Source organism: Saimiri boliviensis, chromosome 1, assembly GCF_048565385.1.
Source record: "Saimiri boliviensis isolate mSaiBol1 chromosome 1, mSaiBol1.pri, whole genome shotgun sequence".
NCBI lineage: Eukaryota > Metazoa > Chordata > Mammalia > Primates > Cebidae > Saimiri > Saimiri boliviensis.
The window spans coordinates 47,493,588-47,602,478 of NC_133449.1; the positions used below are offsets into that span (position 1 = coordinate 47,493,588).

Below are 108,891 nucleotides of genomic sequence, written 5' to 3' on the forward strand. Positions count from 1 at the left end.
CATGTTGGCCAGGAAGGTCTCAAACTCCTTACCGCAAGTGATCTGCCCGCCTTGGCCTCCCAAAGTACTGGGATTACAGGCCATGAGCCACTACACCCAGCTGCATACTAGTAATGTTCAAGTGATGTAATTTAAAAATTTGGTTGTAGTGTTTTATTATGCTGCACAATTACATTTGAGAAAAGAAAGCTAGCTTTTATTATTAATTATTAAAATTAGTGAAATAGCTTCATTTATTTTAATGCTGATATATTCTACCATATATTTGTGTATAGAAATATATAGAAACTTAAAAGATCCTAATTGGTTAGTTCGTGCCATTCGCATGTATTTGCAAAACATTTTAACATGCAAACATAAGAAGTTTCAAGACCTGGCTGGGGGAAAGGTTTATACTTTACTACAATGATGCCGGTGTATTTCTTCAGAAGGCCTTTTTAGTGAAATCAGTCAACAGGAGGTAGGAGTTTATCAATGAATTGTTTGATAGCCATCATTTCCTGGTGACAAGCTGTGCATCATGCCTATGAAGGTTTTGAAGTTTGCACTGGCTGGATTTACCAATGCTTTAAGATTTTCAAGAGTACGTAAATCAAACATTAGTGAAACTAAAGGGTCACAATCTCTACGGCACTGGAGAATAGAAATATATCTATTTGTGCCACAATGGGACCCTGTGGAAATGGATCGCAAAGTGGAAGCCAGCAACAGAGTGCAGTGACATGTGCCAGTGTCTGCTGTGTGGTAAGTGAAGTATAATATAAAGACAAGAGCTCCTCCTTGAGAAAATCCTCCTAAAACAATTCTGTTCAAAGAAATGCCTTTTTTCACCTCTTGATTTATCAAAGCTTTTACATTTTCTAGTAGCCTGTTTAATTCCAGGTTCACCCTTCCATGAACCCAGCAAAAGCTGTAAAATATCAAACCAAGAGGTCGTAGCTAGGCTCATATTTAATGTAGTAGGCATAACTGCTATGTAACAGGCAGATATGTTAATATGTCAACTCATACTTGTAAAGGTTTCTATCCATCCATGCTTTGTGTCTCCCAATCTATGAAGGCAAATCATCTTAATTTAAGACCCTCCCCACTGATGCCCATCCCTCTAATCTGGGACTGGGCAGCTGGAGGTCCTGAGGGTCCCATCGGCCACATTCTGTCTCCAGTGCAGGGGGCCCCAAGAAAAGGAAGGCTGTGATGCCCACACTTTCCCCACACAGCACAGGCCCAGTCTACTGGACCATCCATAGGCTACCCTGGGCAGGGCAGAGCTTCAATTTTTTAATAGTAAGTATGATTTTAGGCCTGGGAGTTTTACAAATGCAGTTTAACAAATACCGCATGTTCTCATTTGTAAGTGGGTACTAAATGATGAGAATTCATGGACACATTGAAGAGAACAACACACACTGGGGCCTATTGGAGGGTTCAGGGTTGGATTTGGCAGAGGATCAGGAAAAACAACTAACGGATACTAGGCTTAATACCTGGGTGATGAAATAATCTGTGCAACAAATCCCCATGACACGCATTTACTTATGTAACAAGCCTGCACATCCTGCACACGTACCCCGGAACTTAAAAGTTTAAAAATAAATTTAATTTTTTTTAATGCAGATTAAGAAAGTTTTCTTTTATCCTTAATTTTCTGAGAGTATTTACCCTGAAAGGAGGTTACATTTGGTACATGCTTTTAGCATCTATTCAGATGATCATATGATTTTTCTCCTTTAGTCTATAGATACCATGTATTACACTGATTCAATTTCAAACGTTGAATCAAATTTAAATTCCTGGGATCAATTGTACTTTATCATGATGTATTATGCTTTCCTTTATTGTTTCCTTTATTACTGTTATCTGGGGTTAATTTTATTGATTTCTGCTTTTTAAAAATTTATTTGAGACAAAGTCTTGCTCTGTTGCCAAGGCTGGAGTGATCTCTGCTAACTGCAACATCCTCCTCCTGGGTTCAAGCGATTCTCCTGCCTTAGCCTCCCCAGTAGCTGGGAACATAGGCGTGTACCAACATGCTCGGCTGATTTCTGCTTTTATCTTTTGTATTTTCTTCTTTCTACTTGCTTTAATTTGCTCTTTTTTCCCCCTAGTTTCCTAAGGTGGAAGCTTAGATTATTAATTCAAGCCCTTTCTGTTTTATAATATATTTAATGCTACACATGTCCCCTAATGACTAATTTAACTACATACCACAAATTTTGGTATCCTGTGTTTTTATTTTCATTCAATTAGTAATATTTCCAATTTTCCTGGTGGATTTCTTTTCAAACCACAGGTTATTTATAACTGTGTGATTTAATTTTCAAATATTTGGAAATTTTCCAGATTTTTTTGCTTTATGCATTTGAAACTATGTTGTTAGAATCATGCTAATTCAGAAGTTACATCTTCCTGGTTGATTAACTCTATCAATACAAAGTATACCTCTAGTTGTGGTGGTTCTTATTTTACACTATATTATTTCTTGTATTAATGAAGCTAAAATGGCTATCTTTTGGTTTCCATTTATACAGGATATTTTTCCATCCTTTTACTTTCAACCTCCTTATATTTATGATGTTTCTTTTGTAAGCAGCAAATAATTGTAGTTGCCTGCTAATCCAGTCTGAAAACATAATTGAGATGTTTTGCCTCTCTATTTTTACTGTAACTATTGATATATTTGGCTTTAAATCTATCATCTCTTTGTTTTTCATTAATTGCATCTCTTCTCTTTTTTCTCTTATTCTTTCATTTGAAATATGTATATTTATTATTCTATTTTCTCTATTAGCTTATTAATTCTATGTTTATTTACTTTTAGTATTTTTTTTTTTTCAAGACAGGGTCTCACTTTGTCACCCAGGCTGGAGTGCAGTGGTGCAATCTCAGTTCACTGCAGCCTCGACCTCCCAGGTTCAAACAATCTTCCTGCCTTAGCCTCCAAATAGCTGGGACTACAGGTGCACAGCACCATGCCCAGCTAGTTTTTTCATTTTTTGTAAAGATGGGATTTCACCATGTTCCCCGGGCTTGTCTTGAACTTTTGAGCTCAAGCGATCTGCCTATCTCGGCCTCCCAAAGTACTAGGACTACAGGCATGAGTCACTGCTCCCAGCCAACTTTTAGTATTTTTTTCTAGAGGCTACAACAATCACCTTTAACTTAAAGAATGGCATGTATAAATTCTTTGATCACCCTCCAGATAATGCAGGAACTTTGGAATACAAATACAAAAAAACTTAATCCCTCCCACCTTTTGTGCCTCTGTTGTCCATTTAAATTATATGTGTGTGTATGTGCGTGTGTATACACACACATATAGGTATATATGCAAAGCTATTCTTATATATAGTTTAATTCTACAAATCGTTATTGATCTAACTTTATGCAGCCAATCTTCATCAAGATTTACCCACAAATTTCCTTTTCATGCCTCCCTCTATCTTTTCTTTGCTTCCAAGTAGAATCATTTTGCATCTGCCTAAAAATTCCATTCAGTATTTTCTTTGGTGCAAATATGCTGCTTAAAAAATCTCTCAACTATAATTTGTGTAAACATATTTTTATTTTGCTTTTACTTTTTAAGGATCATTTGCAAGGCACAGAATTCTAGAATGGCAGTTATTTTCTTTCAATATTCTTTTGGCTTCTCTATTGCTTCTGTTGAGAAGTAAGCCAAAGTGTACTTTGGCTTCTTTCATGGTAATATGCCTTTTTGTTTTTCTTTTGGCTGCTGTTAGGATTTTCTCCTTTACTTTGTCTGTCATTTTATGTACTATACCTAGTGTAAGGGTTATTGCCGAGTTTAAAATGAGGAAACTGAGGCCAACGTAAGAAAATTAAATGCCAATTTATTCAGCTCCCGGGCGAGGTTCTTTGGTCTGGGGAAAGGGGGCCAGAGAAGTCATGCTGACTTCCTGGGGTGGGAGGTTTTTACGGCTATGAGGAATGAGCAACAGCAGAATGCCCTGATTGGGTCCAGGGGAGTGGGATTGGGGCAGGCCGCTATTGGTTGGCAAGTTATGGGTGGGTTGTTGGGCGAGTTTTCCGGTGTGAGAGCCGGCCAGGGTTGCATCAGCTGGAGCCTTCCAGGGGAGCCATGTGGCCGAGTGCAGGGCCTGGTGCTGGGTGCAGAGTCAGGTGCTGAGTGCAGAGGTGGGTGTGTCCGGCCTCCCAGCGAGGCAACCAGCCTTACATTCTGACCCTTTTGATGATATAGGATGCTGCTTCTTTCTGGCTACTTCCTGCTGAATAGGGGCGGAGTGAGGGAGAAGGGTCAGTTGGCTGGTGCCTCGGTTGGGAGTCGGACACAAGGGTGAAGTAGCATCTGGTTTACGGCCACCCTGGAAATTTCCTTCACGTGGGCCTGTAAAAACCTGAGGAAAAAAGGGGCTAGCATTAACAGAAGACAAACTATGATGATAGGAGTGATAATAGGGGTTAGCCAGGTTAGCATGGGGGATTGCCACCAGTTAAGAGGCGAGACTGATGCATTCTGCTTCTTATAGAAGTCCTCTTGGAGATGATAGAGAGTGTTGACGTTTTCTTCTAAGCCTTGTGTTCCTGCTCAATTGTTGCAGACCTGGTGAGAAAAAGAGGGGCTGTACAAAGCAGTGTAACACCTTAGGCCCTATATGTAAAGATTGGTGGATTTCAGCAATAATTTTAGGGGCCTGTTCCCGGGGAAGGGGGATTCTGTTATTTAGGAAGATCCAGCCCTGATTAGATTCTGTTCCCCCCTTTAGTATAAGGGCCTGTTTTTCTGATGGTGAGTATACAGGCTGTGTGGCCGTGGTAAGGAAGAGAACAGGCGTAGGGATTAACTTGGCATTAGTTAAAGATCTTGCTGTGTATATGCCCGCACATTGCCCTGGGAGATGGCATCATGCTGGGCCCGGCGTCCTCAGCAGTGTATGACTGCAACTTCCCTGGGCAATGATAAGGCCTGTAAAAGGTTGGAGATCTGTGTAGCATTGATTACGGGGGTGGAGGTGAGGCGTTAAGACAGGGCGTGGTGTCGGTTAGGAGTGGCAGTAGGAGGTGGGCAGATGATGCGCTTGAATGTGGGGTGCCGTGAGTTGGAAAGTGGCCCCCACAGTCTGGAGAATGTCTCATCCTATAAAGGGGACTGGGCATGAGGGTATGATTAAAAAGGAGTGGGAAAAGGGGTGTCCCTTGAGGACATAGGCTAAAGGGTGGGTTTGATTAGGACAGGAAGGCTTACTGTCAATTCCCGTGTCTGAAACCTGGGAAGGTATGCTAGGTCCTGAGTGGGAAGGCAATACAGAATAGGTAGCCACCATGTCCACTAAGAAGGAAATGGACTTACCCACTACCTGCCGCGTTACCCTGTGCTCAGCAAGGGTGATGGGGGTCTTCGAGTTTGGGCTGCATCAGTCATCCAGAAGGCCGAGAAGTCCAAGCGATGGGATTGCTTCTTGAGGACCAGCCTGCCCTCCACATAGAGGTGTCGGGGGTGGGCCTGTAGTCCGGGATGGGCAATCACTGTGCCAGTGTCCAAGCTGCTTGCAGTTTGGGCAAGGCTGGGTAGGTGGTCAGGGACATGGACACCGACCTGTCCAGTGTCCCTCCTGACCGCACTTGAAACAGGGCCCAGGCGGAACACCTCCGGAGTTCTTGGCAGGTTTTGATGGACCCCCTCCACCAGGTGCCTGGTGGGCTGCTGGCCTCAGGGCTGCCACAAGAGCTTGGGTTTGGAGGCTTACCTTTTGCTGTAGATGGGCCTGGTGGGTGGCCTCAGCCTTTTCCTCTCGGCCATTAAAAACTTTAAATGCCATATTTACCAGGTCTCATATGGGAATTTGGGGGCCCTCCTCAGTTTTCTTAAGTTTCTTTCTAATGTCAGCCACTGACTGAGAGATGAACTGGGTGGCTAGAACTGTAGCACCCACTAAAGAGGCCGGGTCCAGCCGGGTATGAAGGATCATAGCATTAGTTAACTGGTCAAGGAAGGCGGCTGTGTTTTCAGTAGGACCCCAAGTTATTTCCCTTAACGTATCATAATTAACTACCTTTTGAGCTGTGCTTTGCATGCCCACTAGGAGGCACTGTAGCATTTGGTCTCGGCAGCAGCGGTCATCTTGACCAGTTTGATAGTTCCAATTAGGGTCGGCCTCAGGGACCGCTGCTGCACCTACTGGCATTTGACTGTTTGCGAGATGTACCTGATCAGCGTGTGCCCGGGCCGCTGTAAGGATGCGGTCATGCTCATCTGGAGTAAGGGTGGAGGACGGGATTACATAGGTATCATGCCAGGTGACGTTGTAAGCCTGGGTGAGGTAGTGGAATTCTCTGGTGTAAGCAGTAGGATTGGTGGAGAATGACCCTAGGCGTTTCTCAATGGCTGATAGATCAGAGAGGGAGAAGGGAGCATGCACTGGAACAACACCCTCTGCTCCGGCCACCTCACAGAGGGGACAAAGGAGGGAGGCTTCATTGTTAGGAGCACAGCGCGAGCAAGTGTGAGCACTAACAGGAGAGGCTAGGTTGGGACCAGGAAGAGGAGGAGCTGGAGGGGCTTGAGGTTCTGCATATGGCAGAGGATTTGTGAGTTGGGCGGGTGGAAAGGAGAGTTCCTCGGGTAGGTCAGGGTTGGAAAAGGAGGAGAGTGGAGGGGCCGAGGGTGGTGAGGGAGTTTCTTTGGCCAGGAGCACCTGAGCGGTGGTGCAGGAGAAACAGAGGGTGGGACGGGAGCAGAGATACCAGAAGGTCTGAACGTAGGGAAGCTCCGAACATTTACCATTTTTTGACAGAAATTGTCTAAATCAGTTAGAACGTCAAAATCAAAAGTTCCTTCTGGTGGCCACTTGGACTGATTGTCCAGAGGATACTGGGGCCAGGCCACTGTGGAGAGGAAAAGCAGCCTTTTCTTTTTTATGGAGAGGCCTAGCTTGGGTAAATTTTGGACTAGACATCCCAATGGCGACTTGGGGTCTAGGCAGGACTCCTGATTACCTATAGTTCCCTCTCTGTTGCGGGATAGTCAGGAGTGAGGAACGGCATCCCAGACCTCAATGCCTGACTACCGGAGGTTATGGGGAAGGACAGGAGTATAGGGACATCTCCACAATATTTCTGTCTTCTGGAACGGGTGAGCAGGGACACTGGGACGTGTCCACGAGACCCACAGCTCCAGACGGGAAAGAGTCCCTGACACGGCCGCAATTATAGACAGAGTCTCCTCGGATAGGAACAAACAGAGGATGGGTTCATGGGCAACTGGAGTCTTACCGAGTGATGGCTGCAGACGATCGGAGAGGTGGCGGCTCCCTGGTTTGGCTTATGGTAGAGGAGTCAGTTTCCTCCAGGAAGGGTCTTGAACTCCTCCTGGGTTTTGGCATCATTTGTAAGGGTTATTGTCAAGTTTAAAACGAGGAAACTGAGGCCAGTATAAGAAAATTAAATGCCAATTTATTCAGCTCCCGGGTGAGGTTCTGTGGTCTGGGGAAAGGGGGCCAGAGAAGTTGCGCTGACTTCCTGGGGTGGGAGGTTTTTATGGCTATGAGGAACAAGCAACAGCAGGATGCACTGATTGGGTCCAGGGGAGCGGGATTGAGACGTGGGGGGCCGCTATTGGTTCGCGGGCCGTTGGGAGGGTTGTTGGGTGGGTTTTCCAGCGTGAGAGCTGGCCAGGGCTGCATCAGCCAGAGCCTTCCAGGGGAGCATGTGGTAGAGCTAGGTGCCAAGTGCAGAGCCTGGTGCCAGGTGCAGAGTCACGTGCTGAGTGCAGAGGTGAGTCTGTCTGACCTCCCAGGAAGGCAACCAGCCTTACACCTAGGCGAGTTTCTATATGTATTGATCCATCTTGGGTTCATAGATCCTCTCAACTCTGTGATTTGATGTGTTATTATCAGGGTTGGAAAACTATCGGCTGCTATATTTTTAAATATTGCTTTTGTCCCATTATTCTTCTCCTCTACTTTTCAGGCCTCAATATGTTAGACATTTTTAGTGTTTTATACATAACGTTTGCTCATTTCAGACTTTTCTTTTTATCTCTTTATGTTTTAGTCTGGGCATTTTATTCTGGTCTATCTTCCTGTTCATTTGTGTCTACTCTGTGGTGAAACCCATTCACTGACTTATTACATTCATTTATTTTATTTTAAAATTCTAGAATTTCCAGATGCTTCATTTTTATGATTTCCGGCCAGGGGTGAGTGGCAAGGACAGGGTGGCTTGCAGGCTTGTGTGGGTTGGGCTCCATCCTGTGCTGCCTCAGGATGTGAAGTGTCACAAGGAGGCCAGGATGGGCGCCTGTGGGTGCCTGCGTCCTCCAGCTCCCCCTGCAGCCGGCTCCACAGTGGTCCACCCCGGTTGCCAAGTTCGGGTTCCAGACCAAAGACTGCATATTCTCCACTGCTTATTGTGGTCCAGACACTGCCAGGTTTACTGCACCTGCCAGAGCAGGCTTGGCCCTGTGGAGGAGCTGGGGACTGCCCCTCAGCCATACTTGGGGCTGTTCCTGGAGCAGCTACTCAGGGTTGTGGCAGCGCTGCCAGATGGTGTGAAACCAGATCCTAAACCTTATGATTTTCTAGGGGAATTGGTGATATCTGCAGCTATTGGAGTTTTTGCTGTTCTCTTTTTGTGGAGAAGTTTTAGATTGGTTAGGAATCTTGTTTATGTGAGAAGAGAGAAAAAACTTGCTGTAAGGCTTTCTGGACTAATTGAAGAAAAATGTAAACTACTTGAAAAATTTAGCCTTGTTCAAAGAGAGTATGAAGGCTATGAAATAGAGTCATCTTTAAAGGATACCAGCTATGAGAAGGGGGCAATAGAAGCACAAAGTTTGGAGGAACCCGTGAAAAGCTGTCAGGTCTAATTCTAAACTTGAGGATGAAATACTCTGTCTAGTAAAAGAGTTAAAAGGAAAGAAATCTAAACATTCTGAACAAGATGAGTTGACGGCAGATATTTAAAAAAGGATACAGTCTCTAGAAGATGAGTCAAAATCCCTCAAATCACAAGTAGCTGAAGCCAAAATGAGTTTCAATATATTTCAAGTGAATGAAAAATGACTGAAGATAGCAACAAATAGTTTTGAATGAAAATTCACATCTTCAGGAAAGCCAGAAACTGCTTTTGCAAGAAGCTGAAGTATGTAAAGAACAAGTGAGTGAATTTAATTTTAATAAACAGAAAATAAATTTGAAGACTTCAAAGTACATGCAGAATAAATTATAAATGATAAAGAAAATTACATCAAGACTCTGAACACTTGCTAAAGATGAAAGATCGGGCTACTATGCTTGGAGAAAACATAACGGATGATAATAACTTGGAATTAGAAACGAACAGTGAATCAGAAAATGGTGTTTACTTAGGTAATCCTCCAAAAGGAGTTTTGAAGAAACTCATTCATGCTGCCAAGTTAATTGCTTCTTTCAAAATCTTAAAAGGAGAAAGAAACCAAATTTATATTCAGTTATCTTAAATTGATAAAACAAAGGAAGAGCTTAGAGAACATATTAAAAATCTTCAGACTGAACAAGCATCATTGCAGTCAGAAACACACATTTTGAAAATGAGAATCAGAAGCTTCAACAGAAACTTAAAGTAATGACTGAAGTATATCAAGAAAATGCAATGAAACTTTACAGAAAATTTTCAGTAGAGGAAAATCATCTGTTAGAGAAAGAAGAGAAACTTTCTAAAGTAGAAAAAAGATCAGCATGCCACTAAAGAGCTGAAGACATATAGAAAGTGAGCCAAAGATCTTGAAGAACAATTGCCACTTTCATACAGCATCAACACTGATCAACTCATGGTCAACCATGTTCCATTTGTATGCCTCCTCACCCCGCATCATTTTATGCATAATATCTCTAAAAAGATATGTTCATCTCTAAAAAGTAAAAATTCTTTATAAAATGTAACAATACCATTACCACATCTAAAAACTGTAAGAATCCTTTAGAGTTATCAAATATCCAGTTAGTTCAATTTTCTCTGTCACATAATTTGTGTGTTTTTTTTTTTGTACAATTTTTTTTGTTGTTCAAACTAGTATCCAAATTGAAATTGGTCAGTATGTCTTTTAAATCTCTTGAGGCTGGCTCATGCTTGTAATCCAAGCCCTTTGGGAGGCTGAGGCAGGAGAATTACTTGAGGCCAGGAATTCAAGACCAGCCTGAGCAACACAGTGAAACCCCATTCCTACAAAAAATTAAAATATTATCCGTGTGTGGTGGCACATGCCTGTAGTCCCATCTGCTTTGGAGGCTGAGGCAGGAGGATAGCTTGAGCCTAGGAGTTTGAGGTTGCAGTGAGCTATGACTGCACCACTTCACTCCAGCCTAGGAAACAGAGTGAAACCCTGTCTCAAAACAATTTTTTTTTATATTTATTTAGGTCTACAGATTTCTCTCCACTCCCCTCTGTTTCTTCATTTGTTGAAGAAAATAAATAGGTGGTTTGTCTGCTAGAGTTTTCCACAATCTGCATAATAAAAATTAATTTCATATCTTTGGTGTCATTTAACATGTGGCTTGGTCCCCTGTATTCCTCAGAACTCATCATTAGAGCTGGCGACCTGGACAGATTCGAATTCTAATTTTTGGCAAAAGTGTGCCTTGGGTATTAGTGTGTTCTTGCATTGGAAGGAAAAGACATTTTTCTATTTTGTGTGATGTTAGTAGTCATTGATGGTCATGGCCCATATCCACTAACTCATCAGGGATTGCATGTGGTTATATTTCAATTGTACATTTCTTTTTCATTTCTCAGCTGGAATACTTCAATAAAGAGAAGGTTTCCACCATCCACAGTTTGGTTACCCTGAATATAGTTTGATTCAGAAACGCAGTATCGCACCTTTCAAGATGCTTGAATCTTCCCCTATGCTTACTAGTTTTCTAAATAATGAGTTGGTTTTCTAAGCATTCTCTAACTATATGTCTGTATCATTGGAAATGCACAGACTTTTAGCATATTTAATATGTTTCAATGTTTTGTCATTATTATCCTTATTGGTGTAGAAATGGTCTTATTTCTGGCCAGCAGAAGCTCTTTAAGTTGGTCCCTGAGCCCTTCTGGCATGCTGCTAGCAGTTTCAGACAACCTCCTTGGTTCCTGATATGACAAGATGTTTTAGGTTTATTTGCATATTTCCTTCTCCAGACCTGGAGTCATCCATTTCTCCAAGGATAGCTGGTTCTTCTTGTAAAATAAGCTATTTAGGGACTATAATCTGAGCATTAAGGGTGATTTCTTTTCCTCATTCTTACAAAGATAACTTTGAAAAAAGTTTTTAGTGTGTCGTTCCTTTGGTTTTTTAAATATAAGCAAATATGTTTATGTATTCATATCCTCTTTTAGATGAATAGCAATATGCTATACACACTTTCCTCTACCTTACTTTTTAACTTAATATATCCTGGTCATCACTTCATAGCATCCAGAGACAGACTCCATTCCTTTTTACACTTTTTCCCACCAGTCCCCTCTTAATGGTCATTTGGGTTATTTCTATCCTTTTCTACACAAACAGTAAGAGCAGTGAATTTTCTAGAAGAAAAGAAAGGTAAGTCCAAGTGTGTAGCAAGGAAATAAGCTTACACAAAGAATGGTCTACTCTTTGCCTTCAGCAATTGGGAGGTGATCCAGGGAGGCACCTGCAGTGCCCTGCCTTACAGGAGTTTCTCTGTTTGTCTGGGGGATTCGGGCCACACAGTATGAGTTTTGACTTCCAGAGGAACTGAAACCTAAAGGTATTAGCCAGACCTCCGAGAGAGGCTGGAGATGAAAAGCCAGTCACATAGACAGTATGTGATCAAGCCCTAATACAAACTCTGGACACCAAAAGCTTGGATAAACGTCCTTGATTGGCAATAACCTGTGCTCATTTCACAAGTCATGGCTGGGAGGAGGTCACACTGTTCAGGACTCCACAGGGAGTGTGGATGATAGAAACTCCACATTTAGACCCTTCCTATGTTCTGCCTGATGCATTTCTTCTTCTCTTAGTGAATTTTAAGATACATCCTTTCACTATAATGAACCATAAACATGAGCATAACAGCTTTCAATAAGTTTTGTGACACTAGCAAATTATCAAACCTAAACATGGTTTTGGAAACCCCCCAGATCTTCAGTTGGTGTCAAAAGTGAGGGCAGCCTTGTGGAGACTCTTCCCTCAGACTTTGCAGTTTGGTTAACTTCTCTGAAAAAGAAACTTAAGTATTTAAAGATAATTGTTTTTTTTTTTTCTCAAAAGTACAGACTTTAGTCAAGAACAATTGCTCAAATGAAATAGAACTCTAAGCAGCTTGTTATATCAGAAAAACCACGGTAATGTTTTATTTTACTTAGTATTTTAGTTCTGGGCCTCAAATTTGTTTATAAAATTCTCAGATTGTAAGAATCAGCATTTTAGACTGTGAACTTTTTTCTTGGAATCTCACATGGCCTCAAAGGATAGTTAGGTGAGAGTTACAGCTGTGGCAACAGCCCTTCTGCTGTGCCCACAAGTGACCAACTGCCATCAGACGACAGGCAAGATGTCAAATAGATCGCCAGGCCTCCCACAAGGCACAGGGAAAGAAAGTAGGAAGGCTTGAGGAAATAGAGTTCTCTTGTAGCCTGAAGCCAGTTCAGCTTCATACATTCTCTTTCCTGTGGTTGATTGCAAGGTTTTGATGGAAACCATTCCACACCACTTCCAGAAAGTCTCACCCAACAAATAGTTTTTGAAAACCTTCCATTTTCTGGACACTATTTTAGATGTTTGGGAAATACCTGTGCACAGAATAAAGATCTTCACCCTTGTGGAGATTGTGTTCTATCAGGAGTGCACAGATAGGAAAGAATAAATGGAAGATATGAAGAATCATATTGTGTGGCAAAAGGTGATAAGGGCAATGCAAGGAAGATCAAGGAGGAGGGGAGCAGGAGGGCAGGGGTGGGTTGAAGAGTTTAGTAGGGTGGGGATCAGGGTCTGCCTCCCTGAAAAGGTGCAATCTAAGCAAACACTTGGGTGTCTGGGGAATGCATCATCCAGGCTAAGAGAATAGCTGGAGCAAAGGTCCTGGGGAATGTTTGAGAAGCATAAAGGAAGCCATTAAGGCTGGAGTGGAGTAAGTGAGGGGAAGGGGAAGGAGATGGGACAAAGACTGAGCAAGGCTCCTAGGTGCCCTGCCTTGTGAAGGCGTTTGAGAAGGTTTGCCCCCTATTTTCAACCACCACTGTTGATTTTGCCCCTACTTCTTGATTGCCACATCCCACGGTTTTAAATGGAATTCCACAAAATTCTGTGTAATTTAGGGGATAATTGGCAAATAAAATTGGGTGGAATTCTCAGGTTGAATATGGACTTTGTTCATTTTATCAGCTGAAACTGCCTAGTAGCTGCAGAGTAGAGTGAAGATACCTCTGTTCTAGTAGGTCTGGGTTTGCAATCCCAGTGCTGCCATTTTCAAGCTGTGTAACTGGGGGCAGGCTGATGTTCCTCTCTGAGGCTGCATTTCCTTAGCTCTAATGTGGGTATTGTAATCAGTACTTGTTATGGGCTGAATTGTATAATTGTACCCACTCAAAATTCATATGTAGAAGTCCTAACACCCAGTATCACAAAAGGTGATAGGGTCTTTAAAGAGATAATCCAAATAAAATGAGGTCCTAAGGGCAGGCCCTGATCCAATATGACTGTTCTTATTAGAAGAGGAAACTTGGACACAGATACACATAGAGGGAGCACCGTGTGAAGACACAGAGAAGAGATGGCCAGCTACCAGCTAAGCAGAGAGGCCTTACCATAAACCAACTCTGCCAGTATATTGATCTCAGACTTTGGGCTTCCAGAACTGTAAGGAAACACATTTTTATTGTTTAAGCCACCTGGCTGGGGGTACTTTGTTATGGCAGCCTGAGTAGACTAAACCAGCACCTCAAAGGGTTGTTATTGGATGTGCTTAGTGGTAACTGGTTCCTGAAGGCTGTGCTATCACCACTAAAGAACCCATCCATGTAACAAAAACCACTAGTTCCCCCAAAACGATTGAATTTCCTCTTTTAAAAAAGTAGATACCTTGTAGAAAAGGACCATTGATTACATGCTCATAGAAATTTCGCTTTACCATTTCAGCCGCCATATGCGTGCTGTGTGTCCAGAACTTGGGATTCAAAGACAAAGGTTTCCAGTTTCCTTCCTCCAACAGATGCTTGTGGCCTGGTGGGGAGCAGACAATGTGTGCACATAGATGAACTGAAGCACCAAGCACCAAGTTCATTCAAATTATTGGCATGAAGTGTGTGATGAGCAGGGAGAGGAAGCCATCCTTTGGCCTGGAGAAGTTGAAGAGAGCTCTCAGAGGATGTTAGAACTGAGTGGTAACAGTCAGAGGAGAGGGGTGGAAGTGTCATGCCTGGCATGCCTGGCATGACTGCCAAGGAACTGTGGCCACATGCAGTTCTCATTGCAGGCCAGCCTCCAGTGAGAACACAATTCTGGTGTTGCAATGCAGGTCGGTGTCCTGTATTAGCTTTCTATGCTGCAGAACACATTGCCACTAATTTAGGGGCTTGAAACCACATCCGTTCATTATCTCACAGTTCATATGTCAGAAGTCCTGTAAGGCATGGCTGGATTCTCTGCTCCATGTCTCACAAGGTGGGAATAAAGGTGTCAGCAAGTTGTGTTCCTTTCTGAAAGGCCCTGAGAAAGAATTAACTTTCAAGGTCATTCAAGTTGTTGGCAGAACTTAGTTCCTTACAGTTCCCTTCATCTTCAAGGCAGCAGGGTCCCATCCAGGCACACTGAGTCTTTCATAAGCTTCAAATCTCTCCTCTCCCTTCTGCCTTCATCTTTAACTTTTAAGGGCTCATCCACCGGGTGATTCCATTGGGCCAACTCAGATAATCCAGTATAGCCTCCATATTTTAAAGTCAACTCATTAGAAAACTGTCCACAAGGCCCTTTTGCCTTGTAAAGTTAACAGACAGTCCCAGAAATTAGGGTGTGAATTCTCTCAGAGGACTGTAATTCTGCCTGCCAGTCTCCCACCTGGATCTTGCCAGAAATCAGTACCTAGCACCAAGTCTTTATTTAATTTTTATTTTTAGAGTGGTGCAATCACAGCTCATTGCAGCCTCAAACTCCTAAGCTCAAGCCATCCTTCAGCCCTGCTTTGAGTAGCCAGCTAAAGGTGTGCCACCATGCCTGGCTATTTACTATTATTTTTTAAGCGATCTGGTATTGCTATGTTGCCTAGGCTGTTCTCAAACTGCTGGGCTCAAGCGATCCTCCAGCCTTGGCCTCCCAAATTGCTCGGATTACAGGCACGAGCCACTGGCCTGGCCTAGCGCCAAGTCTTGATGAACCACCCACAGGGACATCACACCTCCCGCCAGGTGACAGGGACAGTCACAGCTCTTCCAGGCCTCTCCTTCCTCTGACAGGAGTCTGTGAAGTTGGTGGACACAGGAGCCCAGGACCACCTCCTCTGCCTACCAGGGCTTAACTGACAGTTGGCCCGCAAGTACTTATCATTATTATTGTTTTAACTTCATGATCAACTTTTTAAAAACTCAGGAGGGATCCCATTAAAACTGATTTGCGCTTTCTCTTGAAAATTCAGCAGCTCTGGCAACCCTGAGTTCGAGGTCGGGCTGGAACTTGGAGCGTCCCATGGGAAGAGGAGCAGGCCGGCGCCACCTCTCAGGAGGTATCTGCCCCAGAGAGGCCCCACTAGGAGCCCACACTATGCTCTACTGGGGGCTCCCCTAGGACGGGGAGGGAACTAATAATTACTGGGCCTTGGCCAGCTGCAGCCGCTTCTACATTATGCAGGCTTCTACATTACCTGATTTAATTCTCCAAACTTGAGAGGAAGGCATCCTTCTATTCTCCTGATCAGAGAGCTAGGCACTGTCCCATTGCCAGGCTACACAGTTGGTGCCATTTGCCGAGGTGACCTCTAACTCCCGTGGCCGCCAGCCCAAGCTCTTTCCCCTGCGGCCCCTAGCGCGTCCCGCTCCCCCAGGCAGCGGGATCCGCTTTCCCTGCCCTGAGTCCAGCGCACGGCCGGGGAAGGGGCCGGAGTCAGGGGAGCCCGCCTCACAGTCGCCAGTCCTCCGCCCTCAGGCCCACCCGCCGCGGTCACGTGAAGAATCGAGCGCCGCGCGCCCAGGCCCGGCCTCCCGCCGGCCCGAGGAGGGCAGAGTCCGCAGCGGCTGCCGCCCCGACGTCCGCACATCCCCTCTCGCCGCGATGCCCTGGGCTGGTCAAGCCGCAAGGGTGAGCCGCCTGCGCCCGCAGCCCCCCGAGGATCTTCCGACTCGGGAGGTAAGGACTTTCAGGCTGCGCCCCGAGGGCGCCTCGACGGCAGCGCCTCCCGCCCCGCGATTGCCCTCCTGGTTCCAGGCGCCTCCGGGGCTCCCAGGTAGAAAGCGAACCCGCTGGAAGCCACGGCCGGCTGCAGGGAATGAGGGCCCGTGGGTGCAAGAGGGACTAGGAACCCCTCGGCTTTGGGTCTTTCTCGGTCCCCTGTGCCCCGGGAGCCGCGGCACTGGGCTGCTAATCCAGAAGGCGCACGGCCAGCTGGAGCGCAGCTCGCACACTGGAGTCAGTTGGGGAGCTGTCAAGCCCAAGCGGCTAGACAGGCCTCCCACTCGCCGTTGCTGGGCTGGGATCCGCGCCGGGGCTCCAGGTTGGGGGCCTTTTTCACTCCGTGAGGCGCGCACCCTTGTCTCAGAGACCAGTGCGCGCCCCCATGTAGCGCCAAAGCAACAGGAAAACAAGCAAGGGTCCTGCTGCAGGGAAACGCCCGGAAAGAAGTCTGCAGGATGTGGGCCCCGGGAGTGCTGATGCAGCCCCGGCTCTTCCGATGCCTGCGGGACACAGCAGATGGGCTGCGCAGCTGCCCAGCTGCTCAGGGACAGTTTCGCTGAGACAGCCTGAGCTTCTCTGAAAGAGTTGGAGCTTCCAAGCGACCCTTCTTGAGTTCTTGCACTGGACAAGAACTAAGACAGTGGAGAGAAAGGCGAGAACTTCAATGGCAGGAGCCCTGCTCTGATTCAGGAAATCTGAGTCCTGAGTTACACTATGATGGGCCGGTAAAAGTCACTAAGACCGTGGATGACAACGTCGGTCAGGCCCTGGCACAGTGCCTGGCACACAGTCGTGACAGCCAATCTTTAGACCCCTCAGGGTCCATGCTGCATCTCCTTTGCATTGTGCAAGTTTGTGGGAGGTGTAGAGTGTTTTGGTTCATTCTTCCTCTCAGTCTTGAACTGGCCCCCTTGGGCTCCGGGCTGCGGCATTATCACCCCTGCCGCTCCCCACTGGGCTCTTGAAGCCTGCTGGAGAGGGTCCACAGGGCAGGCTTGTGTGTAGGGTTGAGAAGCTCTGCCAGGCAGGCGAGGTGGCTCAAGCCTGTAATCCTAGCTACTCCACAGACTGAGGAGGGAAGATTGCTTGAAGCAAGAGGTTGAGGTTGCAGTGAGCTATGATTGTGCCACTATACTCCAGTCTGGGCAACAGAGCAAGACCCCATCTAAACAAACAAACAAACAAACAAATAAAACCCTCTGGTGCATTGGCCTCCCTCTCTGGCCTGCTGATCTCCCAAAGGGACTTGACTACATCCAACAGATGCATTCTACCATGTCTCCTAAATCTCAAGGGAGCAGGTAAAGGAGAAGAAAGGGGAAGTTCCTTTGTCCATAGCTTTGGCCTTGCTCCTGCCATCTAAGATAACAGCAGTGATTGTGCCATTAAATCAGAGATAGCATCTAGATCTTCTTCCCTCCCCAGGTTCTGACCTTGGGCACTCCATGGCCAATATAACTGGGTGAACGTTATTTAAGAATTAGTTTGGATTCATGTAACTAGAACCTGCCTAGTCACCTGAAATGCATTAACACCCTCTCCTTTCAAGTAGCTTTTTTAGGACTCTTCTGATTGGAGTTTCCTTTTTTGGCTACTAAGATGGCAATCTACTTCTTTGGGGGAATTTACCAGCACTTTCCACTTTGAAATGAAATAACCCAGTGCTAGTGATTCTCGATTTTGCCATTGGTTAGCATTAGCTAGGGAGCTTTTAGGATTGTAACCAGTTCAGGCTCTACCGCTGAGATTCTTTTGTAATTGATGGGGATATGTCCCGTGCAATAGTAACTTTCAGGCTACTTAGTGATTCAAAAGTACCACCAGGGCTGAGAGCCTGTGTCTTTTTTTTTTTTTTTTTTTTTTTTTTTTTTTTTTTTTTTTTTTTGAGACGGAGTTTCACTCTTGTTACCCAGGCTGAAGTGCAATGGCGCGATCTCGGCTCACCGCAACCTCCGCCTCCTGGGTTCAGGCAATTCAATTCTCCTGCCTCAGCCTCCTGAGTAGCTGGGATTACAGGCACGCGCCACCAAGCCCAGCTAATTTTTTGTATTTTTAGTAGAGACGGAGTTTCACCATGTTGACCAGGATGGTCTCGATCTCTTGACCTCGTGATCCACCCTCCTCGGCCTCCCAAAGTGCTGGGATTACAGGCGTGAGCCACCGCGCCCGGCTGAGAGCCTGTGTCTTATGCCGTTTCTTCGTGACAGTTCTATGTGGTGGCCTCTTGATACTTTATGTGCTTTTTTTTTTTTTTTTTTTTTGAGACAGTCTCCCTCTGTCACCAGGCGCCAGGCTGGAGTGCAGTGGTGTGATCTCAGCTCACTGCAACCTCCGCCTCCCAGGTTCAAGCAATTCTCCTGCCTCAGTCTCCTGAGTAGCTAGGACTACAGGCACACGACACCACGCCCAGCTAATTTTTTGTATTTTTAGTAGAGACGGGGTTTCACCATGTTGGCCAGGATGGTCTCAATCTCTTGACCTCGTGATCTGTCCACCTCAGCCTCCCAAAGTGCTGGGATTACAGGCGTGAGCCACCGCACCCAGCCTTTTTTGAATGTTCTTATTCTTAAATCTGTTTGTGCAGATCTTGCATTATCCTGTTTTGGGGTCTTAGTCCCTTGTTGCCTCTTCTTAGCAATTTGCAGAGCTGTTGCTTGCAGTAACCAGAAGAGTCTGAGAAAGTGTTCTACTCAGGTGGTCCAAGGAGCAACATAAAGCCAGTGAGCTAGCTAGGAATGATTCAGTGAGGGAGAGGAGTGGGGCTTCCGATGACCTGGATGGCATGTCCCCTGCCCCAAGAATACCAGAGCTACCCACCTTCAGTTGACTGTGGCTATCATGATTGCAAAAATGGCCAGAAAGTCTTCCAGTCCCTGAATACATACTATCTTTGCAATGTGCCTTGGCAACTTTTTATATCAAGAGGTGGGTTCTGTTTCTCAAGCCCCTGAATCTGGGCTTGGCCATGAGACATGCTTTGGCCAATGGATATTAGCAGTTGGGCTACAGGCAGAGGTGTGAAAAGCACTCGAACATTGGTGCTTGCTCTTCTGATGCCCTTGGGAAACTTTGACCACCACCTGTGGAAGAGCCCTGGTTAGCCTGCTGCAGGATGCACATGGCTAAGACATGTGAGCAAGACTATTCTAGACCATCCAGCCCCCGATGACCACAGGTATCAGCTAAGTTGGCCCAGACCAGGACTGCCCAGCTGACCCACAGAATTAGGGAAAATAATAAGTGTTTATTCAGGTGACCAAGAATCAGGGTGGGTAGCAAGAACTTGTTGAAATACAGTGCAGCATAGCCAAATGTTATAATCTTTTAAAGAGAAGCCAGAAGTTCAAATTTTTGTGTAAGCTCCAGTTTTTAAAAAATTTAAATGAGCAGCCAGCATCTAAAAACACTCTCTGGGCCAAACAAAACACAACTTTCGGCTGCACTTGGCCTATCCATTGTTGGTTTGCTACTTTCTTTATAGAGGGACATAAGGTTTTTATCCCAACACCTTACTGCCACTTACTCTCTCACCCTTCTTCCACAGCTGCTGTGCCCTGTCCTATCCCTAGCAGCTGTTTCTTGGTATAAAATGTCCGCAATGTGCGTCAAGACCCCAGCTCCTCCAGACAGTCTTTCTCTATGGGAATAGAAGCTGCTAGGATTGCCAGTCTTCACGGAAATAGTGAAATTTGAGACAGGTTTCCAATGAAGGAAACTGGGAAAGCTACTTCTGGTTTTAAGTGAGCATGAGATCAGGCATGGAGGTGGGTCCATAGAGGGACAGTGGACAAGTCCACCAATTTTGGCTAGAGAAGAGTGTTCCTAAAGGAAAAGTGAGGGAGATTAAATTGAAGAGGAGAGGAGAGGAGAGGAGACATTTAGGAGCCCCTCAATGCTAAGCCAAGGGTTTTGCACTTGATTGGACAGTGAAATCACTTGATGCTTTTGAATAGGGGGGTCTCGTGGGGAAAGCGGTACTACTCTATTGTATCAGTGTACAGGAAGAGCTTGTAGGAGGACAGGGGTACTGAGGGAGACAGAAGGTACAGTAGCCTTACGTATCCACGGTTTTTGGTTTTGCCTTCTGTGGTTCCAGTTACTCTAGGTCAACTTCAGTCCAAAAATATCCAAGAAGAAGTTACAGAAATAAACAATTCATAAGTTTTTAATTGTCTGCTGTTCTAAGTAGCATGGTAAAATCTCCAGATGTCCCTCTCTGTTCCGCCTGGGATGTGAGTCATCACTTTGTCCCACGTTTCCATGCTGTAGACACTACCTGCCTGCTAGTCACTTAGTAGCCGTTGGGTTATCAGATCAAAAAGACATAGTATATACAGGGTTTGGTTACCATGCTCAGTTTCAGGAACAAACTGGGCATCTTGGGACATATTCTTCTCAAATAATGGGGGGACTAGTGTGTAGTGTTGTTAGTAAGGAAAGGAGCATTGGAATTGGAAAGAAAAATGGAGATGTGGAAGAATTTAACTTAAAATATATGGGAACTTCTCTTTACCTTAAAGTTACTTATGTTAATTTTCTTTTCTTTTTTTTTTTTTTTTGAGACAGAGTTTCACTCTTGTTACCCAGGCTGGAGTGCAATGGCGCGATCTCGGCTCACCGCAACCTCCGCCTCCTGGGTTCAGGCAATTCTACTGCCTCAGCCTCCTGAGTAGCTGGGATTACAGGCACGCGCCACCATGCCCAGCTAATTTTTTGTATTTTTAGTAGAGACGGGGTTTCACCGTGTTGACCAGGATGGTCTCGATCTCTTGACCTCGTGATCCACCCGCCTCGACCTCCCAAAGTGCTGGGAATACAGGCTTGAGCCACCGAATTTTCTTACCTATATAAACAAGACATATTGGCTGTTTTCAAAGCACTTCTATCAACAACTTTGCATTTTGTCTAGGTTCTTGTTGAATGACTTAAAGGTATTTGGGAGCTTACGGTGGTTTATTCCTACCGCAGTTAATACTGAAGAAGGCATTTGCTGGGTACATAGAGAAGGAGCTTTCTTGCTCTCTCCACTGAGAGCCCTTGGAATCTATCTTTCCCTCCCTGCTGCATTCTTTTCACCCTCTAAGGGATTACAAGTGATTCGTCTTCCCCAGAGTTGTAAGGTGGGGTTGGGAGAGAAAACACAAAATTCTTAACAACATTTTTAAGTCTTGGGAGGAGGAAAAGAAATATCACAGCTCTGAAAGAAGAGAAAGAAAAAATTAAGAGAAGGTGATTATTGTCATGGTGCAATTCAAACAGAAAACAGGCAGGTGCAGTGGTTGTTACCTGTGATCTCAACACTTTGGAAGGCCAAGGTGGACAGATTGCTTGAGCCCAGGAAATTGAGACCAGCCTGGGCAACACGGCAAAACTTGTCTCTAGAAAAAAATACAGTAATTAGCTGGGTGTGGTGGCACACACTCTGTAGCTCCAGGTACTCAGGAAGCTGAGGCAGGAGGATCACTTGAGTTTGGGAGGTTGAGGCTGCCAGTAAGCCATGATCACACCACTGCACTTTAGCCTGGGTAACAGAGCAAGGTCCTGCCTCAAAAATAAATAAATACATAAAAAATAAAAGAAGAAAGAAAGAAAAGAATAAAGGAAAATGGAAAAAATACAAGCAATAGCAGGGAAATGGCCATATTTACGTTGGTGGTTTTCAGTCTTGACTGCACATTCAAATCACTTGTGAACTTTAAAAGATTAATCGTGGGTTCCACCGCCCAAAGGTTCTGATGCAGTTTGGGTCTGCATGTGACTTAGACTTTGGTAGGGTCTTTAAAAGCTGTTAAGGTGATTGTCATATGCTGTGGGAATTAAGAATCACCACCCCTACGGTTACCAATGCCTCCCATAGCTGGGGTGCCGTTTTGAGGTTTGCAGCCACATTTTAGCTGCATCTGAAGAAACATCTGCTATGTGGTCTTTGCTATTTTCATGGTAGATGTGGACAATGGTTCTCACGTACACTTGAAAAGTGTGTGCAGTTTTGGAATGGGATGTCTAACATAATCCACATTCTTGGATTGGATAAAAACAGTTCATTTTAAGGGAAAATACAAATGGCCTTAGTTCAAATAAACAAGCTCATTATAGTAAAGCCTGTCTTCTAAGAGTACCACTTCCCACGGAAAACACAGAACACTTAGAAGTTGCACACATGCCGGGCACGGTGGCTCAAGCCTGTAATCCCAGCACTTTGGGAGGCCGAGGCGGGTGGATCACGAGGTCAAGAGATCGAGACCATCCTGGTCAACATGGTGAAACCCCGTCTCTACTAAAAATACAAAAAATTAGCTGGGCATGGCGGCGCGTGCCTATAATCCCAGGTACTCAGGAGGCTGAGGCAGGAGAATTGCCTGAACCCAGGAGGCGGAGGTTGCGGTGAGCCGAGATCGCGCCATTGCACTCCAGCCTGGGTAACAACAGTGAAACGCCGTCTCAAAAAAAAAAAAAAGAAGTTGCACACAAATGGGAGGGAGGAGGAGAGGGAAGACAATTAGAACCAAAACATAAAGTAGATGAGATTTTAAAAGGCAATAGATGTCAGAAATGTAATACTAGTTAAAAATGGGAACGCTTTGAAACAGTGTAAAGGTGAAGTGTCTAATATGAAAGAATCAGCAGATTTTAAATCAGCAGGGATGAGTTCAGATGGCAGTTGGTGGGCGTGATGTGGTACTTGTCATTCAATGTCTGGGGTCTATCTCATGGAGATGACCCCTAGGGCCTGACTGGCTGAGGCACTGCTGGTGAGTGCTTTTTGCCATTCTCTACCTGGAAGGCATATGAAGGATGCATCTCAGATCCAGGAGTGTTGAACTGCTTATGTCTGTGGACAAATTGTCTCACTGGGACTATAAAGATGTTTGCAGCATCATCTTTTAAACTGGGGACTACAGTTGCCTTAAAAGATGTTGCCATAGATATTTTTTTAAAAGCCTCAATATCGGCCGGGCACCGTGGCTTATGCCTGTAATCCCAGCACTTTGGCAGGTGGGTGGATTACAAGGCCAGGAGTTCAAGACCAGACTGGCCAACATGGTGAAACCCTGTCTCTACAAAAAAATACAAAAATCAGCTGGGCATGGTGGCTTGTGCCTGTAATCCCGGCTGCTTGGGAGGCTGAGGTAGGAGAATTCCTTGAACTAGGACCCGGGAGGCGGAGGTTGCAGTGAGCCGAGATTGCACCACCGCACTCCAGCCTGGGCTACAGAGCAAGACTCTATTTAAAAAAAAAAAAAAAAAACCTTCACTATCAGAATGCTTTGAGTATGATCTTTCTGAGCCTTAAGGGAATTTTCTTTCTTTCTTTTTTTTTTTTGAGACGGAGTTTCGCTCTTGTTACCCAGGCTGGAGTGCAATGGCGCGATCTCGGCTCACCGCAACCTCCGCCTCCTGGGTTCAGGCAATTCTCCTGCCTCAGCCTCCTGAGTAGCTGGGACTACAGGCACGCACCACCATGCCCAGCTAATTTTTTGTATTTTTTTAGTGGAGACGGGGTTTCACCATGTTGACCAGGATGGTCTCGATCTCTTGACCTTGTGATCCACCCGCCTCGGCCTCCCAAAGTGCTGGGATTACAGGAGTGAGCCACTGCGCCCGGCCGAGCCTTAAGGGAATTTTCTTAACGTTCATGTGTGTTCATTAAAAAAAAAGCGATCTCTTGTGGATGTGAGGCATTTTCTACCAAAAATATATTTCTAAGCATATCCTGGGAACTGTACTCTTCCTCAATGTTAAAGATGTTCAATGAAAACAAAATCGATATTAATAGTTTCCTACTAGAATGTTTTTTAAATATGTAAAAAAAAAATGTTTGGCTGGGTGCTGTGGCTCATGCCTGTAATCCTAGCACTTTTGGAGGCCAAGATGGGTGAGTCACTTGAGGTTAGGAGTTTGAGACCAGACTGGCCAACATGGTGAAATGCTGACTCTACTAAAAATATAAAAATTATCAGGGTGTGGTGGTGAGTGTCCATAATCCCAGCTACTTGGGTGGCTAAGGTAGGAGAATCGCTTGAACCTGTGAGGTGGAGGTCGCGGTGAGCCAAGATTGTGTCACTGCACCCCAGCCTGGGCGACAAAGTGAAGCTCCATCTCAAAAAGAAAAAAAAAAAGAAAAATGTGTGATAAGTGTTAAACACATTTATATGGTACTTCTTAGATTTTAACAAGCTGCCTCTAAGAATTGCAATACCAGCTCTAAACATACCTGTTGCTCAAAAAGCAATTGACTCTTAACAGCAGTTAATTCATCTATGAGATGATTGTTCCACATCAATTTTTTAATCCAACAATTTGTTTTTCTTTTTGGACATTTTAACAGACTTTTAAGACTATAATAGATACACACTAAACTACATTTATTTGAAGTATGCAGCTTGATGAGTTTTGATATATAAATACCCTTGTGATAGTTATGCCATGATTAGAATCGTGAACATATTAATTGCCCACTAAATGTTTTCTTATGCCTATTTTTAATCTCTCTCTCTTAGTTATCTCTTTGTTTGTTTGTTTGTTTGAGATGGAGTTACTCTCTGTCGTCCAGGCTGGAGTACAGTGGCACGATCTCGGCTCACTGCAACCTCTGCCTCCCAGGTTCAAGCTGTTCTCCTGCCTCAGCCTCCCGAGTAGCTGGATTAGAGGTGCGCACCACCATGCCCACATAGTTTTTGTATTTTTAGTAGAGATAGGCTTGCCCCATGTTGTCCAGGCTAGTCTCAAACCCCCGACCTCAAGTGATCTGCCCGCCTTGGCCTCCCAAAATGTTGGGATTACAGGCATGAGCCACCGTGCCCAGCCTGTTCCTGTCTTCCTCCCCGTGCCCACACACAACGACTGATCAGGTTTCTGTCAGTGTAGGTTAGTTTTTATTTTCTAGAGTTTTATGCAGATGGAGTCATACCATGAATACTCTTTTAGGGAGGTGGTTGGCTTCTTTCACTCAGCACAATTATTTTGAGATTCATCCATTTCATTGCATCTATTAGTTGCTCATTCCGTAGTATTCCATTGTAGAGATACAGTACATTTTGTTTATTCACTCACCCGTCCATGGACATTTTGGTGGCTTCTAGTTTTGGGCTGTTAAGCCGGATGAACGTATGTATATATGTGCAGCTTTGGGATGAGGTGTCTGACCCAAGCCACATACTTGGGTTGGATGTACTAGTCTTTGTGTGGACATATGCTGTCACTTCTTTTGGTAAACACTTAGGAGTAGCATGGCTGGGTCATACTTTTTGATATTTTAAGAAACTACCAAACTGTCTTCCAAAGTAAACATGCCATTTTCTGTTCCTACCAGCAATGTATGAGAGTTCCAGTTGCTCAACATCTTTGGCAAACTTGCAAATATAAAAGGAATTTTGTATTTTGTGTTTATATGTATATAAATGTATCATATAGTATAAATACGTAGTATATAATTTTGTGTTACAGATTTGTTTGTATGTATATGTATATATACAGCAATGTATCACTTAACAGCAGGGATAAGATCTGAGAAATAGATCATTAGGAGGTTGCATCATTGTGCATATATCATAGAATGTACTTACACCAACCTAGATGGCACTACTTACTAGACGCCTAGGCTGTGGCCTATTTTTTAGGCTACAAAGGTGTACAGCATATTACTGTACTGAATACAGCAGGTAACTATAACACAATGGTGTATTCATGTATCTCAACATACAAAAGGTACAGTAAAAACACGGTATAAGAGGTAAAAAATGAATAGGGCACTTCCCATGAGTGGAGCTTGCAGGACTGGAAGTTGCCCTGGGTGAGTCAGTGAGTGAGTGGTGAGAGCCTGTGAGGGCCTTGGACACTACTGTGCACTACTGTAGACTTTAGAAACACAGCACGGTTAGACTATATTAAATTTGTACAAAATATTTTTCTTTCTTCAATAACAATTAACCTTAGTTTACTATAAATTTTCTACTGTATAAACTTTTTGATTCTTTTGCAATAGCAGCTTAAAACAAATTGCATAGCTAACAAAACATTTTCTTTCTTTATATCCTTATTCTATAAGCTTTTTAATATTTTTAAACTTAAAATTTTTTTAACTTTTTAAACTCTTTATTAAAAACTAAGACACAAACACATGCATAAGCCTAGGCCTACTCAGGGTCAGGATCCTCAGCATCACTATCTTCCATCTCCACACCTCATCCCGCTGGAAGGTCTTCAGGGGCCGTAACACTCATGGAGCCGTCATCTCCTGGGATAACAATGTCTTCTGGAATCTTCCTGAAGGACTTGCCTGAGGCTGTTTTACAGTTAACTTTTTCAATAAGTAGAAGGAGTGCATTCTAAAATAACCATAAAAAGTATACTGAATACATAAACCAGTAATATAATCATTTATTGTCATTATCACATTTAATGTACCATACATAATCGTATGTGCTAGACTTTCATACCACTGGCTGTGCAGGTTTGTAGACACCAGCGTCACCACAATCATGTATTTTATCGTGCTATGACGTTATGACAGCTATGAACTCACTAGGTGGTAGGAATTTTTCAACTCTTTGTATTCTTATGGGTCCCTTGTTACGTATGTGGTTCATTGTTGACCAAAATGTTATGGGGCACATGACAGTATGTGTATTTGAATATATATGTGTACTTAACCATATGTTAACATATGTATGTATGAATATACCATTTAGGTACAAGTACATGCTTTAGTCAATGCTTATTTTCATTTCCTCTGAGAGTCCCTGTTTGAATTCAAGAAAGTGGAGAGTGTCTGGGCCCAGCCCCACTGCAGGATTCTCAGTGCTCAGGAGACACTGGAGGTGTGCAGGCAACACTGTTTAGACGTTGGCGACCTCTGGGAGAGTGGGTCTGGGGAGAGGCAAAGGGGTGCTTCTTTTATACCTGCTGCACACTTAACAAAGGAAAAAGAAAAGTATCCTCTCCTGCTCTGACTTGGTCTCCCTTACTCTCTCTATGGGGAACAGGATCTTCTCCTGGCAGCTGCCTATGTTTTGGATGCCCAGTACAACAGAAATGTCCCATTCGAAACATCACCTCAGGCCATCAGGTAACTAACATGTTACAACATCATGTAGAACCACCTGTCCTTCAGCACCTGATACTCTTGAAGTTGAACCCAAACTGAAGGTATTGTTTACATAGGTATTTTGGGAGGTATGTAGGGCACAGCACATAGATTTGGACATAATCTAATACTTTCTTTTTGAGGCAGGGTCTTGCTTTGTTGCCTGGGCTAAAGTTTAGTGGTGTGATCACAGCTCATTGCAGCCTTGAACGACTGGGCTCCAGCGATCCTTCCACCACAACCTGGGATTACATATGTGAGCCACTATGCCTGGCTGAATACTTTTTTGAGTTATGAGAGCATGGCCTCACATTTAGGGAAGCATCCAATAAACAGAGTAAGATCAGATAGATGAGTAAGTGAGCAATACCCAGGATAGAAGCTAGTGCACTCAAGGGAAGAACATGTCATTGTCTTTTCCTTTCATGGTTATCCTCTTAGAGTTACCTCAAGTGAAAAGCCTTTTTTTTTTTTTCCTGTCCATTGTCTTCTGATGCAATCCATGCATCTCCTGTTCTTATGGGAATTCAGCTGTTACTCTATCACCCCTACAGGTCTCAGCCTGTCTATCACTAGGGCTCAGCATCAGGGCCTCCCAAGGCGGCTGATGCCTTATGCCCGGAGGTTGCCAAGCATGTTTGGGGTGCCGTCCCCACTTAGGGAGAGACTAGCATGACCTCTTGCCAGATCTCTTCTGAGTCTATCGTGTTAAGATGGGCTGATGTACATTTTAAAATCAGGTTAGGCCACCATGCCACATCAGAATAGGCCACTTTAACTGAGAGTTTAATCTGTGTCCATCACTGTTCAAAGTCCTCTGTGGGTATTCCCTTATTACCATCACAACAACCCCATGGGGAAGGCATAATCTTAGCTGAGACTGTTAAGAAAATGTGCTTTGAGATATGATCATATTCCTGATTTTTCTGTGTTAGTGTTTGTAGTATGTGACCATTAAATACTGCCTCCTGCTTTCTAGAATTTGAAGGAAATATGACTAAGACATAACTTTCTTATTTTATCCACCGTTAGTTCTTTAAAGAGACGTTTGGGTGCTGTGTAGCTCCTGTTCCTTGTTTATAACCACCTTTGTCTTTTTCCTATGCAGACTTTACTATTTTTATAACCACTGGACAACACAGGTTGCCACATATTTCTTCATTTGTGTAGACCTCGCTCTTGCCCTATTTGAAGAGCCTGCGTTGTTTCCTCTGCCGTTCTTGGTAAGCAGGCCACAGCAGATGGCTAGCCAGATTCAGTCATAGACGAGTTGGGCCTTGTGCCTCTTCCTTTTTTTCTCAAATTTCAAAAAATATGAATTAGATGTTATTATCTTTCTGGGAGTTAGAGTAGTTCTGTCTACTCACCAAGCGGATGCTTCCTTCATAAGGCATTTTAAGTGCAATGGGACATTTTGGTCTTCTGTGCAAGCACACACAAAATCAGAGATGGTTCAATGATATTTTCAAAGCCAATTCACTTACTGCTAAGCAGATGATGTTCTCATATAGTATAATATGCAATTTGTACATACCACATTTTCGGCTTTTTTCATAGTCATATCATTAGAGTATTTATTGGTGCTTAGGAGCTGATCACATTTGATTTTGAGTAATGTATCCAATTCACCAGCCAATCCAGAGAGGTCTAAATAGTAGACCAATGCCCTGCCCATGTTGATTTCTGATTCATCATTACTCTCACCTCTGTCTTAATAGCTATCATTTGCTCCCTGCTTGCTATCTGCTGGGTGCGCTCAGTGCTTTCTCTGTATTCTCCTTAAGCCTTACAGGAACTCCATGAGATATGCCTGCTGTTATCATACTCATTTAACAGACAAGGAAGCTGAGCCTCGAAAGGTTGTGTAACTTGTCCAAGGTCACTAGGCAACAAAGACAGAACTAGGCTTCAAGCCTAAGCCTGTCTGATTTCAAAGCTTTTGCTTTTTAACAACCACACGCAGACCGTTTTTTGTTCTTCCTTGTTTTAGTTATCAGTTGCACAAATGTATTTACAAACCACCCTAAAATTCAGACACTTAAAACAAGGGTCAGGAAGCCATAGACTGGGGGCCAAATTCAGCTGCTGCTTATTTTTGTACAGCCTGTGAGCTAAGAATGTTGCTATAAACGGAATGTTCGTGTCTTCCCAAAATTCGTATTTTGAAACTTAGCCCCCAATGTGGAGGTATTTGGAGGTGATCATGAGGGTAGAGCCCATCTCATGAATGGTATGAGTCCCCTCATAGAAGATGCTTCAAGGAGCTCCCTTGCCCCTTCTGCCGTGTGAGAATGCCAGAAAAAGATGGCTGTCCATGAACCAGAAAGTGGGCCCTCGTCAGACACCAAATTTGCCAGTGCTTTGATCTTGGACTTCCCAGGCTCCAGAACTGTGAAGAAATAAATTTCTGTTGTTATGAGCCACCCAGCCGATGGTGTTCTGTTATAGCAGCCTGATCAGACTAAGACAAATGGTTTTTACATTTTAAAATGACTCGGAAATAAAAGACACAGAAGAACAATATTTTGTGACACATGGAAATGATATGAAATTCAAATTTTGCTATCTGCAAATAAGGTTTTATTGGAACATAGCCACACTTATTCATTTATGTGTTGTCTCTGGCTGCTTTGGAGCTACATCAACAGAGTTTAGTGGCTGTGACAGAGACTGTAAGACTTGCAAAGCCTCACGTATTTAATGGAAAGAGTTCACTGACCCCTAGCTTTAGGGAACAACAGCCTTTTATTATCTCCCATGACTCTGTGGAAGATTGGCTTGGGTAGTGGTGTTGGGGTGTAGATGTCTGGAAGCTCTTAGATCTCTGGAGGCTAGAACATCCAAGGTGGCTCTCTCACATGGCTGCCAGGCGCTGCTGGCTATAGCTGTGGCCGCAGGTTCCCCAGCTCTCTTCTATGTGGCTGCTCCACGTGGCTTAGGCTTCTCCCAGTGGGTGGCTGGGTCCAGGAAGAAGAATCCCAGTGTACTGCACCATCACACCTCTGCTTGCATCACACCTGCTGAAGTCCTGTTGTCCAATGCCAATCATGCTGAAACTCTGAGTCAACATGGGAGGGCACTGCAAAGGGGGTGAAAACTGGAAGTATGGCTAACTGGGGCTGCCAAAGTGACAGCCACCAACTTTCTTACAATAAAGATCCTCCAATTAATTAATTCTCTGGATAGAAGCCATTTATTCCAATCACTGTCAACACAAACACGAAGTCTGAAGATGCAGAGGTGTGCATTCACAAACCTGGACAGAGTCCACTCCGGCCAAAGCGGGAGTCCCACGGAGCGGTCTTCTCAGCCATTTGCCTCTTTTCCTGCGTCCTCACTCCCTGTCTGTTATTGGTCACGTATAAGTTTGGGTTGTGTTCCCTGCTGCTTTCAGGCCCAGAGCCAGCCCCTTCCTCCCTGTCTCTGGCACTCACTCAAGACCTTTCCCTCTTTTTAGCTCAAGTTAAGTTGTCCTTTTCTCCACTGCTTCCTATCCTCCACCCGTCTCTCCCTATTGATGGAGGAACATGCCCTTCTTAGGGAGCTGTTGCAGCATCTCAACAGCCTCAGGCAAACCCTGCCCTGCAGTCACCAGCTGCAAGGCTAGCAGGTGCAGGAGTCTGGAGTTGGCTCCCATAATCTAGAGAGGGAGACCCATCAGGACTTCAGTTTTGATCTCAGTGGCCTCCACGCTCATCTCTAACCAGACTCATATAAGCAGCAGGACTGCAGTGGCAGCGATGTTTACAGAAGGGCCCATTATTCCCACATCTTTGGGGAATTACCTTACTGTTAGAGAAATGGGACTTTTAGGTGTCTGGAATTTGAACATGGGGAATTTGAGAGCATAGACGATGCCTGCCTCTGACCTCCCCCTTTTCTGGGGAAATATATTCTTGGTCCTCAGCTTGCTGGTGCAGCTCCTCCCAGGGATCCCTGCCAGTATGGGTCATGGAATTTGCAACTCAGCGACAGGTTTCCTTTTTGGAGGAAGAAACAATTCTAACTGGCAGAAAATTTTGCTGCAATTTTCAGTAAAATTAAGGGACATGGTAAATTCTCAGAGGGTACCAAGCAGGAAAGGTAGGGTAGCAGCGGGGGCTGGAGTTGGTACGAGATAACTGAAGCTGAGCCTCCCCATGGCAAGTCCTCGTGCTCAGCCTCTGTTTTCTCCTTGCAGGCCACCTCAATAGCAGAAATACTCTGCCTGACTGCATTCTTTGGGAGACTGATACATTTTGCAAAAATCACTCCTCAAATGGTTTTCTGGAAGGATACAAAAAACATCTGCATCATGGTCACCATAGTGGTGAGTGTTCATTGTAGTACCTATAAGAGTTTATGACTGGAGGCAGGAGCCATGAAGAAAAGAGACTCAATAGATCTGCCTTTGATAAAACAACACTTCCATTCAGTGAACACCATAAGCACAACTGCAAGCAAACCACAAACTGAAGAACAAATATGGCAACATGTGGCGGTGAAGACATTTCAACACATCAAGAGCACTTCCAATTAAAGGAAAAAAAAGATATCCCAGTAGATAATTTTGCTGAAGATAAATGAAAGCAACTCATGAAGAAAAAACATGTAAAATGACTGCTAGAAAAGATGTTTTACTTCACCAATTAAAAATTATAGAATAAAACAAGAAAATACCATGTGCTGGCCTGTAAATCAATGTTAGCAAGATTGAAAACAAACCTTTTTTTGTAATTTCAGTTTTCGTTTTAGATTCAGGTAGTACATGGACAGATTTGTTATATAGGTATATTTTGTGATGGTGAGATTGGCGTATGATTGATCCCATCACCCAGGTAGTGAGCATAGAACCCAGCAGGTAGTTTTTCAACCCTTTTCCTCCCTCTGCCCCCTCAGCCCTTGATGAGTCCCCAGTGTCTACTGTTGCCATCCTTGTGTTCATGAGTACCTAGTGTTTAGCTCCCACTTATAAATCACAGTATGCAGTATTTGGTTTTCTGTTCCATTATTAATTCACTTAGGTCAATGGCCTCTGGCTGCATCCATATTACTGCAAAGGACATAATTTCATTCTTTTTAAATGACTGCATAGTATTCCATGCTGTATATGTACCATGTTTTCTTTGCCCGACCTACCCCTGATGGGCACCTAGGTTGATTTCATGTCTTTGCCATGAAACAAATGTTCTTACACCCTACTGGAGAGATGAATAAAGCTATATATCTGGAAGGCTGTTTGGCAGTTCCTTTCAAAAGCCTTGATGGTAAATACACTTGCACCCTTGACTTACATTCCTTATCTGTAGGTAAGAAGGATGCATTCTGAGATTTAGCCACAAAATTGGTGGTGACTGACTGCTTATAATATTGACAAATTGGAAACAACCTTATTTCCTAACAAAATGCACAAGAAATATGTCATAAGTAGAATGTGATATATTCATGCAGCCTCCTGGGCTCTCCTCTCACTTCTTTGCCCCATCTGTTATTTGAAAGGCCCTGGGAATGAGATCTGCCTTTTTAGCCTGGCCTGCAAAGCCACCTTCCATGAGTCCTTGTCACTTTCTGCTGTTTCCCTCTGTCCCTACTCCCAGGACCCTCTGCTTCCCAAACATGCCAGCCTAGTATTTCCTCAACAGTCGTTTTATTGTATTTTCTTGTCTAGCTCTTGACCTTCCTTTTTTTTTTTTTCTTTTTAAAGCTCTGCTGTGCTGTAGGTTACATCAAAGAGTGCCTCCTCCATGAAGCCCCTCACATATCTTAACCCTTGATGATCCACCTGTCCCCACTCCCCTGGGACAGCCACACTGGTTCCCTCCAGTGCAGCAGTTGTGAACCAGCCTCATTTCTTAGCTGTCTCCCCACCTCATGCAGAGTGCCCTTCGAGGGGAAGGAGTTCACCAGGTCCTCTGTGCTTTATCACCACAGGGGCTGAATTCACACTTTTGGATGATGGTAGATTGTGCTTTTTTACTTATATTTTTCTAAAATACACTAGGTTCTTCTTTTGCCTTAGATTTTTCACATTAATCTCTTGCCCATAAACCTGACATTTATGAAGATTAATAAGGGTTTTCTATAGTCTAGATGTCCTCATCTCTGTTACTAGGCTATACTTCCTTTCTTTAACATGTCAAATTGAAGAAAAGGTCAATAAGGTGTAGTGGGGAAGGATCTCGCAGTGTTATTAATAGCAAGGACTCAACCCTCAGACTGCCTGGGTTCCAGTCCCAGCTCTGACCTCAGCTACCTGTGTGACCAGGAGTAAGTGCCTATTTGTGCCTCAAGCTCCTCCTCCTCCAGAAATAGTGCCCACCTAATTGGTGTGATGAGTCTAAAATAAAATAATCTACAAGAGGTGCTTGTTACACTACATGGAACATGGTAAAATGTCAAACATCGGCTATTATTAATATCACATTACAAAAGTAGAACTATGCTGTCTATGAAACTTGCTTTTTCACATAACGTTGTGCCTCTCCTGGGTCGGTAAACATGCGTCCACTGTCCTTGGACAGTGTAGTATTGACATCTCTGTCCTGTGTCTCTCACAGCTGACCTTGATCGATCTGATTATCTACGGGTCGCTGGAATCTATTAACGTCCGCAGCGTCAGATGGTCAAGGGCCTTAAGACCAGTCTTCCTAATTAACTTCCCTGAAAGTCGTCAGGTAAGCATATGATTTAGGATACATGATGGTTTGCTTTTGCAGAATGTTAGTTGGTTTCTTATAAATAAAATAACATTTTGTCTCCATAGATCCGTAGGGCTTTCCGAAGCCTCCGGAACACTCTGCCCGATATCCTCTATGTCTTCCTCTTGTTCATGTTCAGTATGTTGATGTTCTCCCTGATGGCCTTGAAGCTTTTTGGGGATCGGTGAGCACACTTACCTGGAAGTTTCTGCCTGGGAATTCTCCCATATTTAGTTTGAGTCTGTTGGTGGCACAATCTGTCACCAAACATAATCTTCCATGTTCAAACACTGCAGACTGCTCTTGAAAGGGGAAAAGTGTATCAGAAACCACAGCTGAATGTACGTGTGTGGTTTTTACTTTGTGTTTTTGGTTCCTCTTTAGGGGTCTGAAAACAGCAGAGGGATCGCCTTACTTTGAAAACATTCTAGACATAGCATTTGAGCTCTACGTGCTGGTCACTACAGCGAACAGTCCTGACATCATGTACGTGCATCCTCGATCCATGTTCATGAGCGTCTGTTTCCAAAACAGAATTCACAGGATTCAAGGCAGCTGTCTCCTGACTTAGCAGGGCTGAGAGAGAAGAAAGAGTGATTTTCCTGTTTAGTTCATTCACTGTAAATGTTTTGAAGAATATAGCATTTTACACCAGTAATAGCCTATCCTCTCTACTTAAAACTAAATTTAAATTAATTATTTCAAAATAGGAAGGAACAGCAGACATATCTTGAGATACAGTTCTTAATATTTGAGCCCATGTTCTATTCTGGGATCCTCTTTAAGTCTTGAGTTTAAAGACTTGAGCCATCTTTGTAAAGGATTCATGGCTGGTTCTCCTAAGCATTGATGCAGTGTTTTGGCTACATCAAACAGGAAATACATGTAAACATCAGTAATTGCTGCTTTCCTTGCAAAATGCCAGTTCTCCACACATGTACTTAGGAAAAGAACTTCATGGTTTTTTCTAATGTCTTCTTGTTATGGATTTACCTCATGCATTAAGGGGTGCTGCATAGAGTAGCTAGCTCTCTAGCTCTAGAGAGTGGGCAGCTCTCTAGCTCTAGAGAGTGGGCAGCTCTCTAGCTCTAGAGAGTGGGCAGCTCTCTAGCTCTAGAGAGTGGGCAGCTCTCTAGTGGGAGAGCCTCACTGCAAATGTCAGGCCACATCTGCTCCCATAGTGACCTCAGAGAAGCAGGGTTTCTGTCGTCTTCTGATGCGTAGTATCATCAGTTCAACTGTTCTTGGTTGTTCCTCATGCTTAGGCCTGGCCCTGGCTCCTCTTACGTTCTCTTGCCTCTTTCCTCAGACCCCTGGCTGACAGCCTAGCCAGAACCCTGTGATGTCCCCTCCTGTAGGAAATCCAGTTTTCATTAAAGGTAGAATGAGCACCTGTCACAACTTGCCCTGCCAGGATTATCACTGGGAACCTTTCCTGTATTGTCCCTGGGTGGTTAGAATATGATCTGGCCCCCAGCCAAGGCAGTTGGGTGTCCCACAGAGCCCTGACTTTGCACTGCACAGCCCTCTTCCCAGCCACACTTCTGATTCTCTTTTTAATTCCTAGCAAGTCACTGTCTTTTCTAGGCCACAATTTTCTCATTGTGAAGGGAGAAAACTGAATTGGGAGATCATTAAGGTCCTACCACTGTGAAAATTGGTGCCTCTGTAAGGTGCTAAGAATTTCAGAAAGGCAGGTGTGAAGCAAGCTGTTCAGCATTAGGGATGGTGATGGCTCTGTGGCCCCCATCTCACCCTATGGGGGAGAGAGAGTGTTAGAGGGGGATTTCTGGTGCCTTGTGCACATGGACTGTGCATGTGGGACGTTGCCCAAGGTCAGCCTTATATGCATTGTGGAGCTAGGGTATGGAAAACCATGAAGCACGATTATTTTCTTCTAGGATGCCTGCCTACGACTTCAACTGGTGGTATTCTTTGTACTTTATAATCTACATTATCATCAATACCTACATCTTCATGTCTGTCTTTCTGGCCGTGGTGTACAACAATTATAGGAAGCACCTAAAGGTAACAGGCGTGAGCCGAGAGCTGGGGTCGGGTGTGGGGTGCGGGTGGGTGCAGTGACTGGGAGGCCAGTGAATGTATTTGTTAAATATTTGAAAGTGTACTTGATCTACTTACTCTAATGGACCCAAAAACTTGATGCCTTGCTTCCTTCTGCTGAGTGGGGCAGCTCTTCCACTTTCGCGATGGCTGTAACAGTGTGTCTCTGGAGAGCCACAGGACAGAGGACCTGGCCTGGGCACCGGCTCCTTCATAGGGAATGTCGGGTGCTACTTTGCTCCTTGCTCTTAATGCATCAAATAGTTCGTGGCTCCTAGATGCATTGTGAGTGTGATTTGGGCTGAGGATATTCTCTAAGCTTCCAGCTCCTTTCTCCCTTCAAACAGAAGAAACTTCTTAAAGCCACAGTTCCTGCCCTGGTTCCTGCCTGCTTGACTGATGTCTGGAGAATTCCTGGAAACATTGAGTGGGTGCTTGGGGTAGAAGGAGGTTTGATTTGCACCCAGGAATCCCCCCAGGACACCTCGGCCATCTCACCCACCGTCTGTCCACTGCCACTCACGAGCACAGACCTTTGGGTGTCTGTTTCCTTTATTGTAAAACCCATCGCAAAGAGAAGTCTTTCTTCCGAGGGTGATTTTCCCTAAGGAAAGACAAATCTTAGGGCTTTTGGCCTTCTGGTTCTGTTTTGAATGTTTCCTTGCTAATGGAGTTTCCACTTGGGGTCAAGCAAGAAGTCAGGCAAACTTCAATGCAGTTAAAGAGAAGGGGATGGCGGGGCAAGTCTGAGATTGGGTCAGTCTGGCCTTTGAAGGTGTCTGGCTCTACCCAGATCCCAAGGAGTCTCTGTGCAGAAGGAACCTCAGCTCCTCCTCACCCCAAATCCAGGCCTCCTCTGACCTCTTCCTCCCTCTGGCAGGAGAGGCTATTCCAGAGAGTCTGGTGCGCCTCTCCTCTCCTTCACTGGGAACACAACTGTTACTATGCCCATCCCAAACCCGAGGAACACCCCTAGGAAAATTTCTGCAATATGCCTCCGTCAGCAAACATATTTTAGACATGCTGCATGCACCAGACACCATGCCAGCTCCTGAGGAACCACAACGATGGTGAGGACCCAGCCCTTCCCTTTAGGAATTTACAGTCTAGCTATGTCATCAGTGAAGCCATGATAGTGGGCAAGAGACTAACAGGGGCAGTGGAGATGGGCCTGGACAGCCCTGAGAAGGGCTGCAGAGCCTCCCCCCTTCCACAGGATTCCCTGTGGCCAGGCCAGATGGCAGCTCCAGGCAGGCCCTTCCGGCCCCAAACTACATCTGGCCTAGTTTCACTTCCCTGTATTTTCTCCTCTTCATCCTCTTTCTCGATGGACTGCATGGTGTATCTCTCTTTGCCCTCTAGCTGGGTTTCTCTCTCTCGCCTCTCAACAGCACATCCGATTTCCTTCCTTTCTGGAATCGCCCCTCCTTCTGGGCAGGGTGGAGCTGGGAACTGGCTGCCTCCTGCCACTCTATTTCTCACTGCACAGACTTTCCTTCCCGGGCTCCCTCATTTCAGCTTGGTAAGATGAGTTCTGTTGATGCAGAGTGGGGTTAGGGAAACACTCCTGAAGCTGGGAGGTGTCATTTACCTTGTGTATCAGCCCACCTATCAGTGATGTCTCTTCAGCTTTTTGAATACCTTAAAATATTGGTGTAAGAAAGTGATATCCTCTTGAATCGTTCTCTTAAAAACACACAATTCTGTTTTTTTAAGAATGAAATTTGCAAACTGGCATACCTGAAACGTCACAAAATGACAGCAGCATTCAACGTTCTGAAAGTCAAGGTGGGCACTGAGTTTGTGGTCGAGGAGGCTCAGTGGAGGCAGCTGGCACAGGTGGTGGCACCAGACATGAGCAGCGCCCACCTGGAGCTTCTCCTGAGGATCTCTGACGAGGGACAGAAGGGGCATGTAGGTAAGAAGCCTTCGCCTCTGACTGTCGTCTTCCCTGTGCACTCTGAAACGGGGCTTCACAAAATGCTGGGTAAAGCAATAGCATGTTTTAAAATGTATTTAGCTTAGCACATAAAAATATGCACCTGCTGGCAAGAATGCCATGGAGTTAACAACCTCAGGCTGTGCTCTGACTGCCCTGTCCTAGTGTACGTGGCCACAAGCAGGTGTCAGCAACCCATGCCATCCCAGAGCCCTTACCTGGTGACACGGTCCTTCCACTTCTGCAGTTCTACTTTAGGGAGGTATTCTGAAATACGGAAGAGAGATGCATACATAGATGTTCAGTTTGCATTTTGCATTTGAAAGTGAAAAGTTGAAGAAGGCGTACATGTTCATGGTTGATAGCCATTATTATTATTTTTTTTTTTTTTTGAGACGGAGTTTCGCCCTTGTTACCCAGGCTGGAGTGCAATGGCACGATCTCGGCTCACCGCAACCTCCGCCTCCTGGGCTCAGGCAATTCTCCTGCCTCAGCCTCCTGAGTAGCTGGGATTACAGGCACGTGCCACCATGCCCAGCTAATTTTTTGCACTTTTAGTAGAGACGGGGTTTCACCATGTTGACCAGGATGGTCTCGATCTCTCGACCTCGTGATCCACCCGCCTCGGCCTCCCAAAGTGCTGGGATTACAGGCTTGAGCCACCGCGCCCGGCCGATAGCCATTATTAAGAAGCTTCGTATTGGTGGCGTGCTTGTCATGTATGAGGCATTGTTACAGTTCCCCAGGCATTGAGCTTGTGTAATCTTCCCCCAAGCACACTGAAGTGTCTTTGTTATCTTCATTTGTCAATACGGAAACACACTCGAAGAGGTTCAGTTGTTTGTCCAGGGCCACACAGCTGCAAAGTGGGTGGCCATCTGGCTCCAAGGCATGTGCTTTTTATCCTTGTGCTCAACTGCTCCAAATTGTGACGGTCATTTAATAGGAAAATTTGATAGCATTAAAAATGACCGTGAAGATGAGGTAGCAATGTGGGAAAGGTGATGTGTTAATACGCCCTAACTGCAGAGCACTCCCATTTCACCAGTTTTAAGAAAGTCGAGATTGGAACACACCCAAATGGAGTGGCGGGTTTGATAGGATGGCGAGATTCTAAGCCACTGTTCACTTAAGGGAGGCAAGAACTCTCAAACTAGTCCCACAGAGCTGTGGGCCTTATTACGTCTCCATGCATGTGTGTGAAGGTGGCAAAGATTCTCTGGGACTTACTTGAATCTGGTGTTCAGAAGAAAAGAGACATGCACAGCAAGACACTATTACATGAGCGGTGCCAGCATCTTCCGGTAAGAGCTTTGGATCCAGGATGGAAGAAGGCTTTTTTTAAAAATATAGTTTTTAATTATTTAAAAATATTGTTTGTGGATACATACTAGGTGTATATATTTACAGGGTACATGAGATGTATTGATACAGGCATACAACATGAAATAAGTGCATCATGGAGAATGGGGTACCCATCCCCTCAAGCATTTATCCTTTGAATTACAAACAATCCAATTACATTCTTTAAGTTATTTTAAAATATACAATTAAGTTATTATTGACTATAGTCAACCTGTTGAGCTATCAAATAGTAGGTCTTAGTCATTCTCTCTATTCTCTTTGTACCTGTGGAAGAAGGTCTTTGCAGGAGCCCAAGCAGCGTCTCCTAAGCCACACGGTTCAATGTCACAGGGCAGAGTGTCTGCTCAGATTGTCAGGTTTCTCAAATCCTAAGCAGATTACTTTGTGCCACCCGCTGCTAGGGACAGGCAGTGACTCCTGCTAGGGACAGCTGCCATGGAGTGTGTGATTGCTCTGCTGATGGCGGGGAAGGGAGAGGAAGGGTGCCTCATCAGGCCACCCTAGAGCACAGCACTTTTCAAACTGTGTGCTGAAGCTTTTTTATTTCCAATCTGTCATTGACAGAGACTTTAATAAATACAATAAGTCAGTAACAGATATACACGATACACAAAATACAAGTCTCAGGTTTTCATGATTAGATCCAGCAGGCATGAAATTAGCCTGTCAATTGCTCTACAAGTTCCTAAATTTTAGTACTTATGTTACAGAGGGTGGGGAGCACTAGGATTGACCAGCACCATTCCAGCAGTGACCCTTTAAGAAGCACTTGGTTTAGGACATCAGAGAAGGCAGGTACCCCCTGAGACACGCAATTCCCCACGATTACCCTGACCTCCAGTTGTTAGCTCATGATTGGAGTCATCAAGGTAGCCGGGTTCTCAGCCCTTAGCGCTGCTTAGTTTTGTTACCTGAGTTGTGGTCCTATTTGTAAATTAAATGAGAACAAAATTCATCTAGTTTGAATAAAGGAATCTACCAGAGTCATAGATTTTATTGAAGCTCCATAAATGTGGTAAGAAAAAAGTACAGTGAGACGATGGTTTAACCCATTTCTCTAGTACCTTACCTTCTAAAAAAAATAGCCGTGTCCATTTAAATATTATTACCAGGCAAACATGTTTTTAAGAAAGACAGGCTGGGTGTGGTGGCTCATGCCTGTAATCTTAGGACTTTGAGAGGCCTAGGTAAGAGGATCACCTGAGCCCAGGAGATCAAGACCAGTCTGGGCAATGTGGTCTGTCTCTACAAAAAATACAAAGCTGCTGGGCATGGTGTCACATACCTCTAATCTCAGCTACTCAGGAGGCTGTGATGGGGGAATCAACTGAGCCCAAGGGGTCAGCCTGGTGGCAGAGGAAGATTCTATCTGAAAGAAAAAAGAAAAAAAAAAGAAAGAGAAAGACAGCCTGTCAGATTAGTTGGCTTTGGTAAATCCTAGATTATATTTCACAGAACACAGTGATTTCTGCTGTCTGGAATGCCCCAAGAGATTTCTTTGCTCAAGTAACACTTGCAGAGATAGCCTTAGTAACAGAAAGCCAAGCGGGAAAACAGAATTATGTGCTTCACAATGGTCTCAACGCTGTGCAGACATTTGTGAACATTCCCACTTTTCCCCTTGATCAGCAGTTGCAAGGACTTGTAGTCACCAAGGATAGAACTGGTAGTTCACCAACCCTGAAATTCTGATAGAACTGAAAGTGTTAAATCTAGTGTTAACTGAGAAATACAAAACTTACAAGTACAGAAAGAAAAGGACTGAATAGAACTACTAACAAAGAGAATATGAGGCAGATAATGTGGTATTTACAACAGCGGTTGGCAGATTATTGTCCACAGGCCCCATATGGTCTACTGCTCGTTTTTAAATTGAGTTTTATTGGAATAGAGCCACGCTTGTTCCTTTACATGTAGTCTCTGGCTGCTTTCATGTATAATGGCAGAGTTGAGTAGTTGTGACAGAGACTCTGTGGCCTGCGAAGCTTAAAACATTTATTCTCGGGCCCTTCATAGAAAGAGTTACAAAGTAAAGTTGCAGATGGGTACAAATTCTTTCTTAACACAAAATTACTATGGTTTTGAATTTCTTTCATCTTTCTTGCTCTACTGAATCTTCTGGATTAAAAGATGTGACTGCAGTGACATCGGTGGGATCCCCCTTGTTGATTGAGATTGTTTAATGGTAAGGGTTTGGGCTGGATTCCTCGTCAGTGACCTCGCCAGTTCACCCTGAATCCTAGTTATGGTTGTCATTTCAGCATCTCCATAAGGTCTGACGGTGGAGCTTCAGGTAGCCCAGGTCCCTGGATCCAGGTTATGCACTTCATTTAATTCCCCGAGGCTGCGCTTCTCCCTGAATGGGCTTTAAATGTCTTTGGTCTTTAAGTGTGTGGTTCAGAAGCCCTTGCAAGTAGCTCAGCCTAGGAAGTAGGTAAATACTCTAAAGATCTGGAAACTTGACAGATGCTAAGATACCTAAGGATGTTTTTCATCCAGTTGATGGATGCATGTGCTTTCATGTCCTTAGCACTATATGGCATTGAGGGAAACAGCATCAAGAGTGTTTAATGTGTGCCCTCTATGGAACGATGATTCTTTTTTTTACTTCTGAAAACCAAAGCGGAGACCTGGGTATCTGCCAGGCACGCTCCACTTTCTAGGTTTTTAAAACTCTTGCCCCAGTCTTTCACTGTGCTCTCAGCTACACCTGATTTGCACCTGCAGTTTATTTCAGCAATTTCCTTCGGAGATTCCAAAGCATTCAACTTAGTTTTCGAAGAAGCAGAAACTCTGCACATTCTGATTTCATCCACTGATGTACTATTTAAGCTATACATAATTGCCAGAAGTTCATGCATAAACAGTTGGGAAGCAGCCCAGTGACCCTACTGATGAGAGAGAGGTACATAGGGTAGTGGAGCATAGCCTGTTGGCCCCGGGCATTCAGCAGATGTGGAGAGAGCGTCAGTTCATCAGTCGGCTGGGTCAAAGTCAGTCAAGAAAGCACCCACTGTGCTTTGGCCTGGGGTGGTGAGTGAGCTCACCTTGGAAGCTATGGGTTTGAGTGAATCCCTGAGAAGAGGGCAAGGAGAGAGGGTGTGCAGAATAGAAGGGAGGGGCTCAAATTCAAGGGTATGGATCACTCATACTTTGGAAACTACATGGAGAGAAAGGGAAAGCGGAGTTGAGGCTAGAATGGTAAGTCAAGGCAGACACTGAAAGCAGCAATGGTCCGTGGGAAGAGAAATGCAGGGTGGAGGGCAGGGTGTGAGGTGTGGCTTCTGCAAATGAGCACAGTCACTTTTGGCTGCTTGGGATTGGCAGAGGGGTCTGAGGAAGGGCAGGCAGGAGGGCCGGGGGATTGCAGGCTGGCAGTGCTACTCGCTGGCTCTGCCTCTCTCCCTGTCTCTGCCTCTTGCCAGCTCCTTGGCCTTGAGCCTTCACCCTTTAGGGATTCAGATCTCTACCTATGAAATGTGGATCCAAGAGTCTGTGCTGATTTGGCTTCACCCTTCAGACCTTCGTGTTACAGTGGCCATGGATATTGGGGTCATTTTTCCATTACAGACAAAATGAACTTTCTACGACTGGCTGACCTCCTCAACATCCAGGTGGTCACCATCAACATCAAGAGACATCCGCTGGAAGCCTGGATGCCACGAGTGTACCAGTCATCTGCAAGCCTCTTGGTCCAGAAGATGGTTCGGCACAGGCAAGTGAGATGGGGGCAGTTTTCTCTCAAACTGCTTGAAAAACAGAGGAATCTGCTATGCCAATTCTACAGAATGTACTTTCTTTGAATTTAATGCTTCACGAAAGTGTGTGGTTCAGAAGCCCTTGCATGTAGCTCAGCCCAGGGAGTAGGTGAATACTCCTTTTAGTTGACCATATCTTCTCTTTGTCAAAGCCCTACGTGGAGAGGCTCTCTTCTGTCAATCCCACTGTTGAACTCCAACACTGATCTATCAACGTGCTTCACGTGATGGGGGTTGGCTTGTCCATGTGCCACCTGAAGTGTTTGGCCCTGGAGTAGAGGCATCACAGAGAACACTGGGCTAGTCCCTCCTCAGTCTCCCCAGAGCCATGTCCAGCTTACCCAGCATTCCCTGAGCCACTGCTCTGTGGGCCTTGGAGCTGAAAAGCTGAGTCCAGCCCAGCTGTATTTTGTTTTTCATCCATTTTCCCTCTGAACTTAGTGAGGAAGATGAACGTGCCAGTCTCCTGGAAGGCCTGTGTGTGTTAAGGGTAAAGAAGTTTTCAGAAGCTTTCTTAGTGAAGGATGTTAAGTTTCCAGGGGCAAGTATTAGGGTATGACGATCCTGCACTAAACCCTAAACCTCCTCCCTGCCGCCTGATTCTGCCTAAGCTTTCATTGGATCCAGATGCTCTGTTCCCAAAAGGGCACCTTGGAAAACCATGGCTTTCTTGTCTCTCCTCACTCTGTCTTCATTTTCTTCTTGGAGAGAAGGCCTGCATCAGGGGCAGCAGGAAGCAGGTGCACGTGAGGGCCCAGCCCCACTGGAAACTTCCATAGATGAGGATTGTGTGTGGTGCCAGGAAACAGAATAGTCCCTGTGAACAGCCTCATGTTCCTCTCACTGAAATGCGGCATGACGTGATCTCTCTCTTCTTGTTTTTTTTTTTTTTTTTTCTCATGCCAGGATTTTTGTCTGGGTTTTCGATGTCATCATTCTAATAAATGCCATATTCATTACTCTGGATGAGAAAAACCCCCTCATTTCCTATGCAGAATGGCTTTTCCTCTCTCTCTACATCATTGAGATCCTCCTGAAGCTGTACACGTATGAACCCAGAGCCTATTTTGAAAGGAAGCAGTTCTGGAACTGGTGAGATTGTGTTCTGGGGAGCAGAGAGCTGGTGTGGGGGTGAAAGGGGATTTCCTGCCACATTTCTGGAAATATGGCTGCCCTTTGCCAAGCTCCATCTGCCCAGTTTGGAGGCATCTTACAAGATCCTGAACCTCTGGTTCAGTAAAAACTGTTATTCGTGATGTCAGTTTTAACCGACTTTAGCTAAAATTAGCATCACAGATCGTGGCATCTTGAATTTGGAAAGGATCTTTTAAAAAAAGGAAAGCTAGGCAAAATATGCACATATGCACCATGGAATACTATGCAGCCATAAAAAACAATGAGTTCGTGTCCTTTGTAGGGACATGGATGAATCTGGAAACCATCATTCTCAGCAAACTGACACAAGAACAGAAAATCAAACACTGCATGTTCTCACTCACAGGTGGGTGTTGAACAATGAGAACACATGGACACAGGGAGGGGAGCGTCACACACTGAGGTCTGTAGGGGGAGCTAGGGGAGGGACAGTAGAGGGTGTGGTGTTGCAGAGGGGTAACACGGGGAGAAATGCCAGATATAGGTGATGGGGAGGAAGGCAGCAAACCACATTGCCATCCAGGTACCTATGCAACAATCCTGCATGTTCTTCACACGTACCCCCAAACCTAAAAAGCAATAAAATAAAATCTTAAAAAGGAAAAAGCAAAACTTCCTCTTCTACTCTTTCACAGTATTTATGACACCAAATGTGTGCATTTTCTTCCTCACACACACCAATTGCCCAACTCTATGGACACCAAGTGTGTGTCCCACAAGTTAATCCACAAGTTAATCCTATGGGATCTGACAGTAACTCCAGACACTACCTCTCTGGAGTTACTGTCAGATCCCATAGGTTGAGGCTCAGTCCCACAGGCCACCTGCACTTCAGAGGCCAGGCACGAGCCAGCACTTCTGACTGAACAGCTACAAATCCGAGGTTCCCATTGCCTTCTTGGGTTTGATAATTTGCTAAACAGCTCACAAAATTCAGGAACAAGTTTGCTTGCTGGATTTCTGGTTTATTGTAAAAGGATACAACTCAGGCATCGCTAATAAAAGAGATTATAGGGACAAGGTATGGGGGAGGGATGCAGACCTTCCATGCCCTCTCCCTGCACACCACCCTTCTCAGCACCTCCGCGTGTTCACCAACCCAGAAGTTCTCCCAACACCATCCTCGGGGGTTTTTATAGAGGTTTCATAATGTATGCATGATTGATTCTATCTCTGGCTATTGACAATCACCTCAACATTTAGCTCCTCCCCTTCCATAAAGATTGCGAGTTGGGGAAGGGATGGAGCTGAAAGTCCCAACTGTCTAATCACGTGGTAGTTCCCCTGGCAACAAACCCCATCCCTAAGGGCTTTCCAAAAGTACTTCGTTAACCTAAACTCAGGTGGGGCTGAAAGGTGCTTGTTATGAATTACAAGATTCTCCTTTCACCTTTATACTTTTTAATTTCTTTTGAGAAAGGGTCTTACTGGGTCACCCAGGCTGGAGTGTAGTGGTGTGATCTCAGCTCACTGCAGCCTCGACCTCCCAGGCTCAAGCACTCCTCCCACCTTGGCCTCCCAAGTAGCTGGAACCACAGGCACACGCCACTATGGCTGGCAAATTTTTGTATTTTTTTGTAGAGACAGGTTTCGCCATGTTGCCCAGGCTGGTCTTGAACTCTTCAACTCAAGTGATCCTCCCACCTCAGCCTCCTAAAGTGCTGGGATTACAGGCATGATAAACTGCGCCCAGCCTACTTTTTAAAATTTCAACTTTTATTTTAGATACTGGGGTACATGTGCAGGTTTGTTACATGGGTATAGTGCACTCAGGTAGTGAGCACGGTACCCAATAGGTAGTTTTTCAACCCACACCCTGCTCCGTGGTTGTCCACGGAGTCTGTTGCTCCCATGTTTATGTCCATGTGTGCTCAATGGTTAGCTCCCACTTCTAAGTAAGAACATGCAGTATTTAGCTTTCTATTCCTGTGTTAGTTCACTCAGGATTATGGCCTCCAGCTCCATCCATGTTGCTGTAAAGGACATGATTTCATCCTTCTTTATGGCTGCATCAAAGTCCGTGGTGTACTCTTCTAACTTGGAAAATTACAAGGATTTTCAAGCTCTGGCCGAGAACTAAGTATACTAGTGAAGACTAAATATATATCTCTTAGTATTACAGTCTTAGAACATTACGCCCAACAAGGCAGCTCCTTCCATTGCTCCTTGGCCCACTTACAATGAGCACTGTTAGTGAGCTCTTCCCTGGGTGGGGGATGTATTCCCTGTGGGCTATTTCTTTCCCAGACTGCCCACCCCCAGTCTGGAACCATCTTGCACATGCTGCAAATTGCCTGACTGTGTGTCAGGCCCTGTGGGACACAGAGACACAAATGCAGGCCTGACACTGCTCTAAGGGCCAGGAAACTATTATGGTGTGCATATGGCCAAAGGGGAATGGGTTAATATTGTCCAATATTCTGTTGTCCTTTGGCACAGTTGTTAGACAGAAGAGTAACAAGGTGATGAATTTCCTTTTCACTTAAAAAGTTACAATGTGTTTAGTAAAATTAATGCCAAGAAAGATTGTACTGTGTATTCTGAAAATGTGTCAAAGTATTCTTACAGATTAGACTATCTCGGAAGATGATTACTGTGACATGAATTAGCTGATTTCTACAGATGCCCATGGGTGGTTCTTTGGAGTAGTCAAGGGATGCTCATTACGTTGCTCAAACAGTGTTTCTTGCTTCATATCCACTATCCTAGAAATGATGGAAATCAGTTTTATAGCTGAATCATTGCATTGCATATGATACTGGATTGGAAGTTTTCCCGGAATTCATCATGTCCTAAACCTGACAGTCCTTTCTCTTGATTCATAACTGACTTTGCTTTTGCACTGTTAGGTTTGACACATTGATCATCGTTGCTGCCCTGGTGGCCACTGTGGCCAATGCCACCATTCAGTCAGGTCAGTGCCACCAACTCTCAGCTTCACCGCCTCCTGGGATGGGAATCCTGCATTCAATCTATTGAACGTTTCATCAGTCTGTTGAACACCCACTGCATACTGTTAAGATGTTTGGAGAGAGGAAAAGGGGACATAGATAATTATTTAAAATGTTGCATGTTCTTTGGATGATGGTGGCTTCGTTTGTGTTTAGCTGTATTTTTAGAGATTTTGTTTTGTAAGCATCCAAACACCAAATGCTCACACGGTCATCTCTTTAAAGCCGGCCCCTGGCTTTGATGCACAGAAGTAGTTAGGGTGACTGGGCAGCACTTCCTTCTTATTGCTCACAGCTATTGTCGATCCTTGAATTGAAGCTGCATCTTCCCTGGTACCCACAGAGCCACAGACCTCACTGCATAAAAGGAACAAGCCAAAGGCTCTGAGAATGTTAAACGATTGTGTTCCTTTTCCAGCCAGAGAATATAACAGTCAGCAGATACTGGATATTGTCTTGATATTGAGAATACTCCGGCTCCTGAGGGTCATCGTCAGCATTCGGAGGTAAAGTGGAAGCGGTGAGCAGTGGCTACACTCGAGGGGGTCCCACATTGGGCCTGGTGGAAAGCACTCTAGTCTGCTTACTATAAATGTCCCCAATTATGAATTCAGGATGTGACTTGTTGGGGTTCTCTGGGGCATGTGGTTGTGGGGAGGGAAGCTGATGAAGATGGGTAAGAAGCACCTGAGGGCAGGGATTGTGATGGTCACTGTCATCCTTGTGACTGGCCTGAACTGTGCCTGCCTGCACGGTGACTAAATAAAGAGTTATCATGATGCAGCTAGTGCTAACTCTAGCATGCTAACCGTTGTCTTATTGAATCCTACCTATGACTCCTGATATCTCTAGTTTTATTAACCCTAAACTAGGGATAACAAAAAAATCCCTAGTTTTTTTTAAATAATATTATCCCTAAACTAGGGATAATAAAACTAGAGATATCAGGGGTGATGACACAAGCTCAGAGAGGTTAAGTAACTCTCCCCATAGTACACAGCTAGAAAGAGGCAGATCAGGATGCAAACCCAGGAGTCTGACCCGAAAGCCCAGGTAAACGCTGCCCTCGGTGTTCGATAGGCCAGAGTTCTTCCAGGGAGTGCTAGGGAGATGGTTGCCTCCGAGGACAGGCATACTCTTCCAGAAGGTGTTCAATTGTCAGCATAAACCTCCAGGACAGCCTTAAAACAGGCTGGCTCTGGATGGAGGAAAAGGTGAGGGAGAAAAACAGATGAGGCTAATCCTTTTCCTGCCTCAACACTGTGTCTTCCTGGTGAGTTTCTCTGCGACTACCTTTCTTGTCTTGGTCCAGCCTGCCTTGCTTTGCTTCGGGAGAAGCTGCCAGTTAACTCCCTGTTAGCTTGGTGGGTGGATCAATGCCGGCACAGCTACAGAGGCCAATTCCTGATGACATTTAAAGACCAGATTCGGGCCTGGGGAAAGGTGTGGAGGGGAACACGCCGGTGGGGTGTGAGTTTGACCTCCCACCTTCCCTTTGGCCTTGTGTGTGTGACTTTGTTTTGCCCTAGATTCCGGGTTATAGTGACCACGCTCATCAACATCGGGCCCGCGATGCTGACGTTTGGTGGACTCGTCTTTGTAAGTACCTGCTCTCGTTGCTATCCGATGTGACCAAAGTGGTGAGATGTTTATTCGTGGCAACTCTCAGTAAGCCTTATTTTAAGGGAGAGGAAGAAAGGGAGAATAAGTAAATGCAATGTATTGTTTCCGGTAGCCATTCTTAAGCAATAGGAAGTTTCTAGAAACATTGGGCATATGCCAGTCAGGTACACTGGCTGCTGCAGTAAACAACAACCCAGTGGGCTGACCAGTCGTCGTTTCTTTCTCACCCACAGTCCAGGTGGGTATTCCTGGCTGGCAGGTAAGCATGTAGGTTCTTAAGGATGTAGGTTTAAGAGCCAGCTTCCTTTCAGGGAGTGCCAGTGAGAGTCTTCCTCGCCCCAGTGTGGAGAGGGCCCACCTGTTCCTTGAGGTCCCCAGTGGCGACAATGAGTCAGTAAAAAGCTTGCACAGGGACCCGGGGCCTCCGGCTCTGGGGTGGTTCCGTGTGGATGCAGCGGAGGCTGCAACAGGGAACTTATTGTTCTTTTTATTGATAATGGTAAAAAAAAAATTCCTTTAGCACAGAAGAATGAAAGGTCGATTGTAAATTGCCCATGCCCACTCCCGACATGGCTCTTTCCCAGAGGCAACCATTATTAGGTGTTTCTTATTACTCTTCCTAAATATTTCAGCGTATATGAGTCTATCCCATGCATGCCTGTAGGTATCCAGTTTTTCCTTAGTCAAGTGGGATAATGCATTCAAAATATTGTTGTACGACTTTCTTCTACTGAATACTTTTGTCCTGTGTTCTGGGAGGCACGTGCCTGCAGGTAAGCTCTGCCATGATTAAACGTGTTCCATTGAGGGAAGAATGTGTCTGCCCAGCCCTGCTACTGATAGGCCACTGAAGGGTCTCACCTTCTTGCCATCACAAATGATGCAGTAAAGACTATCCCAGTGCATACATCTTTGTGGGCTTATATGAGTATATCTGTTGGATACATTCCCAGAAGTGGAACTGCTAGCCAAAGGTTAAATGGGTTTAAAATTTGGGTCTATAATGGTAACCTGCCTTCCAAAAGACAAGCTCCCATTTGCATTCCAGCCACAGTATACCACAGCATCTGTTTCTTTGCAGCCCTCACCACTGGGGGTTATTAAACGTTTCTGTTTTTTGTTTTTTGTTTTTTTTCCAGTCTGATCGGTGATGAAGCAGCATTGTATCATTTTTTTTACTGCATTTTTTTAGTTATTCATGAGGCTGAGCACCTTTTCCATGTTCTTTTTGCCATTTGTGCCTATTTTTCAGTAAACAGCCTGCCCTCATCCTTGTTCTGCTCTTCTGTTTAATTTTCAATACAATATGCCTTAGGCCTATTAAGGAAATAAGCCCTTGGTAGGCTGTAAGAGCAATTATGTTTCCTTTTTCCTTGTCTGCCACCTTTTTTTCCTTTTTGACATAAAAGCTTTTTGTTTTGGTTTGGTTTCTGGGTATATAAAAGTTTAGATTTATCATATATATCATACTTGTCAATATAGTTTCTAGGTTTTAAATCATGCTCAATAAGGTCTTTTCCTTTCTTCTTCTTTTTTTTTTTTTTTTTTTTTTTTTTTTTTTCTGAGACGGAGTTTCGCTCTTGTTACCCAGGCTGAAGTGCAATGGCGCGACCTTGGCTCACTGCAACCTCCGCCTCCTGGGTTCAGTCAATTCTCCTGCCTCAGCCTCCTGAGTAGCTGGGATTACAGTCACGCGCCACCATGCCCAGCTAATTTTTTTGTATTTTTAGTAGAGACGGAGTTTCACCATGTTAACCAGGATGGTCTCGATCTCTTGACCTCGTGATCCACCCGCCTCGGTCTCCCAAAGTGCTGGGATTACAGGCTTGAGCCACCGCATCCGGCCCTTTTTTTTTCTTTTTTTTTCTTTTTTTATGAGATGGAGTCTTGCTCTGTCACCCAGGCTGCAGTGCAACAGCATGATCTCCACTCATCACAACCACCGCCTCCTGGATTCAAGTGATTCTCCTGCCTCAGCCTCGAGATTACAGGCACGTACCACCACGCCTGGCTAAGTTTTTGTATTTTTAGTAGAGACAGGGCTTCAGCATGTTGGCCAGGCTGGTCTTGAACTCCTGACTTCATGATCTGCCTGCCTCCGCCTCCCAAAGTGCTGGGATTACACACGTGAGCCACTGGACCTGGCCTGGTCTTTTTCTACTCAATTTTTTTTTGATAATACATGTATGGGGTTTTTGGTGTGTTTACATCTAACTCTTTGGTTATTTATTTTGAAATTTATTTTAGTATAAAGAACAAAGTAAAGATTGATCTTTATTACTTTTTTTTTTCCTAGAGGACTATTACTTTTTGAATGTTTGACCCACTAACTTGCTAAGAGCTTTGTTTTTGACTTTGTAAATGACCCCTGGGGAGGTCAAGGTGTGGCCATGCTGGCCATGTCCTCTGTCCCTCTGCAAATGGCTCAGGCTTCCTAGCAGACTGGCCGAGTAGCCAACCCCTGCCCACCCCCTTCCAGCTGCTTGGAACTCCTGACTGGGGAGGGTGACCCTCCCTGGGAATACACCAGCAGTGCCCTTTCTGCCAGGCCCTGCAGCATGACTGGCTGGGCCTACAGTTCTTCCCATTGCTTCTGCCCACTCCTTTGCAGCCTTGAGGGTCTGCTGGTGACCCGGTGTCTCCCCTCCTAGGTGGTCTACTACGTCTTTGCCATCGTCGGGATGGAAGTGTTCCATGGCAAAGTTCGGTTCTTTGATCCGAATTTCACTGCTCCTGACGCCCTGGTGTGTGGGAACCCAGCCTTACAGCGCTCTGCATTTGCCCGAGGCAGATACTGCAAGAACAACTTCAATGACTTGGCCTCTGCGTTCACGGTGCTGACAGAGCTCACGGTGGTTAACCAGTGGCACGATATCCTTTCTGAGAAGGTGGAGATCCGTGGGGCAGTCTGCATCCTGCGTGAGGTGGGTTAACGCAGAAGAGGATTACCTCTTGGCCTCTTGGAGCTCAGGGGACCCGCAGAGTTTCTCAAAGGTCTGGTTCCTTAACTTCCTACTCCTTGCGGATGGCTTTGCCCTGGTGACTCACCAGGCTGCAAAGCTGTACTTCATCTTGTTCCACATAGTGGTCGTCATCCTCATTGTTAAGTGAGTTCCTCCAGCCGCATTGGGAATTTTGCATCTCCTTTTTCAGCACGGCTAAGGGACCATCCTCTTCTCTGTCCCAGCCTGGTTAGGTTGGGTGGGCTGCATCTTCCCAGTGGGTGCTAAGCTGTTGGAGAGAAGCGTCTTCCTTTTGCTCATCTCTGTGTTCCTCACGGTGTCACCAGTGTGTCGCACATCTGCATGGAACAGACATCTCAGAGCCTCCCAAATAGTGTGGGCCAGAAGGAAACTGAGGCCTGGCTAGTCTATCTACCCTTCCCCACTAAGATCGATTCATCTCTGGAACATGCCCCTGAGTTGCCCCGTCCAACCTCCACTGAAATCCAGCCAACCACTGGGACTCTGGAGAGCCAAAGGAGTCAGTTCCCTTGTCATCCTGCTCTGCTCCTTAGCGCCCCCACAGGTACAGGGAAAATGTGCCCCCAGTGAGTTCCAGTAGAAGGGACCCCAGGTGACTTTTAGTGGAAGGGAAATATGTCCCCAGGTGAATTCTAGAGTAAGGGATATTTGCCCCCTGGTACATTCTAGAAGGGAAATGTGTCTCCTGCTGAATTCTAGTAGAAGGGATCCCTGGTTAATTCTAGTGGAAGGGAAATGTGTCCCCTGGTGAATTCTTGTTTTTGGTGTTGTTTTGTTTTTTTGAGACAGAGTCCCACTCTGTTGCCCAGGCTGGAGTGCATTGGCATGTTCTCTGCTCACTGCAACCTCCCTCATTTGGGTTCAAGAAATTCTCCTGCCTCAGCCTCCCAAGTAGCTGGGATTACAGGGACTCACCACCACGCCTGGCTAATTTTTGTATTTTTAGTAGAAACAGGCTGGTCTGGAACTCCTGACCTCAGGTGATCTGCCTGCCTCGGCCTCCCAACGTGCTGGGATTACAGGCATGAGCCACCATGCTCGGCCTCCCCTGGTGAATTCTAGTGGAAGGGAAATGTGCCCCCAGGTAGATTTTACTCATTGGTCCCAGTTCTGTCCTTACCTATTTTCCATGGGAAACTCAGTAAGCGTTTGAAAGCTGCTATGACATGTTCCCTTTCAAAAGGGGTCTCCTTTCCGTCATAATCTGTGACTCCAGAGGCCTGCATTTGAGTACCTGTTATCATTGTGTTTCTTTTGCATGGGTGTTTTGTGGTCATCAGGATCCCCTCAAAGCTGGGGCTGGAGTTCTTAAAAAGGCGGTGAGGAATTTTTCTTTTCTTTTTAAATTTGTTTTTATAGAGATGAGGTATCGCTATGTTGCCCAGGCTAGTCTCAAACTCCTGGGCTTAAGCAAGCATCCGCCCTCTGCCTCCCAAAGTGCTGGAATTACAGGTGTGAGCCATTGCACCTGGCCAGATATTTTTGACTGCCCTCCAAAAAGCCTGTGAGTGCTGTGACAGCCCTGGGCTATGTCATCATTACTGTCAAGTCAGGAACGTGAAGGCTCTGAGATTTACTGGCAAGCTAACAGATTCATTTGCCATGAACATACTAACAGAAAACACCAGATCTTGGGTCAAAGACAAAGCTGGTCTGTTATTCATGGCAGGAGGAGCAGCCCAAGCAGCACTCTGTAGCAGTTTCCTGGACCTTAATTCCACAGGCCAGTGTGGTGAGGATCAGATGGAGTGGCTGGGGTGCAGCAGAGGACTCCAGACTTAGGAAACTGATCTCATGTAGGGCTGCTGGTGATTGCCCATCCTCCTTGCAGAGGCCAGAGAAAGAGGAGGAGGAATGAGAGAGAGAGAAACTGACTTTATCCTTACTTCTCCTGGGAGAAAAAGTACGATCTTTATCTTTGCTGCCGTGGACTGTCCATGGGGAGGGAGCCCTCTCTCTGTGTCACTCTCATGAAACTGGCTCTAGAGGTCTTTGGGCAGAGGATCCAGTCTTCACAGACACCTGAGACATTCATGGAGAATTATCTCCCAACAATTATTTGGCCTAAGACTCCCCTTCAAATAAAATGTATTTTCCTCCTTTTATTTATTGTTTAAAGAGGATGTAAAGGAAGAATGAGCCTCTGGATGAATGAGAGTTGTGTCTAGTCCTTGGGAGATGCTTTGGTGCTTGTCCTTTCTCCCTCCTGCCATGCATTTTATCTGCAGCAGTAGGCTGCCCTTGAACTTGGGCTCAAGTGCTCTTTGGAACCAGGATTCCTTGTCACCTAGACCGTGGCTGTTCAACCTAACCCCCCTTACCTCTTCCTCCTCCTCCTCAGTATTTTCATAGCATTTGTCTTGGAGGCATTCTTTGTGGCATATTCATTAGAAAAAAGTGAAGTGGAAACTGCTATTGAGAAGAAGATTCAAGAGCTTGGAGTGGGAATCCAAGAGTAAGTAGAGCGTCTCCCTCGGTGACCCTCAGACTTAGAGGTGGGCTGCCCTCAAAGACCTTGCCGTGTTTAACCTGCTAGTGCCTGGTGGCACCCAGCCTGGCCCCGTGTGCCTGTTGTTGAGGGCCTCTCTAGATGAGTGCCCTGGGTGGATCTGGACCTAGATCGCCGGGCCATGCCTGGGAGATCACGTGAGGAACTTAGCTGAGGGACCTGACCACATTTCTGTTGCCTCTTCCTCCTTGAAGGGAAGAACTTCAAGATGGGAAGCTTACTGATCACGTGGACACCAAGGACCGTGGCCTTCATGGGGATGATGGCGACGACAAAAGGAAAGCCTTGAAAGGACTGTACTGCAGAATCGCATCAAAAAGTACGTTTCAATCTGATGCAAAAATACAATTGATCTTCCCCCAATCTGTCCTCACAGCAGCCAGTGTGGTGTTTCTACAATGCAGATCTGACCCTCAGTGGCTTCCTCATCTTCAAGAATAAAGACGAGGCCCCTCGCCATGGCCCTGGTCATCCCTGCACCCGGCTTCTCTCAGCATCCCAGCCTCTCTCCCTTCCCACCAGCCCGCCACACATGCTGCGCCTCAGCCCTGCAGGCCTTTCAGCGCCTCAGCTCCCCTGCTCCATCCTGCCCCAGGGCCTCTGCAGCTGCCGCTTTCTCCTCGAGTTCACTCCTACCTCACTTTGAGAAGTTGAGGTCCCTCATCCTTCAGGCCCCTGCTCAGGCAGCCCTTCCTCAAGGAAGCCCCCTGGTGTTTCCGAGAAAGTCAGGTGCTCTGTGGTCCCCAGCTCTTCTTCCCTCCTCTCTGCGCATGCCAGCAGGACACACATTGCTGAGGGACTGTTTTGATCACCATCTGCCCTCCTTGCAGACTCCACATGGGTAGAAAGCCCCATGTGGGTGGGGTCATGTCTTTTGATTCTTCATGGTATCTTCCAGGGCCTAACCATGGTCCTGGGACAGAGAGGTCTTTAACAACTGTTCATTTACTTGCTTCATTAATTCTCAATGAATAAAATTGGCTGAGTAAACCAAAGCCAGTCTGCCTCTCAGTTTGGGTCTAGAAGGCAAATGTACCCCCTGATGGGTTCCAGTGGGAGGGAAATGTACCCCCTGATGGGTTCCCGGGAGGGAAACACCCTTCCTGGTGGGTGCTGGTGGGAGGGAAACGAGCCCCCAGGTAAATTTTACTTATTGGTCCCAGTTCTATCCTGACCTTTTTTTCATGAGAGAACTCAGTAAGCATTTGAAAGCTGCTATGAAGTCTTACCTCTCAAAATGGGTCTCCTTCCAGTAGAATATGTGACTCTGGCACCCTGGCTCCTCATGTAGCTTGCATTTGAGTATCTGTGATCATTGTGATTCTCTTGCATGGATGTTTTCTGGTCATCCGGACTCCTCTGAGAGCTGGGGCTGGAGTTCTTAAAAAGGCTGTCAGGAGATTTTCTTTTTAAGATTTTTTGTAGAGGCTGGTCCGAGTGCAGTGGTGTTTACAGCTAATTGATCACAACCAGTTACAGATTTCTTTGTTCCTTCTCCACTCCCACTGCTTCACCTGACCAGCCTTTAAAAAATAAAAATAAATAAATTAAAAAATAAAAAGATTTTTTGTAGAGATGAGGTCTCGTTATGTTACCCAGGCTAGTCTCAAACTTCTGGGCTAAAGTGATCCTCCCACCTCTCGCCTCCCAAACTGCTGGAAAGAATTACAGGTGTGAGCCGAGGCACCCTGCAATAAGACCAGCCTGAGGATTACAGCCCAGACTGCAGGAGTGGTATGAGCATGCTGCCCCTAAGGGTGGCTGTTCTCCCCCAGCCTTCTAGAAGCACCTTCTTCTTTGTGTTCAGTGCCTCCAGTGGTGGGGGAGCTCTGTAGGGATCAGTACTGGGATGGATGGGTGATTTTTTGCTTTCAAGAAGTATTTCGTTACTGTGTGCAGTGCCTTGTCTTTGACTCAGGGCCATCCTTCAGGAAAGCCTTGACTTGCAAGGCTCAGTGCTCCCCAGAACCGCAGCGCATCTGGATTCCATGTGCCTTTTTTTGGTGACAGTTTCGCTCTTGTTGTTCAGGCTGGAGGCATGATCTCAGCTCATTGCAACCTCCACCTTCTGGGTCAAGCAGTTTTCCTGCATCAGCATCCCAAGTAGCTGAGATTACAGGCACCCACCGCCATGCTCAGCTAACTTTTTGTGTTTTTAGTAGAGACAGAATTTCACCACGTTGGCTAGGCTGGTCTGGAACTCCTGACATCACGTGATCCACCCGCTCGGTCTCCCAAAATGCTGGGATTACAGGTGTGAGCCACCACACCCTGCCCATATGCCTCTTTCTCCTTCCTCCTAGAATACAGGACCGTGGATGCCTTGCTGCAGCGGATGTTCGAGTCTGAAATTGCTCCTGAGGATGAAGGCCCTTCCTTGGATGAGATTCTGAACTTCTCACCCAGTGACATATGTCCCAAGAATCCCAATTTTAAAAACAGTGCATGATCTTGGTCTTGGAAGGGTCCACAACTAGAAACCCAGATAAGCTGTCACCTCTTTGCATGCGTTATCTGGAGGTGATGTTTCTGGCCCAGGCTCCCTTCTGTGTTCTGATGAGCTTGTGGATAGGCCTCGCCTGGCCTGCCCTGAGCGGTCAGCTGAATGGTGTGGAAAGGCTGTGGGGTGGGCCCCCCACTGAGGGTTGTTCTTATGTTTGATTATGGCCATAAGGCAAGAAAAATTGTTGAAGAGATTGTAAAGAGCACCTGTTGTACACATACATGTACACATGTTGTCTTTTCAGTGAGTCTATAAAGGCTTTTCATTTATTTTTATATGGTATTTTGCTGTGCTATTAAACTAATCCTGTGCTACATTGTTACATAAATGAATATGAATATTTAAATATGGTAAAGGAATATGTTATAGTACAGTAGCTTTGAAAAGGCAGTGCTTATTCAAAATGAAGAAAAATATGAATGTGGAAATATAATTGTCACAACTGCTTCTCTATTTTGGGAACGGGGTGTGCTCTCAAAGCGTCTTTAACAGAATTACAATGATGACAAGATTTTGAAACACTTGCTTTCTGAGGTCACTTTCCCCACTGGAAATCCCCTAGGACAGCAAATGCATCTTCTGGGAACTTAAAAGGGATTTATTTTATTTTTACAACTTTTCATTGTGGTTAAGTAAACACAGCATAACCCTTCCCATCTTAAGCGTGTCTAAGTGCTAAGTACACTCACGTTGCTGTACAGCCACCATCCATCTCAGGACTCTTCATCTTGCAAAACTGAAACCCTATCCCCATGAAACAACTCTCATCTTCCCTTCCCTAAAGCTCCTGGCACCTATCTTTCTATTTTCCATCTCTAAGGGTTTGGCTATACCGGGTCGCCATGGCATCTTGAGCACATGAGATTCTCTGCAGAGCCGGCAATGTGCCCCTCATTCTCCTTGTCATAGGCCCCCACATCAGGCAGGGGAATCAGTGGGAGTGTGTCCCCATGACCTGAGGTTTCAATGCAGTGAGACCTGAGATGTGTGGCATGTTGCATGTCACGTGTCAGGGTGGCAACTGAAGCTAGCGTGGGAGGGACATTTTTTCCTTTGGTTCTGAGAGTGGCCTCTGGGCTGTGTCCTGCAGGAGCAAAGCCAAGGACTTTGGGGCATGAATTCTGCGACCAGACTCTTGTTTCACACCTGGTTCTCCACCAGCCATAACTCTCTGTGGCCCATTTCCTCATCTGCAAATGCCAGACAAATAGGTACCTCCTCCCAGGACTTTGGGGGTCGGTGGTGGGGCCTGGAGCAAGAGGGCAGGGCCGATGCTGACTCAGTGCTGGCTTCAGTCAGTGCTGTGGCACAGTGTGCTCTGACAAGTTTGTTTTCCTACCTTAAAACCACGCCTGGCATTTGCAGTGTTGCTCTACATTCCCACTGCCACCAGGATTTGGGACCTGGGGTCTCGCTGACCCAGCCCATGTCGTGTGTGGAGTCCTGGCACCCTTGTGACCGTTCTTGTATTTCTTTGTATATATTATATCCATTACTATGTAAAGTATTATACTAAATGTATCGAGTTACAATGTAATCTTTTCGAATGTTAGATATGGCTGGCATTTGTTTTAATTAGCCAATAATGCACAGACATTTAAAGAATTCAATCCAGAACCTGAGTAAGAAGCCGAAAGTTGCTCCTTATTCCTCTTCCTCACGCACCGCCTACTCAGTCGCACACACCTTTTCCAGGGGTGCCTGCTGAGTGTGCTGTTTATCCTTCTGGAATGGAATCTGACCACAGTCATGTGTATTAGATCTATTAATACATAGTTGCATTTCTAAATCCTAAGTAGGATGTCATGACATATTTCTTATGTATCATTCCACAACCTGCTGTTTCCATCATCGCTTTATTTCATGTTGGTTCATACAGACGCGCATTGTGCTGAGTATTCCGTCCCATCAACGTCTCATGATTTAAGAATTCATCCATTCGTGGACCTACACGCTGTTCCCTGTGTTCGCCACTACAGAGCAAGGGAGTAAGCCTTGCCACATAAATGCTCTTGCTGCCTGAGCCTTTCGGGGAGAGTCGGGAGTTGGCCTTGCTGGAGCTTTTTCTCTAGAAACCTCTGTTCTCCTCCTGGTGGCAGCGCGAGGGCCACCAGGGGGCGCCACCGCCCCGGTTATCCCGACTCGACAGGCGGGGCAGGGGGGAAACGCAGAGAAGTGGTGGCGGGGATTGCAGCCTCTCCAGAATTTTCTGATGCCTTTCAGTGAACTCGTCACCTCACATTTTGGCACACGGACTCCCAGCGGGGCCCTCCGTTTGGTAGGGGCCAGGGACAGTGAGGTTGTGTCTGCCCCGTGGGCTGTGAGCCAGTCTCGCCCTTGAAACAGTCCGCACCTCTGCCGCCACTCCTCCCGGCCTGGAAACAGCAGCGGGAAGAAGGCAGTACGCCGTGAAGACGCCCGTGAGCGCCGCGGGCTGCTGCTAACGGGGACCGCCCGGCCCGACCGCCGTGGGAGAAAGTCACGGCTGCCTTCTCCCAGCCCCGTGCGGGTGCGCGGTGTCACCGCAGCTGAGGCTGAGATAGCCTAACCGGTCCTCATCCGGAATGGAGCCGACGGGACACATGACTGGACTTGTATGAGGGAAAGGAAGTCCAAGGACCCCGTGGCTCCAAGGATCAGTGGCAAAGATGCGGAGTGACGGCTTTTCAGGTGTGCCCAACATCCAGCTGTCCAAGAGCTCTGACTTCAATTGGGAATGGCAATTTAAAACAAAAAAGGCCAAAAGCCATTTAAAACTAGAAATCAGAGCGCAAAGCAAAATTTTAAAAACTTCACAGCAAGAGAAATCTTACTAGTGAAAAGATAGATGACAAATTGGGACAAATACTTTTGCCGCATATACAAGGACTCCTACAAATTAACAAGAAAAAGAGCAATCTAAATGAAAAATGGACAAAGGATAAGAGTTAACAGGAAAACACATACAGCTTTTACAAAGTATATTTGGCCTAATTCATGAGAGAAATGCAAATTAAGACTGTAAAGAGAATCTATTTTCTCATCAATCAGATTGGCAAAAGTCAGAGAGCCTGATCTGTCCTGAGTGTGAGGAACAAAGACACTTATAGATACCTGACACAACTCCCATGGGAGGCTATTTGCAGATATTAATACAAAAGTTTGAACACACTCACCTCTGACCTAGTAATTTCACTTCTAGGCATTTATATCACAGATATGCCAAATAGCCCACTAATATATGACTGTTAAAAAGTATGAGGTTATTCCATATGTAGTTATAGTCTCTGTTGCCACACATTAAGTGAAAAAAAAAAATAAGCAGAATTATGCCAGTTGCTTCAAAAATATAGTATATAAAAATATTCATTGCATCATTTTTGGAGACTCAAAAAATGGGGTGTGATTGCCTCTGGAATAGGGAACCTGATAGCTGATAAGGGTAGGAGGAAGCAGTTCACTCTGTCCTCCTGAATTGTGCATAACCTGGGATTTGTTTTCATTGTAATGCTAAGGGAACAAGGGAGAGGGATGGAGGCCCTTCCAGCTCTGAAAGTCAATAAATGCCAAGTTGTCCTCTATAATTCTAGAGATGATTAATTAATGATCTATACAGCTTATAAGAGAGACTTTACAACCTGAGATTTTCCTTTGGTACTTTAAAAAAATAAACAGGCTTAGGATTTATATTTCATAGAGAACAATGAAGAACAGGTACAATAAAGGACAGGCAGGCTTTATTCAGAAAAACTTGAAGTCCCTTGGAAATATTAGGGAAATGTGTGTATGTGTGTGTGTGTCTCACACAGACACAAAACTTCAAATTTGGAAAATAGCTGTCTTGGCCCTTTTGTGGCTTAAACAGGTCAGTGTTTAAAAAGTAATTTCTAGAGAATGTTCACATCTGAATTGTTCTCACAAATGCTTGCATCCCAGAAGTAGCCAAATCAGCCTCCTACACAGGGACCTTGTGGGGTTGTGTATTTTGCTGAAATATTTATAACAACTAAATCACATGAATTTATTCTATGGGATTTATTTTTAACAAACATGTACATAAACAATAAATGGAAAAAATCAAGGTTCAAAGTGAGCAAAATCATATTTACAGTGTGTTTTATAAGATTTGTCTATATCCAAATTTTATTTCCGTGAACGCTTACATTCTAAGAGCAGTACAATTAGCCTATTACGTAGGGCCCTAATCTTGTTAGTATAGTGTTGCTGAAATATGTTCTTCAGCTTTTGCCTTAACAAATCCAAAGATGGAAGATGATGACAATCTGGAATATTCAACATGATGTGAAAAAATTCATTCCACATATCCAAATGAGGAAGCCTGAAAGAGACGAAGCATAAATAATGGATAAAATGTAGCCTTCAACATGCAGGATAACCCCATTCCTGCATCTGACTTCCACAGGCTTAGACAGTTTAATATATCAACTCTCTCCTAAATGGAACACAATGCAGCAAAAATGTAAACACTGAATCTATTACATACGAGAGAGATTAAAGACTCAATTAAATGTCTTATACATCTTATTCCAAAAAATAATTAAGATACGTAATCTTTTAGTAATACTGCAAGTCAAAAAAATGTTCCTGCTCTCTCTTAGAAAAAAAAGCCAAACTATCTGCTTTTGGCTAGCTGTACATACCATGCTGCCAGACTTGGATAATCTGGCCAAATGCTTCTGTCAAAGCTAACTGCATATGCACCAGGACCAGGTAGACTGGCTGGGCTGCCCAGGAGATAGCTCAGAGTTAAGAGTTCCAACTACTATTAATTGTTTAAGTTAACTAAAAACTCCAGGACATGGAGATAAGAGGTGGGAGAGAAAGTAGAATGAAACAGAATTGTGCTCCAGACAGGAAATGTCATCAGACCTGCTGAGGGTTAACTTCCGGCTCTTCTTCACACTGATAGAGATGAAACTATCTGGTTCTTCAATTTTGAGCCAAAGATGGAATAAAGTATTGGCTAAACATGAGGGCTCGTTTTCCAAAATAAAGAATAGTTGTTAAAAGCTTTCCTCTAGGGCCTGGACTAACTTTACTTATGTACGGCATATGACATTTCATAAAATTATTGCTATTTTTCTTTTTTTTTGAGGGGGCTGGGGGAGATGAGGTTTATAGGAACCCCATCTTAGCATTTTTCTCAAGAAGGTATAAACATATGTAAAAGTCCATTAGACTAAAAACTTACAATGAGTGTACTTTTCTGCATGTTTTATGCTTCAAAAAAGAAAGTACAAGTGATACAATGAATATTCAGGCACCAAATACTCAGCTTAAACAAAACAGCTTATTCCAACAGTTTGTTCACACATTGTGTTAGGAGAGCCATCCAGGTTGACAGGAAGAGCTCTTGGCTAATCATGAATTTTCACTGTGATTTACAGACAAAAAAACAATATTTGAGAAACTCAAGTCACACAGAGCTGGGACCTAAAACCCTGTCCTGTGAATGAGAGCTACCCATCACATTACTTTATAATTTATGAAGCACTTTCACATACACTATTTCCTTTGCTTCTTACAAATATCTGAGAAAAGTAGGATCAGTATTTCCGAAGACCAAAAAAAAAAAAAAAAAAAAAAGTGAAAACCTGAGGGCTGGTGGTATTAGGTGATTCCTCTACAAGGAGTAGAAACTTTGCATGTGTACAGGATGTCAACCATTTGGCCAGGAGCTTTCAGTGAGGGCATCAGCTGCCCCAATGGGGAGACAGAAGTGGTAAAGCTATGCAGCTTGCTCCCTGTGCCCAGTGCCCAGAACTGTCCTGACAGCACAGGATTTCCATGCAGTGGCAGAGATCCTTTTTTTTTTTTTCCCCCAGATGGAAACCAACATTCTACTATAGTTATTATCTTTTCACTATAGCACCAATGTTAATACTCACCTTCTAAAAAGACCTTCAGGCTTCCACACTCCTCCTTCATTTTTCACTTTCATGTAAGTGCCGAAGAGCATGCAATATACTGTTGCAGCAACCCCAAAGTAATCGATCTATAAAGATAGATGTACATATGACTTAAATAGTAACTTACACATGAATTATATTAAGATGTCTAAGTAGCAAGCTAAATATTCACAGGATTTTACTTTTAAACCACTTTGGAAGCCATTTGTTCAACCACTCCACTAACATGTCCTACTGAACATCTAGGCTTTGCTGGAGGCTTCCACAGAGAGCAGACTACCCTCTATCTCCTGAGGTAGTTTTGGAAAACTCTGCCCTCCTGAGCTACCATGTCCTTCTCAAGTCCTTCATTCTGTCACACAGGGGGCAAACACAACACTCTCAGCCCTCTTCCCCATGGATAGCCTAGAAGTCCTCCCAGCTCACTCCCCTGGGACTCTGGTTGTAGTTCTCTGACTCGCCCCCATGCCCTCTTGCTGTGTGGTATGTTCATAACTGAAAAGAACACTCCAGCCCCACCCACATCCACAAGACAGAAGAAATGAGACCCCCCCACCAATTTTGGCCCCCTTTACCATGGGTTCCTGAAAAGACATAGTTCTCACCAGAGAACTTGGCGGTTGGTTTTGTTAACCCAGGTTCAAAACTTTTTATTTATCCCAAGTAGCATTCTCCTTCCTGGTCATCTAATATTCTATCTAGTTGGTTAAAAATTCTGTAATCTTCCTTTAGAATAATGGTTCATTTCTGGATCTGGCTAGCTGGAAATCTGGCTGTACCATCTATTACAGTCAAACCCACCATCCTGCCTGAGAGCATTCCAGGTGTATCCAACACGCGCTCAACTCTGCCTGAAGTGGGCATGCTGGGTCTCCCTGTTATCCCTGATTTAGGAAACCAAGCTGGCCTGATTTGATCTCAATAAACCAAGCTGTCTCTTTGCTGCATGACTTCCTTTCTGAAGGGTTCACAAATCATTAAATGCTCTTCCTTAGATCAAACTCAGAGAATACATCGGTTTCCCTTTCCTGATAACAGGATCTATAATGGACTAATAAGAAAGTAGAGTATTCTTCGGGAAGAGAATTCTATCCCGCCACATTTGTCTTAGCCTCATCTCTCCTTCAACTGCTCCTCAAGAGACCTCAAACTACCTAGATCCCCAAATTCATTTTGAAAATCTGATAAGCACAACAAAGAAAAATATTTCCAAATCCCTCACTTTAGTTCTATACCTGGTAGTTCCACGGTTTGTTGCTGAGCATCTCAACACACTGAAAACCAGATGTGTTACATTTTGCTGTGAATTTAGTTCCTTTTGGAAAAAGTTTCATATCTATACTCTGACCCAGGTCAATCAGTGCCAAGCCAACAGATAAATCATCTTCATCATCCTGTTCCAAAAATCTACATTAAACACAAACAAAGCCAGGCTGCATGAGCACATATGTTAAAAGGCTGCTATGGAAATAGGAAGAGAAGAACCCTGTTAAAAGCATAACACTTGCCCGTTTCCAAGTATGAAATTGTCTGGCTTAATGTCTCCATGAATGATTTCACAGTCATGCACTTGCTCAATCATGTAAAGCATTCTCATAGCAAAAGAGATGACGAGACCTTGAGGCATCACTTTTTCAGGAGTATTTTTATAGAGGTTAATGGCATTCTAGGAATAATGGAAAGTAGAAGCCTTAGTTAGTTGTACAAGATTAATAAAATTTCAAGTTGAGAGCTTTGCCCCTCCCACCACTTCACAAAAGCCCCAACCACAAAATCATGTGCAAGGTACAAGCCAAATAATGCATTTCAAATTTATGTGCTCATCATGAAAATGAATACTTACTAATAATGTTCCATAGCTGTAGAGCTCTCCTACTAATACACTGCCATTCTGGAATAAGTGGGCGGAATAGAACTTGATAAACATGTGTTGCATAGTTGGCTTTAGTCTCTCCATCAGCTGAGTCCCAATGTAGAATTCCCAGGGGTTAGCGGGCTTCTGGACCTGCAAATCAGGTATGTGAAATTCATATCCATTCTCACATTCTGAAAAGTGATAGCAATAAAACAACCTCTATCCCAATAAAGATGTGGTGTTCACAGTGATGACAAGCTATGAACTGTTGTTGCAATGTGGGGCTTGCTGCAAGACAATTTTAGTGGGAAAAAAATTCTGAATCTTTTGTAGTTTTTGTCTTTTAATTGCCAACCACAGACATAAATGAAATCACTATCTTAAAGGAAAAAAAGTGATTGGCAAACTCAAGTTATAAAATCCATTTCTACACCACAAAAAACAACTCAGGTCATTTACCTTTAAAACAAATTTCTGTTTATTTTTAGCATCATTCACCTCTCCCTGGGTAGCTTCGTACACCTGGGCAAAGGCTCCTTCTCCAAGAAGGTGATGGACATAGATCAGCTTAGAACCTTAGAAGATAAATGAAAATTTTAATGTATGTAAGCCTTTTAAATAGTTTTCAATTTACAGAGAAGTTACAGAGATAGAGTTTTCTATATATTTTGCATCCACTGTCTGCAATTGTAAACTCTTACATAACCATGGTATATTTGCCACAAATAAAGAACTGATCTACCAAAGTATTATGCTCCTATTAACTAAACTCTACATTTTACTCACATTTCACTAGTTTTTGCCTATGTTCTAGAACACGTCATGTTTAGTCATCATGTCCACTTAGCCTTTTCTGGGCTGTGACAGTTTCTCAGATGATCCTTGTTTTTTGATGACAGTTCCAAAAAGTACCAGTCAGGTTTGTTGTAGAATGGCCCTCAAATTGGGTTTGTTTGATATTTCTCTTGTGGTTACTTTGGAGTTATCAGATTTTGGGGGAAAGCCCACAGAGGTGAAGTTGTAGTAGTTTTTTGTTTGTTCTTTAGAGACAGAGTCTTGCTGTTGCCCAGGCTGGATTACAATGGCAAGGTAATAGCTCACTGCAGCTTTGACCTCCTGGCACAAGTGATCCTCCCACCTCAGGCTCCCAAGAAGCCAGGACCACAGGCAAACACCACCATGTCCAGCTAATTCTTAAATTTTTTGTAGAGATGAGGTCTCGCCATGTTTCCCAGGCTCATCTCAAACTCCTGGCTTCAAGTGATCCGCCTGCCTTGTCTTCCCAAAGTGTTGGGATTACAGGAGTGAGCCAGTACACCTGGACTGTAGTAGCAGATTTTTAAATTAAATTTTAAAAAAGAATTCACATGTTGAAAATCAGATGTAAAGAAGTAGATTTCTGGTTCCTGGCCCAGCATATAAGGAACTGGAGTCATCACTCCATTCTCATAGTAAGCCGAATAACTAAAAATCAGCAACATTTCTGAGATCCATTAGAGAACTGAGGTGAAAGGACAATCTGCTTCCCCCAAAATTGGGGAGGGCGACAGGTGGAGACAGAGAATCACAGCTTGCCAAAGTAGAAGCCCAGGAACAGAAACCACTGCTGGATCCAATACTGGGGGAGTTAAATGGAAAGAATTGCACATCTCAGACCTTATTTAAGAAGTCCCTAGGGAAACCCAAAGACAACAAGGGAAACAAAAATAAGGACACAAAGGGCAATTTCAGCCTCTGATACAGTAACAGCAAACAGTAAGCATAGCCTAACCCGTAGGCAGATTAAGCAATGAAAGCTCACACTAAATGTCTATTTAACCTCAGTTCTTTTTAGCTTATACATTAGGTCTGGCTCTTAATAAAAAATTACAAGGCATAGTGAAAAACAAAACTCACAGCCTGAAGAACCAGAGTAAGCATCAGAAACACACACATATGGCAGAAATTTTAGAATTACCAGACTAGAATGTTGTTGTGTTTTTAGAGATAGGTTCTTACTCTGTCACCAAGGCTAGAGTGTAGTGGCATAATTATAGCTGACTACACCCTCAAACTCCTGGGCTCAAGTGATCTTTCTGCCTCAGCCTCCCAAGTAGCTAGGACTATAGGTGCACACCATTAATTTTTTGCAGAGACAGAGTTTCGCTGTGTTACCCAGGCTAATCTTGAACTCCTGGCCTCAAGCAATTGTTCTCTCTCAGCATCCCAAAGTACTGAAATTATAGGAATGACCTACCATGCCCTGCCCACCGTAGAATTTCTTTTTAAATTCTAATTGGCATGCTAAGGGCTCTAATGAAAAAAGTAGACAGTGTGCAAGAAGAAATGGGTAATGGAGGCAGAGAGATAGAAACTGAGAAACAAGCAAAAGGAAGTGCTAGAGATAAAAACCCACTGTAATAGAAATAAAGGATGCCTTTGATTGACTCACCAATAGACTATACAGGGCAGGGGAAAGAATCAGTGAGCTTGAAGATATGACAATACAAACTTCCAAAACTGAAATGCAAACCAAAAAAAAAAGAAAGAAAGAAAGACAGTATGGAGTGTGGGACAACTACAAAATGTATAACAGATACAGAATGGGAATACCAGAAGGAAGAAGGGAGAAAGGAACACGAAACAGATGAAAATATTTGAGGCCAGCTGCAGTGGCTCACACCTGTAATCCCAGCACTTTGGGAGGCCGTGGTGGGCGGATTACTTGAGGTCAGGAGTTTGAGACCATCCTGACCAACATGGCGAAACTCCATCGCTACTAAAAATACAAAAATTAGGCAGGTGTGGTGGCAGGTGCTTGTAATCCCAGCTATTTGGGAGGCTGAGGCAGGAGAACTGCTTGAACCCGGGAGGCGGAGGTTGTAGTGAGCCAAGATCATGTCACTGCATTCCAGCCTGGGCAATAAGAGTGGAATTCCATCTCAAAAAACAGAACAAACAGAAAAAAAACTGAAGTAGTAATAGTTGAGATTTTTCCAGAATTAATGATAGATGCCAAACCACATATCCAGGAAGCTCAGAGAGCACCAAACAGAATAAATACTGAAGAATAAACACCTAGGTAGGTTACATTGAAACTGCAGAAAAAGACACAGAGAAAATATTGAAAAAAAGCAAGATAAATAAAATCATCTTACCTACAGAGGAGCAAAGATAAGAATTACACAAGACTTCTCAGAAACCATGTAAGCGAGAAGAGAGTGGAGTGAAATCTCTAAAGTACTTGGATATTTAGAATATACCAATCTAGAATTCTGTATCCAGTAAAATTATCCTTCAAATGTAAAGAATAAAAACTTTCTTACACAAACAAAAAAGATTAGCTGTGATGTATATTGCAAACACTAGGCTAACCACTTAAGAACATTAAAAAAGAAGTATAATTAATATGCTAAGAGATAAGACAAAATGGAATCATGAAATAACTCAAAATCACAGAAGGCAGAAAGAGAATAGAAGACAAAAAAGAAACAAAGAACAAGGACAAGGAATAAAAAACAGTATATAGTGACAATCCAATTATACCCAAAGTCACTTTAAACATCAATAGTCTAAATAGACCAATGAAAAGACATGCTTTAAATACCAAGAAAGAGAGATTAAAAGTAAAGGGATAAGGCCGGGTGCAGTGGCTCACACCTATAATCCCAGCACTTTGGGACGCTGAGGCAGGTGGATCACCTGAGATCAGGAGTTTGAGACCAGCCTGACCAATATGGTGAAACCCCGTGTCTACTAAAAATACAAAAATTAGCTAGGCATGGTGGTGGGTACCTGTAGTCCCAGCTACTCGGGAGGCTGAGACAAGAGAATCACTTGAATCCGGGAGGCAGAGATTACAGTGAGCCAAGATCATGCCGCTGCACTCCAGCCTGGGCGATATAGTTTTTTTTGTTTTTTGTTTTGTTTTTTAAGACAAAAGTCTTGCTATGTTGCCTGATATATATATATATATATATATATATATATATATATATATTTTAAGACAGAAGTCTTGCTATGTTGCCTGGCTAGTCTGAACTCCTGGGCTCAAGTGATCCTCCAGCCTCAGCCTCAGCCTCCCAAGTAGCTGGGACACGTGCCACCATGCCTGGTTAATTTTTTTAAAAAATTATTGTAGAGACAAGGCCTCACTGCATTGCCCAGACTTGCCTCAAAACTCCTGGCCTCAGCTGATCCTACTGTCTTGGCCTCCCAAAGTGCTAGATTACAGTTGTGAGTCACTGTGGCTCACCAGCATTATACAATGTTAAAGGAATCAATTCTCCAAGAGGACATAACATGTATAAGCCTAACAAGAAAGTGTCAAAATATGAGTCAAAAGTTACCAAAAACTACCAGAACTGCAAGGAGAAAAAGATGAATTCACTATTATAGTTGGAGACTTACATAAGAAATGGACAGATAAGCTGGATGTGGTGGCTCACAAATGTAATCCCAGCACTTTGGGAGGCCAAGAGAGAAAGACTGATTGAAGTCAGGAGTTCAATACCTGGGCAACATAGCAAGAACCCCATCTCCACCAAAAAAAGAAAAAAAAATTAGCTGCATGTTGTGGTATGTGACTGTAGTCCTAACTACTCAGGAAGCTGGGGCCAGACAACTGCTTGAGTCCAAGAGTTTGAGGTTGCAGTGAGCCAGGACTGTGCCACTGCACTGGTCTAGATGACAGGGTGATACCCTGTTTCAAAAATAAATTAATTAATTAAAAGAAAGAAAGAAATGGACAGATAAAGCACGCAGAAAATCATCAGTAAAAACATGGTTGAACTGAATAGTAGCATCAATCAATTAGATCTAATTGACATTTATGGAATACTTGATGTAATAACAGTAGAATACACATTATCCTCAAGCTCACATGGAATATTAACTAAGATAGACAACATTCTGGGCAATAAAACACATTTAACCAAATTTAAAAGAACAGAAATCATATACAGTATGAAAGGTAGTTGTAAAGTCCCCCAAATACTTGGAGATTAAACATACTTCTGAATACTACATTGGTCAAAGAAGTCTCAATAGAAATTTAAAAATATTTTGAACCAAATGAAAATGCAAATATAATTTACCAAAATTTGTGGGATGTAGAAGAAAATTTGTAGCACTAAATACATATATTAGAAAAGAATATCTAAAATCAATAATTTAAGATTCTACCTTAAGAAACTAGAAGAGCAAATTAAATCTAAAGTAAGCAAAATAAAAGAAATAGTAAACATTACAGTAGAAATCAACAGTGGAATGCCATATCCACAAATGAGAATTTAGATGAAATGAACAAATTCCTTGAAAGATACAATCTACCAAAGCTCACAAAGGAGATATTGATAATCTGAATAGTCTATATCTGTTAAAGAAGGAATCGGTAGTTGATAACCTTGCAAAACGGGAAGCAGTAGGCTCGGATGGGTTCACTAGCAAATTCTATCAAATCTTTAAGGAAGAAAATTATTGCCAATTCTCTACAATCTCCTCCAGATGAAAGAAGCAGAGGGAATACTTCTGATCTCATTCTAAGAGGCTAGCATTTCCCTGACACCAAGACAAAATAAAGATATTACAAGAAAAGAATACTATAGACCAGTACCTCTCATGAACATAGATACAAAGATCTTCAATAAAATATTAGTAAATCCAATCCAACAATGTATAAAAAGAATTATACACTACAACAACCAAGGGTAATTTATCCCAGGTATACAAGGCTTGTTCAACATTTGAAAATCAATTAATGAAATCCATCACATCAATGAAAAAGGATCATATGATCAAATCAATAAATGCAGAGAATATTGAAAGGAGCAAGATAAAATCCAAAAACCATTTATAATTAAAAAAAACAAAACAAAACAAAAAAACCTCTCAGCAAACCAGAAATAGAAAAATACTTTTTTAACTTGACAAAGAACACGTATGAAAAACCCACAGCTAAAAATCATACTTACAGGTAACAAACTATGTAGATGCTTTTCCCCTAAGATCAGGAATAAGGCAACGATAAGAAACCAACTAACCAATTAAAAAACAGACAAAAGATCTAGAGACATCTCATGAAGAATATATACTGATGGCAAATAAGCATATGAAAAAATATTCAATGCCTTATGTCTTCAGGGAATTTAAACTTAAAAAATATTGAGATACCACTATTCACCTACTAGAATGGCTAAAACCTAAAATACTTACAACCACCTAATAAGGGCAAGACTGGGGAACAGGACTCATTCACTATTGGTGGGAAGGCTAAATGGTACAGCCACTTTGAAAGTTTCTTACAAAAGTAAACATACTCTCATCATATTACCCTACCATTATACTCCTTGGTATTTACCCAAATTATGAGTTGAAAACTTACGTCCACACAAAAACTTGCATACAGATGTTTATAGCAACTTTATTCATAATCGCCAAAACTTGGAAGTAACCAAGATCTCCCTCATTAGATGAGTGGAAAGGTTAAACTGTGTGGTACATTCATGCAATAAACATTATTCAGTGACTTTTTTTTTAAAAAAAAGCTATCAAATCACAACATGACATAGAGAAACCTTAGGTGCATATTGCTAAGTAAAAGACGTCAATTGAAAAGGCCACATACTATATGACTCCAACTATATGACATTACAGAAAAGGCAAAACTAGAGACACAGTAAAACAACCAGTAGTTTCCAGGGGTTGGGGGACAAGGAGGAAGGGATGAATAGGTGAGGTAGAGGGGATTTTTAGGGTGAGGAAACTATTCTGTATAATTCCGTAATGATGGATACATGTCATTGTAATACATTCGTCAAACCCCATTGAATATACAACCCAAAGAGTGAACCCTAATGTAAACTAGCACTTCAGTTAATAATGTCTCAATATTGGCTGAATTTTAACAAATGTACCACACTCACGCAAGATGCTAATAACATGGAAATCTGTGTGTATATATATGGGGAGGTAGGAATATGTACTTTATGCTGAATTTTTCTGTTAAGCTTAAAACTTCTCTTAAAAATAGTCTATTCATTAAAAAAACTTAAAAGGGAATATTGCGAAATCTTGCTCCCATTGTTTCCCACTCCCACCTACAGCTAACCGTTTTAATCGTGGCATATAATACATACGACTCTGCCCTTTTCATTTAACAGTACGGTATCTTTTGGAGCTCATTCTCTATCAGCACAGAGTGAGCTTTCTTGTTCCGTTGCTAATGTTACTATACTATTTTACTGTAGAGGTATATAACAGTATCTATACGAAATCCTTAAAAGTAAATAGCTGGGTTTAAAAGCACATGCCTTTTTAATTTTAATACATATTTGCAAATTGCTCTCTGAGTTATAGGAGTTATAGTACCAACAGCAATCACAATCCTACAATCATGGCCTAACAAAATGTTCAGTTTAATACTATAGATACAACTCGCTATTGGAGGTGGGTGGCGGGGAGGGGGTGGTGCAAATAGGAGAATCTCTCTCACACAAGTTACCATCAACTTCTCATAGAGAAACAAGAATTTAAAGTTATATTATCCAAATAATTCTTACCCAATTGAAATTCAGTCTTGGGCTTGATGGCTGGAAGTTTACATTGCCATTCAAAAACATTTGGATAGGAACTCACTGGTTTAGAAAGCCCAGATAAAAGTTTGAAAATCAGCTGATCATCCCATGGGTTCTCAACAATGAAGTCTTAAAGGAATGAGAACAAAAACAAAAAAGGAACATGAATTGAGTACTCAAGAACTTTACCAAATAAATTATAGACAAAGTGAATGGATATATTTACTAAACAAGCTTTCAAAGCCTTATACTTCTAAGGGCATTGATTCAAAATAAAAAAGAACTATTTTTAAAAGTCAAAATTGGTAGCTCTGCACAGTTGATTATTTGCCATTTTAGTTACAAATTTGGATCAATATTCAATTGTGACAAAGGAAATCAACTCCAAGTACATCTGCTCCACTCAAATGGAATAGCTACATTCCGTCTTAAACACAATTAGGGATATACGTCTTAAGGTCAGATGTGGACATTAGTTACTTACAATTTGCTCAGATAGACATATATTCTTTAATTGCTTTTCCACTTATATCCATAAAACTTATATTACCTATGTGCAATTTGCATATATGAGATATACTTTGGGTCCACAAAAGGGAAATAATTTCTAGAAGTAAGAAAAAGGTTTCTCTCCAACCTAGAATGTTACAAAAAATATTGGTGGTAGTTATCAAATACAAATCCAACATGCTTAACACTCAGTGCTAAGCACTTGCAGGACACTGTTCTCAGGAGTTTATTAATTTACTTGGTTCTTACAATAAGCCTCTAAAGATAGGTACTAGCATCAGCTCCACTCTACATTAAAGAGGGGTAGGGAAAATTAAAATGATCTTGGTCAACACCACGTGACTACTTAGGTGAGGGAGCCAAGATAGAACGTAGTCAGTCCATCTCCAGAGTCTGTGCCCTTAACCACTATGCCAGACTGTTTATGTATAACAGGGGGATGGGGGGGGAAATGTTGTCTCTTTAACCTTGAGCCTCAGTTTACTTTTCTGTAAAATAGGGGATATAATAATATTAGATTAAATGCCTGGCACACAGTAGGCCGTCAAATTCTAATTCCCTCTTCCAACAGTATTTTGATACCTTCTAAAATTAAAATAGATTAATTTGCCCTTCAAATATGCTAGTTATACTTCATTGTGATGCATTACGCAAGTTTTGCCTGAACCCAATGACATCTGTTCTATTCAATGACATTCAAGTCCCACTGTGGGTTTCTTTCATGGGACAGCTTTTCCCATGCTACTGTCCTGATTCAAGGACATAACAAAGAGTGAGTGTTCATACTTGGAGCATCAACCTTCTGAAGTGAACTCATCTGCATCCGTTCTGCTTGGAGCCCAGCAGTAGCATCTGGTGGATCTCCTGCAATGACAGCATCAGTGTCTGTGAGTCTGCAAGCCTCAAGGCCTCGCTCTGCCTCACAGGTAAGTATCCCACCTGCAGCAGGCTGGCTCAGATGGAGTAAGGATGCTGAATACACATCAGAGGAGAAGGTCTGTTCTGGGTTTTTCTCTTGAATTGGACTGGACATGTGAAAGGAATAAAAAAACCAAAACATCACATGATTAGAAGTATGTTGGATTCAGTCACATAAAAGTTCCTTCTTATTCTAGAAATGACATTTCAGAATAGCTTCACAGACTAAAAGTTGATTAAAGAATTTTTAGACAAACAAATCTATGAAAATATACAGCTAGTACAATATGAACAGAAATAAGAAAATCAAGATATGGTTATACTAGATGAATAGGTGAGACAATACATGGGGTACTCTTTAGTACAAAGTGTCAGGAATGGGTTTATTTCTTCAAGCTGCATCTATGCAACACTACTGTAATCAAGACTGAATATATAACTTTATTCCAAAAATGGGTCCTTTTATAACATTGAAACAAACAGAAAATGCCAATCACAACACAACACTACAGAACATTTCCATATATACAGTCATGTGCTGCATAACAACAATTCAGACAATGAAAACAGCATATGCAATGGTGGTCCCATAGGATCATAATGGAGCTGAAACCCTCTGGTCTCCTAATGATGCCTGACATTCCTGACCGAGGTCTGTAGGCCTTGGCTAATGTGTATGCTTGTGTGGTTGTTTTTAACAAAAAAGTTTGAAATGTGGGAAAAAAAATTTTTTTAAAGCTTATAGAATGATAAAAAGAAAGAATATTTTTGTATAGCTGTACAATGTGTTTTTTAAGCTAAGTATTAGTACAGTCAAAAAGATAAACTTTTTTAAGTTTATAAAGTAAAAAAGTCACAGTAAGCTAAGGCTAATTTATTATTGAAGAAATAAAAATACTTTTAAAATAAATTTAGTGTAGCCTAACTATAGTGTTTCTAAAGTCTACAGTAGTGTACAGTAATGTCCTAGGCCCTCACATTCACTCACCACTCACTCACTGACTCATCCAGAACAACTTTAGTCCTGCAAGTTCCATTTATGGGGAGTGCCCTATACAGAATACCATTTTTTATCTTTTACACTGTATTTTTACTGTATCTCTATGTTTAGATACACAAACACTTACACCATTCTGTTGCCACTGCCTACAATATTCAATACAGTAACATGTCATACATGTTTGTAGCCTATGAGCCACAGGTTATACCATATAGCCTAGGTCTGTAGTAAACTAATCAACCCATATAAATTTATGTAAGTACACTCTGATATTCACATAACACTGAAATTGCCTGAGGACACATTTCTCAGACTGTATCCCAGTTGTTAAGAAACTGCATGACTGTAAATCGAAGTATATGTATACATACACATAAACACACACACAATACACAGCTAATCACTATTCATGGATTTCAAATTTGTGAATTCACCTGTATGCTAAAATTTATTTGTAAGCTTAAAATCAATACTCATAGTGACTTTTCAGTCATGTGCAGATATGCAGGGTGATGAAAAATTGAGCCACCCAACATACATGTTCTTAGCTAAGGTTGAACAAGGTGACACTCAGCCTTCCTGTTCCAGCTTTCATGCTGTAAACAAGTATCCTTTTCGAGGTGTAATTGGTTCCACATTTTTTGTATCTTTGTGCTTTTTCTTGATGACTTTGGTATTTAAAATGGTCCCAAAGAATAGTGCTGAAGTGCTCTCTAATGTTCCTAAGCAGTAGAAATCTGTAAAAATGTGTGTATTAGATAAGTTTTATTTATATGTGAGTCAGTGTTGCTGGACATGAATTCAATGTTAATGAATCAACAATATATAATAAATAAGGTGTTTTTCAACAAAATGTTGTTATGAGAGGCTTGAAGGATGCTGTCTGTACTCCCCTTTAAGAATATTCAGTATTCACTAATTCAGTGTTCATGGTGAGTCTACAGAACAGAATTACAGTGAATAATGAGAACTGACTGTGCATTTATCTTCACACACACCCCCAAATCAGTATCTACCTATACATACTGAAGTATGTATTTTTATACAAATAAATTTATACACACAATTTCATATACTGCTATTTTCACTTGTCACATTTTTCCTGTTGTAAACTTTTTTCAACTATACTTTTTTGGTAATAATTTTAGGTGTAAAGAAATGTTGCAAAGATAATAGAGAATTCCCGTATTTGCCTCATTCAATTTCTGCTAATGGTATCATTTTCTATTACAATGGTACCTCTGTCAAAACTCATAAACCAACATTTTTTCTATTACTATTAACTGTAGATGTCACTTGAATTTCACCACTCTTTTCACTCAGGAACTTCTGCTTCAGGATCCAGTCCAGGGTACCAGGATGCATTTAGTTGTCATGTCTCCTTACTCCTCTCTCATCTATGACAGTTTTAGTCTTTCATAGTTTCTCAAGACCTTGACAATTTTGAGGAGTACTGGTCAGGTGTTCTGGAGAATGTCCTTCAATTTGGGTTTCTCTGATGTTTTCTCATAAAGAATTGGCCTGATATATCAAGTGTTTAGATTCACTGTTGTATGTATATTCATAGAGACTACCTTCTGATTTAAACCTACTAGTCCATAAAATCTTTATTGGCCTTTAATACTAAAATTAGTATTCTATTACTGCATAAAAGGCAAAGCTAGAATGGAAATGGTAAGCAAAGTTAGAATGGAAGATGAAGAAAATGACAGAACCACATGAACCCTCACAATACCTGAATTTTCTATCCCTTGAAGGTACCACCATGTTTTCTTCACAAGAATCCAAAGTCACATGGGTGCACTGTTTTGCTGCCACATTTTCTGAAATTTCCAAAAATCAGAGACAGGTATGTTAGATGCACGTGTGTGCACAACACACACCATTTGATATGGTTACAAAGTCTAGGATTTATTTTGACAATGACTTGCATTATGATTTCAAAATAGTGTTCCATGGTAAAACGTATATTAAGATTCAAAAACTACGAAGAAAAAAAATTACTTAAAAATCTACTAGTGGCCAGGCACAGTGGCTCTTGCCTATAACTCCAGTGCTTTGGGAAGCCGAGGTGGGAGAATCACTTGAGGCCAGTGGTTCAAGGCAAGCCTGAGAAACATAGTGAGACCCTATCTCTAAAAAAATTTTTTTAAATTACCTGGATGTGGTGGCAGGATCCTGCAGCCCTAGCTACTTCAGAAGCTGAGGCGGGAGGATCACTTGAGCCCAGGAGTTTGAGGGTGAACTGCAGTCAGCCTAGGCAACATAGCACGACCCTAACTCTTAAAAACAAACGAATAAAATCTACTACTAATGTATGTGAGCATTTCTACTCTACATCTAATCCCTAACAATCCTTCAAGAAAAAAAGGGTCCAGAGAGTGGCAAGTTCATTGTAGGCAGGATGACCAGACCACAGGAGGTTACTGGTATGGATTTCAGAGCTATACTCAGCTTCAGGAGAACCTGAAGACAAGCACATGGAGAGTAAAAGGCTACAATGCTTCTGGAGGGCAGAGATTTTGTGTCTTTCACTTTAAGATGTTTTGGTCAATTAGTTGATTGACTAAATTAGCATTTAATTTATTGAAACAATTTTGTGTTTAAATCAGAAAGCAACCTGGCAATATATATTACTCTCTATAATTAAAAAAAAATTATCTATAGATAGATAGATAAACTAGGTAGAGTAGAAATGCAGAATAAACCTCTTCCAAGTGATGCTAATGCTGCACACAACCAATATGTTGGATTACATTTTATGAGATATTCCTTCACTGAACAGGTGTTACTACTTTTTAGCACTGGAACATTAGTTTCTGTTTATAGAGCCAAAGCGGCAAACACTGTAAGAATAGCCAATATCAACTTTTTGAAAGACTCTTTGGACTAATTAAACTAGCTTTCCTGGATGGAAAAGGTTTAAACATTTTTTTTTTTTAAGTGGCAAACTTACGATGGTGCTTGGCAATAGTCCAAGTTTCAACAGAACTCTCCTTTAAGATTCAGAAAAGAAATGTATTATATTGGATTAGCACTCTAAGAAATCCTTGGTCAAAAATGTTTAGGTCTATAGGCTCAGAACCCACATTAAAATACGCTTCCATTCAGTGAAGTGAAACTCTTTGGCAGCTCTTCTATTGTTTTGGTAAACAATTGCTATATTTTAAAAGTGTGATCAATAGTACAGTTAGTATATAGTCAGCCCTCTGCATCCACAGGTTCCATATCCACAAGTTCTGCAGGGTCAACTATGGAATTTGAGCATCCACATGGACTTTGGTATTTACAGGGTTTCCTGGAACCAATCCTCTGTGGATACCGAGAGAACTGTCTAGTTTGTAGTTGGTACTTAATAGCTAGCAATATCTGTGCTCCATGACAATGTCATGTATTAGGATTCAATTCAGATATATGATGAACTTTTAAATACATAGGGTGATAAATTTGAAACAGGCTAGAAATAAGGACTACTTGTGAGTTTTATCATTACTTTCTTAAGTCAGAGCACTGCAAGTAAGAAAAATAAGACTTTCTGAGTATCGTACTTGGCTATATGTCTAAGAAAGTTGACATATATATGTGTGTAGACACACATCTAGGTCTAAAATTGGCTATTACTCTTATTAAATTGGAAAATATAAATGTTCATTATTTTTAGCATTCAAATAATTTAAATTGTCTGTAGTGGCATTTTTGTTTGCTGTGAAACAAAATAAACATACTCTATACAAATAGGTTGGACCTTACTCGCTTTTAAATGCTTCTATAGATTTTCTCCCTTCTACCTATAATCTAAGCTATTATATTTTAAAAATACATAGACTTCAGGAAGACACTATGCCAACGGAAAAAAACCTATGAGCAAAAATACAATGAACAGATTTTGTTTCTTCTCCATGATTTTCAAAGTTTGCATGCAGAATTTTCATGAAGAAAACTGAAAGAATCAACCTTCATGAAGAAAACTGAAAGAATCAAAGTTGGCAGAAGACAAACAGTAAAACTGTAACACACACCTTTATCTTCTAAAATGAGCACTGACTCCACTGGAAGTTTATGGAATGGTGTAGATGCAAGTTGGGCGGCAGATGTGAAGTCTCCTGGGCTCTTAGGACTGGGTGCTAGGGTTTTGTTGCAGCGAATACCCCATACGGTTGAATCATCCAAAAACTCTTCAGCGTGAGGAACTTCCTAGAACAGAAGATGAAATGAAAAAAAAGCAGCAATCTCCCTCTTTTGTCCATGAAACCTTACTCATTAACACTTTAAGATCCAAAGAAATGAGAAATTAAAGACAAAAGCAGATGTCAGCCCCTGGCTAACACAGTCCACAATATCATGGTTCAGTTCTTCTTCCCAGAACTGAAAAATCAGTGGAGCTGCATTGCAGCAAGAGCCACATTTTTGTTTTCAAAGTATGTGTGTGTGTGTATATGTATGTATGTATGTGTATATATATATATAAAATTTGAAAAAGTCAAGATTTAAAGAGTTATAAAGATAGCACAGAATTTCCACATACCCTCCTCACTAAGCTTCCTCTAATGTCAACTTCTTATAGAACCATAGCACATTTGTAAAAATGAAACAATACTATTAACTATACACTATTAAAAGTTCACCTTTTTTCCCACTAATGGGCCTCTTCCGTTCAGGAATCCAATCCAGGATCTCATGTCACCTTTAGTTGTCAAGTGTTCTTAGGTTTCTTGAGTCTGTCATTGTCTATTAGTCTTTCCCAGCCTTTCTTATATTGACACTTTCAAACACTAATCAGAAACTGCGTAGAATGCCCCTACACAGTTTGGGCTTCTTTGACATTTTCTCATGATGACACTGGGGTTACAGATTTTTGGGAAGGATATCAGGGGTGAAGTGTTCTTCACATTACATCTTATTGGGGGACATCTGCTGTCAACATGATTTACTTCTGGTTAACCCAAGCATTTGGTTAGACAGAATCTGCCATGCTTCCCTACTGCAATCTATTTTTCCCTTTCCTTTTCCCTACGCTTTTTGTCTGAAGCAAGTCACATAATCTAGCTACACTCAAAAGGAGATGCACCAAACTGGAGGAAAACATTCAAAGAATTTGTGGATAAATGTTAAACCACCACGGTAATTAATATTAATAAATAATTTTGGCAGGACACTTAGAAAATATGCATTTCTTCTTCAATTATTAAATAGTGTCCTAAAAGAAACATATTCTTCATATGGTATCATATTTTTCAGCATAGTTTCATATATACGATATCCTCTGACTGGCATAATCACTTGGTAGAATAAAGCAGAAGGGGTTGTAGGACCCATTTCATAGATGAAACAGGTTTGCTTACATTTGGTTTTGAAGGAAGTCTGCTGACAGAGCGTTCTCCAAAGGTCCTGGTTCCTGTGGGTTTATTTTTAGGCTGTGGTAATCTAAGGAAAGATTTGCTAAATTATAAATAGTAAAATATGCTAAAAAAAAATGCATGCTATCACTTGACCACTAGAAAAGTTCTCTATCCTATTTAATAAGTTAATATTTATATAAATATTCCTTACTTTTATAGCAGTTCTAGAAAAACTGAGTGTGATCGAATTGACTTATAGAAGTAGATCTACCTTAAGTCAGGGTGGAAAATACAGAAATTTCTGTCATACTGAGTTATAGCTTTTAGAAGCCAAAAATGAATTATGGCCATGGCCAGTGGAAAGTCATGGATGCCAACATATTTTTTAAATTTTCAGTGCCTCTATAGCTATGGAATTCCTCTCTGAGAGCTAGCCATGCCCTTTCTCCTTTCTACCTCAATATGAATTTCTTAAATACCATAAAACCTTTACTTCACACTGACATCTCTTTCGATGGTTCAAACTATTAACATTGAAAATTCCTGGAGCTACTTCACTCAACCCCCAGATGAAAGCTCTCCAGTGTAATATTCCTCAGCCTTAAAACACATTCTCTGTAGCAATACCCGATATAAGCCACTTCCTTTTCTACTTTATCAGTGCTGCAAATATAAACAGAGCATATATGGATACCTGTAGTGGTGAATTCATTCACACCTAATATAATTTCAAATCCACGGAATCCTCAGTTCTCTGCTAATTCACAACCAGACTGTTTTCCTTTTTCAACACAAGCTTTGGCTATGGGAAGCCTGCTCTCTTGGAACTCCTGCAGCACTGCAGATCTGGAGAACTTTGGCAATACCCTCCTAGTTATGTGGTCAAAAGGCTCGTTTGACCATATGAGTGGCAGTCCACATTCTCTAACCACCCACCACCTCTAGTCTCAGAGAAAATTCTGCAGTATCGCATTAACTACATGGCATTTTTTTACCCGTAATTTTCTTTGTTTCCATCTTCGAACACATGAAAAGCAGATGACAAAGAAGAGATAATCTTATTGACTCCCCAAGCCCCAGATGACCTTACATTTTCTGGAATAGAATAAAAAATAGCATCTAATTATTGTACTAGTAAAAAACATCCTTTATGTTAAACTTCAACTACAAATAAGGAAAAGGAGTAACAGCTGACAGAAAAGACCTAATAACAGCTTTTCAAATACTAGGTAATAAGATAAGTCACTATAGTGAGATGAAGTGACTTAACTATGGTAACAGGGTCTTGTACTCAAGTCCCAGGTCAGGAGTCCCTGCCACATATCAGCAAGGTGTTAATCATTCTCCTAAATCATTGCTATTGTCATCTGACTCACTCAATAAAAGCTCTCAGGGTTTTGTTTTCCACTTCCTTTCCAAAAGAATTAACCTCTTGGTTTTATATTTCAATTCCTCCTGAGTCTAACTGGCTCCTACTTATCTTTATCATGATCTCTGGCTTCTGGCATGAATCCCCTGACTCTAGACAAACGTGGGCTAGCTGCCAGCCTCCTCCAACAATCTGCCCGAGCCATTCCCCTACCAGTGAAGACTCAAGTCACACCTTGAGTACTTGGCCCTTCTTACCTATGAGGGTTTTGTCCTTCTTTGGCACTATTACTTCTTCTTTTTTTTTTTTTTTTTAATCCGCAAATCTATCACACACATTCAGTACCTTTTCAGGAACTGTCATATTTTCATGTCAGGCATTCCCTGCCCTTATGCGACAAGCTAATCAAAGGCAGGGCCACCTCTTATAAAACGCTTGGTATTTCCTGTGATAACCACCTGTAATACTACACATTTAGTAGCTTTTAAATAAATAGTTATTACTTTGAAACTGGGCTTCGAATGCATCTTCATTATGATCTAGAGATTGCCATTCGTCTTTGTCATCAGAAATATCAGGAAGTGTAGGAGCTTGAAACATATTCATTATGAAACCTTAAGGAACAAAAGAATAACTGTAAACAGGTTGCAAAAGAGCTTTCATTAGCTTGTTAACAGGTGCTACACACTCAGATAAAATACTTTACCTAATGCTTCTTTTGTGTGCACGGTGGGTGATGGCTGCACTCTGGATGGTGTTGCCTGCACCATTCCCAGTGATGTGTTTGGAGTTGTGTGGAAAGAACTTGTGCTGGCAACCTTATGTGTTTCACACCCTAGCAAAGAAATGGAGACAAAATGTGGTATCAGTAGGCAAATCAGAATAACTTAAAAGGCACACAATTTAAGTAAATTATAATTAAACCAGTTTGTCATCATTAGTAATTATCACTAAGGACTTCCAGTATTACAGTGCTTTCATATATTTCATTTTTATCTTTATAATAGTCTTATGAGTTAAATAAGGTGAAAATTATCCTTTACAGAAAAGGAAATTAAGGTTCAGAGACTGAGTGTTTGGTCTGGATTGTACCAGATTAGCAACTTTGTCATAAATTATACCCTTAGTGCCACTGTATCCCAAGTTCATAGTCACAATGTAAATCTTAAGACTGGCTTCCCATCTCACTCCACTGCAGTCAGACATAGAATACAAGGCCCTGCACAGCCTGGGTCCTGTTTGATCAGGTCTCATCTTCCTCCTCTCCCTGTTAACCTCCTCATATTGGTCTCCTGGCTGCGCTTAGAATATATCAGAGACTTTCCTGCTTGAGGGCTTAGTATTTAATATTCCCTCTGCCTGAAAAGGTTGCCCAAGCTAGTGGCATGGTAGCTTTACCCTTCAGCCCTTTACCCAAATATCACCTTTTCTGAAATTTCAACCCCACAACTCCAACAGGACACTTTTTTCCCCTTCTGTGTGGGGGGAGATGTTTTGTTCATGACTTCATCCCTATGTATAACAGTGCCTGGCACCTACAGAGCAGACTCATTAAGTCTTGGTTCAGTTAATGAGTCTTCAGCTATTTCAAACAGCCCTTCTCCTCACTAAACTGTTCATGGAAAAGATATCCCAGTCACCTAGGGGGTAAGTGAATGCCCAATATGTGTGTCTTATTATTTATAAACCTTATCTCCTATGCAAATGCCTCTAACAAAGTAGTACCAAATAATAGTGTAACACATCTAATTAAACTTTTGATCACCTTTCCTAACATACTAAAGATGACTGTTGTGGATTAATTTCCTTAGAAATGTAGTAGAAATGTATTCACAAATTATGTTTCCAAAGAATTCTAAACTAATAAGATGTGACTAACAAGTGGATTTCTACATTTATCTGAAATGGTTCAGGTATAAATAACTCATACTCTAAAAATAGGAAATCCAACAGTCAGGTTCATTAAGGCCTGAAGCCTTCGTAAACCACAGCCACAAAACACACCTCTGAGTGAGCTAGAGGAATCTGGTCAGAAACACATTTATTTTAATTAAACATTACCTTCTTTTATCTCTGTTCCACTCTGTGGCTTAAATTCATGAGTACTCTTATTCACACATCTGGAAGAGAAAACTCTTGAGACATGCTAAAGAACAAAATGCTTGATCTATTAGAATTTTTAACTCTCAAGAAATAATAGTAAAAAGAAAAAAAAAAGTCAATAATTACAAGCCTATTAAAATGCAGATGGAACTACTTAGGGTCTACTGTGTAAGTAAATAAAATGTTTTCTTTTTTTCATTTGCGTTCCATTTCAGGAAAAAAATTCTTACAGAAAAGATCAGGTACTAAACATTTGTATGACACAGTGATTATGGGGATAAGAACCATCTCTATATGTGGTAGAGTCCTATGACTATTCAAATGATCCCATTCATTACAGAGGTTAAAGAGTTGAGCCCAACTCCAGGCAGCTAACCAGAGTCAGGACATGGAGAAGCACTGGTATGCCTCAGCTGTGCAGGGCACCTTTGCTGTGATGAGCCAGCAGCTGCAGTGCAATGTCCTCCAGCCTTTAAAAGTTAACAATCATCAAGAAAGAAAAAAAATAATATGCAAGCCATTTATATCACAGTTTGTTTTAAGTGCACTTGGGGTAGTGCATCTAATACGTCTATTTAACATTGCTAGAGTTCCCTTCATGAACTCTGTTTAAGGTATAAAGTAAAACATGCAAAGCATTTTTAATTTTAACATCCCTAAAAAACGACTTAAAAGAGGGCTGAAATGACGGGAGGTAAAAATGCAAATAAAATAAGTGATGTGACATTATAATTCCCGAAATCCAGAAAAAAAAAAACCCTCAAAATTAGGGTAAAAAATCCAGTGCAGAGTACATTTTAAGAGACAGAATCTTGGGTATCAATCCCAAACTGTTCCCTACAGGAAGACAGAAGGAATATGAGAACACATATCAAGTAACTGTCTAGATAGTTATGATCCTTGCAGTCAAAGCCAGTGAGCAAAGGCAATTTCAGCTCAATAGCTGTATATTCTTCAGTTACAAAGTGACCACTGACTTTCAGGGTATTGAAAATTTTTAATTCACAAAAGTGTAAAGTAAAAGAAATGCTCTAAAAGAAGCATGGAAAAAGTAACCCTAAAGGATTGGGAGCAGTGTTTTGCCACTTGCTTTTTCAACAACATACTTATCTAAAAATAAAAGGCAGAAGTCATTCATGTTTTACATACTGCTGATAATGCCGGTCATGTAAAGAAGGTGACAGGTGCGATTCACATCACTATCATTTCTAGGACTACCTTCAGCTTACCCAGCATCTGTTCTGGACACTGCAAACATACAGTCTGTTACTGCCTGGGCTTTCAAAGGAACTGGAGGAGGAATGCTCTGGCTAGTAGCTTGGGACACCAAAGCTGCAGAAATAGTATTTGCCAAAGGAGGAACAGGAGGTGCCTCTCTTGGGTTCTTTTCCATGTTCACTGGTGTCTGGTGATAGATGACTGGAAGACATGGAGCTCTCAGTTCCTGCTGGGAGCCTACACTTGGTCCCATACATGCTGGATTAACCTTTCATGTTAAACAAATAAACAAACAACAACAAAAAAATCATGAAGTCCAGAATACTACTAATCAGGCATTAGAACTTTTCAAAGCATGGCATTATCTTCAATAGATTCCTTTTTATTTTTATATTTTTGAGATAGAGTCTTGCACTGTCACCTGGGATGGAGTGCAATGAAGTGATCTCGGCTCACTATAACCTCCACCTCCTGGGTTCACACGATTCTCCTGCCTCAGCCTCCTGAGCAGCTGGGATTACAGGCCCACATCACCACACTCTGCTAATTTTTTTTATTTTTAGTCGAGACAGGGTTTCACTATGTTGACCATACTGGTTTTAAACTCCTGACATCGTGATCTGCCCACCTCAGCCTTGAAAACTGCTGGGATTATAGGTGTAAGCCACCATGCCTGGCCAATTCCTTTTTCCTTGAAGTTTCCCTATACTTCTTCTTCAAGCATTCTGAAATGTATAGTCAACAACAAAAAGATCACTCTACAAATGGGTGGTTTGTAGCTTCTGAACCACAGACACCAGTGGCAGCTCATAATTTCTAACCACTGACATAATCAGGCTCTATAGTTGTATCAGTATTTAAGTATTATCTTACTTTACTTAATTTTGGGAAAAGTTCAACAAATCAGTGTTAGCAAAAGCTCATAATAGTATTCCTTCCATTAAAATACCCTTGTTTAATATATGAGCTAGGGCTTAAAAAAGGGAAAACATAAAAAAAAGACTCTTCATAGCCATTTTCACTTTGAAGAATAGGAAACACTAATATAAATTGCAATAATAACTGCCACAAAAGCCTGTCTCACAACAGGAAGGATAATAAGCTCTAAATTTAAAATCTTTGCTTTGCTACTCACATCTATTTAAGATTGTAATTGTATGCTTTAATATTACAAAGTTGGATGAGTTAATTCCTCACCATATAAAAGTCTTCTTACAAACTGTCAAGAAAAACAGCCAGGCACGGATGGCTCATGCCTGTAATTGGTCCCAGAACTTTGAGAGACTGAGGCTGGTGGTTTGTATGAGCTCAGGAGTTTGAGAACAGGCTAGGCAACATGGCAAAACTCTGTCTCTACAAAAAATTAGCTGGGCATGGAGGGATGTGCCTGCAGTCCCAGCTACTCAGGAGGCTGAGGTAGGAGGATCACTTGAGCCTGGGAGGAGATTGCAGTGAGCAGAGATTGCACTACTGCACTCCAGCCTAGAGGACAGAGTAAGATCCTGTCTCCAAAAACACGTATCACCAAATATCTAGGGCAAGAATAGTTATTTTACAGACAAATGGAAAAAAATATAAAAAGCTTATCTTCATTTGTCATCAAAAATAACCTACACCATTTTCTTACCTACCAAATTAGTAAAGATTTTTGAAATCCTAACATTAAATTCTAAAGAAATATTCTGAACAATGCCAGAGATTTTTCTCCACCAGATTTCAAAACATATAAGAAAGTTGTAGTAAATACACCTATGAAATGATCAAGAAGAGACCTAGTGACTAAAATACCTATACTAAAGGTATCTTGTATATATCAAAATTTAGTACATGGTAAAGATATTTTAAATTGACGGGGAAAGGCTGAGCAGGTCAATAAATGATTTAGGGATAACAAGCAATCCACTTGGAAAATATACCCTGATGCTATTCATATAGAGAAGTAAGTTTGGAAAAGGGAGGTTTCTGGTTAAAGACAGTGGCTTCATATACTCTAAAACTCTCACCAAAATGACAGTGAAGGAATTCTAACACTTAACATAGCTGTTGAAAAAGGCTAGGAGTGGTGTGTCCCTAATTGCTAGGTAAGTTCAGAAATCTACAATGCTAGCTACACCTTAAAATGGAAGTGAAGGTGGAGCTGAAGACAAGAACACTGTAAGTCTGTTTGAAAAGCAGATGCTAAGACCCATTCTTGTAGGTACATGCAGGGTGTGATTCCTCATGCTTGGCCTGGCAGCAAACCGGAAGTCTCCTTTCTGGAGAAATAATCAAAAGGACTCTAGACTAGGTTGAGGATGGTGGTGACAGACACCACACGAGAAACAAAAGGATCTGGTCAACCTACTCATTGAACACTTGGACCTCTGAATCCTTTCCTTGTCTTTGCAAATGCTAGCAAGCCAGGTTTATACTCCATGCTCTCGGGAATCTATCTGGCCGAGAAAACAGACCTTCCTGTGAAGCTGACCAGTTAACAAGCCTCACTCACACACCTATGGCCTCCAATCAGCCTTCTTGGGCCTGCTCTTAGATGAGTACACAGCAGAGATCAGACGTCTCATGGTAAACTTTCAATATGAGCACAAAGGTCAAAGGAAATGATACATATGAACAGGAAATCAAGGATTCTGAGACCATTTTTAAAAAATTAATTTCTTCACATTAAGAGGTAAGATATTACATTCACAAAATAATAGGCACCTGTGAAAATGAGCATACATAATTTAAAAAGCAACATAATCCTAAAATTACATCAGAAATAAAAGAATTTAATAAGATGGCCATAAAAATTAAGGCAATCTCAAAGAAAATTAGGGGTAGAAAAGGACAAAGATAGAAAATGGTGAAATTTAAGAAAATTAAATGACCAGTCCAGGATAGCCTAACAGAGAGTATGAGGGAAAAATATCCACCCCTAAAAATATACATCAGGAAAATTGCCCAGAATTGCAAAACTAGAACATTTAAGTACTAAGTATAATGGATGAAAAGATAAACACCAAACACATCATTATGTCACAACACAGGGGAGGAAGATGATCCTACACCCCACCAGAGAAAAACAAAGGTCACATCAAAGAACCAAGAATTAGGACCCTGGGCTTTTCCACACCAATTGTGCAAGCTAAAAAACAATGAAGGAGTGCCTCTAAAAACTCTGAGGGAATGTGATTTCCTTCCTAGAACATTGTGCCCAACCAAGTCATCAACCAAGTGTGAGGGTAGAATAAAGATGCTTTTAGACATGCAAGAGACCTCAAAAACTAACCCCTCAAACATGCTGCTTTTTTTCTTTTTCTTTTTTTTTTAAAGCTACTGGAGAATATGTGTCTTCAAAATGAAGACATTAAGGAGAAATGAAGACATGGGAACAATGGATATACCACAGGAAAGGAGCCAGGGAGAACAATTTCTTAACAACTTCTTGCAACCATCCAGAGAAAAATATAAATTATACAAGAAAAGAAATCCAAATAAATAAATTTAAAAAATGAAATGACTCAATAGAAAAATGGACACAGCTATCAAGCCAATTTAAAGAAAAAAAAAACACTAAGTGTATCCAAAAAAGATCCAAATCCACCTATAATTAAAGAAACTACATTAGGTGCTTGAAAAGATTTAGCTAAATGTGTACAAGAAACAAGCACTTTTACACACTATTAATGGTAGTGGACAATCCTGTTTATAGAGGGCAGCCTGACAATTTTTTAGGTACATAAACTTTCAAGACAGCATGACTCGTAACAGTTTCTACATGATACGCTCCCTTTTATAAGGTATGACAGAAGACTATGCTGCAAGTAGAATCAGTTAGATTTCTATGCAACAGTAGTGAAAGATCTATCAGATATGTTAGGAAGAAAAAGCAGAAAATAAGTCATTTATATAGAACGTTCTATTGCATTCATGTGTACACACACATGTAAATCATACACGGTAAGTCTGGAAGAATACAAACTATAGCAGTTGACAATAAAGGAGAACATTCAGATCAGGTATGGTGGCTCACACCTGTAATCACAACACTTTGGGAGTCTCAGGCAAGAGGAACGCTTGAGCCCAGGAGTTTGGCATCAGGCTGGGCAACATGGCAAGACCCCATCTCTACAAAAATAAAAATAAAAAATTAGGTAGGTGTGGTGGCACATGCCTATGGTCACAGCTAAGGAGGATACAACGAACAGTTATCACACCACTGCACTGTAGCCTGGGTGACAGAGCAAGACCCTGTCCAACATACATACATACATATATATTTATACACACATCTTTCATGTGATATTTTAAAAAACCATCATATAGTCACATACTTTTATACTTTCCAAATATGTAACAAAATTAAGTATTTTATCTTCATGGTATCCTATGTCATAGTCAGATATAAACTATGATGCAGATTAAGCAACCATTATACAGCTTAAATTAGTTTATTTCCAATCTCCCTCGTTCATGACTAATTTTAAGAAAATATATGTGGCTCTAACACACTCACCATTTCTCTCCTTTTCCAACATGAAGTAATGGCAAACAAAAAATATATCTAGATGATAAATTATTAAGAGTACTATATTCCAATTTTAATTACACAAGTCATTGCACAAAAAACAAAAAAGTTCTATAAATACTAATACATGAATATATAGATATGTATACATACAAACATGTAAAACATACTACCATTCTGTTCTGTAACTTTCTTGTCTCACTCTACATTTTGAACTTCTGTGTCAAATTATGTTACAATTTCAGAAAGTTACCAGCTAAATAAACAGAATTAACTTGAAAACCAGCATATAGAAAGGAACAAATCAATACTGCAATTCCCGCTATTGGGCATGGGACGTGTCATAAAGAGCACAATATACCTCAGACCTTTCCTGAGAAGTGGGCAGCTCCTCATGGGATGTCTCTACCACTTGATGCAACTTCTTATGAAGTTCGTCCATTTTCTGTTTTAATAGCTGTTCTTCAAAAGCATTTGCTTCTTTCCTTTTCATATAATGTCTGTCTTCATTTACTTTAGGAAAGATAAAAAATGGATTGCATGCAAAACTTAAATTCAAGTCATCATAGGAATACATGCAAAATGAGGAAAGGGTTATATTTTAGGCGCCCGATTTTTTTGTTAGTCTTTCTTGTATTTGGTTTTAGAAGTGAAACTTGTATTACTTTTTAATTTTTACCTGCCCTCAGCTTGGTTATTATATATTCAGGGCATGTAAATTACTAAAAAATAAAAATAAAAAAAATAAAAAATCTACATGTTGATAAAAAATAACAGCACAGTATAATAGCAAAGATTTTTTTTAACCATCATATACATGATGGTTCTTGTAAACAATCATGATTGTGCAAATCATTTTAAAATAAGTTTTTATTTTTAAAAGACAAAAATCTCTAGAGACTAAATAGAAGTGAAGTGAACTAAATGATCAGGGCTTCAAGCATGCTGTGATTAGTCCCACTTCCAATAACTGGTTAACAGAGCCGTATCAGACAAATCAAAGAATCTGGCTTAAGACTTCGGTTATGGCATGTGAAAGAAAAATGGATCTATGCCCAGTACAAAATGGGTCCTCTGTGTTAACTGACTTGCCTTCTCTGTTGTCAATTGAATATGAAAAGTAAAGAACAAAAAAGAAAGGCCCAGAATGGCTATAGCCCAAATAACTTAGATGATATAAAAGTCCCAAATGGAATAAAGGTTCAAATAACTGACCTAGAGATTTAGAATTACAATATACAGATAATATTGGAAAAATTTTAAATATTTATTTCACTAAAGCTAAAATGACACTGGTATGGATATCTAATTTGCACTCTTTCAACTATGAGTTTGCTACCAAGACATCAATTTAGTCCTTGGACTAACTTGGATGCTACACTAGCGGTTAACCAATTTCCCATTTAGAAAAGGAAGTGCAGCTTGCTGCCAGTACAATATTCTCCAGGCAAATGCAAAATGGGTTAATAATGACTTCTGGGCTTCTGACAGGATGAGATGAAGACTTTTTTACAGAGCCTTTCAACATAGCCAATTATTCTATAAAAAATTACTCAGAGATGAGGATTATTTTAAGTGACATAAGAATAACTAAAAATATAAGATTGCAAGTACCCCACTGTTCATGCTTTCTCCGTTGATTGTATTTCTGAGCTCTCAATTCTTCAAAGGAAAATTCTGATTCCCCACGAATAAGCTTCTCCTTGCAATACATAACAACCTGTTGAACATCAGCTTTGGATGCCAAAGATGAGTGCACAGAATATTCTGATTTAGAAATCATGATTACTCTTTGTTCCCTACAACGGGGGAAAATACATTTACAACAATGTATTGAAGAACATTTGAAGCAAATTCATAATAGATTAATGCACTGATTATACTTGCATATTTGACTCCTTATCACAAGCTGAAGATATCACTCCTGAAAGCTCTGAACCCTAAAAACAGAAAACAAACATGAGCATTCACCTATCTGAGAAGAAAGCGTCACCTAAATTACTTCACAAAATATGAAAATGCTTGAGGTGAAGAGGACCCTTAATCTCAAGTAGATTTATATATATCTCTCTCGCATTATTTATTTTATATTATACTTATATATTTTATATTATGCTCATATATTACATCATATTAATATATTTTTAAATTATGATTAATATCAAAAGATTCAGTTCGTATCATTAACCGCACAATAAGTATTGCAACTTAATCTAATCCAGGAAAGAGTTTTATTTTTGATAAAGTCCTACCCAGCAGTAGAGAAGAACCCTAGTTGATTTCCCTTCAATTTATAGTCTAGGAGTTAGGCTATAGTGTCTAAACACTATGGGATGGATATTCCCAACTGCTGTGTTCAACATTTTTTTAATTAAAATTTTCCTCAGGTACTACTCTGCCCTCAAGAGTTCCCAAATTCATTCACTAAACAAGTATTTACCAGACACCTCCATGTCACACTCTGAGCTAGGTCTAGAAAATATTACTGTAATCAAGACCCATCTCTACTGTCTAGAGCTTAGACAGAGCAATACGAGGTCAGGAGGCTGGCAAGCATGTGTAGGATATAAAATGTAAATTGGGACAAGTTGCACTACATGTCAGGAATGCATTTTCTGCTTCTAAGAATGTGTTACATTAATAAAATCTGTACATATACCCTAAGAACAGAGGCATTGCCATTGGCTTTTGCTTCAAGGAGGTCCTTGATGAACTTTGAAAGTTGTACTATGGAGGGTAACATGGGAAACATAGCTGGGAAACGTGAGGCTGAGGGAAGGAGAGACTTGAGCATTTTCCCATGTTGATAAACCATGGAGGCAGAAGTGATCTCCATAGAGCAAAACTCTTGATGAAGATAATGACAAGTGCAGATAGACAGCAACCTTTTCTCACAGGGAAGGATGCAGTTACATTTATTGGTTGGGGGCAGAAAACTGACAGATATCACTTGATGGTATCTGCTGAAATAGAATTTAAGTTCGAGAGAGAAATTAGAGGTAGCCAGGTCTTGAGTTTGAAGAAACTGAAAAGAAGTTTAAAATCACTATAATTTGGTGCTAAAGAGTGAACCTGGAAACATAAGAGATACACAAAACATAAAGAGTGAATCGGACACTGGAAGCATGTCCCAGTGCCTAGGAGTATGAGAGCCCTAGTTGAGGCAACAGGCATCAACCTTTGAGTCTCCGAGTTTTGAAAGCCAGCTTCAGGAGCCCCCAGATGGGTATAATCCCAGGTAGAGATCTCCACAGCCTATGCAGAGGCCAGCAGAGCAGAGGAGGAAAGGATATTGGCAGGGGAGAAGCTGCTGGGGAGAGTAAAGACAGGAGGCTGTATGGTGGGGGCCTCTGGGTTAGACAATAAATTACATTTGAGTTGAGCTGCGGAAGAGAATAACAGGCCCAGGAAGTTGCCCCAGGAACACGTAGCTGACATGGAGGTTAGTCATGAGAGAAAGATCAAAGAAATGAGATGTCAAGCTGGATATAGAAGGCAGCCAGGTTGGCCATTCAATACCATTCCCAGTGTCCATACAACCTACAAATGTCATCGTTACCTGATTCTTAGAAATACAGGCCATACTATTTCCTGGATTTGATTTTGATGTTACCATTTGGTTTGAAATCTGAACATTATGAAGAGGTTCTGAGGTTCTGGCTATGAGGGAAAAGAGGATAAAATAAGGAGAAAATAAGGGTAAAACCATAATAAATAAAATTATCACACCTAATACATTCCCCTCATCCTTCCAGTAAGAATCATAAGAAATAAATCAACTCATTCCTACTGTCTCAGAAATTTCAACTACATTTTTAAAATAAATATTATACAATTTTCTGATCAATTCAAAATGCCAGGAAGTACCCAAAAGAAACATAAAATTTAACTAATGATTTTAAACAACAAGATAGGGTAGGTTTATTGCTGAAATGTGATGTTTAGTTCTAAGAAAAGAATGGCTATGTTTCTTTAAAAGTTGCATTAAACACATTTGATTCCATTCAAAATAGATGGAGTCCAGATTAACTATTTGGTCAATTTTGAATTAAAAAACAAAATCCTAGAAATACAGTGAAATCATCAGGCTTTTCTTGCAGGGTTGCTCTTTTAAAATGCTAAGACAAAGCCCTTTCTCTCTGGGGCTATTTAGTAGGCATTACAATGATCGGAGTGCTTTCTCTATTACCTGAGAGTACAATCTGGGTTTCTTTAAAAATTGGATGTGGTGTGTGTGTGTAGACAGTCTCGTTCTGTCACCGAGGCTGGAGTGCAGTGGTGTGATCTTGGCTCACTGCAACCTTCGCCTCCCAGGCTCAAGCAATTCTCCTGCTTTAGCTTCCCAAGTAGCCAGGACTACAGGTACATGCTATCACACCCAGCTAAATTTTGTATTTTAGTAGAGGTAGCATGTCACCATGTTGACTAGGCTGGTCTCAAACTCCTGACCTCAGGTGATCCACCTGTCTGGACCTCCCAAAGTGCTGGGATTAAAGGGGTGCATCACCATGCCCAGCTGATTTTGTTTTTTAGAGAAAAGGAAACACTAGTACAAATCCAAGACCGAATGGACAACAATAGGCATTTTAGAAAGTCTGATTTTACCTTGAGCTGGCAAATGGGTTTCAGTGAGGCGTGTCTGAAATAACCTAAATGACAGTAGAAAAGGCATCAATATAGATTATAAATTTACAGTTCGATACATAGCTGCTAGAGTGAAAACTAAATACCACAGACAACTTATTATAAGTTAGTAAAGTCTGAGGTCAAGAGAGAACGTACAGTTGCATTTTAGAGTTGTTTCAAAATAAAAAAATAAAATGCTGGAAATATCTTTATATCCAATATACTACCCGTATTACAAAAATTCCTCCCTTTGCCTAGTTTGTTAGTATTTCTTAAAGTCATATAACAAATACACCCTCTTTCTCCATGTATCACATCTGCAAATGTTCTAACCCAGGGTGTCTAAACTCCTACTTTAGGTACTTAATACATTTGGAACATAATGAATATATTTGGAAGAAAGCAGTGAAAGTACAAAAGTACTTAGACTACTGCTTCAAAAGGCAGACATACGAAATGCTGTGAGAGGCATTTCATGGTATGTTTCATTTTCAACTCTGTCAAGTAATGTGCAATTCCTACACTTGACATTTTTGAGCGATGCAATCCAAACTGCACCCTATAAAGCAACCAAGTGGTAAACCTTGTTGGCTCTTAAGTCAAACAAACCAATGGTTAAGAAGCCACTTTATGTGATGAGAAAAGACTGAAAATTATGTGATATTAAATAACTATTGTTAGTTTCCTTAGGTATGATTATGGAACAAGGCTCTGTAAGAAGTAAGATTTTAGAGATGTTTACAATAGGGTTTCAGGTAAAATATTTTGCTGTTATGGATCTGCTTTAAAATTCTTCAGCATTGAGAAATACAAAATGTTAAATATTAAAAGTTGGTGATAGATAAATGGAAGTTTATTACACTAATTTTTCTCTTTTATGGGTGTTAGAAAAATCTCATGATGACATCTTTAAAAAGCATGAATACCGTAGAAGAATTGAACAGATGAGTATATTAAAGGCTGGCAAGGGGTTCAGTAGATAACGGGTCTCAAATTCTACTAATGAGAGGAGAAGGGTAAACAATTGGTATAACCTTCAAGTAAGTAGTTTAGTTACATGCACCACAAGCCTAAAAACTCTTCATACACCCTTTGGCTCAAGAGTTTCAATTCTGAGAATCTATGAGAAGTAACTAAGTAAAAATAGGAAATACATTAAAAAATACTTTTATGATGAAGGGAAAAGACCTTGACACAAAGCTGCATATGTACAGAAAGCATGCATGCAATCCTGTAACAAGGAGAGAAAAAAGCACCAAGGAAAATGCCAAAAGGTTTTCTTTCGTTTTCTATATTTTCACAATTCTCTGAGATATGCTAAATCGTAGAATAAGTTTTAAAAATGTGAACAACGTTATTCATTAAGATATTCATCACAGGCCAGACGCGGTGGCTCACGTCTGCAATCCCAGCACTTTGGGAGACCGAGGCAGGAAGATCACTTGCAGTCAGGAGTTGGAGACCAGCCTGGCCAACATGGCAAAACCTCTTCTGTACTAAAATATGAAAATTAGGCAGGAATGGTGGTACATGCCTGCAGTCCCAGCTACTCAGGATACTGCGGCAGGAGAGTCTCTTGAGCCCGGAGGGGGAGGCTGCAGTGAGCTGAGATTACACCACTGCACTCCAGTCTGGGAAACAGAGTAAGACTCTGTCTTTATTTAAAAAAAAAAAAAAAAAAAAAAAGGTAAGTCGGGCACAGTGGCTCACACCTGTAATTCCAGCACTTTGAGAGACCGAGGGGGTGGATCACGAGGTCAGGATATCAAGATCATCCTGGCCGACATGATGAAACCCCATCTCTACTGAAAATACAAAAATTAGCTAGGTGTGGTAGCATGTGCCTGTAGTCCCAGCTACTCAAGAGGCTGAGGCAGGAGAATCCCTTGAACCCAGGAGGAAGAGGTAAGCTGAGATTTCAGCACTGCATTCCAGCCTGGACACCAGAGTGAGACTTTGTCTCAAGAAAAAATGAAAAAAGAAAAAAAAAGGTATCCATCATGGTGCTTTTTATAAAAATCAAAACGTAAACAACTTAAATGTCCAATTGGAGAGAGGTTGGATTATGACACAACACTGTGACAGATTTCACAACCACTTTAGAAGTAGTTTAAAAGTTCATAATTTCTTAAGTATAAATTTCTTTGTATGTGTAACCAAACATACAATGATTTACTGTTAAAATATACAAATACAAGGATTCCCACACATGCACAGGAAAAGATACTAGAAGGAAATGTGTCAGTTATTATTAATGTAGTATTTCTGAGCAGTTTGTTTTTCTTTATACTATCCTGTATTATCCACATTTTCCAAAACTAGGATTTTCCTGTATAAATTGCTAACGATACAATTTTTAAGAGCAAACATTACATTTCAAAGTCGGAAGCATCACAGGGAGTTTTAATTGGTAGCTACCTGTACTGTTGTTGCAGGAGCTCTCTAGGTTCAGCCTGGTTTTGAATTCCTCTCCGGAGGACAGCACTGGCATGCTGCAGCTCTCCTTGGGCTTCCAGATGCCCCGCCCAGGATATGTACAGAAGGGATGACAGGGTTCCAATCCCATGGTTGTATAGAAACTCAAAAAACTGATGGAGGTCACTGTTGTACTCAGCCTACGGGAACCCAAAACAAAAAGATGTAAAAATAATGGAACTGCTAGTCTACATGTGGTGAGGAGTTAGCCAGCTAAGCTAGGAGCCCCTAGGTAACTTCAGATGGGGGCAAAACCAAGGCAGGATTAGAGGGTTGAACTTTTCAGTCCCACCCCTGAACTTCCAGGGAGGGAAGAGGGACTAAGTTTAAGCTGATCATCAACAGCCAATGATTTAATCAATCATGTCTGTGTAAGGCACCACCATAAAAACCCAAAAGGACAGAGCTTAGACAAGCTTCTGGAGAGCTAAACACAGGGAGGTTCCTGGAGGGTGTCATACCTGGAGAGGGCAAGGAAGCTCTACACGCCTTCCCAAATACCTTGCCCTAAACATCTCTTCATCTGGTGTTCATTGGTATTCTTAGTAATATCCTTTATTAACAGTAACCGTAAGTGTTTCCCTGCATTCTGTGAGCCACTCTAGCAAATTGATGGAACCCAAGCCCAAAGAGAGGGTTGTGGGAACTCTGCTTTATAGCCAGTCAATCAGAAGCACAGGTAAAACAATGTGTGGCTTGCAACTGGCATTGGAAGTGGGAGGCAGTCTTGTGGAACAGAGCCCTTAACTTGTTTCAGGTAGTGCTGGAATTGAATCGGAGACACAACTACAGAGCTGACTGATTGACTGCAGGTAGAGAGAAGTCTGCACGTACTTTTTTGGGGGTGGGTTGGGGAGGACAGTCTCACTCTGTTGCCCAGGCTGGAGTGCAGTGGCATGACCTCGGCTCACCACAGCCCCCACCTCCCAGTCTCAAGCAATTCTCCAGCCTCAGGTTCCTGAATGGCTGGGATTACAGGTACCCGCCACCATGCCGGTCTAATTTTTGTATTTTTAGTAGAGATAGGTTTTCACCATTCTGACCAGGCTGCACCTGAACTCCTGAACTCAAGTGATCCACCGGCCTTGGCCTCCCAAAGTGCTAGGATTACAGGTGTGAGCCACTGTGCCCATCCCTCACATATTTTTTAATGACTAGTGGCACAGAAGTCCACTGAATCAGAGAATAAACAGTTTTTCCTCTCTATTATCTTCAGAACTGGAAATGAGGAACTAAAAGTCTAAAATGATCTTACAATGTAAGTTTAAAAAGCAGAAGTACAACATGATTATAGATTTGATGATACATCTTAAGTATACTTACAAATTTTAAACAATAATTGATGAATCTTGGGTCATTGTGGTATTTCTTCTTATCTAAAAATTCCTTCATTAAATGTTCCAGTAAAGTTGCCAAGTATTCTCTATTCTCAGGAAAATTCTCTTCTACCCACTGTATGTAGCTACAAAAATATGGGTAATGTTAATTTTCCATAGGACAGCATACAGCTTGTTTAAAAAAAAAATAACTAAATGCTGACCTTTCCCATTCACCAAGAGGGTCATTGCCCTTGTAGCTCTGCATATGGGCTTCAAACATCCTAGAACAGAGAAAAGTATGCACATGGGATGTTAGGGACAATTCCTACAAGCAAAAGATACACTTGATTTTATATATACCATTTATATACATTAAAATGAAAATCTTAAATATCAATCCAAATAGTATTTAATAAGAAGCATTTGCTCAGAAGTAGTCAGAAAACTCAGAAGCAGCCAGTGTTTTTCCAGAAGTCCCAGCTGTATCCCCAAGGGTCTCCTCCTCTCATGGAACCCCAATGTCACTGCCACCATGAGGGCCAGTGTCCACAAGTTTGCTGCTCCTTCTAACAGGAGGATCTAAGCATGGCACTGACTCAGACCCCTGCCCTTCCAGTGGGATCTAGGCAAGGCAGTGACTCAGATCCCTGCCTTTGCTTCCCAGGAGCATGGCTGACACGTGGCTGGAACAAGAGTCAAAGAGGGCCTGTAAATGGGTGTGAGGCAGCCCAGAGTACCACAAAGTAGAGCTTCCAGACACAGTTTGTTTTCATGGCTTCAGAGTAACAAAGTCCCTGAGGAAAAGCAGATGACAGCAGTGCTCAGAAATCAGCCACAGAACTCCCAGAGAACTCTACTTCCCCCATTTCCACATACTCAGCCAAGGCCTAAATCAAAAAAAAAAAAAAAAAAAAAAAAATCAGCCAAGTAGAGCAAAATTCCCCTTGGAAATTCAGATGCTAGAGGGGCTAAACAAACAAAAAGAAACATGCAAAGTAATGTCAGGTTACATTAAGTACTTAGAAGAACAAACTAAATAAAACATAACAGGAGAAAGGATGAGAATGTGACAAGTTACTATTTTTAGATAAAGTGGCCAGGGAAGTCCTGCCTCTCTTGAGGCAGTAACAGGTGATCAATGCCAGAGAGCCATGTAGTTATCTGGGAACGAAATGGTCAAGGCTGAGAGAACTTCAGGAACAGAAAGAAAGCCAGTGTGGTTTAAGTGTCATCAGCAGGAAAAAGTGGGGGTGACAAGATCTAATTTTCATTTTTATGTCCCTCTGTGTGAAGAAAGGAATAGAAGGTAAGAAGGGAAGTACGAAACCAGTCAGGAAGACTCCTAGGTTTTCTATCTGAGACACTATATATATATATTTTTAAATGATGTAAAAAGCAATATATGTTTTTATTTTTTTTAGAGATGGAATCTTGCTCTGTTGTCCATGCTAGAGTACATTGGTATAATCATGGTTCACTGTAACCTCAAATTTCTGTGTTCAAACGATCCTTCTGCCTCAGCCTCCTGAGTAGCTGAGATTTACTGGCACATGCCACCATGTCTGGCTAATTTTTTATTTTATTTTTTGCAGAGATGGGGTATCACTATTGGTCTTGAACTCCTGGCCTCAAGTGACTTTCTTGCCTTGGTCTCGAGTGTTGGTATTACAGGCATGAGCCACCATGCCCCGCCTAAAAAGCAATATTTATTTCTTTTTAGGTAAATATAAAGAAAAATAAAAATAAACTAGAAAAAACGGTTACACATGACAGAGTAGGAGGGTAGGCAGGTACAGGAGTTCTCGGTAAATATTGTTCTCACTCTTCTTTTAATCATATAACTGTATTGCTTATTTTTGAAACTAAAAAAAATTACTTCTGAATTCTGAATGTTTCTCATGCTTCATAGAGAAGAGGGACAAATCCATATTTCAGAACTTTTCTTCCAAAATATGTCTAGTAGGCCCATCCAAGGTAAACATTTCATATTCTAACACCAACCACATTTCTCTAGTAAAATGACCTAAATACACTGTAATACTAAAACAACCAGTTCACTAAAGCAAATTAATCTTTAGTAAGTCAAAATGAGACCAGGAATATCTGCTTTCCCTTTAAAAATGGGGAAACTTCTGAAAGAAAATAATTTGCTGGCTAGGTTGAAGGCTACAGAAAAAGTCCTAGAGCAAATATATTTTTGTTTTTACTGTATTTAACAATCTCGGTCTTCTAATCCCAATGAACTAATAAAACGGACCAGTTTTACATCCTGCCACCTATGACTTAATTGTTTTAAACAGTTTTAAGTTACAGTCTTAGTAAACCATCTAAGTCAAAAAACAAAGGCGTGGGAACTTTAAAAAGTTAGTGATGTTAGCAGGCGGGCACACGTCACTCAATAATAAGCAAAGCTATTTTATTCTTTTCCACTTTTTTTCTTAAAGTACCCTGTATTCAAAGACTTTTTAAAAATAGCGGTGGGATTATGGGTATGAGAGCAACTTTAAATTCGTTCCCTGCTGTAGTCTAATTGTTAAACACGTGACTTTGAAAATTTATCTTAAAATCTAAACAGAGGGTTCGGGGTTTTTGTTAGGTTAAACAGCTATCAGGAGACAGTTCCTCACAAAGAATTAACCAGAGCTCTGGGGGCCCAACGAATTATCCAAATCTCCTCAAACGGCCACTGTGGTGCAGCTGGGCGGACGAGCACCGGGCCTCGGCGGAGCCCACTGTGCCGAGCCCTCCCCGGCTCTCAAGCGGCCCACGGCCTTCCTGGACACACTCCAAACCCAGGAAGCGGGGGGAGGGAGCAAAAGAAGGCAGGCCTAGGGCGGGCCGGGCCCAAACCCCAGGCGCCCCAAACCCCTGGGCTTCCCCACGCCAGGCGCCCCAGCCCCTGGGCTTCCCCACCCCACCAGATGGACACTTACTGAAGGACATTTTCCGGGGTGTCCATGGCCAGAAAATGCTGGGCGGCGGCAGCCAAACCCGCACCACAAGCCAGTAGCCGCCGCCAATTCGAATCTCCCGCGCAGCCGCAGTCGGCTCGCCGAGCGCTTCAGGGAGCCTGTCATTGGTCACGGTCTCAGAAGGAGCTGGCCAATCGCCGGGGCCGTTGCTCGGAGATCAAGTCCCGCCTCCCTCCTTTGGGCCAGTAGCCTCTCCCACTTCCGGTAGCTGTCGGTTGAACCGAAACCTGGCTGCAGGGGAGGGGGCGCGGGGTGTTTGGGATACGGCGCGGCGAGGAGGAGCTGGCTTGGCTTGGGCGTCGGGAATTGTTTTTTTTGTTTGTTTAGCTATCCAGATTGTAACTGGTTTACATAATTACACGATTAAGCCGTCGTTGTAGGAAAGGCTTTGCAGAAGAAAAATGATTTCACTGGAGGTCTTAAACCAAAGAAACTTGCCTCAGCCCTTGGGTCCTGAGAGTCGCGTTTCTTCCCCGCCTTCGCTTAAATATGTAAACCAGAATCGTTATGTCTGGTTCATGGAACGGAAAAAAAAAAAATCCCGTGTGCAGGGGGTGGGCAGTGGGTGGGATGGTCGAGACTGTAGTGTCTTAAGCAGTAGTGCCCGGGAAAGACGGAGAGGCAGGTGGGGAGAAAAAAAACGGGACCTGCTGCCGGGGACGTCTCCCGCTTTCCCGGCGGTTGAAAAGACCCCAAATGCTAAAACCAATGCAGTCTTAGCCTTAGTCTTACAGACTCAAGTACCGTGGCAAAGAGGGAGGGACTACGGTCTGTTTGGGGGGGGCGGGGGGAGCGGGAACCTGCGGAGTTTTTGGCTCAGCGACTTCTGTGAGGGTACGTTGCGGGGGCGTTCTAGGGTCGACTACGTAATTATACCAGGCAAGGAAAGTGATGGGTTGGTGCCCTTGGAGTAGACCCCTGGGCTTGATGTAACCGATCTGAGAGGCTGGGCCCGTGCCCTGCGCCACACAGGGGCTCTGTTAGGCAGCTTCAGGCGAAAGGTGGGGCTCAAGGGACTGGACTTTCCCTGCAGCCAGCTGTAATTAACATCAAAGAAGAGTTTGGGTAGATTATAGAATACCCGCTTTCAACATCTTTTGAGGGACGAAGCACTCTGGGAGACCAAGTTCTTAGAACCCATAAAATCAAAAGTAGACACCTCTTTGGAGAGGAGTTCAGATGTCTAAAGAGAAAATATGTAATACGCTGATGATTCGTAAGAGTGAGTTGGGAAACGGTTTGCCTCGTCTTCTCTGCCCCTTGGTCTTTAATAACTTCCTACTCCACCTCTCAAGAGTGTTTCAAGGGCTACTCGACAATGCAAAATAAAGACCTGTTCATGCTAGAAGGAGGTTGTGTGGATGTTTCTGCTTCCTTGGCCTCTTGAGTTAAATACTTTAAAAAGTAAGGCGGGGCGTGGTGGCTCATGCTTGTAATCCCAGCACTTTGGGAGGCTGAGGCAGGCAGATCACCCGAGGTTAGGCATTTGAGACCAGCCTGGCCAACATGGTGAAACCCTGTCTCCACTAAAAATACAAAAATTAGCTGGGTGCTGTCTCTACTAAAAATACAAAAATTAGCCAGGTGTGGTGATGCACACCTATAATCCCAGCTACTCTGGAGGCTGAGGAAGGAAAATCACTTGAACCCAGGAGGTGGAGGTTGCAGTAAGCTGAGATCGCGCTATTACACTCCAGCAACAGAGGCGAATTCCACCTAGAAAAAAGAGAGGAAAAAAAAAATTGGCTTCTGGAAATCCTAGTGCTCCAGAGTTTCTTCCAGTGTGTAGGTGGCTTTGAATCTGCATGAGTCTCCAATTTGTGGGGTTTATTACTCAGAGGAGTCTCACTCTGAGGTCTTTAGATACATGCTAGGTTCTGCTAACCATCCCAGAAACTAAGACATTTTTGGTCCCATCAGCTCAAGTTTTCATCTGCTTCTGATAGTGGCTCAGTCAGTAATCAATCAGGAAATGTTGATTGAGAAGCCATCATGAGTTAGGTGCTAACTACAACCTTGTCTAACTCAAACAGAACCTGTGCTGAAGAAGTTAAGTGATTTAGACTGGGAAATGAGAACACAGAAATAAAGAATTGTTTAAAGGTGGCATATATGTATGTTAAGAGACAAATGAGTTCAGACTGTATCTGGTAGGCCAACAGTTCCCAACCTATTTGACACCAGGGACAGGTTTCATGGAAGACAGTTTTTGATGGGCATGGGGGTGTTGTAGTGGTGGGCAGTGGGTGGGATGGTTTTAGGATAAAAGTGTTCTATCTCAGATCATCAGGCATTAGATTCTCATAAGGAGCTCGTAACCTAGATCCCTCGCATGCCGCAGTTCACAATAGGGTTTGCATTCCTATGAGAAGCTAATGCCCTGCTTATTTGACAGGAGGCTGAGCTCAGACAGTAACTCACCAGTCACCTTCTGCTGTGTGGTCCAGTTCCTAACAGGCCATGAACAGGTACCAGCCCATGGCCTGGGGGTTGGGGACCCCTGTGCTAGGGGTATTCAGAGGAGGAAAAGGTAATGAGGACCTGTTGGTGAGACAAAGCTTCATAGGAAAGGTGGGTCTTGAATTGGGCCTTAAAGGGAGTGGGGAATGGATATGGGTGGGGCAGAGCCAGGGGGAGGTCATTGCATGTGTAAATCAAGATTTTAAAAGGAGATCACTCTTGAAGATTTATGAGTGTTAGAGATTCTTTTTTGAAAGACTAGTTTGCTATTTTGATGTTAAATCTTGAATGCTAGACTAAGAATTGTGCATTTAATAACTTTAATAATGATTTTTTTTAAAGCACATGCTTATTTAAGCATGTGATCATAAGGACTTCATGATAGTTATACTTAATTCTACCCTGTTTTCTAAAAGCCATAGAGATTGTCTACCCTCCTTGGTTACTAGGGGTTCCTCTCCCACCAGGCTTGTTTATGGGTGAGATATCATAGATGCTTTTTTTACACTGCCCTTAAAAAAAGCACACTAACCCCTTGTCTAACCCCATTGCCAATTGCTGCAGGTATATCCAAGAGTGATAGAAATAAAATATTACCATTGCCAGCAGTGATTAGAAACTGACATTTTCCTAGGAATTATTTTGTGGCTTATTCAATGGCTTCCCTTTATCCTCACTTATGGCAGTTTCCTTCTGCCATTATTCATTTTTTTTTTTTTTTTTTTTTTGAGACGGAGTTTCGCTCTTGTTACCCAGGCTGGAGTGCAATGGCGCGATCTCGGCTCACTGCAACCTCCGCCTCCTGGATTCAAGCAATTCTCCTGCCCCAGCCTCCTGAGTAGCTGGGATTACAGGCACGCACCACCATGCCCAGCTAATTTTTTGTATTTTTAGTAGAGACGGGGTTTCACCATGTTGACCAGGATGGTCTCGATCTCTCGACCTTGTGATCCACCCGCCTCGGCCTCCCAAAGTGCTGGGATTTTCTTTGAGGAAGAATTAAAATGATCTGCCTACAAATGTGTTCATCTTAATATCCATATTAGGATAATTAACCTAAAAATCTAAAGAGCCTAAATCCTGACTGTGGCAGTGTTCAGGATTTATTGGAGACAGGGAGAGAGATGGACAGAAAAGGCAGAGAACAGTACTTTGCAGACTTCAAACTGATGTTGCAGGCAGAGAGAATGAAAGAGGGAATCAGATCACATGGATGGACAATTCTCAGAACACAATGATGTCTTTAATATATAGGAAAAAGAAAAGAATCCAAGATAATTTGAAGCTTAGGAGAATTAACAGAAATAGGCCATTGGTGCTGGGAAGACTACTATTTTAGACATGTTGAGTTGGAGGGGTTACCAGGTCTTTTTCTTCTTCATGAGACTAGACACTGCAAAAGAACAGACAGATATGATTCACAGACTTCAAAAGCTTATTGAAAGAAGTTTCACATGCCACTTCTTAAGCCTAGAATGATTTTTTTTTCCCTAAGAGTTTCACATTATCTCTACATGCCAGGGAGAAATGAAGAACCTCTGAACACTTTTATATTTTGATTAAAAAAATCTGTAAACCTCAAAGAAATACATACTGGAAATTTACATAAATCAATTTAAGCAGAAAATACCAAAGGGCTGACAAATGTGTTGCTAATTTTTTAAAAATTCACCAGTTGGAAGCTCATGCCACTGATAGTACTCCAATTTCTCTGTTCTCACTCGTGCCTTGTTAAATCTTCTTCCTCTGCCATTTGTCTCAGGCCTGAGTTAAGAGGGTAGCAGTTGTCATAGAATATCTGAAAGTCTATTAAATGATCATTCTTTCTTCATTAATTTGTCTTTTTTTATTTTTGGCATTACTATTGTCTTAGTGTTTCTGTTACCTTATCTCCTCAAACCCACCCAGAGTGTGAGAGGAGAGGTGTGCTTTGGTCTGGGTCAGAGCAGCAGATCTAGCTATCTCTAAATATATGCCTTTCTTTCATCTAATGCAGAAATGTACAGCTGTAAGTCTCTCTTCCTTTCCAACTCCAATTCCCTTATAATTTGAATATTAAATATCCATCTAAAAATGACTCCAATAAATGTCTCTAAATTATTATGAAGGCCAATAGATAAAGTATCTTCATTTGTATATGGGTTTTTAGTGACTTGCTATTCTAACATCATAATTCCAAACTTATTGGAGAAGGAAAATCAGGCCACATCAGTGTACCTAAGCTCCAATCTTGATTTTCCCAAGAAGCAGTAAATGGTCAAATGACCTAAACTCTCAATCTGGGTATCAGCTTCTTGATCTATGAAATGAAGAAAACTGTCCCTTTGTCTTCATAATGTTCCTTTGTCTTCCACTGTCCAATAACCTCATAAGATTTTCTACTTAATTCCTAACATATCTTGGATTGCCTCATAATATAAAAGTTAGTGCTGTGTTTCAAAAAGGAAAATAATTTTCTCTAGGTTCTGCAGATTTGATCTAAGCAAATAATCACAAATACTTGTATATCTTCTTTTTCCTGAGAAATTTCAAGACATTCAGAGTAGTAGTACTAGACATGTGGCTAGTTCATAGTGTCCTGAAACATTATATATTGGAGATTTATAATTAGAATAGTTTCAGTAAACAAAGGAGTGATTTAGGAGACTATATTAAGAATAAAGTCGATATGCAGAAAAGGAGATATTTAGCTCAATCTTAGATATTTTTTCATCTGTTTGTGTGTTGTGAGTTTGGATGATACGTATGGTACCAAAGCCCTGAGTCTAACTTGTATCACTGCAGATTAGGAGGAAAGATGGAGGTGGAGATAGGGGAATGGGGTTCCAACTCCTTCGAGAAGGCTCCCCAGAAAACTCTGATAGAATGTTCAGTTCAGCACATCATCCTGTTATTTATATAAAGGGCTCAAGTGATCCCTAAATGTTAATTCCATTTTTAGGTGTGGTAATTGTATTCGTCCATTCTTGCACTGCTATAAAGAAATATGAGACGGGTAATTTATAAAGAAAAAGTTTAATTGGCTCATGGTTCTGCAGGCTGTATAGGAACCATAGTGGCTTCTGCTTCAGGGGTGGGGGAGGGCCTTAGGAGACTTACAATCATGGTGGAAAGTGAAGAGACAGCAGGCATGTCTGGAGCAGGAGGAAGAGAATGAGAGAGGGGAGGTGCTACACACTTTTAAACAACCAGATCTCATGAGAACTGTATCATGAAAACAGCACCAAGGGGATGGTGCTAAACTATTCATGAGGGATCCATCCCCATGATCCAATCACCTCCCACCAGGTCCCACCTCACTGGGGATTACAATTTGACATGAGATTTGGGTGAGAACACAGATCCAAACCATATCAGTAATAGAGACTAGAGGCCATATTTCGTTCCCTTTCCTACTGGAGGCAATTTGATTGTTCATAAGCTTAGTCTTGAATCCTGAGCACAGATATATGGCTACTTGTATTTCCTCCAGACTGGCCCACCTTAACTTTGTGCACTTCTTTAGACTTACCTCCTCCTGTCACCTACAGAGTTCCTTAGCTTCCGTTCTTTAACTTTGAATCCTTTCATTGCTATGTAAGTTGTGCTGACTTAGATTCTGGGGCAGATGGTCCTCTTAATACTTAGGAAACTGGATCCAGCAAACTTTAGTCTTGGAACTGAAAGCATACATGGAACATGTCACTTTCCTTCTTTACAGGCATTATTCTAAATTTGTAGTCTCAATCCCTTCCAATTAGGCTTCTAAAATGCTAGTCGAGTGGGATGATCTCTATGGTCAATGCCAGAGACCAACAGCTTTCTCAAGCCTTCCTCTACCTTCAGGTGTTGAGGACAAAGATTGTTTTCCTTTCTTCTTCACAGCTGCTATCACCTTTTTGATCTCTTATGACTTACAAAGTAGGACAGATGAGAATAGTCTCTTCAGATCCCACTGTTTTTTCTTTGGACTCCTGAAAAACAGAGGCTTTTGTTTATTTTGAAAGTTTGCTAAAATGGATGTATTAAAAATACAACTCTTGTAGAGTTCAAGAGATGTTGCTTAATCTATATTTTGTGCTTTTTCCTTTATGTGTTTTCCAAGTTTTTTTCTATCTCTTCTTCTGACTAATGGCAAATCTCACTTTGTCATTTGTTTCCTCCATAAAAGAATTGTTCTGAGCTCACTTTCAGTAGAGAGATGGCCTGTCAGGATGGATAACTATTCGATCACATAACTGGCCTTAGAACCAAAAGACTCTTAGACCAGAAATATATATTTTTTTCTTATTTGGAATTTATTTTACAAATACTTAAAATAGTTAAATAACATTTAGTTCTAAGCATAACAAATCACCTTTATTGAGAAAGAAGGGAGCAGTTCTGGCTTCTCTGGGAAAATCATCATTCAAATCATATGTCAGGGAAGTGTTGCACTCTTAGGAAAAACAGCCACCTGTCACTAGGCCCTGGCCAGATTTATCTTCAAGATGGTGGTTTGGGCATGCAGGCAATGACAGCAGACCACATCGCTCTTGAGAGGTGGTGACTGGCCAATTTTTTTCTTGATTCTGATAGAACGTGTTCTGTTTCCACCCCACCTGGGTGTACTACAATTCAGTTCTGATACTAACTGCCGATAGTAAGCATCAGACTCTGAAGGTTTAAGAGCATAGTCCCCAGTAAAGCTGTTCTTACTTCAGATGCCAGCTGCAAGTTCAGGGGTTCTCAGGCCACCTGCATTTCTAACCAACTGGCCACTAAGTTGGGAGTTTCCATGAATCCCTCAGGTTTACTAATTCACTAGAATGGCTCACAGAGCTCAGGAATGCTCTATGCTTATTATTATAATAATTTTATTGTAAAGAATACACATAAGATGAGGTGTGGGAGGGTCCTAGACATGGAATTTAGATGCTCCCTCCCTGGGAAATTGGGTATGTCACTCTGCTGGCACATCAATGCGTTCACCAACCACAAAGCTTCATTGAGCTTCAGTGTTCAGAGTTTTTATTGAGGTCTCATTACATAAGCATGATTGAATGAATACTTGGCTACTTGATTGAAATCAATCTTCAGCATCTTGGAGGTCTGGAGAACTGGCTGATATCTTAGAACTCAAAGCCTCAATAAACACTATTATCAGGTGCTTGGTCTTTCTACTGATCAACTTCCATCCTAAAGCTACGTAGGGGCCCCACCATGGTAATACAAGAGTTACTAAGAAATAATTTTTAGGCAGGTAGAAAGGGTGAAGAATCCCCAGTGGAAATTTCTTTTAATAAAAGCAACTCCCAAAACACTTCTTTTCTAATAGAAAAGCAGCTTGGAAGGCCAGGCTGGCAAGTATTGATATGTAAATGCAAGAAATTAGAAACTAGGTCTGCCCAGACAGCATGGTGGCTCACACCTATAATCCCAGCCCTTTGGGAGGCTGAGACAGGTGAATCACGAGGTCAGAAGTTTAAGACCAGCCTGGCCAACATGGTGAAATCCTGTCTCTACTAAAAAAATACAAAAATTAGCTGGGCATGATGACACATGCCTGTAATCCCAGCTACTCAAGAGGCTGAGGCAAGAGAATTGTTTGAACCAGGACCCAAGAGGCAGAGGTTGCAGCCAGCCAAGATTGCACCACTGTACTACAGCGTGGTCTACAGACTGAAACTCCATCTCGAAAGAAAGAAAGAAAGAAAGAAAGAAAGAAAGAAACTAGGTTCATACAATATGGCAATTCTTCCTGTCTTCTCTGTCACCACATGTGCCAGGCGTCATGGCTGCTTGCAGATAACACCACCTGTGCAGGACATCATGGGG

The 108,891-nt window shown here is 42.3% G+C and overlaps 2 protein-coding genes and 2 pseudogenes across 3 annotated transcripts; 2 read left to right on the top strand and 2 right to left on the bottom strand.

Annotated features, from left to right (window-relative positions):
• Nucleotides 1-446: 446 nt before the first annotated feature.
• Nucleotides 447-949, bottom strand: LOC101044919 (acyl-protein thioesterase 1 pseudogene; annotated as a pseudogene).
• Nucleotides 950-7,521: 6,572 nt separating this feature from the next.
• On the top strand, nucleotides 7,522-10,815 carry LOC101029023 (melanoma inhibitory activity protein 2-like; annotated as a pseudogene).
• Nucleotides 10,816-16,193: 5,378 nt separating this feature from the next.
• LOC101028694 (two pore channel protein 2-like) lies at nucleotides 16,194-57,445 on the top strand. Its single transcript, XM_010337447.3, has 19 exons — nucleotides 16,194-16,303; nucleotides 27,334-27,416; nucleotides 28,543-28,657; nucleotides 31,615-31,743; nucleotides 33,971-34,087; nucleotides 34,177-34,295; nucleotides 34,496-34,597; nucleotides 36,013-36,139; nucleotides 37,892-38,093; nucleotides 43,050-43,194; nucleotides 44,144-44,329; nucleotides 47,242-47,306; nucleotides 47,762-47,849; nucleotides 48,873-48,942; nucleotides 51,618-51,837; nucleotides 51,983-52,073; nucleotides 54,292-54,405; nucleotides 54,654-54,778; nucleotides 56,763-57,445. The coding sequence occupies exons 1-19, from the start codon at nucleotides 16,229-16,231 to the stop codon at nucleotides 56,906-56,908; spliced, it is 2,319 nt and encodes a 772-aa protein (XP_010335749.1). The 5' UTR covers nucleotides 16,194-16,228; the 3' UTR covers nucleotides 56,909-57,445.
• Nucleotides 57,446-60,661: 3,216 nt separating this feature from the next.
• Nucleotides 60,662-100,691, bottom strand: BUB1 (BUB1 mitotic checkpoint serine/threonine kinase). Of its 2 annotated transcripts, XM_074396952.1 has the most exons (25): nucleotides 100,597-100,691; nucleotides 97,885-97,944; nucleotides 97,668-97,806; nucleotides 96,288-96,484; nucleotides 93,849-93,892; nucleotides 92,803-92,903; nucleotides 91,131-91,183; nucleotides 90,858-91,042; nucleotides 89,605-89,756; nucleotides 84,748-85,004; nucleotides 83,477-83,535; nucleotides 82,122-82,250; nucleotides 81,919-82,029; nucleotides 81,042-81,141; nucleotides 80,050-80,131; nucleotides 78,727-78,901; nucleotides 76,443-76,530; nucleotides 73,576-73,814; nucleotides 72,265-72,408; nucleotides 65,186-65,301; nucleotides 64,715-64,876; nucleotides 64,380-64,537; nucleotides 64,107-64,278; nucleotides 62,851-62,957; nucleotides 60,662-61,280 (listed from the first exon to the last, which is right to left on the bottom strand). In XM_074396952.1, the coding sequence occupies exons 1-25, from the start codon at nucleotides 100,620-100,622 to the stop codon at nucleotides 61,085-61,087; spliced, it is 3,252 nt and encodes a 1,083-aa protein (XP_074253053.1). In that variant the 5' UTR covers nucleotides 100,623-100,691; the 3' UTR covers nucleotides 60,662-61,084. The 2 variants fall into 2 exon arrangements, with proteins under 2 accessions (XP_074253053.1, XP_074253049.1); XM_074396948.1 differs by lacking the exons at nucleotides 91,131-91,183; nucleotides 92,803-92,903; nucleotides 93,849-93,892; ... (2 more) ...; nucleotides 97,885-97,944; nucleotides 100,597-100,691 and having other exon boundaries at nucleotides 80,050-80,146; nucleotides 90,858-91,093.
• Between the last annotated feature and the right edge of the window lie 8,200 nt (nucleotides 100,692-108,891).

Bases quoted from the DNA above. Each gene is read 5' to 3' on its own strand.
- LOC101028694 (XM_010337447.3), top strand. From the start codon at position 16,229: ATGCCCTGGGCTGGTCAAGCCGCAAGGGTGAGCCGCCTGCGCCCGCAG. The intron at 38,094-43,049 runs GTAAGAAGCCTT...TTTCCATTACAG, and splicing joins GGGACAGAAGGGGCATGTAG to ACAAAATGAACTTTCTACGA. The intron at 43,195-44,143 runs GCAAGTGAGATG...TTCTCATGCCAG, and splicing joins CAGAAGATGGTTCGGCACAG to GATTTTTGTCTGGGTTTTCG.
- BUB1 (XM_074396952.1), bottom strand. From the start codon at position 100,622: ATGGACACCCCGGAAAATGTCCTTCA. The intron at 96,485-97,667 runs GTAAGTATACTT...GGGTTCCCGTAG, and splicing joins TCAATTATTGTTTAAAATTT to GCTGAGTACAACAGTGACCT. The intron at 85,005-89,604 runs GTATATTGTGCT...TTAACATGAAAG, and splicing joins CTTCTCAGGAAAGGTCTGAG to GTTAATCCAGCATGTATGGG.